Source organism: Grampus griseus (assembly GCF_964374135.1).
Source record: "Grampus griseus genome assembly, chromosome: 3".
In the NCBI taxonomy this organism is placed as follows: domain Eukaryota; kingdom Metazoa; phylum Chordata; class Mammalia; order Artiodactyla; family Delphinidae; genus Grampus; species Grampus griseus.
In genome coordinates this window covers 122,255,677-122,399,855 of record NC_139019.1, presented here as the reverse complement: position 1 = coordinate 122,399,855, position 144,179 = coordinate 122,255,677, and the positions used below count along the sequence as shown (strand labels likewise).

Genomic DNA, 144,179 nt, shown 5'->3' with positions numbered 1-144,179 from the left:
AGTCATGGGGAAAGGGTAGAACTATAGACACTCAACATATAGATAGGCCAGTGCCTCTGACACCTGAGAACATCAAGGCCACTTGTGTACTACTCTTGACATCACTGTTAGCCTGGCCACCCAGGGACCATCGTCTGCTCTGCCGCTAAACTGGTGCTGTGATGCCAGGGCCTCCTTTGCATTTTCCAGATTCCACCGTGCCACAGGCGGGCTCCTCAGCTCGGCACGTGAGGGTTCTTCCATTTTAATGACTTGCCTCAAGTCCCATGTGTGGAAAAGAGAAATCTGAGGTCCTCATGGGGCTCACGAGTAGGCTCCAACCTTGCCGTTCAAAAAGGACACAGGGGGCTTCCCTCGTGGTGCAGTGGTTGAGAATCTGCCTGCCAATGCAGGGGATACGGGTTCAAGCCCTAGTCTGGGTGGATCCCACATGCCGCCGAGCAACTGGGCCCGTGCGCCACAACTACTGAGCCTGCGTGTCTGGAGCCCGTGCTCCGTGACAAGAGAGGCCGCGACAGTGAGAGGTCCGCTCACCGCGATGAAGAGTGGCCGCCGCTTGCCACAACTAGAGAAAGCCCTCGCACAGAAACAAAGACCCAACACAGCCAAAAATAAATTAAAAAAAAAAAAAAAGGACACAGGTATGCTTGCACACTTGGCTGAAGTCTAAAGATTAGCCCAGTGTAACTATGCAGAAAATGAAGCCTGACATGGCAATTCATTCTTTGCATCCCTCTGCTGTCTACAATGGGGATTTTTTTTTTCTCTAAGGGCAGAGTTCTTACCATGGATTCAAGTCCTATTTGTCAGTGGCTTAGAGCTAAACTTCAAAGTGAAATGCTACCTTGGAAACCATGGTCCTGAAGTCACTCTGATATTGCAGAAGAAGAGAATTGTTCTCTTAAATATGTGTGGTTTGAGTTGCCTCTGACGGTCTTAAGCTGACCGTGTATTGCTTGGTCCTTCCTCACAGTCAAGGTATATGATGGTATGTACGTGATGAATCTGAGGCCTTGAAAGGCTCAGAAGGGCCATCACAGTTTTTAAAAAGAATATGTATATGTATAACTGATTCACTTTTCTGTACACCTGAAACTAACACAACATTGTAAATCAACTATACTCCAATAAGAAATTTAAAAAAAAGGAAAAGAAAAAAAGCAACAAAGCATGTTCATTATCGGGTAAAGTTTAGTGAAGTTAAAAGAAAATTTAGTATTGGGTGTAAGGTTAGTGTAATCTAGAATATGTAATTATTTAGAGAAACCATACTCCACCTCCCACCATGCCAAATCTTTCACTCATCCTAATATATTAAAGTTGTAATTCAAGTTGTGATAGTGATAATGCTAAATGATGGTAATTAATCAAAATGCAATTAAAAGTTAATGTACTGGGTAGTCATTCCTTCACCCAAACAATCTCGACACAACGTCTGCTATCTTCCAGGAATCATACAGAGTTTGGGGCCACAATGAAGAACAAAGGTAGTCAAGCACCTCAGGGTGTTCCCAGGCTAGTGGACGAAAAAGCTAGTGATTGTATAAAGATGCAGATGTAAAGAATGGACTTGAGGACACGGGGAGGGGGAAGGGTAAGCTGGGACAAAGTGAGAGTGGCATGGACGTATATACAGAACCAAATGTAAAATAGATAGCTAGTGGGAAGCAGCCGCATAGCACAGGGAGATCAGCTCGGTGCTTTGTGTCCACCTAGAGGGGTGAAATAGGGAAGGTGGGAGGGAGACGTAAGAGGGAGGGGATATGGGGATATATGTATACGTATAGCTGACTCACTCTGTTATACAGCAGAAACCAACACACCATTGTAAAGCAATTATAACATCCAATAAAGATGTTTAAAAAAAAAAAAAGGTAGTGATTGTATAAAGAAACACAAAGTAGTAAAAGTTGCCAGTACTATCAGAGGGATAAGCTACCCAGATAAGACAAGGACTTCTCTGAGGAAGTGTGGCCAATAAGTTGATACCCAAAGGATATGAGCTGGTACCAAGGTAAAGAGTGGATGGGGGTAGGTGGAGAGGAGGATATTTGGTCAGGCAGTCATCCACCTTGCCTTATCCTCACCCCTCCCTCAGAAATTCAAAGGTCCCTGAACATCATCATTTACAGGCTGGAAAATATATGCCCCTAGACCCAGCCATGGAATGGCAACAACCTAAAGGACAAAATTCTCAAATCAAACACTATTGTTTAAGTCTCTATGAACAGGTCAATGAAGATTACACAAATGAGAATAAGGTCTGGTTCATCCCTGCCCTCCATAGTACCCATTCTAGTTTTGAAGCCAATAGAAATTCATAAATAGTTAAGAAAAAACGTGTAGGTTGTTCAATGCAACAACAGAAGGTGTAGTCTTTTATTCATTCAGCAAGTATTTATTCAGCAACTATTATGGACTCAACATTGCGTAGAAAACAAAAATGACTGAGACACATTATCTGGGTCAAGAAAGATAAGGTTCACCACATACCTATCAAAATAGCCAAAACCCAGAACACGGACAGCACCAAATGCTGATGAGGATACGGAGCAACAGGAACTCTCACACATTGTTGGAGAGAATGCAAAATGGTACAGCTACTGTGGAAGACAGCTTCCTAAGAAAACAGTTTCTTACAAAACTAAACATACACTTACCATATGACCCAGTTATCATGCACCTTGGTATTTACCCAAAGAAGCTGAAAACTTATATCCACACAAAATCTGCACATGGATATTTACAGCAGCTTTATTCATAATTGCCAGCACTTGGAAGCAACCAAGATAACCTTCAGTAGGTGAATGGTTAAATAAACTGTGGGTTATCCAGACAATGAAATATTATTTGGCACTAATAGTAATGAGTCGCCAGGCCATGAAAAGATGTGGAGAAATCTTCAATGCATATTGCTAAATGAAACAAGCCAATCTGAAAAGGTCACTTCTTTGAAAATCAGACTATATAATTCTAACTACATAAAAAAGGCAAAGCTCTGAAAAAAAAGCAAAACTATGGAGACAATAAAAATAACAGTGGTTGTGGGGAAGGTGGGGTGTGTGAATAGGCAAAGCACAGGATTTTTAGCACAGTGAAAATACTCTGAATGATATAATGACAGATACATGGCATTATACATTTGTACATTTGTAAACCTAAAACAGCTCTAAAACACAGTCTTCATGGAAGAAAGAAAATAGGGTTTTCACTGCATCTTCAGAGAGAGGACAAATTGGATTGGTGGGAAAATGAAGAAATATAGCCCAGGGAGAACCCTCTTGCACTGTTGGTGGGAATGTAAATTGATAGAGCCACTATGGAGAACAGTATGGAGGTTCCGTAAAAAACTACAAATAGAACTACCATACGACCCAGCAATCCCACTACTGGGCATATACCCTGAGAAAACCATAATTCAAAAACAGTCATGTACCACAATGTTCATTGCAGCTCTATTTACAATAGCCAGGACACGGAAGCAACCTAAGTGTCCATCAACATATGAATGGATAAAGAAGATATGGCACATATACACAATGGAATATTACTCAGCCCTAAAAAGAAATGAAATTGAGTTATTTGTAGTGAGGTGGATGGACCTAGAGACTGTCATACAGAGTGAAGTAAGTCAGAAAGAGAAAAACAAATACTGTATGCTAACACATATATATGGAATCTTAAAAAAAAAAAAGGTTCTGAAGAACCTAGGGGCAGGACAGGAATAAAGATGCAGACGTAGAGAATGGACTTGAGGACACGGGGAGGGGGAGGGGTAAGCTGGGACGAAGTGAGAGAGTGGCGTGGACATATATACACTACCAAATGTAAAACAGATAGCTAGTGGGAAGCAGCCACATAGCACAGGGAGATGAGCTCGGTGCTTTGTGACCACTTAGAGGGGTGGGATAGGGAGGGTGGGAGGGAGATGCAAGAGGGAGGGGATATGGGGATGTATGTATACGTATAGCGGATTCACTTTGTTATACAGCAGAAACTAACACACCATTGTAAAGCAGTTATACTCCAATAAAGAGGAAAGAAATATGAAAGAAGAAATATGAAAAAAGAAAGAAAGAAATATAGCCCAGGGAGATGTAATGGAGGAAATAAAGTCAGAGAAAAGGGACAAAATGCCCAGTTTAGTTGTAGCTGAGTAGTTGATCAAGTTGGCCAACTCTGCCCACTCTGTACCCAAGGCAGAAAATAATAACTGATGTCCATTCCACTCTTCTTAGATTTCAGGAATCTTTCTTTCCAGGCAGCCACTCCTGATAAGTTGAAATATGAAACTTATCCAGCAAAATTGTGGCACCATTAACAGAAACAGGGGAGAGAAGAAAGAGAGCTGAGCTTGGAGGGAAATGCAAAGGGCTAATTTAATTTGTTGGTAAGGTTGTGTCTAGGAGCAAACTAGTAAAATTCAGCAAAACCTATTAACCTGGGAATCAGCCTCAGAAAGATGCTTCTTGATCAATATTCACTCTCTTGAGCCCTCTTTGCTAGAGAAAACCACAAAGTCTGGCTACTTTGGATAGGTATGAATAAGCTCTTCATTTAAGAGGCTACATAATCATGGAAACCATGTAGCGAAATGAGTGAATGCAGAAGTCTGCTAATGGACTGGATCAGGGTTTTTCAAACTACATTCATTCATATCATTCCTGTTAGTGAGTGTAAAAGAGGTGGTAATAGACATACTAGCAACTAACCAAGAAGTTGTCCTTGAAAGATGAAAGAAGAATTGAAATAGAGGGACTTCCCTAGTGGTCCAGTGGTTGAGATGTTGCCTTCCAATACAGGGGGTGCGGGTTCAATCCCTGGTCGGGCAGCTAAGATCCCACATGCCCCAAGGCCAAAAAACCAAAACATAAAACAGGAGCAGTGGGGCTTCCCTGGTGGCGCAGTGGTTGAGAGTCCGCTTGCCAATGCAGGGGACAGGGGTTTGTGCCCCAGTCCGGGAAGATCCCACATGCCACGGAGCGGCTGGGCCCGTGAGCCATGGCCGCTGAGCCTGCGCGTCCAGAGCCTGTGCTCCGCGTATGGAAAAAAAAAAACAAAAAAACAAAAAAAACAAAACAGGAGCAGTATTGTGACAAATTAAAAAAAAGAAGACTTTAAAAAATGGTCCACATCAAAAAAGTCTTTAAAAAAGAATTGAAAGAACGTATACCTGTGTGAGTTAAACTTTACTTATGTTAGGTCTGTGTGCCCCCCAAAACCCATCTATCAGACCATGTAAGTCTCAAATCTTTGAAACATTGGACAATGCATAATTGGCTAAGTTTTACTGAACCTGGACCAGTCACCATATTAAAAGCTTTATATTCCAAACAACTCCAGTTTATATATGAGAAAAAAAATGGGATGTGAGGTTAAGAAATTTCCCTGGGTCATACTACCAGGAAATGGTTGAGCTGGGATTCAAACCTAGTCAGCCTAGCTCCAGAGGCCATCCTCTAACTAGAATACTATGCTGGCTGGCCACAGACTGAAGCATCTCTGTAGAGTGATGTGGGAAGGTTGACCTCACAGGTTGCTGAAGGTGTCAGGGACAGAGAGGAGGGTCTCTGGAAATGCAGAGTTTTGACGGATTGCATATACCCCACAGTTGTAAGAACACAGAGAATAGCATTTAACTAATAGAGAAAGTTAAGGTAGGGCCTCCACGGGTAAGAACACCATACGAATAGACATTTTCAAAGAACATAATTTAATATAGTGTATTAAATACAAATTCAAGATTGTGATTGACTATATATATATCACACATACATACATACACACGGGGTGGAGAAGGAGGGAGAATGTCTAAGGTAATATTTATTTACTGGTCGGAGTTTAGTGCAGGAAGCAAAAACCACTCTAGATATCTTGAGAAGCATGAGATTTAAATCTGGGATTAGATGCTTGCAAAATCGGCGGAAGTGTTAGCTGAATGGAATTCAAAAGGTTGCCTCTAGGTTCCTGTAGGAGTATAAGAACTGTTCACCTAGTCTTTCCAGCTTTCCACCTTCTCGGAACACTTCCTAGCCCCTCTGTGGTTAGGTGGGACTTGTGACTAGTTATGACCATTGGATTTTGAGAGTAAGTGACATGTACTGCTTCCAGGTCAGAGCATTTAATTGCTAGCACAATATCCCTACACCTTACCACCCCTCTGCCCCAGTACCCAGCAAAGATAGAGCTGATAGCTGCTGCATCAGTGTGGACCCTAGCATGAGGAGACACGAGGCACAGCCCCTCAGCAATCCACAGCCAGCACATAGCAGAAACAAGAAATAAAGCTTGATTGTAAGGAAAAAAAAACAAAACACTTAAGATTTCGAGGTTGTTTGTTACCACAGCAGCACCGCGCCTACGCTGACTGAAACGGGTTCTGACTTCAAAATTATAACCCCATAGCCGTGATCCAGAGGACAGGGACTATTGCTGCCAGTGAGGTGTCAGGCTATGGCTGTTTCCGCAGCTCCCACCACTGCTGAAGCCACAGCTTCTCCAGAAGGTGAAGCTAGGTAAACAGTGACTGAGAAGTCCAGCTACTGCCAACATTCACATATATCAGCAGCACAAAATCTCAAGGGGAAAGAAAAAAAGGAAAAGGATGGTCTTTGCCTCTCTTCTACCTTCAAGATCGCAAGGGCGTCTCCTTACCAAAATCTAAACTGCACCCAGAATCCTAGTGGCCAAAGAGTCAGGAGAATGTGGTTCTTAGCCTTGTAGCCCCTGTGATGAGGGGTATGGGGACACAGAAGGTGATGGAAACAGATGCTGAGTGCCAAGACACGACATCTAGCACAAACTCTCAAAGTGTGCTCCAGGGAGCCTCTGCCTCAGAACTGTTGGGGGTGCCTACCACCAGATGGCAAACATATACACTCAGAATCTCTGGGCATCTGCATTTTAACAAGGGCCTCAAGAATCCTTCAACACACACTAAAGATTGAGATCCTCTGGTTTATAGCAAAAGGAATTTACCTATAAACGTGATGGGAGAGGTGGGAAGAAAAAGATTCAAAGCAAAATGGCTCCTATGTGAAAATTGTTTTAATATTTTAATGCCCCCTATAAAGCTCGTGTTTCTTGCATAGTTTTAAATCACATTAAAGTTGCAAATCATAAAAGTTAGATTTAGACTTCACAGAAAATAAAACCCAACACCTTCATTTTAAAAACTAGGAAAATGAAGCACAGACAGGTTAAGAATTTTCCTTAAAATACTTTTAGTGAGACAGAATTTTGTGGACCAAAGAAATGACTGAAAACCAAATAAATTAGATTTAACCTCAGAGGGCAAGTCTATTCACCAGCCACCTGAGTATTACCCACAGATCCCAGGAAACCCTGAAGGCAGAAGTTACAAATGGGTAGCCCTCAAGCCACAGCTGTATTCTTTCATTGATATTATACACTGTGCATTCTTTTAACATTTGAGCTAACCTCTAAAATTTGGGAGATTTCATGTAAAAATCTATATATCTGGTTTCTTTTGAAAAAGTAGAAGAACTAACCATTTGGGGACCACATCCCCAACTGGCAGCTGGCTCCTCTGGGAAGCAGATGCCGACCCCTCTACTTTACTACAGTCTCCACCCTTCCTTACTGTCTCCTGGAATTTCAGGCTGAGGGTCGATGGCCCTTATCACCATGCTTGAAATAGTCTTTTTTCCCATAAAGAAAGATTTCTCAAGCAGAAACAGACCCACAGACATAGAGAACAGACTTGTGGTTGCCAAGGGGGAGGGGGCTGGGCGAGGGATGGACTGGGAGCTTGGGGTTAGCAGATGCAAACTATCACATAGAGAATAGATGGACAACAAGGTCTTGCTGTAAAGCATGGGGAACTGTATTCAGTGTCCTGGAATAAACCATAATGGAAAAGAATATGAAGAAGAATATAGATAGATAGATAGAACAGAAAAAAGAAAGTTTTCTAGTAACTCTACCTTGATCAAAAGCACAGAAACAAATAGAGACCAGTGAGGCTGTGTGAGGTCTTAGACCTTCCCATTTCATCCTTTTTATGGCCAACCTCACCACCGCCCCTCCCAACCCGCCAAACAATTTGCTTCTCTGGCATTAGAGCAGGTGGTAGCGTTTAGGCCCTGAGATCAGCACCGCGGCATAAGGTCTGAACTCCAATTGAGGAGAGCCCTCACCTGGCCACCTGAAAAACAACACCCTGGAGAGCTCGCTATTTTTATATGCTGGCACGCAGGGCAGTGAGAGCACGTCTCCGTACAGGATACCACAGCGCTGTGTGTTTGAGGCAATTAGCTCGGCTCTAAAATTAGCAGTTAAATAAATGTTAATGAACAGCTGTTCCCAATAAACAGGATAAATTGAAATTAATAATTGCTGTATTCATTTAACAAATGAATTACCCACTTTTTAAATACAACGACATCACATGTGTGATCTCCCGCCAAGCCAGCCTAGGAAAATTTATTTAGTGGTGAAATGGGACAGACTGGGAGCTGAGCAGGGCAGATGCTGTGCGGCCCAGTCTGACAATACCGAGAAAACATGTGACTGCTTTGCTTGCTTTGACTTTAAAAGGTAAAAATAGCTGACAGACTTAATTGCTTATGGATCTTTAAAGAACCCAACTGTGTTATGTCCCAGGGGGGAAAAAAAACAAAAAAAAAAACTGCTAGCAACATCGAGTTCTTGGGCAGTGAGAAGGGCATGAGCTTTAGAGGAACAGATCTAGATCCTGTAAGTCAAGTAGTTAGCACGATATGTGCCACATAACATTTGCTTATTACATATTCATTTCCCTGTACATGGTAAAGGAAAAGGCAGATTCCAAAAAGGAACCAACTTACAGGTAAACTAAACATTGATCTGCCGGAGCCCCAGCTTTCATCCTTCACAAAATGGCCATCTATCGTGCCAGATGCTGTTCCAGGCGGGGATGCAGTGTGACAAGGGCTCTGCCTGGTGGAGGTCTCACCTGGGCTCCTTGTGAGGCACAAGAACTTCCCAGGGAGTGCCCTTAGAGACTAGAGTACAGCGGGGGAGGGACTGGGTGGCTCCCACCAGGATCACAGAGCAAGTGAGGGAGCACTTCCCTGAGAGGACAAATAAGCCAACACCTGCAGGAGAACAAAAGTCTACCAAGAGAAGATCTCCAGGAAGAGCATTCCAGAGAAAAAAGCAAGTGTCAAGATGTTCAAGTGGGAAAGTGTTCTGGCATATTCCAGCAAGAAGATCAGTGTGGTTAGAGCACAGTGATACTATCTGATTTTCATTTCTAAAAGATCACTCTGTGTGCCATGTGGGACAAAGGCAGAAGGACGGAGATGAGAAGAAAGGTCTGGAAGACAGTGGCTTCAACTAGGGTTTGCCATAGATTGCCCAACCTACCTCTTCCTATGCAAAGGTATCCTCCCCACCCCAGAAACTCACATAGCACATCGTGTTCATCACAAAATACGAGGTCATGACTGACAGAAGGGTTCCAGCAACAACTAGTGGAGTCTTACACGCTCTCCCTCTGGCCTGGAGCTGGGCCTTGAAGGTGATGACGGGGCTGTACATAAGATCTTCCTAAGCTTTCTCCATTCACTCCCTACTCCCAACATCCACACTGCTCGTTATCAGAGTGCTTTGCATGTGGAGGGACTCAATAACGATCATGTGTTTAAAATATTAATCTACCACAGGCATGTGCAATATTTCAGAATGAATAAGAGATCTTAGCCCGGTCTGAATCCCAACTCTACCACCTTCTGTGTGTACAATCCTGGACAATTTACTTAACCTTCTTCATGTGTCAGGAGAAGATCAATAATGGGAAGATCTTTGGACATAAGTGTGTCAAGCATATAGTCAGTCAGTGCTCAGTCAATGTCAGCTCTTAGTAATAGGCCCCTAGTACACAAAGGTCTTCTCTCTGATTGACACAAATCCTGTTCCTCTGATGGCCAATATATGGCCGTAAAACAGTTCCATTCAAAATGAGAAACAAAGTTGGCGGTAAAATTACTTAATAGACAGGACATTTGAAGTTTTAGATAAAAAGTAATTTATGAATCAAATTAGTGGCAAACTCATTAGTCTCAGCAGGCATCTCTTTGGATCCAATATAAGGTGCTCAAAATTTTACAGTAATAGAACGTCAATATAGGCAAAGTTAGGAGAGACAGAACCCTCATCCACAGATGGAAAGGGTATAAAATCATAGAGCCAGTTTAGAGGCAAATTTGGCTGTATCTGATACATTTTGAATGCGCATAAACTTCAACCCACCAGTTTCACTTCTCGAATATCTCTTCTGGCATATGACACCTGCTATGGTCTGAAGGTTTAAGTACCCCCCAAAATAATTCACGTTGGAATCCTAACATTCAATTTGATGGTATTAAGTGGTGGGGCCTTTGGGGGTGATTAGGTCATGAGGGTGGAGTCCTCAAGAATTGGATTAGTGGTCTTATAATATAGACCCATGGAGCTCCCTAGCCCCCTTCCAGCCTGTGAGGACACAGCAAGAAGTTATCAGTCTGCAAACCTGGAAGAGAGCCCCCACATGGTCATGCTGGCACCCAGATCTTGGACTTCCAGACTCCAGAACTGTGTGAGAGACATTTCTGTTGTTTATAAGCCACCCAGTCTGTGGTATTTTATTACAGTAGCCTGAACAGACTAAGATAGCAGCCAAGTGTGCACAAGAAACACTGTCCAAGGTTATTATCACGGTACTGTTTGTAAGTGAAAAGCTGGAAATAACTTAAATGATTACCCGTGGAGAAGTAGCTGAACAAATTACAATATTTTCACAATATGGAATACTATGCAGCGGTGACTGAAATGCAGTAGATATGTACTAACATGCTAAGATCTCTAAAACATATTATACTGGGGAAAAAAACAAGTTGAAATATTATATGTGGGGAAGATGTAAAAATAATGCCATGTAATTTTATATACACGTTTGCACGACAGAGATTGCTAGTTGCCCAGTCTACTTGCTATTTAATAATAGAACCATGATTTTATTGGTTTGTAGCAATTAATTCAGCCAAAAGACTATAGTTCCCAGGATCTCTTGCATCTAAGCATAGCATTATGACTAAATTCTGGTCAATGAGATGTACTCAGAAGTGAAAGACCTCCTTCCTTCTATGTCTGGCCTGGGATGCGGACAGAATGGTTAGTGCTTTGCCACCATCATGGACCAGGAGGTGACCTTGAGGATGGAGACAATGGAAAGAGGAGGGCAGACTGGCGCCTGGATCCCTGAGAACAACCTGGCGCCACCATGCCAACCCTGGCATGTGAGAAAGAAACTTCTGTTTTATTTTAAGCTATTCTTATTTGAGGTTTCCCTATCATACACAGCCAAATCTAATCCTAAGTCAGAGAGTAGGCAAATCCAACTGTCTGCAAAGATACGCACTAAACTAATTTCAGTTATTCATCTCAGGGGAGAGGAGGAAAGGAGTGCAGTTACAGAGAGAAGTCCAAGGAAAACAGGGCTTGTTCATACTTGATTCTTTAGAATTCATTCATGTGTTTGTACACCTAAAAACTGATTTTTAAATAAGGGGGAAACATCCATGTTAAATTAAAAAGAGAAAGAGTCTGAGGAAGCAGCAGCTGGCAGAGCCCAGGGCCTCAGCTGCTCCAGAGCTGCTTTTTACCAGGCTAGCCTGCTGCAGCCCCAGAAGGGCTGGGTCATCATAGCAACCACCCCACCAGAGGACTCTTACCTGGGCACCCCCATCAGAGACATTTCACCTGTGGAATGACCGCCCCAAACCCTCCAGCAGGCCATAAGCCTGGTTCCCTCCCAATAAAAACAAACACCAGATGAGATATTTGTGGGGCTCTGTAGTCACTGAGTCATCAGACTCCAGAGGCAAGGGTTAGGTTCAATCACCTTCCCTGTCGGAGAATTGTTTTCTCTTTCGAGATCAGTATTTATAAGTTGGGAGGGAGCTGTACGGAAGTGACAGAGATGATGCTGTTTCGGCATTCTCCCGTGTGATAAGAGTGACGCCATACGACTCCATCCTGTGTCAGCAAAGAGTCCAGGATAAAAGGCTGACTTACAAATTCTGCTGGTCCCCAAATAACAGAGGGACGGGAAGCTAATTAGCCAGGTGTAGGAGGACATGGGGCACGTCACTAAGATTTTAAGTCCATATTCAATTCACATTCACCAGCTTCACATTTTTAGCAACATCAGCAAGGACTCTCAGATGTATCACAGTGGGGCACGAATGGAGAGCGACCCTCCCTGATTTCGACAGATCTGTCCTCATTTACCTGCAGACTTGGCCAAAGCACAACCCTGAAGAGCCCAACCATCAGCTTCCTCTATGCCCACACCTGTGAAGCCTGGCCTGGGCAGACCCACCAATTCTGCTGTTTCAGAGTAACAGGCCTTAATTTGTCCTAATTCTCAAACCTTCCACACTCTGTCCCCTGCTATTTACTGGCTGCTATCAAGAAAACAGGAGTGGCCACTTCCAAACAGCAAATGCTCCCTGTGTCTGCACCCATCTGCCACCTGCCCTCTTCCACAGCAGACAACTAACTGCCCTCCTCCTATTTAAGGCCAGTCCCCAACACGGGATCTGGATCCCCTGCCTCCCGACTTCCCAAAGCAGTTGCCACTCCTTAGGCTGTTTCAGTGTGTCTGGAGTGATCAGTCTCTCTTTCACCTCTGCATCATTCTCTCCAACACACACATTGGCTCTAGTGAAGAACAGGGACCAGTGCTGTTAAAAGGAGGCATGAGAAATATCAGGAAGGTTTCCCAGAGGAAGCAGTTGTTGAACAAGATCTGAAGAATGAGAAGGAGTTAACTGGGAAAAAAGGGAAAAAATAATATCCCAGGCAGTGGGACCCTGCGTATTCATAGATCCTATGAAAAAACAAAGAGTTCACATGGTACTTTGAAATTCAACTGTTAGAATCACCCAGGTATTTTTATTTGCAAATATAAATTCTGAAGAAGGATAGTCTTCCAGATATATAATAACCAAGTAATCTATATCTGTTAGCTGTCTTGATCCATTCGGGCTGCTATAACAAAATCCCACAGACTGGGTGGCTTATAAAAAACAGAAATGTGCTTCTAACAGTTCTGGAAGCTAGAAGTCCAAGATCAGGGTGCCAGCATTGTCAGGTGAGAGCCCTCTTCCTGGTCACAAACTTCTCATTCGACCCCCACAGATGGGGCTAGGGAGCTCTGTGGGGTCTCTTTGAGAAGGGTGCTAATTCCATGAATGAGGGCTCTGCCCTCATGACATAATCACCTCCCAAATGCTCCACCTCCTAACACCGTCACCTTGGGGGTTAAGATTTCAACATATGAATTTTGGAGGAACACAAACACTCAGACCATAGCAGTAGCCAATATCCACATGAGGCAATTTTAACTAAAATTAAATAAAATGAACTATCCAGTTCCTCAGTTTCACCAGCCACATTTCATATTGGACAGTACAAAGAGAGAACATTTCCATCACCATACAAAGGGCTATTGGACCTTGCTGATCTAAACCACTGGAAGCAGGGAGGTGAATGGGAGTTTGGGGTTCTGTTTGATTTTATTTGTAAATACATTTTTTGGATTAATTATAGAAGATCAGTAAACTAATGATCTGTGGTTAATATTACAAATTTGGTGAACAATATTCTTCAACAAACATGTTAACAAATGCTGTTTTACTTATAAGCAGCTTCAAAGTTACAGGTCTACAATCCTTGGAAGATAACTATTCAACCCAATCACAGAATATTACTGGGAAGTTTCTTTGCCCTTTTTAAGTAAACACTTAGAAATGCAACTTTTTACTGATAAGATAATCAGTACATATTTAACTCAAATTTTATGGTTCCCAGTTTGTCAATATTCCCTATCCTTTTCCTTTAGGTCTCTAAATAAAAGATAAAGAATAACCGTAACTCGAAACTCTTATGTCTACACCACCTTTACTCAGTGCTTCTCATCCAGTTCCACAGAACTTGTTGCCTGTGATTTCAACTATAACTTTAAGCAAAGCTCTCTTGGGAGGTTTAAAATAGATTTGTTCCAAAGCTGTGAGGTGAAGGAACATGGTAACTGCAAGGCCAGGGTGGCTGGAGTGCAAAGAGGAGGAGATGGTTGAGATAAATCGGGAGAAACAGGCATGGAGAGGTCTATCTTTAACATAAGGAACACTAAGAGGCCCCTGGAGGATTATAAGAGTACAAGGAAGACCTCCTAGAGAAATGGAAATAAAAACAAAAATAAACAAGTGGGACCTAATGAAACTTAAAAGCTTTTGCACAGCAAAGGAAAACAAAAACAAGACAAAAAGACAACACTCAGAATGCAAATGAAGGAACTGTTGAACCATTAATCTCCAAAATTTACAAGCAGCTCATGTAGCTCAATATCAAAAAAAAAAAAAAACCCAATCCAAAAATGGGCAGAAGACCTAAATAGACATTTCTCCAAAGAAGATATACAGATTGCCAACACACACATGAAAGGATGCTCAACATCACTAATCATTAGGGAAATGCAAATCAAAACTACAGTGAGGTATCACCTCATACCAGTCAGAATGGCTATCAGCAAAAATTCTACAAACAATAAATGCTGGAGAGGGTGTGGAAAAAAGGGAACCCTCTTGCACGGTTGGTGGGAATGTAAATTGATACAGCCACTACAGAGAACAGTATGGAGGTTCCCTAAAAAACTAAAAATAGAACTACCATACGACCCAGCAATCCCACTACTGGGGATATACCCTGAGAAAACCATAATTCAAGAAGAGTCATGTACCACAATGTTTACTTCAGCTCTATTTACAATAGCCAGGACATAGAAGCAACCTAAGTGTCCATCGACAGATGAATGGATAAAGAAGATGTGGCTGCTGCTGGATAGGAACTAATCAGAGAGAAAGAGGAGGAAGACAGAGAAGGAGGGTGCCCAGGGCTTTCCCAATCACAAATCTCACCTCCACTCCAACTCTCTTTATACTTTTCTTGCAAAAATAATAACAGAACTGAGGAGGTGGTGGGGTTTCCAAAAACAAAAATTGTAACCTTCAAAAATTTGGGGAAGGCAAAAATCCCATCCACTGCAAATCTCAGTTCAAAAGTAAAGATTTCTCAACAGTGATGTCACAAGATTGACCACACTGATCACAAGCCGTGTGGATGACAGGCTCTTGGTGCTCCAGCCAGGCCTCAGGGCTGTGCCTCTGAGGTGGGAGAGCCAACTTCAGGACACTGTCCACAAGAGACCTCCCAGCTCCACATAGTATCAAACAGCGAAAATCTCCCAGAGATCTCCATCTCAACACCAACACCCAGCTCCATTCAACGACCAGCAAGCTACAGTGCTGGATACCCTATGCCAAACAACTAGCAACACAGGAACACAACCTCATGCATTAGCACAGAGGCTGCCTAAAATCATAATAAGGCCACAGACACCCCAAAACACAACACCAGACGTGGACCTGCCCACCAGAAAGACAAGATCCAGCCTCATCCACCAGAACACAGGCACCAGTCCCCTCCACCAGGAAGCCTACCCAACCCTCTGAACCAACCTTAGCCACTGGGGACAGACACCAAAAACAATGGGAACTATGAACCTGCAGCCTGCGAAAAGCAGACCCCAAACACAGTAAGTTAAGCAAAATGAGAAGACAGAGAAACACACAACAGATGAAGGAGCAGGGCAAAAACCCACCAGAACTAACAAAATGAAGAGGAAATAGGCAGTCTACCTGAAAAAGAATTCAGAATAATGAGAGTAAAGATGATCCAAAATCTTGGAAATAGAATGGAGAAAATACAAGAAACGTTTAACAAGGACCTAGAAGAATGAAAGAGTAAACAAACAGTGATGAAAAAAGCAATAAATGAAATTAAAAATTCTCTAGAAGGGATCAATGGCAGAAGAACGGATAAGTGACCTGGAAGATAAAATACTGGAAATAACTACTGCAGAGCAGAATAAAGAAAAAAGAATGAAAAGAACTGAGGACAGTCTCAGAGACCTCTGGGACAATATTAAATGCACCAACATTCGAATTATAGGGGTCCCAGAAAAAGAAGAGAAAAAGAAAGGGATTGAGAAAATATTTGAAGAGATTATAGTTGAAAACTTCCCTAATATGGGAAAGGAAATAGTTAATCAAGTCCAGGAAGCACAGAGAATACCATACAGGATAAATCCAAGGAGAAACATGCCAAGACACATATTAGTCAAACTATCAAAAATTAAATACAAAGAAAAAATGTTAAAAGCAGCAAGGGAAAAGAGACAAATAACACACAAGGGAATCCCCATGAGGTTAACAGCTGATCTTTCAGCAGAAACTCTGCAAGCCAGAAGGGAGTGACAGGACATATTTAAAGTGATGAAGGAGAAAAACCTACAACCAAGATTACTCTACCCAGCAAGGATCTCATTCAGATTTGACAGAGAAATTAAAATCTTTACAGATGAGTAAAAGCTAAGAGAATTCAGCACCACAAAACCAGCTTTACAACAAATGCTACAGGAACTTCCCTAGGCAGGAAACACAAGAGAAGGAAAAGACCTACAATAACAAACCCAAAACAATTAAGAAAATGCTAATAGGAACACACATATCGATAATTACCTTAAATATAAATGGATTAAATGCTGCAACCAAAAGAAATAGACTGGCCAAACGGGTACAAAAACAAGACCCGTATATATGCTGTCTATGAGAGACCCACTTCAGACCTAGGGAAACATACAGACTGAAAGTGAGGGGATGGAAAAAGATATTCCATGCAAATGGAAATCAAAAGAAAGCTGGAGTAGCAATTCTCATATCAGACAAAATAGACTTTAAAACAAAGACTATTACAAGAGACAAAGAGGACACTACATAATGATCCAGGGATCAATGCAAGAAGAACATATAACAATTGTAAATATTTATGCATCCAACATAGGAGCACTTCAATACATGAGGCAAATGCTAACAGCCATAAAAGGGGAAATCGACAGTAACATAATTGTAGTAGGGGACTTTAACACCCCACTTTCACCAATGGACAGATCATCCAAAATGAAAATAAATACAGAAACACAAGCTTTAAATGACACATTAAACAAGATGGATTTAATTGATATTTATAGGACATTCCAACCAAAAACAACAGAATACACTTTCCTCTCAAGTTCTCATGGAACATTCTCCAGGATAGATCATATCTTGGGTCACAAAGCAAGCCTTGGTACATTTAAGAAAATTGAAATTGTATCAAGTATCTTTTCCGACCACAATGCTATGAGACTAGATATCAATTACAGGAAAAAATCCGTAAAAAAATACACATACATGGAGGCTAAACAACACACTACTTAATAACCAAGAGATCACTGAAGAAATCAAAGAGGAAATCAAAAAATACCTAGAAACAAATGACAATGAAAACACGACGACCCAAAACCTATGGGATGCAGCAAAAGCAGTTCTAAGAGGGAAGTATATAGCAATACAATCCTACCTTAAGAAACAAGAAACACCTCAAATAAACAACCTAACCTTACACCTAAAGCAATTAGAGAAAGAAGAACAAAAAAAACGCCAAAGTTAGCAGAAGGAAAGAAATCATAAAGATCAGATCAGAAATAAATGAAAAAGAAATGAGGGAAATGATAGCAAAGATCAATAAAACTAAAAGCTGTTTCTTTGAAAAGATAAACAAAATTGATAAACCATTAGCCAGACTCATAGAAAAAAGGGAGAAGACTCAAATCAATAGAATTAGAAATGAAAAGGGAGAAGTAACTACTGAACCTGCAGAAATACAAAGGATCATGAGAGATTACTACAAGAAACTCTATGCCAATAAAATGGACAACCTGGAAGAAATGGACAAATTCTTAGAAATGCACAACCTGCCAAGACTGAACCAGGAAGAAATAGAAAATATGAATAGACCAATCACAAGCACTGAAATTGAAACTGTGATTTAAAATCTTCCAACAAACAAAAGCCCAGGAACAGATGGCTTCACAGGCAAATTCTATCAAACATTTAGAGAAGAGATAACACCCATCCTTCTCAAACTCTTCTAAAATATAGCAGAGGGAGGAACACTCCCAAACTCATTCTACGAGGCCACCATCACCCTGATACCAAAACCAGACAAAGATGTCACAAAGAAAGAAAACTACAGGCCAATATCACTGATGAACATAGATGCAAAAATCCTCAACAAAATACTAGCAAACAGAATCCAACAGCACATTAAAAGGATCATACACCATGATCAAGTGGGGTTTACCCCAGGAATGCAAGGATTCTTCAATATACACAAATCAATCAATGTGATACACCATATTAACAAATAAAAGGAGAAAAACCATACGATCATCTCAATAAATGCAGACAAAGCTTTCAACAAAATTCAACACCCATTTATGATAAAAACCCTCCAGAAAGTAGGCATAGAGGGAACTTTCCTCAATATAGTAAAGGCCATATATGAAAAACCCACAGCCAACATCATCCTGAATGGTGAAAAACTGAAACCATTTCCACTAAGATCAGGAACAAGACAAGGTTGCCCACTCTCACCACTCTTATTCAACTTAGTTTTGGAAGTTTTAGCCACAGCAATCAGAGATGAAAAAGAAATAAAAGGAATCCGAATCGGAAAAGAAGAAGTAAAGCTGTCACTGTTTGCAGATGACATGATACTATACATAGAGAATCCTAAAGATGCTACCAGAAAACTACTAGAGCTAATCAATGAATTTGGTAAAGTAGCAGGATACAAAATTAATGTACAGAAATCTCTTGCATTCCTATACATTAATGATGAAAAATATGAACGTGAAATTAAGAGAACACTCCCATTTACCATTGCAACAAAAAGAATAAAATATCTAGGAATAAACCTACCTAAGGAGATAAAAGACCTGTAGGCAGAAAATTTTAAGACACTGAAGAAAGAAATTAAGGATGATACAAATAGATGGAGAGATATACCATGTTCTTGGATTGGAAGAATCAACATTGTGAAAATGACTCTACTACCCAAAGCAATCTACAGATTCAATGCAATCCCTATCAAACTATCACTGGCATTTTTCACAGAACTAGAACAAAAAATTGCACAATTTGTTTGGAAACAAAAAAGACCCAAAATAGCCAAAGCAACCTTGAGAAAGAAAAACGGAGCTGGAGGAATCAGCCTCCCTGACCTCAGACTATACCACAAGCTAGAGTAATCAAGACAGTACGGTACTGGCACAAAAATAGAAACACAGATCAAGGGAAGAGGATAGAAAGTCCAGAGATAAACCCATGCACATATGGTCACCTTATCTTTGATAAAGGAGGCAAGAATATACAGTGGAGGAAAGACAGCCTCTTCAATAAGTGGTGCTGGGAAAACTGGACAGCTACATGTAAAAGAATGAAATTAGAACAATCCCTAACACCATACACAAAAATAAACTCAAAATGGATTAAAGACCTAATGTAAGGCCAGACACTATCAAACGCTTAGAGGAAAACATAGGCAGAACATTCTATGACATAAATCACAGCAAGATCCTTTTTGACCCATCTCCTATAGAAATGGAAGTAAAAACAAAAATAAACAAATGGGACCTAATGAAACTTAAAAGCTTTTGCAGAGCAAAGGAAAACAAGACGAAAAGACAACCTTCAGAAAGGGAGAAAATATTTGCAAACGAAGCAACTGACAAAGGATTAATCTCCAAAATTTACAAGCAGCTCAGGCAGCTCAATATAAAAACAAACAAACAACCCAATCCAACAATGCGCAGAAGACCTAAATAGACCTTTCTCCAAAGAAGATATACAGATCACCAACAAACACATGAAAGGATGCTCAACATCATTAATCATTAGAGAAATGCACATCAAAACTACAATGAGATATCATCTCACACTGGTCAGAATGGCCATCATCAAAAAATCTACAAACAGTAAATGATGGAGAGGGTGTGGAGGAAAGGGAAACCTCTTGCACTGTTGGTGGGAATGTAAATTGATACAGCCACCATGGAGAACAGTATGGAGGTTCCTTAAAAAACTAAAAATAGAACAACCGTATGACCCAGCAATCCCACTACTGGCATATACCCTGAGAAAACCATAATTCAAAACGAGTCATGTACCAAAATGTTCATTGCAGCACTATTTACAATAGCCAAGACACAGAAGCAACCTAAGTGTCCATCAACAGATGAATGGATCAAGAAGATGTGGCACATATATACAATGGAATATTACTCAGCCATAAAAAGGAACGAAATTGAGTTATTTATAGTGAGGTGGATGGACCTAGAGTCTGTCATACAGTGTGAAGTAAGTCAGAAAGAGAAAAACAAATACCATATGCTAACACATATGTATGGAATCTAAAAAAAAAAAAAAAGGTTCTGAAGAACCTAGCAGCAATACGGGAATAAAGACGCAGATGTACTAGGGAATGGACTTGAGGATACGGGGACAGGGAAGGGTAAGCTGGGACAAAGTGAGAGAGTGGCATGGACATATATACACTACCAAATGTAAAATAGATAGCTAGTGGGAAGCAGCCACATAGCCCAGGGAGATCAGCATGTTGCTTTGTGACCACCTAGAGGGGTGGGATAGGGAGGGTGGGAGGGAGGGAGATGCAAGAGGGAAGAGATATGGGAACATATGTATATGTATAATGGATTCACCTTGTTATACAGCAGAAACTAACACACCATTGTAAAGCAATTATACTCCAATAAAGATGTTTACGAAAGTAAAATAAAATAAATGGCATCACAAAAAAAAGAAAAAAAACGATGTGGCACATATATACAATGGAATATTACTCAGTCATAAAAAGGAACGAAATTGAGTTATTTGTAGTGAAGTTTATGGACCTAGAGTCTGTCATACAGAGTGAAGTAAGTCAGAAAGAGAATAACAAATACCGTATGCTAACACATATAAATGGAAACTAAAAAAAAAAAAAAAAAATGGTTCTGAAGAACCTAGGGGCAGGACAGGAATAAAGATGCAGACGTAGAGAATGGACTTGAGGACACGGGGAGGGGGAAGGGTAAGCTGGGACGAAGTGAGAGAGTGGCATGGACATATATACACTACCAGATGTAAAATAGATAGCTAGTGGGAAGCAGCGGCATAGCTCAGGGAGATCAGCTTGGTGCTTTGTGACCACCTAGAGGGGTAGGACAGGGAGGGTGGGAGGGAGACGCAAGAGGGAGGGGATATGGAGATATATGTATATGCATAACTGATTCACTTTGTTATAAAGCAGAACCTAACACACCATTGTAAAGCAATTATACTCCAATAAAGATGTTTAAAAAAAAAGTAAAGGAAGAATGCGGAAGCAGGAAAAACTTAATCAAATTGGAGTTTTCAAAAGATGACTCTCGTAGCCTTGCGGAGAAAAATTACAAGAAGAACATGGATGAAGACCAGAAAAATGCAGACAGACCTCTTAGGAGTCTCTCTCTCATAGTAGAACTTGAGGGCGGGCTGTGGGTCACCAGCCAGAGAGTACTCCGTCTTTCAAATTAAAAGTAAGACACCATCCTCACAAGTGTGGAAATAGTTATAGGGAAACAAGGCAGAATATTTAGAAGTCCAACAATCCCACAAAACCTGGAGTGTGTGGTCATTCCTACAGCAGTAGGCTTACTATAAATACTTATTTAAAATATTTTTATTATAGATACTCAGAGTAATTTATTACTGGAAGGAGAATTCTTGTCTAACAAGCAGGTCAATTCCTATCAGGATTCCAAAACAAAAGCTTCTTATCGTCTTGAAATTTTAATCCAGTTGAGACTGCACAACTTCCTCCTGAAATATTAAAGCCACTCTACCTTTGTTGTCTAGACTTCACTCTCCACCCTTTTAAAGAAATACTATGGAAATGTCCTTTTAGAAAAAAGAGACAAACAAGACTGGGCCATTTATAATCCTGGGATCCTACAGATTTTTTTTTTTTTTTTTGCCCTGAATGATGCTTTAAAAGAAATTAAGCAATCTTTTTAAATCAGAAAATTTCAGAGAGAAATCTGAAATGTTTTCTCTCCTGAAAAATCAGACCTGGCAACACGAGGGCTTTCTTTCACAAAACAACCATTAGAGAACTGAGTGCAAGTCTGTGCTTTCAGACCTGGAACCCCTCTCCAGCTCACTAAAGTCTCCACCACCCGTACCATCTAGGCGTCTGAATTCATACACGCTACACCTCCTTGGTGTTAGCATCGGCAAGGTATGTTAGTCTCTCGCCCTCTGCTGACGATTCCATGCAGCTGCACAAAACTACCAAATTATTCCAGCCTGTTGATTGGAATAATTCGGTAGGTCAGCCACTCAAAAAACAAAATTCTTTACCAAAACCAAAACAAAAATTCCTGACCTCCTCCCAACATCAGATGATATGTATTCAAAAAATGCAAACTGAATTTGGTTTTTTCACAGAGCACCATTTGAAAGGTGCACAGGAATGCCTGTGCGTTCATCAAATACAAATCGCTTATTTCAGTTTGGATTTATTTGTGAAGAGAATTCAGAAATACTTCATTTACATAACAAAGCTTTAATTTTTTCCAAAAATGGCGTATGCAATCATTTCCCACTATATTCCTGAATATGATTAAGGCACATAAATTTCATCCTGAAGTTTCCGTGAGCTACATTGCACTTAATCATCCCAAAGGTTGTGATGCTAAACTAATGTCACAACTCAGTGCTCACAGTAGCCATCACAGGGGTCAAAACAAAACAAGAGGCTCTTTGTCACTGAGCTGCTGCTAAATGCAACCCTCCAAGCAAGGGAAATCACCGCCTCACAGGGCATCCCCATCTGCGTGCAGAGACTTTATAGCCCACTGCAATTTGATGTACTTCAACAGTTCTATTTGGAAAGTCATATATTCAATTAAAGAGATTCCTACTCTACTTTTTACCACTATTCTCTTCTCTCTAAAAGATAAAATATGACAAGAAAGCAATGCTTTGATCATACCCTGTAAGTTAATCACCAATTCCTAACTAGCAGCAGGAACAGCCAAAGAATACAAAAAGTTACAATTTTTGCAGCTGAATTGGAAGTCTAGGGGTGATTGCTAAGGGCACCCAATCAAAGACTCCCATGGAAATATGATAAAACCCACAGGTGTGTATGACCAATCCGAATTAGCAAAAATGGAGAGTTATCATTCTTACAGAAATTCTGTTTCATGCATTTCAAGTACAGCGTGGGATCCCAGCAGAGCTTTGCCCTATTAAGCAATTAATTAATGTAGAAAATAAATACTTCAACTACATATATTTGCTTGCAATGAATGTACTTTCATCTTTTAAATCCCCAGTTTCCTGGGAGTCCCTGAGACATTTTCAGGGGGTCTACAAGATCAAACCCAATTCTTAGTAATACTAAAATATTATGTGCCTTTTCCACTCTCATTTGCTCCTGTATGTATACAGTGGACTCTTCTAGAGGCCACATGATAAGTGATACGTCCACATACTGAATGCAGAAGCAGACCAAGAGAATCCAGCTCTATTCTATGAAGCCAGGCTTTAAGGAGATTTGCAAAAACGTGGAAAAATACCACTCTTCTCACTAATTTTTTCTTTTCTCTTTTTGGCCGCACCGCGCGGCTTGCAGGATCTCAGTTCCCCTTGAACCCAGGCCCAGGCAGTGAAAGCCCAGAATCCTAACAAGTAGGCCATCAGGGAACTAAATTTTTTTGTTTTAGAAAGTATAGTTACTTCTTATAAAAGTATTGCTTAATATTAACATGCAGTGGGTTATTATTTCTTTTAAATTAATATTTTAAAATGTTCTCAGCTTTAGTTTCGAATAGGGTCAATTTCGATAGATATAATCACATAAACAAAAAGCTCTGTGGGATCCTCAATAATGGTAAAGGGGTCCTCTAAGACCAAAAAGTTTGAGAACCACTGTTTTAAACAGTTTTTCCTGCTGCTTCCTAGATTAAGCAAACTCTCAGAAAACTGGTTTGACCTTAAACAATCCTTTTTGCATCATGGATGAAAAGTGTGGGTCAAGTGTTCAGAGTTCAGCGCTTCAAGGCTCCAGCCGTCCCAGGATCCAGGTCCACTCACCAAACCTACAGTCTTCACTTCTTCAGCTGAGGAATTCCATTCCATCCCACTTGCTAAAGGCCATGATTTAGAGTGATTGTAATAATCACAGCCCATCATTTTTTAAGATTTGATGAGGCTTACCATTTGCCCAGCATGTAGCCTTCCCCATCCCATTCATGAATTCTTAAAAAGTGCTTAGGACAGTGCCTGGAGTGTGGTGAGCCCTCATTAAACATTAGCGATGATGCTGGTGATGGCGGTGATGGTGGTGGTGGCCATTGCCTAACAATAATCCTGTGAGGGATGTACTGGTATTATTCCTCGTTTACAGATGAGGAAACTGAGGCACAGAAATGTTACCTGCTCAAGTTCACCCCGGTAGTAAGTGGCAGAATTGGCATTCCAACCCAATTCTACCTAAGTCTTAAGTCCACGGGCCAAGCACTTCTGCCACGCTGTACACCAGCGTTTCTCACACTTTACCATGCAGATGAATCATCTGCAGTCCTTGTTAAATGCAGATTCCGATTCGAGGGTCTGGAGTGGGACCTGGGATTCTGCATTTCTAACAAGCTCCCAAGCAGTACCCACGTTGCTGGTCCTCCTTCCACAGTTTAGAAGAAGATTGCACACTTCCTCTCATGGGCATCTTTAACCATTTCTTATTTCTGTGTTCATTTTCTTCCGTCTATACTCAAACATGCTTATCCTAAAAGTACTTTTCATCCACGTCCCATTCAACAAACGTCCCTGACCTTCATTCAACTTTTATTTTGTATGTTAGTCACTGATGCCCAGAAACTACCTTTTTTGTTGTTGTTGAAGTATATAGTTGATTTACAATGTTGTGTTAGTGTCAGCAAAGTGATTCAGATATATATCTATTCTTTTTCAGATTCTTTTCCCTTTATAGGTTATTACAAAATATTGAGTAGAGTTCCCTGTGCTATACAGTAGGTCCTTGTTGGTTATCTGTTTTATATATAGTAGTATGTCTATATTAACCCCAAACTCCTCATTTATACCTCCCCTCCTTTCCCCTTTGGTAATCATGTTTGTATTCTATATCTGTGGGTCTATTTCTGTTTTGTAAATAAGTTCATTTGTGTCTCTCTTTTTTTTTTTTAGATTCCACATATAAGTGATATCATATATTTGTCTTTGGCCTACTTCAATTAGTATGATAATCTCTAGGTCTATCCATTTTGCTGCAAATGGGAAAAAAACAAACAAACAAAAACTACCTTTAGAACAAACACCACAATCATTCTTTTCTCCATCAGCTGAACTAGTGTTTTGAGCTGCCCACAAGGGGCACTGCCTGCCCATCTGTAGTTCAGGTTAGGCAGCAGCGTTGGTAGAGCTGTGGAACTGCATGATTACATGAACATATTATTAAAAATAGATGGGAATTGGAAGAATGAAATTGCAGGTGGTGACCAGAAGCATAAGTCTCAAACAGAGCACAAGTGATCCAGCAATAGCCATGATTAAGTAGGCCAAAATGAAATAAAAATGAGAACTCTTTGGCCTTAGTAGAGGCTTCATGACAATCAGCTGTGTTTGTTTATGAAAAACAAGAAAATTAAGACCTTGTCTGATTCCAAGAAACAGACTGAATATTGATTCTAAAGCCAAGTTATTATTGGGTAATTTATAATATTTATTAATTGCACCTTGAACAGAGCTCTGTCTCATCGTAGGTCACCTCCACACACACCTCTGGCAAAAAAGTCTCTAAAGCAATGGTATTGCACATGGCACACAGTAAGAAAGAGTGTATTCCTGTACGATGGAATCTAGTAGGATGCCATTTTAAATCACATACATGTATATAGTTTATTTGTAAATTTGGATAAAGACATATATGGAAGGGTGTTCACCAAACCACTGAGTTATTTTTACAGTAAAGCAGGGCTGCTGTCGAGAGGGGACCCCATGGAGGAGATATCTAGGTTCTGGTCAATATGATGGGAGAAATAACGACTTCATATGAGAAAGAGAGACAGTGTTTATTACATTTGTCCTATTCACCAGGGGCCTCCCTTTGATAACGCATTATCTACTGTTACCATTATTGGAAAGAAAGCCTATTTTGGAGACGGGTTAATGAGTTGGAGTTCAAATGCCAAAGCCAGACTACCTGGGTTCAAATTTTAGGCCTATCACTCACTAGCCATGTAAACTTGAATCCATTACTTCATGCAGTGGAATGCTCAAGATTGGGTGGGACAAGACCTTGAAATAGATGACATGAAGAACTCAAAGCCTCAACCTGATTCAATTATCCATGTAATTCCTGTGCCCACATAACACAGGTAATGCAAACGACGGTAGCAAGATTTAAAGCCAATTCACTGATCTCCAGTGTCATTTGGCATTTATGCACAGGAATAGCTCTTTCTAAAAAATAATTGGCTGGTTCTGAGTAAAGAACATACCCAAGGATCTTGGGAAGGGCCTGGCTTAGGTCAGTGACATGAGATCCTAAGGATTCCCCTTTCTCCCCAACCTATGCCCTGTCCCATACAAGAATAAAAGAGAACCCTCAAGCGCCATTTTAAAGATGCAGATCAGGTGATAACAGAGAGTTACTTATGACATAATAGAAGAAAAAGCAAATTTACAATAGCATCTAATGGTAACCTTTCAAAATTATATATGTGTACAAAATGTATTTGAAAGTATGCATATAGAGATATCTGGGAAGTATCATGTCTCTCCTTTCCATGCAGCCTTCCCTCAGAAACCCAGGAACACTCCTGCCTCTTAGCTTTTAAACCCTTTTCTGGACTTTGTCAGTGACTTATACCCCCTAGAGTTTCAGGGAGGTACCTCAACGGCTACAGCAGTAAAAGAGGGGGCCTCGGAAAATAGGACCACGATTCCACCCAACACTTGCTTCACACAGGACAGCTCCCCTTTCATCCGTCACAGTTATTGGACTTCTACCTACGATTTCATCTGAAAAAATGTTTTCCACAGCTAAAGTAAGTGTGAACATCATTGGCCGTAACATTAACATGGTACTTTCTTTACAACGTTTCCAATGATATAGTCTTATATAACATTACAGATGATCTTTTCACCAAAGTGCATGCTGTTTCCCCAGAATTTCTTCAAAGATCTGACAGGCCCTTCCTACTTCCTTGATTCTCCCACAATTTCTAGACTATCTTCATACCTTTTGTTGAATGATTGAAGAGTTCTTTCACTAGGACATCCATCTTTAGGGGAGACTGTCAACTAACCAACACCCCACAAAGTTCCATCAAAGACTAGGACTCAGTGGTCTACAAATCTCCACTGGCTCTGCCCATGACACCTGAAATCCTGTCTTACTATTATCTCCCAACCCAAAGGCACCTCCTTTTCAGAAGCATTTCCTGAAGCTATCAACAACCATTCTTCAAATGACATTTGATACCAAGGAATTACCAAATACAATATTATGCTCAAAAGTAAAGTAACTACATGGGCCTGGCTAAACTTAAACATCAGATACAGAAGAATAAAGAATGGGGCTGTCCAATTTGGAAACCATTAGCCACATGTGATTATTTCTACTTAAATAATTTAAATCAAATAAAATTTAAAATTCAGTCCCTCAGTTGTCCTAACCACATTTCAAGTGTTGAATAGCCACATGTGGCTAGTGGCTCCCATACTTGACAACGCAGATACAGAACATTTCCATCATCACACAAAGTTCTATAGGACAGCATTGATATAAAGGCCAACAAGCTTAACGTTCCATAAAGTGTTCTGAAGAACACTAGCCTGGTAAGATACCATGACTCTGGGTAAATTAATCTGGAAATTTCTGCATCCTAAACCCCCTGCTTTACCTATTACAATATTAATATTATAAAACTCCAAGATGGGGCGCTCCAGGATCGTGACGAGTTACAGCGGGGATAAGGGAGGATGAGGGTGTCGGCTACTTCTTTTAGATGCTAGGGAAGGCAGCTGGACCTGGATCCAAAAGAGGCTCTCCATATCGACCAGGCCCAGAGGACTGTCCAGCTGGAGGACTGCGCAGAGCACAGAAGGCTGGCCACCCTGTGCCTTTGGATTGGAGAATTTAACACATTTACATGTAAGCCATGTGGCTGACAGGGTCTTGGTGCTCTGGCCAGGTGTCAGGTCTGAGCCTCTGAGGTGGGAGAGCTGAGTTTAGGACATTGGACCACCAGAGACTTCCCAGCCCCACATAATATCAATCGGTGAGAGCTCTCCCAGAGACCTCTGTCTCAGCACTAAGACCCAGCTCCACTCAACGACCAGCAAGCTCCAGTGCTAGACACCCCATGCCAAACAACTAGCAAGACAGGAACACAACCCCACCCATTAGCAGAGAGTCTGCCTAAGATCATAATAAGTTCACAGACAAACCAAAACACACCACCAGACGCAGTCCTACCACCAGAAACACGAGATCCAGCCTCATCCACCAGAACACAGGCACCAGTCCCCTCCACCAGGAAGCCTACACAACCCACTGAACCAACCTTACCCACTGGGGGCAGACACCAAAAACAACAGGAACTACAAACCTGCAGCCTGTGAAAAGGAGACCCCAAAAACAGTAAGTTAAGCAAAATGAAAAGACACAGAAATATGCAGCAGATGAAGGAGCAAAGTAAAAACCCACCAGACCAAACAAATGAAGAGGAAATAGGCAGTCTACCTGAAAAAGAATTCAGAGTAATGATAGTAAAGGTGATCCAAAATCTTGGAAATAGAATGGAGAAAATATAAGAAATGTTTAACAAGGACCTAGAAGAACTAAAGAGCAAACAAACAATGATGAACAACACAATAAATGAAATTAAAAATTCTCTAGAAGGAATCAATAGCAGAATAACTGAAGCAGAAGAATGGATAAGCGACCTGGAAGATAAAATAGTGGAAATAACTACTGCAGAGCATAATAAAGAAAAAAGAATGAAAAGAATCGAGGACAGGCTCAGAGACCTCTGGGACAACATTAAATGCAGCAACATTCAAATTATAGAGGTCCCAGAAGAAGAAGAGAAAAAGAAAGGAACTGAGAAAATATTTGAAGAGATTATAGTTGAAAACTTCCCTAATATGGGAAAGGAAATAGTCAAATCCAGGAAGAACAGAGAGTACCATAAAGGATAAAACCAAGGAGAAACACTCCAAAACACATATTAATCAAACTATCAAAAATTAAATACAAAGAAAAAATATTAAAAGCAACAAGGGAAAAGCAACAAATAACATACAAGGAAATCCCCATAAGGTTAACAGCTGATCTTGCAGCAGAAACTGTGCAAGCCAAAAGGCAGTGCAGGACTTATTTAAAGTGATGAAAGGGAAAACCCTACAACCAAGATTACCGTACCCTGCAAGGATCTCATTCAGATTCGACAGAGAAATTAAAATCTTTAAAGAGAAGCAAAAGCTAAGAGAAGTCAGCACCACCAAACCAGCTTTACAACAAATGCTACAGAAACTTCTCTAGGTGGGAAACACTAGAGAAGAAAAAGACCCACAAAAACAAACCCAAAACAATTAAGAAAATGGTAATAGGAGCATACATATCAATAATTACCTTATATGTAAATGGATTAAATGCTCCAACCAAAAGACATAGGCTGGCTGAATGGATACAAAAACAAGACCCTTATATATGCTGTCTACAAGAAACCCACTTCAGGCCTAGGGACACATACAGACTGAAAGTGAGGGGATGGAAAAAGATATTCCATGCAAATGGAAATCAAAAGAAAGCTGGAGTAGCAATTCTTATATCAAACAAAATAGGCTTTAAAATAAAGACTATTATAAGAGACAAAGAAGGACACTATATAATGATCCAGGGATCAGTCCAAGAAGAAGATATAACAATTGTAAATGTTTATATTTATAAATATTTATAAACATAAGGCAAATCCTAACAGCCATAAAAGGGGAAATAGTAACACAATCATAGTAGGGGACTTTAACACCCCACTTTCACCAAAGGACAGATCATCCAAAATGAAAATAAATGAGGAAACACAAGCTTTAAATGACACATTAAACAAGATGGATTTAATTGATATTTATAGGACATTCCAACCAAAAACAACAGAATACACTTTCCTCTCAAGTTCTCATGGAACATTCTGCAGGATAGATCATATCTTGGGTGACAAATCAAGCCTTGGTACATTTAAGAAAACTGAAATCATATTAAGTATCTTTTACGACCACAATGTTATGAGACTAGATACCAATTACAGGAAAAAATCTGTAAAAAATACACACACATGGAGGCTAAACAACACATTACTTAATAACCAAGAGATCACTGAAGAAATCAAAGAGGAAATAAAAAATACCTAGAAACAAATGACAATGAAAACACGACGACCCAAAACCTATGGGATGCAACAAAAGCAGTTCTAAGAGGGAAGTTTATAGCAATACATCCTACCTTAAGAAACAAGAAACACCTCAAATAAACAACCTAACCTTATACCTAAAGCAATTAGAGAAAGAGAACCAAAAAAACGCCAAAGTTAGCAGAAGGAAAGAAATCATAAAGATCAGATCAGAAATAAATGAAAAAAAAATGAAGGAAACGATAGCAAAGATCAATAAAACTAAAAGCTGTTTCTTTGAAAAGATAAACAAAATTGATAAACCATTAGCCAGACTCATCAAGAAAAAAAGGGAGAAGACTCAAATCAATAGAATTAGAAATGAAAAGGGAGAAGTAACAACTGACACTGCAGAAATACAAAGGATCGTGAGAGATTACTACAAACAACTCTATGCCAATAAAATGGACAACCTGGAAGAAATGGACAAATTCTTAGAAATACACAACCTGCCAAGACTGAACCAGGAATAAATAGAAAATATGAACAGACCAATCACAAGCACTGAAATTGAAACTGTGATTAAAAATCTTCCAAAAAACAAAAGCCCAGGACCAGATGGCTTCACAGGTGAATTCTATCAAACATTTAGAGAAGAGCTAAAACCTATCCTTCTCAAACTCTTCCAAAATATAGAAGAGTGAAGAACACTTCCAAACTCATTCTACGAGGCCACCATTAATTACCCTGATGCCAAAACCAGACAAAGATGTCACAAAGAAAGAAAACTACAGGCCAATATCACTGATGAACATAGATGCAAAGATTCTCAACAAAATACTAGCAAACAGAATCCAACAGCACATTAAAAAGATCATACACCATGATCAAGTGGGGTTTACCCCAGGAATGCAAGGATTCTTCAATATACGCAAATCAATCAATGTGATACACCATATTAACAAATAGAAGGAGAAAAATCATATGATCATCTCAATAGATGCAGAGAAAGCTTTCAACAAAATTCAACACCGATTTATGATAAAAACCCTCCAGAAAGTAGGCATACAGGGAATTTACCTCAACATAATAAAGGTCATATATAACAAACCCACAGCCAACATCATTCTCAATGGTGAAAAACTGAAACCATTTCCACTAAGATCAGGAACAAGACAAGGTTGCCCACTCTCACCACTATTATTCAACTTAGTTTTGGAAGTTTTAGCCACAGCAATCAGAGATGAAAAAGAAATAAAAGGAATCCAAATCAGAAAAGAAGATGTAAAGCTGTCACTGTTTGCAGATGACATGATACTATACATAGGGAAGCGTAAAGATGCTATCAGAAAACTACTAGAGCTAATCAATGAATTTGGTAAAGTAGCAGCATACAAAATTAATGCACAGAAATCTCTTGCATTACTATACACTAATGATGAAAAATCTGAAAGAGAAATTAAGGAAACACTCCCATTTACCATTGCAACAAAAAGAATAAAATTTCTAGGAATAAACCTACCTAAGGAGACAATAGACCTATATGCAGAAAACTATAAGACACTGATGGAAGAAATTAAATATGATACAAATAGATGGAGAGGTATACCATGTTCTTGGATTGGAAGAATCAACACTGTGAAAATGACTAAACTACCCAAAGCTATCTCTACAGATTCAGTGCAATCACTATCAAACTACCAGTGGCATTTTTCACAGAACTAGAACAAAAGTTTTCAGTTTGCGTGGAAACACAACAGACCCTGAATAGCTAAAGCAATCTTGAGAAAGAAAAATGGAACTGGAGGAATCTGACCCCCTGACTTCAGACTATACTACAAAGCTACAGTAAGCAAGATAGTGTGGTACTGTCACAAAAACAGAAATATAGATCAATGGAACAGGATACAAAGCCCAGAGATAAACCCATGCACATATGGTCACCTTATCTTTGATAAAGGAGGCAAGAATATACAGTGGAGAAAAGACAGCCCCTTCCATAAGTGGTGCTGGGAAAACTGTACAGCTACATGTAAAAGAATGAAATTAGAACACTCCCTAACACCATACACAAAAACAAACTAAAAATGGATTAAAGACCTAAATGTAAGGCCAGGCACTATAAAACTCTTAGAGGAAAACATAGGCACGACACTCTATGACATAAATCACAGCAAGATCTTTTTAGACCCACCTCCTAGAGAAATGGAGATAAAAACAAAAATAAACAAATGGGACTTAATGAAACTTAAAAGCTTTTGCAGAGCAAAGGAAAACATAAACAAGATGAAAAGACAACCTTCAGAATGGGAGAAAATATTTGCAAATGAAGCAACTGACAAAGCATTAATCTCCAAAATATACAAGCAGCTCATGCAGCTCAACATCAGAAGAACAAACCCAATCCAAAATATGGGCAGAAGACCTAAACTGTCATTTCTCCAGAGAATATATGAAGACTGACAACAAACACATGAAAGGATGATCAATATCACTAATCATTAGAGAAATGCAAATCACAACTACAATGGAGAATCACTTCACACCAGTCAGAATGGCCATCATCAAAAAATCTACAAACAGTAAATGCTGGAGAGGGTGTGGAGAAAAGGGAACCCTCTTGCATCGTTGGTGGGAATGTAAGTTGATACAGCCACTATGGAGAACAGTATGGAGGTTCCTTAAAAAACTAAAAATAGAACTACCATACGACCCGGCAACCCCACTACTGGGCATATACCCTGAGAAAACCATAATTCAAAAAGAGTCACGTACCACAGTGTTCATTGCAGCTCTATTTACAATAGCCAGGACATGGAAGCAACCTAAGTGTCCATCGACAAATGAATGGATAAAGAAGATGTGGCATATATATACAATGGAATATTACTCAGCCATAAAAAGAAACAAAACTGAGTTATATGTAGTGAGGTGGATGGATCTAGAGTCTGTCATACAGAGTGAAGTAAGTCAGAAAGAGGAAAACAAATACCGTATGCTAATACATATATATGGAATCTAAAAAAAAAAAAAAAGGTTCTGAAGAACCTAGGGGCAGGACAAGAATAAAGATGCAGACACAGAGAACGGACTTGAGGACACGGGAAGGGGGAAGGGTAAGCTGCGACGAAGTGAGAGAGTGGCATGGACATATATCCACTACCAAATGTAAAATAGATAGCTAGTGGGAAGCAGCCACATAGCACAGGGAGATCAGCTTTGTGACCACCTAGAGGGGTGGGATAGGGAGGGTGGGAGGGAAATGCAAGAGGGGGGAAATATGGGGATATAACTATATGTATAGCTGATTCACTTTGTTATACAGCAGAAACTAACATACCATTGTAAAGCAATTATACTCCAATAAAGATGTTTAAAAAAAAAAAAGAAAACTCCAAGACTCATGCTCTAGCATGAAATAGATCTGAGTTTGAATCCCAGCTGTGCCACTGATTTAGCAATGTGAACTTGAGCAAGTTCCTTCACTTTTTTTGTTTGTTTGTTTGTTTTATTGGAGTATATCTGCTTTACAATGCTGTGTTAATATCTGCTGTACAAGGAAGTGAATCAGCTATATGCATACATGTATCTCCTCCCTCTTGGACCTCCCTCCCATCCCCCCATCCCACCCCTCTAGGTCATCACAGAGCACCCAGCTGAGCTCCCTGTGCTATACAGCAGGTTCTCACTAGCTACCTATTTTGCACAGGGTAGTGTATATATGTCAAAATCCTAATCTCCCAATTCATCCAACCCTAGTTTCTTCATTTGATAAATGGGAACAGAACTCCTTAGTATTGTCATGAGAATGAAATGAGATAATACATGTAAAATTTAGCAAAGTGCTTCACAAATAGTAACGTCTCAACAAGTGTAAGCTTTGGTTATTATTTTTTATTTGGCTATATATTTTTTAAAGTGCAAGAAGTCCTATTTAACACAGCATATACCAAATTTACTACCACCAAACTTTTTTAGAATACATGGAGCAGAGAAAAATAACTTCCCAAAAGACATCTGTTCCTAATCCCAGGAACCTGTGACTATTCACCTTACCTGACCAAAGGAACTTTGCAGATATGATTAAGGTAAGGATTTGGAGATGGAGAAATTATCCTGGATTATGCAGTGGGCCCAGTGTAATCACAAAGGTCCTTTATATAAGGAGGAAGTGGTAGGGTCAGAAGCCAGAGTCAGAGAAGGATATGCGACGAAAACAGAAGTTAGAGAAAGAGAGAGAGAAAGATGAAGATGATATGCTGCTGGCTTTGCAGATGAAGGAAAGGGTGAGGAGCCAGGAACTGTGGGTGACCTCTAGAAGCTGGAAAAGTCTCCCCTAAAGCCTCCTGAAAGAATGCAGGCCAGCTGTGACCTTTATTTTAGGACTCTCAATCTCCAGGACTATTGCATGTGTTGTTTCAAGGTGGTAAATTCATGGTAATTTCAGTAGCAGCAACAAGAAACTAAAACAGAACACCTGAAAACATCTTTCAATATACTGATGTCCCATTGGGAGCCTGATCTGGTGGGAAGAACTGGAACTAGAATCAGGAATCCAGGGTCTCTCTCAGTTCAGTAACTAACAAGTTTTGTAACTACCAGAAAGTCAAAACCTCTGGGGTGCTTCAGTTTCTTCTACAAAATGATAACATTATCACCTCTTTTACCTAATATTAAAAATTTTTATGAAGGTAAACATTATAGACGTTACAAGAATAAATCAAACTTCCATATCTCAACTTCTCAATTACAACTACTGAATAAGGGCTAAAATAATGCATACAGTGGAAAGTTTTAAACTTTTGGAAGAATTTCCTGAACTTTCAACAAGGATTTGTGAGGGACTGAAAAGTGTTAAAAGGTTTTGTTTTAATGCACTGAGCAGAAAAGCTGATTGACAGTGTTTTGTACCCAGGTTGAAACATTTGAAATCAAATTCAACCCCTCCTTCCTTTCCATCCAAACATTTTTTCTTTCCAGGATTTGGAATATGATATTATTGAGGATTATTTAAAAAAATTTTTTTTACTTTTTTTCCTCCCAAGAGTAAACATGAAGGGCAAGACCTACAGACACAAGAGCTGCCTCTCCCATTTTAAAAAGGAGGGCAAAGTCGGGGACTTGGGGATGGTGGTGTACTCTCCTTTCTAATAGGCCCCCGGGAAACTGCGTTAGCGTGAGATCTCTGAACACAGCGCATTCCCTCCCCAGCCCATCTAGTCCTGGGATGTCTGAGACGTGTGCAACGATGCCACACCACCTGCTGGATTCAGTAGTCATGGAAACAACTCTAGGCAGTGCTGAAGACAGCATCACATCTACACTAGCCACTTAGGATGGGCAACAATGTGAAAAGAGTAAAATACCAAAAACCACTGAATTGTACATTCAATAGGTGAAGCGTATGGTATGTGAATTATATGTCAATAAAGCTCTTTTTTTAAAAAAAAGTGTGAAAAAAAATTCACTGTACAAGGTGGATATAGCAATAAATTTTTGTTTTTTGTTTTTTGGTTTTTTTTGCGGTACGCGGGCCTCTCACTGTTGTGGCCTCTCCCGTTGCGGAGCACAGGCTCTGGACACGCAGGCTCAGCGGTCATGGCTCACGGGCCCAGCCGCTCCGCGGCATGTGGGATCCTCCCGGACCGGGGCACAAACCCGTGTCCCCTGCATCGGCAGGCAGACTCTCAACCACTGCGCCACCAGGGAAGCCCAAATTTTGGGGTTTTTTTTTTAACAACTAGATTTTCCTCTAAATGACGGGACACGTCGTTCAGTAAGAACACACAGCAAACTGTACCCTGAATAAACATGCATCCAAAGTATGATTTTAACCATTCTGGGCCCATATATATATGTTAATCCTTTACTTGCTGTTCTCCGAGGACTATGGCCTCTACAAAAAGCAGACTGTCATCTTCACTGTGGTGAAATCAACCCTGAGACAGTTCTCTCTAGGGTCATTTTGGACAATCAGTGCCTCTCATTACATTACAACAAAAATCAGAGCTTCAATTACAATTTGCATTCTAACAATGTAAAAAGCAAACAAACTCTTGGAACCAAAAAAAAACGTAAAAGAAAATACATCATCATATTAACCACAGCTGTGTTTTGATAGGACAAGAAATTTGTTTTTTTCAAGAAACGAAAGTTTAAGTTCTACAGAAGCCGGTGCAATGCAACCACCTTATGTTCTCACCATCTTCTTGCTTTCCAAAGGGGCTTCACATCTACATCCAAATTTTATCCTCCATAAAGTCAAAACACAAGTTATTAGCAAAGGCAAAAAACCCAGCAGGAAAAAGTCCAAGACAGTATGAAGAACAAAAGGCAACCACCTAGCAGCTGAGATTCCTGGATCCCAGCAGGTGCCCAGCTACCAAGGAACCAAGTGACCTAGAACAGGTCACTTAACACTTTCTGAGCATCTGTCTCCCAATCTGGAAAATGAAGTTGTGACACGAACAATCCAAAAGGGTCCCTTGCAGATCTAACAGTCTCATTTTGTAAGGAAGGGTTCAGATCTCCTGACTCCCAGTCTGTGGAATGTGAAATAGGCCGGCCATCCAGTGTGGAAACGTGTGCTAACACATAATAAATGGTTATTGATGTTAAATAACATGACAAGATAATGACCTATGTTTCCAGACTTGCCCGCTTTGTAACTAACAGCACAATCCATCTACTTCCATCATCTTCCCCACAGTGGACTTAAGAGCTACCTAACCAACAGCAGAAGCAGGAGGGAGAGGGAAGGGGCTGTCTTGTAGGAGCGGCCACTCAGACCCAGCCAGACTTACCCAACACTTTCCTTAGAGATGGAGTGTCACTCAGCTTTGCACCCGCAGCCTGGAACGACACTCCAAGACGCCGGACACGAAATACTGGGACAGGTCACTCAGGAAGGCCGCACAGCAAAAGATACTCCACAAAAACAAGGAACTGTGGTCCAGAAAGGAGCACCGTCAGAGGACTGGAGAAAGGAAGCTTCAGCAAAGCAAGACTGTTGTCCAAGGAGGAACCACCAACTGTGTATTACTGACCTTGGGAGTGGGAGCGCAGGGTGGTAAAGTGCGTGCATGTCTGAGAGCTCAGTTCTCTACTGCCCACGGAGACGGAACTGAGCATGCTCTACAAGCCAACAAACTGCAGCTGGTCAAGAAGCCCCACCTTACCCACTCTGCTTCTCCCTGAGCTCCGCCTGCAACCTTCAGAACCTGAAAATCCACAGGTGGAAGGAGGTTACTCTTAGAACCCGAAAGCCAGCCAAGCTAACTTCTTTGATGAGAAGCAGCTGTTTACTGGTGTGTTCGCTCCAGGCGCCCCTCGCGCAGGCATCATCAGCTGGTATCTTGTAGCGCAGTCATTGCAACTTCTTGCTTGTTCACCTCTCCAACTACATGGTAACTCCTCTAGAAAAGGGACCCTTCTACCACAGTGGGTTCCCAGGGGTTGGCATTGTGTTTGGCCCAGGGGAAGTGGCTCAACAAATATTCACTGAAAGAAAAATACACGAGATCTGGGTTAGTGCCCCAGGAGCCTGGGTGGGTGAGCCAGGCACATGCCTGCTTGAGGCATTGGAGACAGGTGCTTCCAGGGGTGGGGTGGCCCGAGAGCGAGAGGAAACCCAGGGATCCCCTTCTTCTCTCTCCACTGATGGATTTAGAGCCCCTATTTCTCTTCCAGGACTCATGGAACATCTCCCCTCCAGAACTCAAGGGTCTAGGGCCTTTGGTTCCCTCCTAGGACCAAGGGATCCCAGACTCTAATTCCACACCCCACACCTGCTTCACATAAGGTCCAAGCTCTGATCCTAGGCCCTCAGCTTCTCTCCGGGACCCAGGCATCATCCAGGCTTCCAATTCCCATTCAGGACTGGGAGACCCAATGTACCCATTCCCCCTACAGGACCGAGGGATCCCAGCCAGCCAGCTCCCACTCTAGACCCAGGAATCCCATATACCTATGTAGCTGGGATCCTCTCTTGGACCCAAGTGTCAGAAGCACCCAGCTCCTCTTAGACCCAGGGTGTTCCAGGTTCCCAACTTACTGCCTAGACCAAAGTATATCAGGTCCCCAGCTCCTGTCCTAGACTCACAATGCCAGGTCCCCAGAAAAGCAGAAAAGAAAAATACGTGGACTTTATATTCCCAGTGCCAAAGGGCTCAATACATGCTTGTTGAAGTGACCAATTTCATAATCGCAATGCTTAGAGAACAGTGAGTATCCCACAACGTCCTTAGTGGGGCAGGACAGCACACAGCTTACGAACACCAGCTCTGGAACCCCGACTTGGGCCTCAGACCCATGGGGGTCTCTATACCAACTCTCTCATCTACTAGCTGTGTGATCTACATTCCCACGGGTGAGTTATTCACCTCTTTATGCCCCAGGGTCATCATCTGTAAGAAGGGGATAGTAATAGTATCTCCAGGAGCTATCGTGAAGACTCAGGGCATAGAAAGCTTAGCACTGAGGATTCACTTAATAAATGATTGTTTTCATTATCTCCCCTTCCCTGGAACTGAGCTATAGGATAAACTTTACCTACTTTACTCTAGTTTAAGTAAACTAGTTTACTCTAGTTTAAGAGCTCACACCTAGTTCTGCTTTTATCAGAAGCCACTTAACAATCTTGGCCACTCATTTGCTTTGCCTGGGTTCTTTTGAGGATTAAGTTGTCTGAGGTCCCTTGTAACTTAAAATTTAAAAAAAAAAAAAAAGGCTCAGATTTTCCATTGTTTTGTTACTGTTTCTCAGTTTCCAAGGGTTACCTCTTGGCATCATCACTGTGGGTGGCGTCCCTGTCAGGGAAAGGAAAAGTAGCCTGGAACCCAGCTGAGGTATTTGGATGTGACAGCTGCCCTGCTGCTAGTGTCTTGGCAGGAGTGTGGAAGCAGAGGGGGAAGGCTATGATGAAAGCCCATTTCCAAGCTGGGGGAGCCAAGCAACAGGGGCAGCAAGTTCTGAATCCCAGCATTCTGGGTCTCCCTTCTCCCCACTGCCCTTTCCCACCTAGTACTGTCCTTTGGCTTGGTCCTTCTAGGTCACAATCTCTCCCTGGCTCCATATATATATATTAATCACAGTTTCAGAATGGAATATCCCCTCATACTGGAGGCTACTCAGCATTCTAAGAGCAAAAACATCTGCTCTTTACCTTTTCTCCATCCCAAATAACTTAAAAAAAATACCAACAGTTTTATTGAGGTATGATTTACATACCATAAAAATCATTCGTTTTCAGTGTACAATTCAAGGTTTTCAGTACATTTACAGAGTTCTATAACCATCCCCACGATCCCAATTGAGAACATTTTCCTCACCCCAAAAAAGGTCCTTTGTGCCCATTTGCAGTCACTCCCATTTCCCACCCCTAGCTCCAGGGAACCACTATTCTACTTTCCATCTCTATAGATTTGCCTTTTCTGGGCATTTCATATAAATGGAATCTCACAATATGTCATCTTTGTGTCTGGCTTCTTTCCACTAGCATAGTATTTGTGAGGTTCCTCCATGTTGTAGTATTTATTCCTTTATATTGCTAAATAGTAGTCCATTGTATGAATACATCCATTTCTTTATCCATTCACCAACTGGTGGATAGTTGAGTTCTTTCCAGCATTTTGGGGTGAGGGTAAGGGGCTGTTTCCAGTTTTCATCCCAAACACTCTCAGTCTTTTTTCTGTATTGTACTTCTCCATCCACCTCACCTGTATCATTTTTCCCCAGGATCCCTTCTATCAAATAAGAAAGAGGCAACTCCCCAAATTAAAAAAAAGTAAGGAAACCTAACAAATGTCCACCACGCATATAATTTAATCCTGTATTTTAAATGAATATGCTATCAAGAAAGATCAAAATAACTTGAATTCATAATGTAAATAACAAAAATTCATATGATGTAATTCTTCTTTTAGGTTGGCTAAGTTACACTTATCCTTTAAATGGAAATGATGTTAAAACAAAGAACAGATACAAGCTACATATTACATTTGTCAAATATCTAGACGCACAAGTGCTGATACATCAAAAGACAAACAGAAACTTGGATTGGTTAATGAGGGTTGCCAAAGGAGAGAATTCCTTTTTGCTACAAGCACGTAGTCTCATTTTGATTTTTATATCTAATGATAATCCAGGAAGAAAACTCAAAAATTCATTTCCAATTCTCAAATGGTTCAGAAAACAATACGTATGTTTATGTGTGTATATATATGCAAGTAAGTGTGTGTGTGTGTACAGTGTGCACACAAACTGTTAAAAATTAGAAAATCAGAATGAAGTGTATAGGATAATTCTTTGTACTATTCTTGCTTTTTTTTTTTTCTATAAGTTTGCAATTATTTCAAAACAAAAAGTTAGAATCAAACTTTCATGCTGTTAAAACCTCCTTGAATCATTTAGCTTTTTGTCTTCTGTATCTTCAGGAGCCTTGAGCATGCCAAGTTTATAAGCCCTAATGTAAAGTAGTATTTGTTTTCTGGTCCTGAACTCATCTCTTCCACATACATCAGGTAGGACTGGCTCTGCTGTATCGTATAATTCACAAAACATTCATTTGCTCTAAGTAGTACTCAACGTGTTTCTCTGCATACTGCCCCCCCCCACCGTTTGCCTTCCTAGAAGATGGTGTGGGCCTCTTCACCCTCAAAAGTGGTTCTACTGAGGCTTAAGGATATTTCATTGTCCACAGCACTAACTGGGGGTTACCATAAATTGCTGGGACAAGACATTACCCCCGTTTACTGTTTCATAGATACAGCTACTTCCTACAGGGAAAGGAAAAGAAAACAGAAAAGGTAACCCAGCACCACGGACAGCTTTCCTAATATTCACTACGTTTTTATTGAGTCAATACTTATTTGTTGAGTTCCGGGTCTTTGGGGAGATTTTAAATGTAATCCTTAGTTTCCAGAGAAAAACTGGTGAAAGCAGTTAGAACCAGAGCTCAGTCGTCAGACTCTGAGCTCAGCACACTTTCCATTATATGACACTAAGCATTTCTGATTCAGCACAGAGTAGGACACAAAATCCTTTCAATTCCACAAACCCTTTTCCCTGAACAATTCCAGCTCCTCTGACCTCCTCCAGAGTATCCTTCCACTGCCCATTATAAAATTTCAAGACTGGTTCTAGAATCATTTTATCCAAGAAGATTTTCTTTTCCCAACTTTAAAATGTCATTTTCTTTAAAATCTCGTAAATGTCTTCTGCATAGAAATTATTTTCCTTTTATTTCACTTGTCAGTAAATCCTTTAGGAATTCTCTCTGAAAAGAAGCCTAATTCATCATTTGGTTGCTTTAATCACCATCACTTGTTTAAGAGTCTTATTAGTATGTAAACTCGTTCTAATGCAGTGCTCCGAAATACCTCTAAGAAATTCGCAATAGACTAAACTTAGAGTAATCCATAATTAGATTTTTTTAATAGGACTTCTCACCAGTAGCTTTTTTTCATTATCTAGCTCTGTGTGTTTGACCTCAGCCAGCCGTTGATGGGGCTGAAGTGGTGGTGGGGGTTTGGTAAAAGAAGAGGAAGCTCATCCCTGCAGAGGGGAGGGGAAAAGCAGTGTTGGTTCTTCCTTTAAAAATGTGGTTCCCCCAACCCGCATCATCATAATCCCCTGGGAACTTGTTAGAAATGCAAATTTTAGGGCCCTTCCCCAGACCCGCTGGCTCAAGCCACGCAGGTGATTCTAATACGTGCCTAAGTGTAAAGGACTTGGTTATTCAGATGTGGTGTTTGCTGTATTACAGACGGAGGTCTAGCTTTAGAAACAGCTAGTTGAAAATAATTGCCTTAACTGGCTCTAGTGACCCCCCAGGAACATAACTCACTTACATGTATGTTCTCCTCATTTATCATTGATGGATATATTGGGGAGTTTTTTACTCCAAAGAGCTGACAACCTGATATTAGACTTGCTAATGAGCAGCAGCCACGCTCTCCTGCTGCTTGTCACTCAGGGCAGGCAAGAAATAGCACACGCAGCAAAGAGCAGAGAAGAGTCAAACTTCTTCCACAGTCCGCTCTCAGGAAATAAGCAAGAGGAGGGTCCAGAGGTGTCAGTTGACACTGACGATGACGTATTTACTTCCTACACAAAAGAGCCAAGGCAGAAAGACAAATAGAAGCTAACGTCTGCGAGTAGAAGCTGGATGGAAAGGGGTATGCTGACAGCTGCCTTGACAGACTCCAACTCCAGCACCATGAACGGGTCCTTTGCTCACCTCCACTTTGCCGGTGGGTACCTGCCCTCTGACTCCAAGGACTGGAGGACCATAGTCCCAGCTCTCTTGGTGGCTGTCTGCCTGGTGGGCTTCGTGGGGAATCTGTGTGTGATTGGCATCCTCCTCCACAGTGCTTGGAAAGGAAAGCCATCCATGATCCACTCCCTGATTCTGAATCTCAGCCTGGCTGATCTCTCTCTCCTGATGTTTTCTGCACCTGTCCGAGCTACAGCATACTCCAAAGGTGTTTGGGATCTAGGCTGGTTTGTCTGCAAGTCCTCTGACTGGTTCATCCACACATGCATGGCAGCCAAGAGCCTGACAATCGTTGCAGTGGCCAAAGTATGCTTCATGTATGCTTGTGACCCAGCCAAGCAAGAAAATATCCACAACTGCACCATCTGGTCAGTGCTGGCAGCCATCTGGGCTGTGGCTAGCCTGCTACCCCTGCCAGAATGGTTCTTTAGCACCACCAGGCATCACGCAGGTGTGGAAATGTGCCTCATGGATGTACCCGCTATGGCCGAAGAGTTCATGTCAACGTTTGGTAAGCTCTACCCTCTCCTGGTATTTTGCTTTCCGTCACTCTTTGCCGGCTTTTATTTCTGGAGAGCTTATGGCCAATGTCAGAAACGAGGAACTAAGACTCAAAATCTTCGAAGCCAGATGCACTCAAAGCAACTCACAGTGATGTTGCTGAGCATTGCCATCACCTCCGCTATTCTGTGGCTCCCTGAATGGATAGCGTGGCTGTGGCTGTGGCATCTGAAGGCCGGAGGCCCGGCCCCACCGCAAGGTTTTATAGCCCTGTCTCAAGTCCTAATGTTTTCCATCTCTTCAGCAAATCCTCTCATTTTTCTAGTGATGTCAGAGGAGTTCAAGGAAGGCTTAAAAGGCTTATGGAAATGGATGATAACAAAAAAACATCCACCTGCTTCAGAGTCTCAGGAAACACCCGCTGGTAACTCACAGGTCCTTCGTGACAATGTTCCATCTCCAGAATCCCCATCATCCATCCCAGAGAGAGAGAAAACTGGCTCTCCCTCATCCAGCAAAGAGAAGGCTGAGAAGGCAGAGATTCCCATTCTCCCTGATGTAGAGCAGTTTTGGCATGAGAGAGACACAGTCCCTTGTGTACAGGACAATGACCCTATCCCCTGGGAACACGAAGATCAAGAGACAGGAGATGGTGATAAATAGTTTCAAAGCAAAACAAATTGCAATTGCTGTTATTTATTTGTAATGCTGCTAATCAGTATTGTTGACTTTGCCATAACATAACAAAATTACCATTAGGAATTACAAAAATGCTTCACAGTCTGCATTTCCAAAATGTGCAATTTGGTAAGTAGGACACCGTATTAGAATAACTATGTTATAACCTGGTTATCCAAAGAACTAACTGTGTTGTTTGAAGATGCTTCTGTCACAAGTGATTAGAAAGGCCAGCTGTTTTGTCACTTGTCCACAATCGCTGTTTTAATGGGTAGTCCTTAGGACCAGCCAATGTACTGGCTGGAGTGGAGCTTATCTGTCAAAGGTTCAATCTCTTTACGTTTAGTTTCTTCCTGAACCTGCTAACTCTAACTTCACCTATCAAACCTTACTGCACGTAACCAGAGCTCAAAATCTACTTCTACTTGAGATTTTTAACACATAAATTTTAATGAGTTATCTTCATTTGCTTAAGGAATGTTCATTTACTTGATGAAAATCCATACAGAATTTCCATGACTGAAGGTTGAAGAATAAGGAACATCACCTTATTCCAATTCTGGGCTAATTTCAGACCATGGCTTATTCTGGCTAAGTTTAAGTAAATTCAGACTTTGCCTTATACTAAAATCTGCTTCACTTATCTTTTTAAAGCACCTCTGTGAGTCTTCAGTTTCTAAGTCTGGGGATTTTAGCAGCCTATCATGATATTCTATATTCTGATTTTGAGAAAGAACTTAATAACCACCCTTAATTCTCTTCCCAATTAACTCCTCTTCCAAAGAGTAGCAGGAGACAATCTTCTACAAGCTGAAATCAATGTTTCTCCCAAAATCTTCTTTCTCTCAAGATAAACTATAAGCTATGTTATGGTTAACCATACCATTATGGTTAATGATAAAGGTATTAATTGGTGAATGTAACCCTCAAATATAAAGATGATCATCTTTTTTGTTAAATGAGCATTAAACATAGCCCTAACACTGAACATGAACTGTGCCCAACTTTTAAAATACCTCCGGGTTTTTAAGTTACAAAGACTATCAAGAGTAACCCAAGGTGGGGTGGGGGTAGGGAGTGGGGGACAAGAGAGAGAGGAAGAAAGGGAGGGAGGAAGAGAGAAAGAGAGAGTTAGCATGGAAAAGAGAAAATTCAATGGACACAAGACAGAGAATCTGGGTAATAGAAAACAAGGCAATGCAGAAAAAGCAATAAAATTAAATTCTGTGTTCCAAAACGTATTACCAGTATAATTTGAATAACAAGCAATAACTGTTCAATTTACAGCATGGTAAAGCATACCCAATAAAGCAATGATGATGATAACATTTCTTCCCCTATTAAATATAATAAAGACATTTATCCATGATTCTTGGTTACGCTAATGGAATTCTGGGATATTTTCACTGAGGGGTTCTCTCTGAAAAAAAAACAAAAAAACTGCATTTAGGGCAAGCAGTGGAGAAAATATAAAAATATGCTGTGGATGGAATATTTTTTAATGTATAGTCTGTGGGTTTTTTGGTTTATTCTTTATAAATGGTCATGATTTGCTTTTTTAACACAGAAGGTAAGGCTTTTTGCCTTGGTTCATAACATATTTCATTTTAAGGCTCACAAGAGCACATACAGTTAATCCAAGTACCTAAAATACTGTCTTGTGAGACAATAGTTATGTAATTGGATTACCTTTAAAACTGTGATGAACTATTTGAATTAAAGATTTCTATGTTCATTATCTATAGTAAATGCACGATGTAAGCTTTCACTGTGTGACATTTTAACTTGTAAACAAATAAAAACAATTATGTTTTACTTCAGATAGTTTTGGAGACTTAAAGCTGTCTTTGTTTTGAATGCTGCTTTTGAAATCATCATTGCACAAGGGGGCTTTACAGGGAGGTCAGACCTTAACACTTGCACAGGTATCAGCACGCCAACAAACCATGTATTTTTAAAGAGCTTGCTGATAAGCTCCAGATCAAAATGAAGATATTGAAACACAATGTAATTACAATGACCCTGTCATTAAGAACCTAATGGGGGTTAGGGGGGATAAACTAGGAGTTTGGGATTAATATACACACACTACTGTATATAAAACAGATAAACAACAAGGGCCTACTGTATAGCACAGGAAACTATACTCAATATCTTATAAGGTTAAATAAGGGAAAAGAACCTGAAAAAGTATATACATATGTATAACTGAATCACTCTGCTGTTACCTGAAACTAACATGACACTGTAAATCAACTATACTTCAAGTAAAAAAAAAAGAACCTAATATACAAAGTCCTCACTCCCTTTAAGAAATCTGCATAGAAAAGTTTGATTTACACCTTACGTGAAACATTAATCCCAAATACTTTACAGCAAAAGTAGGAAATTAAAATAGGTATCACCAAACCATTTTCTTCACACTTTTCTATGGTGAGAAATGGAACATAGTGAGTATGCAAACAATATATGTGGAATTCAGAATAACAAAATAAAGCATTCTAGAAACTTCACCTTTGTAGGACAGTCCTATTCTATAATAGTTGTGCTCCTTTGGGCACGCATTTTGTTTCACTTCTGACAAGCTTCAAAATCACTCAATGGATTTATTAAAAAAAAATCCTGTTAATTACCAATTTTATAGGTTAGACTTCAGTCAGATAACCCACTCCAGGTTTCTACATACAGAACTCACATCATCTCTGTGGTGCTTCATCATATATTTAAGCTAAGCACTAAGTCACAGAGATATGACTGTATTTTTATATGTGTGTGATGCATGTCTGGGTCCGTACGCATACAACAAATACAAATATCGTTGTCGCTTTTTTTAGGTTTTGTTGCAATCATAGCAGGTGTGAGGTAACAGGGAAAACAATTTATCCTGTTAACATATATTTTTCTTAAACATTTTATTTATGTGGTAACTCAAACTAGAAATCTATGAAGGAATGAAATAGAGGGATCTTTTTAAACTGGGGAGGTAAAGCTAGAAAGAGCACTTGGGAATCAAAGGTAAGTTTCACGGTATGATGTGCATGACACATTGAAAGGAGTCCAAAAAGGCATTCATCATCAATATGTTAATATAAAAGACAAAAACAAGAAAACAGACAAAAATCAGCATCTTCTTGCTATGAAGCAATAAGATACTGCTAAGAGACTGAGCACCAAAATGGTTCTTCAAACTCCTTCCCTTTTATGATGCAGGCAATTTATTATATTCAAGCCTTTTAAAATGATGAGATTTTCAAAATTTAAACTTTCTTTGTGCCAAATTACATTTGCTGCTGCTTTTAAGAACAGGTTTAAAAGAAGTATTTATAAATTATATAACAATAATCATATACAATCCATGTATATAAAAAGGGTTGGTTTATTGTAGTTCAAATACATAAACTGAACATTCAAACATCTTAAAATTAAACTTTAGAAACAAAAATTTAACATTCAAATAGGAGTACAGTTTACAGGGAACACCCAAGAAAGGTAATTTGTTGTCTAATCCAGAATATTGATAAAGATCACTTAATGGTGAATAAAATGTTTTTAACCAGCAGTCCTAGTCTGGTCAACATGTTAGTTATGACCGTGGTTCCATACCTGAGAAGAAATTACTAAATAAATCTTCTCTTAGGCTAAACAACAAGACTTGGCCTATAATTCAAAGGGGATAATCAAAGCACATAAGTGAACAAATAAAACTAAAGTGTTCTTTAGAGACAAAGGTAAAAGTATGTCCATTATAATAATCTTAGCCTCTGGAAGATAAGAATTCAATTTTCAGTGTTTTGTCTTTTACCCGCTTTAAAAAACAAAATCAAAACAAAACAAACCCCAACTTAGGTTTTTTTGGAGTCTGTGGTATCTGCATCTTGCAAGTTCAAACCACAAATGCTCTTACGTCTTGCATGTATTATAACACTGCTAGAAAGAACGTCACCAAAAGTCACTGACTTCCACACCTCATAAAAGGATAATTTTTTAGCTTCAAGATTTTAGATTTACTAGAGACAGCCTATATTTGAGTATGCAAGTCAGTCATGCCACACAAAGAAAAGCATAAATATTTCCAAAGTGTTCTCTGTTCAGAAACTGTTCACGGATGCTTCTCCTTCTGTTCATCAGATGGTTTTGCAATAGTTTGACTAATGCACATACATGTAAAAACCTGAAAATTGGCTCATGCAAGCGTTTTGAATTAACAGACACCCCTGTGGAAGAGTATTCAGAATTATTTTGTTGATCGTCTTGTGGGCTCTGATGCTGTGGGAGGTGGGGGTGGACCCCGGCGATCCAGGTCATCCACATATGCCACAATCAGTTTGCGCCTCTCCTCTGGCACACAGTCTAGTACTAGATACCGTTTGTCATTCTGCAAAATTTTTTCTACATCTTTCAGGTGCTGATCAGATTCCTGGATTAGCTTTTTGGATCTGAAATAAGAAAAGAAGTCCAAGAATTACTGACTGCTGTTCATAGGTCTTTCAGAAATGAGCTGGAAATGTCCATCTAGTTCCTAATTGTGTTTCCATTTTTTTTTTTTTTTTTTTTTTTTAAGAAAAATTCACTGCAGTGGTCACCTTTGTAAGTCGCCTCAGCAAAGACTCCAAGGAGTGAAAGGGCCTCAGAAGCTGAATTACCCTCCCACCCCTACTGGTGGTCCCTCCAGATCAGGGCTGAGGGTGGGTGGGTAAATCTTGCCCGTGCTGTACCTGTTCTGTGGATGAACAGAGGACTTCAGTCTGCGGGGCTGCCAATCCCAGCATCTTTCACAAGCTTTCACTTTCACATCTTTCACTAAATTAACTATAAAAATGTAGAAAGAAGTCTTACTTCACATCTAATTTAAAAGCCCAAGCTGATGCAAAACATTAAGGATCCTGACCAAAAAATCCAATCACAAAATACCTAAAAACCACACCCTCAGCACTATCTATCCTCCCGTGCACATACCCTTCATTAAGATATTTCAAATTTTTCTCTTAAAAGAAGAAAAGCTGGAGCATGAAACAAAAATGGTTTCCTGCATACTGATTGCTAAGCAATGTAAAATTGTTCTCCCGATGACAACTTGCTGGGGGTGGGGAACTACTGGGTATGTTACAGAGAAAATTTGTTTTAAAGCTCTGATTTTATAATTTAAAGTTTTAATTTAAAAGTATCCAGCAAACTGCTTTCCTCTGAGAAAAAATGTTTTTGCTGAGCTCAAATAAGATGATTTCAAGCTTTAGAATGAACACTGAATAGTCTTCAGAGGAGGCAAAGATAATTGATAGTGAAAGATTTTTTTAAGTCTCTTCATGAAATACAATTCTTATATATTTGGAAATACTTCTATAAAAGCAGTGAAGTGAAAACAAAAGTATGTTTAAAAACTGGATGGGTGGGTAACACAAAATAAGAATTAACATCTGGGCCCTTTCTTTGAAAAAAAAAAGAGAAAAAAGAAAGAAAAAAGGTAAGGGTAGATATGGGCTGTATTCAATCTTTGATAAAGTTGCCTTCTTCTTATTCCTAAAAATTAATAATGTCAACATGTGTGTGAATGCAAAGTATGCTTTGGCCATCAGAGTAAGGACTAGTAAAGACAATGACTGCTGATATGAAACATTTCACTGCACACACCTATATGTTATAAATTTGGTCTCTTTCAAAAGCGTCCTGAAGTCAGCTTTGGCTGTGATGTATTTGTCTCTGATGTATTCTTCAAACTCTCTTTGTTTTTTCTGCAAAAAGACAATAAGATTAGGGGGGAAAATTCTACTAATTCCAAAATTAGTGTCAATTATTTATTAAACAAGTAACCTGTAAGTCACGACATAAAATAATTCAAAAGAGAAAGGAAATAAGGTATGTTTTATCCATGTAACATTCATTAAAAAGGAAAATCTGCAGTGTACATTTTTAAGGGAAAAAGCAAGAATGAGAAACCATATAATATATTAGTAGTAGCTAAAACTTCAGGGCTTGCTATGTGCTACACTGTGCTGAGGGTTTTATAAGATATCTCCTTTACCCTTCATAACAACCTCAAGGGGTAGACACTCTTAAAAATAAGGAAATTAAGGGTTAAATGTGCATTCCTAAAGACTGTATTTATATCTTCAAGCACAAAAATAATGTGGCATAATTTATAAGATAATGCTCAGAACTTTAAAGTTCAACTGAGCGTTTAGCTCAGTAAGGGAGCTTGGTAAGGGAATAGCAAAGTATAAACTCTGAGCTTTAAAAAAAAAAAAAAAAGACCTTATTATCAATTCTAAAAATCAGAAAAGTTAGAGACTGAGACTGGTTCTCTCAGCTATCCATCTACCACTCTTTTCCAACCACGTATATTTTGCGGTCCACACATCTAAAATTCCACCTAATGGAGTAGGAGGGGGAAGAATATTAGATCATGGGCTATTTGGACTCTAGACCTAGAGAAACCAACCAGGACAGAATGATGGGAAGAAGGAACATATGAAGGCTGAGGGACAAAATGGACTGGAATAAGCTACACTTTCCTTGACATCATTCACTATTTCAGACCCTTGGTGAGTTCTTCTCCTACACAGGAGCCAGAGTGCACCAGAAGAGAGCTCAGCTTCTACAAACCTCACACATCTGAGGTTCCCCTACTCCAAAGTCTCTGGAGCATATAAGAACTAGAGATCATGTTATGTTTTTCTGCTAGCGTGGCTGTAAGAGTCAAGCACTTTGATAGCCTGGTACCAACTGCCAGGCTGAATAATATCTATCTAGTGGGACCTGACTATACAATAAATAAAAACTATAGCTTCATTAGTCTCTTAGAAGATCCCAAAACACAGGCTTAACCCCAAGGATTAAATTTTTAAAGTTCCTCTTGTGCTGTCTTGTTAATATACTGTACAAGAAAGAAAATATAAACTTGAAATTCAGATTTATTTCTCATACACTTAAAAGTTATTCACTTAAAACCATCAACTTCATTTCAGTCAAGATATTAATGCTGCTGATTAAGCACCCAATTAATATTTATAAACTGAAAGCAAATCTCAGACAAAATTTTCTTACCCTGTCACTGGAGGAGAACTTAATGCACCGAGGATCTTCCTTAATGATTTTTTTTACTTCTTTCCACGTGGATGTTAAGGTAATCTTTGAAAGACAAGTGAATAAAAAACATAAATAGAACTCACTTTTATCGAGGGGATCAAACTGCAGCACATATGGTACATAACATTACACTGACCTGCAATCTCTTGTAATGCCCAAGCATAACTGGACTAAGTTAGGGACAGGGAAGCAGCTTTAATGCAATTTCTTTTTGTTGGCTTGCCACAAGAGTTATGTTCATGGCCATACTTTCAAGATGACCTAAGACAATCACCTGCAAACCCTGTATCTACATGGGCAACATCGTAACTTCTGAAGAAACCATCACCAAAGAGAGATCAGATAATAGGAGCAAAACCTGAACAGAGGGTACAAACTGCCAAACAAGAGGGCCACGGTACCAAATTGAAAATGGAGCAAAAGAAGGAATCTATTAACTCTATCATCAGGAAGCATCAATGATCACACACAGCTAAGGACATATGGAATTACTAAGGGAGCATATACGAACTTAAAAACTGCAAAAGGAAGTAACTTCTAAACAGTGAAAGTACCATCAACATTTTACTTAAGCAAACAAACAAAAAAATCAGAGAAGAAAGTGTCATAAAACCCATGAACTCCAGTAATGGGTCTAAAGAGAATGACGTTAAAAGTCATATCAATGTTTTACTTTGGGAATTATTAACAAAGATTCACCTAGATTAAAGTAGAAAAGTAAGAGCCGCTTACTGCAGAAGTTTCATCCAAAAGTTGCCTAAAGTGCTCCCTCTTCTTTTTGGTAAGTGCTTCAATGTGTTCATTAAAAAGCTTCTCTTTCTCCTCTCTTTCCAACAAGGATCCAGATTCCCAGCGGTGATCTTTCCGAAGAGTCCTCCGAGTATCAGACCAGGACACATCTGAAGAACGTACCTAAAAATAGAGAATGGTATCTATCACCAAACAGACTTACCTTTTCATTATTTCATCAATAAAAGACTCAATTATTTGGTTTAGGAACAATACACTTAATAAAAGAAGTTTCTGATGACTCCATCTTAGTCAAGCAGTCACTGAACATCTACTTCTTTAAGCCAGAAATCTCACCTCCCAGAGCTCACCTAAGTTATGTAGTATGGGTTTAGAGGTGGCAAGGATGAAGAGAAGATATCTCCCATCAACCATGGTCCCTAAGAACTTTAAGTACCTAGGTACCTACTGAACATCTTACCAACTTCTGTTAGTAGTAGAAATGGATATAAATAAAAGAGGAAATATACCATCTCACAGCACAAGCAGCTCACCAGATAAAAAAGTTTTTTCTTGAGCTCAGTCTGGGACTTAACAACATTTATCAAGCACCTAAAACTATGTCAGGTGAACACTGAACTTGGCACTGGGAATACTAAATAAATAACACAGTTATGTCTTCCTTCAAAGGGCTTACTTTTTGTAGGGAAGATAAAGAACTGCACTAACATGTAATAAGTGCTGCAAAGGCATATGCTGAGCACAAGTTTGGTAAATGGCAACAGTGAGATCAAATCTGCCCAGATGGGTCAGGATCAGCCTTACAGAGAGATACTTGAGTGTGCTCCTCAAGAATGACAAAGTTTGCCACTGTGGTGGGAAATTTAAAAGCATTATAGGGCTTCCCTGGTGGCGCAGTGGTTGAGAGTCCACCTGCTGATGCAGGGGACACGGGTTTGTGCCCCGGTCCAGGAAGATCCCACATGCCACGGAGCGGCTGGGCCCGTGAGCCATGGCCGCTGAGCCTGCGCATCCAGAGCCTGTGCTCCGCAACAGGAGAGGCCACAACAGTGAGAGGCCCGCGTACCGCAAAAAATAATAATAATAATAAAAAAATAAAAACATTATAGGTGGAGGGATTGGCATGTGTAATGGTAGCATTCATTAAACTAAGTATGGTTCATTAAAGGTAAGTTCAGCAAGGCTACAGCTTAGGGGGCAAGAGAGGAAACCAGAGGATAAGGTAATATGAAGGTAGGGAGTCAAGGAATGAACAGTTTCTTATATTATGCTAAGGAGCCTGAATTTGAAATGTAGGGAACTTCCAGAAGTAGGAAGGACCTTTACCTTCTTCAAGTAACAGGCAGAGTGACAAAATCATCAGATTTGCTTTTTACAAAGACTTCTGTGACTGCAATAAAGAGGATGAATTTGGGGGAAGCAGAGGCAGAGACAGAAAACAAGAAACAACTGTAATTGCCCAGAGAACAGAAAAAAGTCATTGAAAACAGATCAGCAGAAGCAAGGGAAGAAATCAGAAGAAGCAACAGGAGTGATGAGAAGAGCTTTCTTGAAAGAAAGAAAAGAAACAGGAGGAGAGACAGTGACGAAGAGAAGAAGAAAAAACAAATAGAACAGCAGAGTGGTCTGGGGACATTCGGTGTAGGGACAAAAAACCCTACCTACCTCAACAACCCTGGATAATACAGGAGGATTTTCAAAAAAATCCCAGGGGTCAGTAAACCTCCAGTCCTACATTCCATACCATCTACATGTACAATAACTGATCATCACAATGATGACCCAAATCATCTAAAGATGAACTCATGTTCAGCACACTTTATTACTATGACATGCAAGTGTGTGATGATTTAAGATGACTTCATCAAGGATAATTTTTTAAAAAGCTTTGAGACTAAAAGACCATGAATTTTTATACAAAACATCAAACCTCTGAAAATTTTAAATAACTAGGGTTTTCCTATTCTAATGGTGTTAATACCAAGTACTCAATTTTAAAATACTTCATAGGTAACTTACTAAATTATATCTCTGAGTCAACTTAAAGAATATTAAAATGTCCACTAATAAGGTAATGTAATAGATTTCTAACATCCAGTACTTCAGAGAAAAAAGCAAAAGAGTAATACCATATCAGACAGAAGAGCCTTGAAATTCTGGATAGCTTCTTCTCGTTTGTGCTGTTCTCTCTCTCGATCTATTTCTTTTGTTTGTTCTGAACGAGCCTTCTGCACCTCTCTTTCTCTTTCTCGGAGGCTTGCCTCAATGCGGGCTTGCCTTTCAAGCTCCTTTTCTTTTTCTGAGTCTAAATTCTGTAAAAGTGAAATTACATTAACCTTCTTACTAACTCCATCAAAATATGCCTCCACAGAATAACTAGTTGGCCAAATACAAAATTTCAAACCTAGTTTTTAACCAATATACCTAAATACTCATTTCAAAGTCAACTACTAGAGAGTATTAGGAATACCAACAAGAAAAATTCTAAACCCAAAACAGTAGCAAATGGCTTTACACTGCAATTAAGAATTTTACTATTCCATGGTTACTATATGAGTAAACACAATGGTTACCTTGGCTATTTTTTCAATGTACTGTTTGAAAAGGTCTTCTCTCATTGATGAACTATCCACTGCTTTGTAACGTGGATCACTTTCTACTTTGTCTTTTACTTTGCTCCATCGAGACTGACTGTCCAAGTGATGATTAGATAATAGTTCAAAGAAATCTGATTTTATCTGTATTTCAAAACAGGTGTGAGGTGGGAGGAAAACAATATGCCGTAAGAAATTCCTCATATATAAATGTTTACAACTAGAAAAAAAGTTCACTTACCTTAAAGATGAGAATAACTTGTTTAATGCAGTTAGAGCAGAATTTTAGTAAAAAAGAATATCAGAATTGCTCTTTTATGAGAAATATAAAAATCAATACACATATAGGCTCTCATTTAAAATCTACCAAATTCAAAATAAATCATATCCTTCAATGAAATTATTCAAATATAGAAATAACTTTTTTAGGTTGTTTATAACTTCTGATCTCAGAACTGTCATGTTTTTATGAAGAATATGAATTTGCCATAAGATTCAGGCTTATGAACTAATGGCAAAAATACTTTAACATCAAGATAGCAAGAATATTTTAAAAAGCAGATGAATAAAACTGTTAAAATTAATAGGGGAATTTAGAAACAGTTGAGCACAAAGAGCAAGTTTTATTCATTACAAATCTGAAACTATACTGTCAAATGTGTAAAAACAAACAAAATATAAACTTTTATATTTTGGTTTTGAAAAAGAGCAATGTTTTTACCTTTATATATAAGAAAATTATAGAATTTCTATGGTCATAGTTAGTCATTTCTAAAAAAAACACTATATTCAGATTTCCTGTGCTCTTTAGCCATTAAACATGTATGCCTTCACCAGAATATGTGTCAATGAAATTAACGTTAACAAATCAAGTACCAAGCTAGTAACATTATACTAAAGGTATTAAATAATATTAACCTTTTAGTGTCAACGTATACAATACTTAGAACGTCTCTTCCAAATTCTTAAAACTGGAAAAATTTGTTAGAATTGTTAAAAATTTTACTTTAATAAGAGAAAAATTTTACTTTAATAATATTTTTTTTTAAATAATATTTTTATAAGAATAAACAAGGCATTTGTCTTTATGCACTTTGAGGACCTCCTCTAAAATTCAGTCTCATTTAAATTATTATGTACTGCTACCAGGGAAGACATCCGAGGTAGCTAAAGTCATTTCAACAGAGGATTCTGACCAGGTCAAGAACCTCTCCTCCCCATAGGAATTAAACATGCTGCCTTCCTACCTGACCAAGGGAGTGAGAAATTAGAAATGGAATCAGAATTTCTGTGTGGGCACAAAATAAATGAATCATTCCTTCTGCCTATTCCAACTCTCTCACTTCTCGCTGTAACCTCATTTCTCCTAATAGAGGATTAAAAGGGAGGCAGATGTCCTTTCTAGAAAACACTTGTAAGGTTATAAAAACAGAGCTTCTGCATTAGAGAACTTTTTAAAATATGAGCTATTCAGCTGTGGATTTCTTCACTCACCTAACTTGGCTCTTGACTGTTAGGATTAATGAGAAATAACTCATAAGCCCAATATTTCTAGATGGCAATAAAGAAACTATACTTGAGGTAGCGATGTAACACAACTTTTCTGTTCATCTGTCTAACTTTGTATCTGACACAATGAACACCAAATTCCCAGATGCATGGGATAACTAGAAGGCAAAATTTACGTTAAATAAAACATATAAGCTGCATCAAATAGGAATCTTTCTAAGCCATAAGAATTCACATTAACTTAAAAATATTTCAAACATTAGACATGAAGCCTATAAATAATTATCATATAGTTTAAAAAATATATGATGTATAAACAAAGTGAACTTTAAATAAAATTTAACTTCCTTCACTGTGGATATTACCATGACAGGCTACAAATGGCTTACTGAAGCTTTTTTTTTTTTGAAGCTGCTTTTTATATGAGAAGAATTATTTAACAACTGCATAAATGTCAATTTCCATTAGCAACAATTCAAGGTCCTACTGTCCATATTTTCTTCTCTCCAAAAATGGAAGTACCTTACCAACTAAGCTGTTTAGTTAAAAAGGGAGAAATAGTTTCCTCAGCCAAATGTACTGAAACAAAAATTGCTCAGCAGCTAATTCAAAAGAGAGAGAAGAGAGAAAAATGCCAACTTCATAAGAGGATTAACTCCATTATATGCAACTTCAAATCTGTTGTTCCAAAAAATAAATTATTTGAAACACAATTTAATAAAAATTGGTTATAATAATAAATTATAATCAAATAAACAAAAACTAGAGGGTAGCTACTTTGGTAAACAAAATAATCCAGTAAAACAGCTTTGGGGCATTTTTAATAAAACTACCAGTGAAAAGCTACATGAAAATGATGATTGCACCCTTTAGCTTGAAAATGCCTACTAAAGGGAAAAAAGGATTTCACCAAAAGTCAATGCCCTTCACAGGTTTTTGACTCAGCAAGTAATTACCTTTAAATTTTTACTATTCAGCTATTGATTCAACTCTCTCAATGTTACAAAGACCAGTTAGGAATCTTAAGAACAAAGAAACTCCAATATACCAGTTTATTATTCAATTACACACAGCTAAAATGCCATTTTTAAAAAACGTACTGCCAATATACTTCATAAGAATAAATACACAGTGAAAGTCATGAAATGATAAAACTTCACTAACCAGATACTTCTCAAAATGTAAGTATAAAAAGTACATTTAAACCTTTATAAAGATTTCTGCTTTCATAAGCTAGTTAGTAATTGATTTTGTATTCTTTAAACTGGCTGAGAAAGTTTTACTTCGGTAATTTCCTTTTTTTTCAATGTAATAGTACAAAGATAAACCTTTAATTTAGAGAATTCAAATTTTACAATCAAAAGAAAGTAAAGCTGAATATATTAAGTTCATTTAGATGTAATGTCTATTTAATTTTTTATTTTAATTAACACATCCTGGGCACAACTCTCATTACTTCATAAGGAAAAAGACTAAAAAAAATGTAATGTACCGGAACTGTGGGAGGCTAAAGTGACCACACAGAGAGATATCAATTCTTTCCTCACTAGAGAATCCCATAATACTTTGCATAGCAGTGATTGACAGCTGTCAAACCAAACTGATTGACAGGCCACACAGCACAAAACTGTAAAGTCTACCCACTTGTTATAAAACAGAATACATAAAATAATTACCAAAAAAAGTGTTCAGAAAAAGAACATTAGTTACAAATGCAAAGAGAAAAACATTCAGTTTGTTTAAAAGCAATCATACAGTATCAATCATTTATTTACTTGGTTTTCTTTAAAAAAAATAGGTTCTTACTAAAAGTCAAAAGTAGCAAACAATTCATTGACATGATTCTAATTCAACAGTCAAAATGTTTATGCAGAGCTCAACCTTGCACATTTCCTCTGAGAAGCATAATCATTTACCAAAGATAGTCAACAGTGAAATAATTCTCGAAAAATCTACCTTGAAGCATAATAAATCAGATAATCAGGAAATTTCAGTTATTTCTGACAAAAGTTATTTCACCTAATACTGTTGCTATTTTCAATGAAAGAGGCTTCCTCCCAATAAGATTGGTGTTACTTCCATAACAACATTTCTTAATAGAATCTGTAATATTTTAACTTTCTAGAATAAGAGGCAATTTTAAATGTCAAGAATGATAAAGCTTCAGAGGTTCTTTTTCTCTATTCACAAAGCACACAGGGTCACTAAGGACAGTGGCTGCATGTTTTGATGGTTTACGCACCACTGGTGCCACCTCCCTACCAGTCTGCCTCCTCAGTGGTGAGCTCCTCTCCACTCCTGACACCACTGTCAAATGACATTTGGAATTCATTAATCTTTAATAGCTGACCTTTAATTCTGATAAGCAATAATTCATATGTAAGCTATGCTTACTAAAAGATTAGAAAGTCACCAAAATGCTATCTTTTAGAGGGCAAAAAATATAAAGAAGCTTTTTGAAAAACTTAAATGTTACTACCTATAAAGAACCTTGAAATCTTAGCAGGTAGGCACCAGTGAATAGATAGGCCTAATAACCACTTCTGGGTTTATTGGGCATCCTAGTATTAATAAAATTTAAAGAAAATCTATGCAGCTTAGTGACACTACTAAAATGTATGCATTATTGAAGTGAAGTGATAATATAAACAACTGTAAAAGTTAACTTAAAAAGCTAAACAATAAATGTGGGTCCTGTTATGTATGCCCATGAATGAGATTAGAAACGCAGCCCCAGTTCAGTCCCTTCCCATTCACACTCCCATCAATCACACCACTGGAACTAAAACCATCTTACCTTCTCACCTCTGGTCTTCGAATCTTCTTTCTCTTTTTTCCTTGCAGCTGCCACAAATTCATTAAACAAGGCTTCTCGATCTTTCATCTTTTCAATTGCTTTAAATCTTGAATCTTTAGCATGCTTGGCTGCAAATTCACTAAAAGTAGCTCTGTAACAAAATGGCAAGTGTGCTAACTTTGGTAGAGCTTTTTCTACTTGTAGAAAGGTATAGCAGACGATACCATCTTCCCAGTAAGAATATGTGCCAACAAGACAATGAGTCCCAAATCTGCCTACAGAAAGGAGTGAAAGGGCTAAAGAGTGAAAATGTGGTTAGAGATCTGTATATTATCAGCATAGTGTTAGGGGGATAGACATCTGAGAGCAAAGAATTTGTGTACTTCAAGAGACTTAAAGAGTCCATCTATTTCCACCCTAAGATGAGGCTGAATTCTTGCTTCCATCCATGGTGGAGTAACTCTTATTGAATTAGCTCTCCTTCCATAAGCAACTATAAATCCAGACAAAATATATGAGGCAACTGATTTCAAGCAGTGGACAACAGGTAGAGTAAGACTGAGGTAAGAAGCCCCGTGGCACTGTGCCTCAGGACAATTTCCCAAAATGCAAAGAGGTAGAGTCCAAGCAGAGTACAGTGGTCCCAATGAGCTAGAAGCAGCAGAGATCAGAGTTTCGGTGCTAAAATGGCAGAGGAATAAGCTATAGAAAGAGGGTACTACCCCAGAAGAACACCATTTCGAAATCTCTCATGAATAAGTAGATAGCCAAGGCCAAGCTATAAAACAGCAGAAAGACCACTCCCGGTACCAAACTGCTACATGCTTAAGAGCAAAAAAGAGATACCAGACACTGAATAGTGCTGGAAAAAGAACAATATTAAGACAACAAAGCCCACAAAAGATCCACAAGGGAGACAAAGTCGGAAGTTTGACAAAAACTCCTTCCATTTTCTGAGATCCATACTAACAAAGCAGAAACTCAAACCTAAAATTAAAGTGACTGGCCTGCTAAAATAAGAATACACACTCTTGAGAGAAAGATAACAGATTCAAGTCTCTACCTATTATCCACAATTTCCAATATTCAATTAAAAATCACTAAACATACAAAGAAACATGGGATCCATATGAAAAATTATTTTTAAGCCAATAGAAATTATCCCAGGATGCCCAGATGTTGTTTTAGGTACAGACAAATCCTTTAAAACTATTATAATTGGCCTTCCCTGGTGGCGCAGTGGTTGAGAGTCCGCCTGCCGATGCAGGGGACGCAGGTTCGTGCCCCTGGTCCGGGAGGATCCCACATGCCGTGGAGCAGCTGGGCCCGTGAGCCATGGCCGCTGAGCCTGCGCGTCCGGAGCCTGTGCTCCGCAACGGGAGAGGCCACAACGGTGAGAGGCCCGTGTACCGCAAAAAAAAAAAAAAAACAAAACTATTATAATTATATTGGAAGAATTAAAAAATATGTTCAAAGACATGATCTTAATGGATGAACAATTAGGGAGTTCCAGCAGAGATATGGAAAATTAAGGTCTATGAGGGCTAATGAAACTAAGTATTAAAAAATTTCTTCATGAATAAAAGGCATTTATAATGCTTTCATATATTTGAATATATTTCACCTTACATAATAAGAATTCACTCTTATAATAAACACTCCCATATTTAGCACATTTTTAGAGGTGAAAAATAAAGCTTACTTTCCCCTATAAAACTACTTATCTCAATTCAAAAATAAAACACCTCCGCTTAGGTATTAACACAAAGATTAAATTACTACTTTAATTATCAAGAAAAAACTGGCTGGTTAACTTCAGAATTTGGAGTTTAAAACATCAACTGAAGAATAAGCGTACTACTCACTGCTAACATTTGCTATTTTTTTTTTATAAATTTATTTTATTTATTTATTTTTGGCTGTGTTGGCTGCTGTGCGCGGGCTTTCTCTAGTTGTGGCAAGCAGGGGGGGCTACTCTTCGTTGCGGTGCACGGGCTTCCCACTGTGGTGGCTTCCCCTGTTGCGGAGCACAGGCTCTAGGCACACGGGCCTCAGTAGTTGCGGCACGTGGGCTCAGTAGTTGTGGCCCGCGGGCTCCAGAGCGCAGGCTCAGCAGTTGTGGCACACGGGCCCAGCCGCTCCGCAGCATGTGGAATCCTCCCGGACCAGGGCTCGAACCCGTGTCCCCTGCACTAGCAGGTGGACTCTCAACCACAGCGCCACCGGGGAAGCCCTAACATTTGCTATTTTTAAGCTTTGCTAACCAAAGCCAGATTCTAACAATCTTTTTATATGCAACTGGTATTACTCAAAATATCTAACTTCATTAATTCAACATTTTTAACAAAAGGATACATTGCAAAACTGGGTATGTAACCACACATATACATACAATGGATATGTAACCATATTAAAATTATATGGTAAAATAAAAATGCATACCCCAGAAAAGGGATAATATGTAGTCCATTAAACCTATTTTCTTTTCATGATAAATTAAGTATACCTTGCTTTATAATTTTAAGACAAAAAAAGCAATTATTACTATGATTAAATAAACTTTTTAAAATGTAAAATCAATGTATAAAAGTGAGAATTCAATTATTTTATACATACTTATATTATTTAGAATAGGTTAAAAAATATGTAAAATATATCTATTTTTTTTTACCAGAAGAGACTAAAATGAAGTTTTAGCATTAGATTCCCATACAGATGTTTTCATATGACTCATCTTTTAATTCCAAAAATGCTATTTTATAACAGATAAGGTAGAGAATCTTTTGCAGGAAAAAAGTGAGGTGGATAGTTGGTTGGTGGTAGGGGATGGGAAAGAGTATAGTGACTCGCAGTTGACCATAGGAGGTATACCTGAAATTTCCATTAGAAAAGAAAAAAGACATAGAAGAAACAGGCACTAAAGTTAGGTAATTCTCCCCAGCCATTCCTTCCCTTGGAATAAACTCCAGTGCTTTATATCTATGAACTGTACTGAAGAACAGTTAGTGGTCTTTTCCCAATTCAAAGTAGCTCTATGGACGGTATTTTCTCAACTTTAAGTTTTTCCTCTTTGTTTTCTACTACTTACTAAAATTGGTCCTAATCTCTATGCTAGTATTCAAATGCATCAACTTAGCAATACAGCACAATGCCCCAACTGCTAAGACTTCCAGTTATGTGCCTGATGGTTTTACTTTCTGAAATAACCTGCATAGTAAAGATCACTTCAACAATTCTATCTGCCCCATAAGAATATCAGTAGGGTACTGTGATACAGCAAGACTTAATTTGTCAAATCCACAAAAGAGAAATCTCATTGGAGTCTCAATTATTCCCAGACCCATAAAGGGTTTTTATAGATATATTTTGCTGAATCATTTGAAAATAACCTGTAGACATCATGAGACTCCATCTATAAACGTTTCAGCATACATCTCCTGAGGCTAAATACTTTTTCTTCCATAACCACAATATTCAAGAAAATTACTAATCTCTAATATTATATAATACCAATTCATGTTCCAATTTCCTCAACTGCCTTCCAAAACGTCTTTTATAACCCAGTCGCAATTGCATTGACCCATGAACTTACCCTTTTGATTAAGAAAAAGCCCAAGACCCCCTGGAAAGTCTGAAACTCTGTTAACCTCTGAAGAATATTACATTCTTTATGGTCACAAATACTCAGCTTGCTTTTATGAAATCTGTATTAATAACACCATTAAGTTTCCCTTCATTTTTCAAATATACACTTCTGAAAAAGTGTACCAAATACACTTTTCCAAACAACAATACTCTTCCCTGTCTCCACTGACAAAAGTAACTGTTTAAACAAGATAAACTTTTATAACAAGTGCCATTTAACCCAGAGACTCCATGATTCTACCCCATAGTTTTAGAGATTCTCCATGTTCTTGTATACTCAAAGCAACTTAATATCTCTACAAGAAAGTGATTCTCCCTGTCTTGACTATTCTGTGTAATACTGGAACCCAGCTGAAATCCCACATTCACTCAGGGAAGTTACCTAATTTGCATATATCTTACTTTCCTTATCTGTAAAATAGGTAGGATATGAGCACCTGAATCACACTGGTTGTTTTGAAGACTGAATGAGATAATATACATACACATATGCATGTACTTTAACTGCATATATGTGTAAGTTCATATATCTATCTAAAATATCCAATAACTGATGCCATTATTATTATAATGCTAATAAGCACATAAGTTTAAAATGTCTCCTTTTCTTTAGCCCTTTACATATATTCAATATATATTAACAATTAAATGAAAATGTCAGACAAGACAATAATCTAGACACTTCGAAATTTTTGAAATGAAAGGTCCTTCACCACTTCAATTCAATCAAAATAATGTTCCCACTCTGCAATTCATTATGTGTAAAACTTAAAGAAGACAGGGACAGATTTTTAATCATTTACCAGTTTCCAGAGAAGGAAACTTATTCTCAGAGGGAAGCTTTTAAAACAAAGGTACCCTTTCCTGAAAACCAATGCCTCACAGAGCACCAGGGATTCCCTCCAAAGAACGAAGATTCTTAGAAAGGCAGAAACCAATAATGAAACAAGAAGTTCTTCATGTCCAGAAGTCCAAAAGATGTGTGTGTGTGTGTGTGTGTGTGCGCATGTGTGTATACACACATATATATATTCAACTGATCTAGGAGAAAATATATACATACTTCGATATTTGATAGTAATAAACCATATACCTTGGATTAAATTTTGCTTCTTCCATCATTTTTTTGAAATCTTCCTTGGCTTGCATTATTTTGTTTTTCTTTTCCCTGCGTTCTTCCTCTGCCCTGGTCTTTACATACTGATCAAATACCTATTACAAAAATAAACCAATTTGACAAGTTAGTCTTTCATATAGGTAATCTAAATACCAAAGTGTAGAATCTTTGCTTCTCTTTTTTTTTTTTTTTTGCGGTATGCGGGCCTCTCACCGCTGTGGCCCCTCCCGCTGCAGAGCACAGGCTCCGGACACGCAGGCTCAGTGGCCACACGGGCCACAGGCCCAGCCGCTCCGCAGCATGTGGGATCCTCCTGGACCGGGGCACGAACCCGCGCCCCCTGCATCGGCAGGCAGATTCCCAACCACTACGCCACCAGGGAAGCCCCCGCTTCTCTTTAAGACATAATTATTTTCACCCAGAATGTAATCTTGCTTTACACATATTCTATATATTTTTTCCCACTTAATAATGTATAGTCAAGGTGATGAACTTTTGAAGTCACAAACCAGTAAGAACAGAGAAATGTGGAAAAAAGAAACAGCAACTCTGGAAGCTGAAAAGCACATGGAGAGGTGATAAAGGATTTGGCAGATACAAGAAAGCTGGCCCTAAACCAGCAGTCAAGAAAACAAAGTAACCAATTTTGTAAATTAGAGAATCCTCACACAGCTCCAGAATTGATAGCACCAGATACCCATGAAGTGAGGATAGGGTAATGCTACAATAAAGCTTTTTAAGAAGCAGTTTAACCACTAGATCCTCGTTGCCAACTTTATGTATCTGGGGCACTGCCACTCCTGAAACTCAGTAAGGCAAGGGGTTATTCTCTAGAGTAAGGGTTACCAAATCGCAATCTGCTAGCCAAATCTGGCCTGTTGCCTCTTTCTTTACAGCACAAGAATAGCTTTGATATTTTTATATGGCTGGGGAAAGTAAGAGAAAACTTCATGATACACGAAAATTAAATGAAATTTAAATTTCAGTGTCCATAAAGCTTTATTTGAACACAGTCATGCTCATTCCTTTACATAAATCTGTGGGTCTTCTCACACTACAACAGTAGAGTTACACAATCATGACGGAGACCACGTGGCCCACAAAACCTAAAATATTTATTATCTAACCCTTTATGTTAAAAATTTGCTGACCCTTGTTCTAAAAGGCAAAACACTCTCTCTGGTCTGGGGGAACATAAATTAAGAATGAGGCGTACCAGATTGAGAAAACAGGGAATTAAGCAGTTACTTACCACATATCAAGACACAGTTCTTTCAGAACCAATGCAGCAAGAGCAAGGAGACTAAAAGTCCTTATCCAGGATCTAACCAGCCTAAAAATTACTTGCTCTGCAGGATCGCAACAAACTAGCCTAAATCACCTTACAGCGGGGTGGCTGGGGGCGGGGGGGTTCAACCTCAGCACTTTTGACATTTTGGACCAGATCATGTTCAGCAGCATCGCTGGCCAAAAGATGCCAGCAGCACTCCCTCAGTTGTGACAAACAAAAATGTCCCCTAGGGCAAAAATGCCCTGGTTGAGAACCACTGTTCTACAGTAAAGCCAACAATCATGCGAGCCCACCAGATGCTAAGAGTGCCCAAATAGCACCTTAGTGCCTTGGTCTTAATCATCAGCAGTTAGGGTCCACAAAAACATCTAAGGATACTCTCCAACATGAAAAAAAGAGACCAAGACAGAAAAAACTTAGGGGAAAGAGAGACTATACAGGAAAATGAAAAATAAGACAAAAATCCTAAATTATATCATAAAATTAAGACATTGCAACCATGAAACAAGAAAACTCAACAAAAAAAGAACTCCTAAAGCATGACAAAGAAAATAAAAAATCTAACTGAAGGGTTATTAGACAATAAAGTTGAAAAAATCATCCAGAAAGTTTTTTAAAAAGACAGAGATAGAAAACAAGAGAGAAAAGATACGAAACTCTGAGGACCAGCCCAGAGCACAAATGCTCTGGCCCAGAATGGAAAAATAAAGCAGCTGGAAGGAAATCAAAAAAGCAATGCAAGAAAATCTAAGAACTGAAAGATAAAAGTTTCTACATTGGAAGGGCCACCAAGTGCCTAGCACAAAGGGCCCTTCCACCAGCCATACACAATCACCATGCAATTTCAGAACACTGAAGACTAAGAGAAGATCCTACATGTTACAGAAAAAATAAGAAGGTCCACATACAAGGGAACAAGTAATAAACAGAAGTTCCAAAATTAACAGTGAAAACTATATGCAGAGCAATGCCTTCAAAATCCTGAAGGAACAAGATTTCCAACTTCAAATTCCTTAGCAAGCCAAACAATTCCAAATAAGGGTACAATAAAAGTGTTTTCAAATACATAAGGCCTCAAAAATTTATTTCCCATGCACATTCTCTCAGGAAGCTACTACAGAGATAGAATGCATTAAAAGAGAGTAAACCAAGAAAGAAACGACATACAATGCAGGAGACAGGTAAACTTCCCCCTCCACAAAAAAAGAGAGATGAAGGAAATCCCCAGGATGATGATCAAGAGCTGTCATCCTCAAAAATGACAGCTGTACATCAGGTGTTGAGGGCAACCAGTCCAGACTGAAGAAAGTCAGAAGGCTCTGAAAGAAATGTCTTCTGGAAGATAAAACACTCTAATATTTTTCCAAACATATCTTAAAGAACTCTGTGGCTCCTTAAAAATGTGCATGCACATCTTGGAAAAAGGTAAAACAGAAGAAGTTGTTTTTTTTTTTAATACTTAAGACCTTGGGTTCGATCCCTGATCAGGGAACTAGATCCCACATGCATGCCACAACTAAGGAGCCTCCCTGCCACAACAAAGACCCAGCGCAACCAAACAAATAAATAAATAAATAAATACTTAAACACTTCAGACCTCTTTCCAGGTAAGTTCATATATATCCACAAATCTTTAAAAACTATATAGAAATATATACAATTATCTCAGCAGTCCCCTGCTAGGCATGTAGGTCATTTTCAAAACCTTCTAAATATAGCACTGTAGTAGCTCATGAAAGTATCTGCAGGTTAACAGAAGTGGGGAAGAGTGTTGTTTCCAACCCCTCTCCTATCTCAGTATACAGTTCTTACTTGTAAAAGTACTAAATTATAAATAAAAGCCAAGTGAATTTATATTAAGTTTCCTTTCAGAAGCCGGGAAAAACTTCATATCCTCTCCTCTAGGATATCCCACACCAAGGTTAGGATTCACTCTCTGAGATGAACATCTCATAGAAAATTAGAAATTCTGGTATGCTTCCAAGTTTCTCCTAATTATTTGTGCCATGCCTCCCAATACAATCGGCTTTACGTTCCCTCATTCCTTACACTCCAGTTTTAAAAAAAGATTTCTACTCAAAAAGTATGAGAACCTTTGAGTTTTTATTTAAAACAGAAAAATGCTTGATACTTTTTCTCTTTTTAACTGTAACTCTATTAAGGAGTTAATAATACCACCAGCTTATAAAATGCCTTCAAAATTAAAAAAGAATTTTAGTTCTCAATATGCACTTGTAATTTAACTCAGAAACTGCAACACTCAGTGCCATGAAGAGTAAAAGTCATAAAAGTTTTAAAGTTAAGTCTTCAGGGATATTCAGGTTAAAGCACTGTTCCAGGCACCACATACAGAGCAATCAACAAAACAAAGTTCCTGCCCTCTGTGGTAGGAAAAGACAGATGGTTAAGATAATTTTAGATAGAATTCTGAGTGCTACAAAGAAAGTAAAGAAGGCAAAGAGGTTAATCAGAAGGCACCTGGTCAAGTATCTGAATGTAATGATTTAGTCAGCTATGTAAACACCTAGGGGAAGAACATTCCAGGAAAAGGGACTAATAAGTACCAGAATATGCCTGTATTGGCCAAGGCATATCAAGGCCAGCGTGGCTAGAATAAATGAACATAAAAAAAGAGGCTTGAGAAGTATGCAGACATGAGTGTATGTAGAATCTTATAGGTCATGAAAAAGAGTTTCAATTTTATCCTAAATGAAATAGTATGCAATGCACATTTTTTAAGCAAGGGAACAGTGCCTTAATTTGTCAAACTTTAAAATTAGTCTGGCTGCTGTGTGGAAAAAGAACTTGACTACAGAGGAGAGCAAGAATGGAAGGAGGCAAGGAGATCAATTAGGGGCCACACAGATGACCATGGTACCTTGAATTAGGGTATAGCAAGGGAAATGGTAAATAAGAGGTAAATAAATGGTAAATAATTTAGAAAAGGTTTTGGAGGTAGATTTTGCTGATAAGACTTGAAATGCACAGTGGGGAAAAGTAAAGAATCAAGCTAATTTATAGGTTTTGATAGGGCCATCAACTGAGGTGAAAATGAGACCATCACACACAAATAGTTTAAAATAAAAAAGACTACAGTGCATGAAACACAGATGCAAATACATATGGAAAGTCATGTCTTCCTATTATGAGTCTAAAATACATGTTTGGTACACTGTAAATTTCATCTCTTCATAAAATGTCTATGATTAGACCTACATGCATAATGGTACAAACTGTGCAGAGAATTATTACAACCATTAAACTATAAATATGGAAGATGGACACTACTTCTACCAAATGAAATTGTGTAGCTCAACAGCACTATGGCAAGTGGTTCGACATACTCACCATTTCACAGAAATGACTGTCAGGGTGGTCCAGGTAATTCAGGAATTATATAAGTTGGAAGTGTGCAACACTTTAGAGGAAGCAGCAATCACTATGAGATGGTATGTGTCACTGAATCATCGTGGAAATAAATGGCAGCTCAGTAACAAGTTAACTCTAGTTCTTATAATTCTTATTAGTTCAGTAGAGACCTTGAAGCGTCCATTATTACTCTAAGTTTACGATGAAAAGACATTTTAACAGTTGCCACTTAATAGATGTGGAATTTGTGTGGGTAGCATGTGTGAGATAAAAACACACTGAGTCTTGTCTATCTACAATACAGACACATATATATGTATATGTATATTAGCACATAACAGTTGGGAAGGGTCAAGTGTTCAACAATGGGCCTATCAGCTGGAAATGATTGGAGGTAGGTTTTATTCCTTTTTACTCATCTGTATTTTGCTATTTTTCTACATTAAATTTGCATCATTTGACCAGTAAAAACTAAGTTAATAAATGCATGTGAAATGACCCTGAAACCTTGGTATAACATCAGTATGTATGAAGCATAAGGACAAAATGTGCATGAGGCAAAGCCATGTCCACAATGGCAAAAGAATCCAAGTATTTCTGAGGCAGAAATGTCCACACAAAGGATCACTATGTTCTAAGGTATGAAACTGTTCTTAAAGTACTATGTTAGAAAAATAAAGGATCGTACTTTATTCCTTACAATTTAAAAATTATACTGGGGACTTCCCTGGTGGTGCAGTGGTTAAGAATCCGCCTGCCAATGCAGGGGACACGGGTTTGAGCCCTGGTCCGGGAAGATCCCACATGCCACGGAGCACCGAGGCCCATGCGCCACAACTACTGAGCCTGTGCTCTAGAGCCCGTGAGCCACAACTACTGAGCCTGCGTGCCACAACTAGTGAAGCCTGCGTGCCTAGAGCCCGTGCTCCACAACAAGAGAAGCCACCACAATGAGAAGTCGGTGCACCGCAACAAAGACCCAAAACAGCCATAAATAAATAAATAAATTTATATTAATTAATTAATTTAAAAAATTGTGCTGGCAAGGGATATACATTACTTAAATACTGTTATTTTCCTTTTACCTGTTTTCTCTCTTTTGGATTAAGCAATAAGTACCGAGGATCAAAAACTATCTTGTGTAACTCCTTCTCCCATGTTGAAAAAGCAGACACCTTTAAAATAAAAAAATGTATTGCCTCATAATTAAGTTGGCTCTAAAAACAGAAAGGTCATATAATTTTGCTTGAAATCTACAGGACATCTGCTTAAAAAGGACACATAATAAAAGCCATACTGCCGTTTCCATCACTAATAAATGACAAGCAGTGGGAGGCTAGCAATAGCACACTTCCACACTAATTGGCTCTGAACATTTCTATATTATATAGAAATAACACACACTTAATTACTCATTAAAATAACCACTACTGTGTGACATTTTAAAAATCAGTACATCAGAAAAAGCCTTGAAGATTTGCATTTTGATTTCCCAAGCTTGCTCCAACCTTGTGAACAACGTTGGGATTTAAAGTTGAACAATTTTACTTACTCAAATGAATCTGTGAATATAATCAAAAGGTTGAAATCCCTTCTCAATTAAGCTTAACAGTAATATCATAAAGTACCAGTTCTCCTTTAACCAAAAGCCATTCTGTAGATATTAAAAGAATCACATACACCTTACCTATTCCGTGTAGTCCGCCATTCTGTAATGTTAATATTCGTCTTATATTACTCACCAAAATTTAATGACCCAATAAATGTTAAATGTTATTTGTACTTAAAAGGACAGTAAAATGGCATCTAGTTAAACATGATATCATTAGCCAGGAAAAAGGCTGTTTGAAAGAGTACAGTGATTTGACAGGCTTCCCTTATCCGCCCCCCACAACATGAGCACTAACCTTAGATTTGACCTTTTAGCAAGACATATTTATATTACTTATACAAAACAGAAATATCTCCCCCAAAGATTGTTTTCTGACCCCTCTCTCTAGCAGCATGTCCTTGAACTGCTTCATTCGGGCCTCCAGAGGGACAATGGCCCTTTCTCGGGCAGCTTTAATTTCAGCTTCCATGGCAGCTTCTTTCTCTGAATCAATGTCTTTATTATCGTCTCTCCTATAAAAAAGAAAATATAGGCATCAACTGACAAAATATTAATAAGGAATCTTATTAAAATCTTAAAATCACTGGAATATCCAAGACTCACTACTGAGCAGCATATTTTTGGCAAAAAAGAATTATATTGAGGGTTTCAAATAAACTCTAAGGGATAAGCAACTTTCACTAAAATAATAATAATAAAGTTACAATGAGCTTCTAATGATGTTACAGTGGCTGCATTGTTAGGAATGAAAAATACCTTTAATGTGCTGTCTCTCCCTGACACTAGCTGATACACAAAATGAACTACCTTACTTAAAAACAAAAACAAAAAACTCATCTAATATTGCATTAAAACTCTATGTGTTAGAATCAAACAGCACAGAATATAGTTTTTAGTTCTTGAAATGATATAGGAAAAACAATATTTTCCAAAATGTTTTACATTATAAATGCATACAATTTTTAATCTAATAAAAATTGGTATAAGTCTTAGTAATCTCAAATATTTATTTTGAAAATAAAATATCTGCAAACCTGGCCAAGTGGATATGTGAGATATATACCTTACCTACCTGACATTTTTTTTACTCACTTTCTGGGTGATAAGTTGAGATTTAAGTTGAAGGACAGGTCCCAGAGAGCAACATAGGCCCCGGAGTAGTTAGGTGGAATTAGAACTGTTCATCAATGACTAAACTACTTCTTGTTTCTCCAAAAATGCACCTCAGGGCTAAGGGCAACCCTGCTGCTGTACGGTACTCAAGTGAGATTGTAAACATGAAATTGAGTCAACTCTCAAACCTCTGCCCTATGAAGAAGGACCATTCATGTGAATAATCAAAAAAAGTAATTCAGTAACATTCAGGTGTGTTTAAGCAGATCTTCCTTCTTAAATTCGATCTGCTAAGTATAAAAATAAAATTGGTTCATATTTCCTGCATAAACTTAAGAGAATTAGGAAAACAGAACATCAGGAAATTCAAAAGCATGCTATATAGGAAAATGAAGGTAGCCCAGGAGATGAATGGAACTAATAAGGCCAGCCCACAAATAGAGTGAGAGGTAACTGGCAATTTAGGGAATGAATCAAAAATAGAAGATATAGTCCGTGACCTGCAGGAACTTAGCGAGATAGTCTGTGACCTAAGATATGCACAAAACAAACAGGTAAAAGCAATTTGCCAAACAATATACCCTCTTATAATAATTCACTTAAGAACTATTTAAATAAAGAGTTAAAAGACATCCAAGAAATACAACTAATGAAAACAAATAACCTTTATAGAATTATACTAAATGAAAATGTCACAATACAAACTATCACTATCTATCTCAATAAAAGAAATAAAGAAAAACTAAGCCAGGAAAAATAGGCTTTTAGCTTTGTACCTAAATAGAGAAGCTCGGGCAATCCACATAAAGGACTTCTTTGACATTCTCCTGATAAAAGCAGTTAAAAACCTTACAGAGTTGTCTATAAGAACAAACAATTAAAAACAACCTAAAAGTTTAACATTGTAGGAACATCCAAAATTATGGTACATAAACAGAATGAATACAGTCATTTATAATAATTAAGAAAACAAACATCTTATTCTACATTTTTTAAAAAAAGAACACAAATTCAGTTGATTACAACCAATAAAAATACTTATACATTTGGTCAAGAACTAAAAAAGTCAACTGTAAAAATTCAAACAGCTGTTGTTACTGTGGTCAATTATGAGTGACTCTTTAATATCTTACTTTCTTTAACATTGTTGCCAATAAAGAAAATTTTTTAAAAAAGAACCACCCTTGACAGGGGTTGTCTTACTGATTTCTTTGCCGTAATTTGGCTGCATTCAATCTGTCCTTTTCAGATAAGGACTATGATAAACCAGTCCATAGTAACGTCTTCAAACTTTCCTTTTTGCTGCTAAATAATGGTCCCATGCCTCCCCGGCCCATACACAAACACCTTCTACCCCACCCTTTCACCCCCCATAGTTAGTAACATTCATTTTACCAAGCACTGGTCAAGCTAATACTTCCACTTATACCACTCTCTTTCTCTCAGAGCACTTTCTAATAAGCTTATGGGTTCCCTCCAAGTAATGACCACGGACACAAGGACTAGTGAAGTGACCAGTATATAAAAAGAGAGAGAAATCTGGGTCTACATTTATCAGATTTTTGGAATGGTGTCTGTTGGGGTCTACATTAAGGAGGTAACATTTTTATAAAATTCAGGCATGATGAATGTCTGAAAATAATTTATCAACTAACTCCTAAAATGTCATTTGACTTCATAATACATATTTAAATAACCAAATCTTTTGCACATCTAGCAACAGAAGGGACACCATTTCTACATCCTGAAGCAAAGCTTTTTAATAACAGGCCTAAAGAGAGCAATCATGACTTCTGTCTCCTAACAAACACATTACCTGTCCCAATCATGAACTGACTGCACCTAATCACAGCTTTTAAAAGGTAAAAATCTACCTAAATTACATAAACAGTAAGTATTACTTACTTCCGTTTTTTGGCTTTAACAGGTTCATCTTCATTCATTTCTTCCATTAATTCTTGTTCTTCTTTAACTATAAGAAAATTTAATTAAACTATCAGAATAAAAATAAGCAAGCAGGGGCTTCCCTGGTGGCGCAGTGGTTGAGAGTCCACCTGCCGATGCAGGGGATACGGGTTCGTGCCCTGGTCCGGGAGGATCCCATATGCCACGGAGCGGCTGGGCCCGTGAGCCATGGCCACTGAGTCTGCGTGTCCGGAGCCTGTGCTCCGCAACGGGAGAGGCCACAGCAGTGAGAGGCCCGCGTGCCGCAAAAAATAAAATAAAATAAAATCAGTAAGCAAAAATTTAAATATTTAGGTATGAATCCTTCCACTAACCACTACTGGAACACTGGTGTTAGCAGCATTTTTTTTAAAGCTGCAACTTATAGTTCACTCACTTGCGCTCATAGAGAACTGCCACTTTTGGATGGATAGCATTGTCGGGGTTGGGTGCCCTGGCAAAAAAAAACATTTCAAATATTATGAATAGTATATGCACATGGTACACAATCTTTTCTTTTAAAAAATTACTGTTTATATATCTATCTCATAACACTTCTTTATAAAACATTAAACAAAGCGTGATAATTCTAAACCTCCTCTATTCATCTTCCCTTTACATTAAATCTTTGATTCATTTTGAAATCTTTATTAACACATGTATTTATCAAATAAATGAATCAAATCCTTGTATCTTCTGCACCGGGTAGATGAAGTTTCACTAGTAAGCAGAAAATGTTAGTACCACGTATACATAATCTACGAAGATTTCTCAATTATTATTAAATGACATACCAGGATTTGTTTCAATTGAATTATTAAATGATTCATTTATCATGCTTCTATACTACACAAGGGGGTTCTTTAAAAACACAACCATATCAATACAATGGCAAATTACCAATAAAACACATGCAATAAAAATATGTACAAATATTTCTATTTATTATATATCATATATACTGAAATGCTATCTGAACATAAAGTAGATTAAAAGATTGTCTCTTAATAAGGTGCAGGAGTCTCCTTAGTCTCAGGAATAAGGCTTACCTTCCCTATATTTCATCAGGTTTAAAAGACCTTTGCATTTTTATTTTACAAAACTTTAGTAAACTTTATTTTAAAAATACTCTGTACAGTTTGATTATTTCAAAATATATATTACTAATCACAAAAGGTGCTAAAAGGCTCACTGAGGAGCATTTTAATAAGCATGGAGCAAGCATGAGCAGTACCTACATATCTTGGACTGACAAGCCTGAAAAGGACAAGAAGTTAAAAAAATATATATAATATTTTACAAAACATAATTTTACCCAAATTCTCTATTTTTTAAATTATTGAACTCAACCTAGAAGAGCAGTCTATTTTCCATTTCTCAAATATTCCTTTTCTTATATTCCTTGAAAACAGAGAGGATTTCTAAATTGCCTCACATTTTCCATAAAAATATTAAAAGAATATTAAAATTAGAGGGTAACTCCTAATTTAAAACTTACTTAGTTTCTTCACTTCTTCCATTCCTTTTTTATGAGGGGGCTCCTGAATAATTTTGTCAACATCCGCCCTTCCAATCAGATCATCAGGTCGGTCCCACATAGAAAGACGGGTGGTAGGATTATAAAAGAAGACCCTCTCATCACCAGTCCAAACAACACACCTATGAATTGATTCAAACATTATTTTCTTATGTTATGGAACATTATTTTATAGTTAGGTCTTTTACTACCATCCAACCAAAAGGGGAGGTGGTGGTGGGGAAGGACACACTCATATTATTAGTTACTTATAGAGAGCAAAATATGATTTTTAGAACAGAACAGAGCTGACTGGCTATGGGTAAAATAGCAGCTCAACATACTTATGGAGAAAACCAGGAAAAGCAAAGCAATTTGTGATCAGAATTTAGAGTTCTCAGGAACTTAAGTCTGGCACACTCAATTTTAACCTATCACAAAAGATGAATTTACTAGCAAAAAATAATGCTATTAAGCAGTTCTGAAGCTGAAGAACAGACCATGGCACCCTACGTATTACATAATACTTCTTAATGTTTCTTACCAAACCAGATTACAAACTCAAATGCAATCATTTATGAAGGCTTTAATATCTGACTATATCAAATATTAAAAAATAAAGAGAAGTCCCTATCGTGTATGGCACTGTAGCCCACTACAGCCCACTGTTCCTATTAATTACAACTAGAAACTCAGCAACAACGTAGAAAAGACAAGTACATGAGAACTCTGTAAGGTTTTTTTAAAAAAATAAACAGACATATGGAGTCAAAATTTAGAGAAGCAAGGGTATAAATTTCCCCTCCTCTCTCAAACCTCTGCCCTGAGGTGGCCCCTAGTTGCACAGTGATAGTAGCACAGGCAGCTAAAACTCTAAGAGAAACCAGGTCTTTATGACCAGATAATCAAAAGTTAATCCACAGCTGCCATCAAGGTGACCTAGATGTTGAAATTATCAAACAAAGCTTCTATTGTTGAAATAATCAAAGACTTTACAGCAGCAGTTAGAAAAACAAAAACAAAGATAAGCAAAAACTTGAAATGAATGAAGACAGAAGTTCTCAGCAGAGAAACTGTGAAAAAAAAGAATGAGGAGTGTCTCAGAAACCTATGGGACTATATCAAAATGCCTAACAGACACGTCTTTGGGATCCCAGAAGAAGAGACTGTTGGGGCGGAAAAAATTTGAAGACAAAATGGCTCCCAAAAATCTCCAAATTTGGTAAAAGACATAAATACTAAGGAAGCTCAGTGAAGCCCAAACAGGATAAACTTCCAGAAAATCATTTTTAGACACACATAATCAAACAGGTGAAAATCAAATAGAAAAATCCTTGATAGCAGCTAAGAAAAATATGGCACAAAACAAACAGGGAAACAAGTCCAATGATCGTGAATTAATTACCAGAAATCAGAGGCAAAAATACAGTAAAACAACATCCTTGAAGCCCTGGAAAAAGGAAATGCAAACCTAGAACTCCATATACAGCAAAAATATCCTTCAGGAACAAGGGAAAAGAAGACATTCCCCAATGAAGGGACACTAAGAGATTTCATCTCCATCAGAATTGCCCTATAAGAAAGTTTTTCTGAATGGAAATGATTCTTCAAAAAAAAAAACAACCCCTGGATCTTTAGTAATGAAGGGAAAACAACAGAAATGGTAAATATCAAAGATATTTTTTCCTCTTAAGTTCTTCAAAATATGTATGAAAAATTACTCAAAACGAACCTATAGGGTAGCAAGGTTTCCATATTTTATGTGAAGTGGTACAATAATAACTCTAAGTAGGCTATAATGGTTAGGTATGTATACTGTAATCCCTAGAACAACAAAAGTTAATGCAAAGAGATATCACCAGAAAGCCAACAGATAAATTATTAAATGGAATGTTGGAAAATGTTCAAATAATTCAAATGCAAGTAGTAAAGGGGGAACAGAGGAACAAAAATAAAGAAGACAGAAAAAATAATAGATCTAAATCCAACCAAAAGTTACATTCATGTGGTTGTTCTTTCTGTTTATTTTTCTCAGCCTTCTCAAATGTTTCTTCTTGTTCTTGACTATGTACCAAGCAGAGCCTGTTCACCTTTTTACTATTTCTAATGTGGCTTTAATTTCTGTTATTATATTCTGTTATTTCTGATTTCATATTTCTCTTTCATTTATTTCATGAATTGCATCAGAATTGACAGTGAATAAAAACACAAGACACTACTATAAGCTGTCTTAAGAGACAAACTTTAAACATAGAATCATAGAAAGGGTGAAAGTAAATGGATGGAAAAAGATGCACACAACATTAAGGCAGGCATGGCTATTTTAATAACAGATGAAGACAAAGGGTATTATGAGATAAATAGGGTCATTTCATAATGATAAAAAAAAGACAATCAGGAACACATAACAACTGTAAAATGTATATAAGCCTATTTACAGAGCTTAAAAATAGATGAAGAACGGACCAATTAGAGAGGAATACGCAATCCCACTATTGTAAAAGATTAATAGAACTCTCTCTCAACAACTGACAGACAAACCAAACCCCAAAACTAAGAGTACTAAAGGCCATCTGCTGAACAATAAAAAAAAAAGAGTGAATTTTAAAGTATCAAAACCAAAGAAAATGCATTCTTTGACCACAATTAAATCAGTAACAGTGAAATATCTAGAAAAATCCCAAATTAAGGAAATGAAATGACAGACTTCTAAATAATACATGAGTCAAAGACAAAATCAAAAAGTAAATTTCATAATAGTAAGAACTGAATGGTAACGAAAATACAACATATCAAAATCTGTAGAGTGGTGCTAAAGTATTGCTTAAAAGGAAACTATGTTAAGCTTTAAATGATTATATTAGAAAAGAACTAATACTAATGACCTAAGAGGACATCATAAGAAGCTAGAAAAAGCATAAAGTAAACCCAAAGTAATTACAAAAAAGGAAATAAGAGCGGGAAAAGGGGGGAGGGGCCCAACCACCCCAAAGCTGGTGGTCTTTACGAAAGACCACAAAATTGGCAAACCTCTGGTTTGACTGATCCAAAAAAAAGAACACATCACCACTATGTGGAAAGAAAAAGGCGTTATCACCACAGATCATAGACATTAAAGGATATTAAGAGAATAATTAAGAACAAAGACATTTAAAGGATATTAAGAGGGGACTTCCCTGATAGTCCAGTGGTAAAGAATCTGCCTTCCAATGCAGGGGACACAAGATGGAGCCCTGGTCGGGGAACTAAGATCCCACATGCTGTGGGGCAACTGAGCCTGCATGGTGCAACTACAGAGAGAAAACCTGCTAGCCACAACTAGAGAGAAGCCCATGTGCCACAAGGAAGACCCAATGCAGCCAAAAGAAAAAATAAAGAAAATATTTAAAAAAATAAAGGATATTAAGAGAATAATTAGAACAAATTCAACCTAGATAAAATAAGCAAATTTCTTGAAAAACTTACCAAAGCTGACAGAAGAAACAACAAAAATAACTGAATAGTCCTTTAACTATTAAAGAAGTTTAATTTGTTATCAAAAACCTTCCCCTCCAAAAAAACTCTGATCCCAGATGGTTTACTTGTTAATTCTATAAAACCTTAAGGAAAAAGTACTATCATCTTATAAACTTTCAGTAAACAGAGGAATGGAAATCACCAATCACCACCCAACTCATTTTTATGAAACCAGCATAAGCCTAATACCAAAACCTAACAAAAACATTACAAAAGAAACTTACAGATCCATATCCCACAGGAGTATAGATGCAAACATACTTAATCAAACATTAGCAAATCAAATCCAACAATATACTAAAAAGATTAATCTACCATGACAAGGTTTATTCCAGAAATGCAAAGCTAGTTTAACATTCAAAACTCAGTGTAATTCACCATATTAAAAGAATGAAGGAGAAAAACTCATTTTGAAAGATGCAGATTTATGATAAAAACAGTAGCAAATTAAAAAAGAAACCATATAGCTAGTATTATATCTGATGTAAAAGACTGAATTTTCGGAATTCTCTGGTGGTGCAGTGGTTAAGAATCCGCCTGCCAATATGCAGGAGACATGGGTTTGAACCCTGGTCCGGGAAGATCCCACATGCCACGGAGCAACTAAGCCCGTGTGCCGCAACTACTGAGCCTGTGCTCTGGAGCTCGCGAGCCACAACTACTTAGCCCGTGTACCACAGCTACTGAAGTCCGCGAGCCTAGAGCCCATGCTCTGCAGCAAGAGAAGCCACTGCAATGAGAAGCACGTGCACCACAATGAAGAGTAGCCCCGCTCACCGCAACTAGAGAAAGCTCACGTGCAGCAACGAAGACCCAACACAGCCAAAAATAAATAAATTTATATTAAAATAAAATTTTAAAAAAGATTGAATTTTCTCATTCTACATGGCGAATAAGGCAGGGATGTTCACCTCTTTTATTTAGCATTGCTCTGATATGATAGTCCTAGCAATAAGAAGAGAAAAATAAGTGGCATTAAAGATCAGAGAATAAGAAATAAATGTGCTCCCATCTGCAGGTGATACGATTATTTATGTAGAAAATCCCAGAGAATCTACAAAACAGTAATAAATGCATTTAGCAAGAGTCAAGTCTACAAAATTAATATATGAAACCATATCACATATAAATTTTATATTTTTATGAGGTCAAATTTATTTATCTTTTTATTTACAGCTTCTAGGTTGTGCCTTAGGAAGCACCCCATTCCTTCTCCAAACATGCAACTACATGGTCCTAGTGTTTTTACAGTCCATCTGAATACACGAAAGATAACCACTTGTCCAAATTATCTTCCAAGTTCTGTCGATGAAGGAATGTACTATCAGTGTAACCTTAATTCCCTAATTTATTTTCTATTTCTTATAAGATGGGTAAGTGGTAACTCTAAGTTAAACAAATTGTTCAGCTAAGCAAGTATGCTACTTCATTTGGATAATCACACTTTATTAGTTTATTTTTTTGATATCTTTAGATGTTGCTCTTCAAATTATTATTTCTTTAGAGATAAGAAGCTAAATGTAAAAAACATGAAGTTCCATATTTTCCTTAACTATACTAGAATTCTTTTCCTGGTATTTCAGAGCATCAATCTGACTTTTTGTTGTTGTTGTTTTAAGAATAAAGAGAGGTCAAAATTAGAAGCATTTTATATTTCCTAGATCAGTAAGCTTTAGTTTCTGGTTCTAAGAGAGTTTTTAATGTTTTGACAAAAATTTTTAAGGTCATTGAGAACTGTAACTTTTTCCATTGCTTACTAAGATTGCATCACAAAGATTTAGCCTGCCATAAATTTTTTACAGTCCCGTACAAAGTGCAAATTGAGGGCTGCCTGTATTTGCCATGTTTTATTTGTCTGTAATCTGTGTTGGGTTTTAACTTATGAAAAATTTATCTCTGAACTTATAGTATTTAAACTTTTGTATTTACCTATAGTGGCACAGGGACTTTATTTTTATTTATATATACATTTATATCAATCAACTGCTGCTTTTCTAGGGTTTCTTTTGTTTCCATAGTTTTTTACCCCCAATATTATGAAAAAATTGAAACATACAGAAATATCGAAAGAATGTTTCTAGAACAATGAATACTAGATACTGACCACCTAGATTTTACATTTAACATTTTATCATATATGCTTTATCACTTATCTATCCTTCCATCAATGCATCTGCCAGTCTTACTTTTCTTGATACATTAAAAAATGCAGATTATCAGTACACTTCACCCCTAATCACTTTAACATGCATATTATTAGCACAGGGTAGTTTTGCGACACAAGAATTCTTTGTCCATAGTTTTTCTATTAATGCTGAAATGTCCTGACAGCTTCTCACTCCACATTTACCGCTAATACCATTGGAGCTGTATTAGCACACCTAGGTATTTTGAAGCCAACATGAGTTAGTAGAATAGCACCTCCACCTCAAAGTAGTTATTGCTATTAATATGGATCAAACAGTGTTTCAGAAATTGGTATCGAAAATTTAGACTTAGTTTTTTCCCAATAAAGTTAAACATCTAACAAGATCGCTTAAGTGTCTCAGGATGGTTCTAATGGAAATTCTTGAAGAGGATTCTGCACTGAATAATTGGATGAAAATGTATTACACTCACCCCCCACCAACTCCTGCCTTTAAATTAATTATAAAGAAAGATCAAAACTAGAAGTATTTTGTATTCCCTAGAATCAGTAAGCCCTAGTTTTTGGTTGGATTCCATGACAAAAATAATTTCCACAAAAGATTTCACCTAGCAATAATGACTTCGATATTCATCTATGTTGTTGAGTGCATCTATAGTTGTTCCTTTTTATTGCTGAGTAGCATGCCACAATTTGTTTATCCATACACCTGTTGATGCACATTTGGGGTGTTTCTAGTTTTCTATTTTTCCACTCCTAGATACTTGCTTATTTGTAATAGCCAAAAATTGGAAACAGCCCAAATAAATTACAAATAAAACTGTTACGAACATTCCTGTAAAAGTATAGACATATGTTTTTGTTTCTCTCGAATAAATAGAAGTGGAATGGCTGAATTATTTATTATATATTCTTCCTAGGAAACTGCCCAACTGCTCTGCAAAGTGGTCCTACCATTTTGAAATTCCCATCAGCAGTGTATGAGAGTTTCAGCTGCTCACCATCCTCTAAAACATTTGGCATGCCCAGTTTTCAAAACTTTTAGCCATTCTAATAGGTGTGGTTTTTTGTGGGGTTTTTTTGCAGTACGCGGGTCTCTCACTGTTGTGGCCTCTCCCGTTGCGGAGCACAGGCTCTGGACGCGCAGGCTCAGCGGCCACAGCTCACGGGCCCAGCCGCTCCACGGCACGTGGGATCTTCCCAGACCGGGGCATGAACCCGTGTCTCCTGCATCGGCAGGTGGACTCTCAACCACTGTGCCACCAGGGAAACCCATAGGTGTGGTTTTAATTTACATTTCTCTGAGTACTAATGACAAGGAGCTTCCTTCACACGTACTGCTTGTAAAGTACATGTTCATGTCTTTTGACTACTTTTTTGTTGGATTGTTTTCCATATTATTGAGGTGTGCGAGTTCTTTATGTCAGAGTTAAAAGCAGTATACATACAAAGCTCCCACATACCAATAAGAAAAAGACAAGTCCATAAAAAGATGAGCAAAAACTGCAAAGAGGCAATGCACAGCCAACAGACATAAAATAGGTTCAATTATACCAACATTCTGGAAACATACAAGATTTCTTTTCTTATCAGGATACTAAAGATTTAAAAGGAATATCCCTACACTGGTGAGAGTGAGAGAAAACTGGTACGCTCAGGCTGTTGCTGGGAATATTAACTGGTACACCCCCTTCTTCCCACCAAAAAAACCCTTTCTGAGGTCTATTTAGCAATATTCACCAAAATTTTAAATAGCTTTATCACTTGATTCAACAATTTCACTTCTAGAAATAAATCCAACAGAAATACTTGCATGTGTTCACAAAGAAATATGTATGTATAAAGGATGCCCTAAACAGCAACTTTCGTAATGCCAGGGCAAAACAAACAAAAAAACACAAACAATACAAAAACAGAAGACCACCTAATCACCCATTTGTAGGCAAATTACCTATTTTCATACAACAGAAAACTACGCTATCACAAATAGATTTACATGTACTAAAATTGCAAAATGTCTAGGACATATTTACTAAAAAATTCAGAAATAATATACTTTCTAAAGACACTGTAATGTGAATGTATAACACACACACATCTCCACACACATGTGCATAAAACACAATATAGCAAAAGGTGCAGAAAGCATATGTACCAAACTTTTACTAACGAGGAAGGGCTTGGTGACAGTGGAATTCTGTAATTTTTTACTTCATATAATTGCTTTATATTGTATGCTTTCTTTTGTATGCTTTCATCTAATATCATATCAGATCAATGAGAAAATAACAAAGCAAAGTACAGGAATTATAGATATAAAGCGTAAGAGAAAAAGTAAGAGATTTAGCATAAGTACAAGATACTCAACAAGCAAGTTACAAATGTTCCAGAAAGAGGAAAAGAAACAGATGAAAAAAAGCATTACTTAAACAAATTCCAAAAGAAAATTTTAATAATCTGAGAAAAGACCCAAGTCTGAAAACTGGTAACGTCCACAAACTCCAGACTGGTAGGGTTTGGAGCTAGTTACCGGCTTTTCATGTACAATTCTCAGAGAAACCACAATCTAGAAATACATTCTTTTTTTTTTGCGGTACGCGGGCCTCTCACCATTGTGGCCTCTCCCGTTGCGGAGCACAGGCTCCAGACGCGCAGGCTCAGCAGCCATGGTTCACGGGCCCAGCCGCTCCGCGGCATGTGGGATCTTCCCGGACCGGGGCATGAACCCGTATCCCCTGCATCGGAAGGCGGACTCTCAACCACTGCGCCACCAGGGAAGCCCAAAAAATGCATTCTTTTAAACAAATTGTTTTCATAACTTTGATTCTAGAACTGGGTAAATATTTTGCACAATTATTTTTGAAAGGGAACCTGTGTACCAAGTTGGTAGAATAACTACATAAAAAACAACTATTCCAGGGCTTCCCTGGTGGCGCAGTGGTTGAGAGTCCGCCTGCCAATACAGGGGATGCGGGTTCGTGCCCCGGTCCGGGAGGATTCCGCAGGCCGCGGAGCGGCTGGGCCCGTGAGCCATGGCCGCTGAGCCTGCGCGTCCGGAGCCTGTGCTCCGCAACGGGAGAGGCCACGGCAGTGAGAGGCCCGCGTACCGCAAAAAACAAAAAAACAAAATAAAACAAACAACTATTCCAAAATGCTTTTAAAACACAATGATTTGACTATACATCCCTAGAGTAATATACCCTAAACATAAAAATAACTGGGAAAAAAAAGCTTAAACTGTCTTCAGTAATCACACTGTTGGTGATAGTACTGGTCTTGCCTGTGAGAAAAGCAAATGAATAATTATGTTGCTATCACTCAAAGATGGTTTTCAGAAGAAAAGGAGGTACTGAATTAAGATAGATGATGAGAATCAGTAAAAATCTTGTAGTAGACTTGAACTGCAAGTAATGGTGTGAACTTAAGATGTATCTTTAAACGTATGTATCTTCCACCTCTGTCTACCAAAGAGGTCTAAAAATAATGACTAATTCAGTAGTAGCAACTATCCTTAGATCCCACATGGTGTAAAAATGCCACTTCTCACAAAAAGAAACCAGGGCTCCTTGGAAAATGGCTGAATCTAGGTCTGAAATAGGAAATATATGAGATAAAGATCACCCATGAATCCGGCACATCTCTGTAACTGCCTGCTAACTTGCAGGAAATTCAGGAATGGAGGATTCTATTAAAGAGTACCATGAAAATGCAATAATAAAATCCAGACTGTGGGACTCTACAGAACACACACATTTATTTTTTTCAATATAAAAACAAGGAGGAAAAAGCAAGGAAAACAAGTTGGAGGGGAATCTGTAGATTATAAGACTTAAGAAACAAGCCAACTCATTGCCATGTGTAGACTGTACACGGATTAAATAAGTTAGAATAGGAACAGGAGAGAAAATCCTCATGTGGGGAGAGGAAGAAAAGGGAAAACCAAACATAGGAAGAAAAGAAAAAAAATAGACTATTCAATGCTAAGATAAAAAGACGTAATTTTACGAAGTTCTGTAAACATAATCACATATGAGGAGATATATACAAAAGCAATTTTAAAACATTTTAAACAATAAAAAAGTAGATTCAGGATCTTAGTGGTTCAAATCTATAATTTTAAACAATAAATATTAATGGAGAGTTCCATGAAGGGAGGAAGACACTGCAGCAGTTGAATTTTGAGCACCCAAAGTACAATGAACAAGAACCAAAAAATATTCAGTAGATAAAAACAGGTATTTGAGGACTTCCCTGGTGGCGCAGTGGTTAAGAATCCACCTGCCAATGCAGGGGACATGGGTTCGAGCCGTGGTCCGGGAAGATCCCACATGCCGCAGAGACACTAAGCCCGTGCGTCACAACTACTCAGCCTGCGCTCTAGAGCCCGCAAGCCACAACTGCTGAGCCCACGTGCCACAACTACTGAAGCCCGCACGCCTAGAGCCTGTGCTCAGCAACAAGAGAAGCCACCGCAATGAGAGGCCCACACACCGCAGCGAAGAGTGGCCCCTGCTCACCACAACTAGAGAGAAAGCCCATGCACGGCAAAGAAGACCCAACGCAGCCAAAATAAATAAATAAATAAGCAAACAGGTATTTGACACATGCTTTTTTAAAGTACTTTTTCTTACTATTGGATAATAATGTAATAATCAAGCATGGCAATCAATCAAACAGCTTAAGTCAAGTACATACCATGGAGTACCAGGAATAGGAGTAGTAGCCACTGGTTTTGCCTTCTGGGCAGCCTTTTCTTCCTCAGTCATCTCCTCTTCTTTGGGCTCCTATGGGAAATGATATTACTCCCATTAAATTAATATTACAAAACTATACCTGAATATCCCACAAATACAAGAAAGATTGCAAATACCTTAAAGTACAACCAACATAGGTGTGTTGCTAGCATACAGAGGAGAGACTCTGAGTCAGAATTTCTAAATAAGTTCTCAATCCTCGCCCCCTAGACAGAGCCCAATTGCACAACAGTAGACCCGATCAGCAGCAGGTCCTATCTTACAGACTCACTAACCATCTGTTTAAGAGTAGAAATAAGGAGAAGGGTATAGAAGATGACAGGAGACCACTTCATCTAAGGTTGTTTCTTTTTTCTGCGAAATTCCTTACTGATAAGACAAGACTACCATTGGTCCCTCATTGAATAAAAAAAGCTTCCAAAAAGCAGAGCTCTTTTAGTGCTGTACAGAGATTATTCCATGCCACGAGAGGACAAATAAAATACAACGATCATTCCCCAATATGAAGTTGTACTTCTAATTATAACATGTACCAGTCTGTAAGTCAGGAGGGGACATCAGCTCTGGTCCAAGGTCCTTTCTTTCTAAGGGGGTCTTGGTTTAGTATAAGAAGTAATTTAATGAAACTTTCAAAGGAAAAACTGAATTAGAAATTTCAAAGAACCCTAAAATTGCAGAGGTCAGATTTTCAGCAATTATCTAAAACTACAGCAAATGGGTTTCCCTGGTGGCACAGTGGTTAAGAATCTGCCTGCCACTGCAGGGGACTCAGGTTCGAGCCCTGGTCCGGGAAGATCTCACATGCCACGGAGCAACTAAGCCCGTGTGCCACAACTACTGAGCCTGCGCTCTACAGCCCGCGAGCCACAACTACTGACCATGCATGCTGCAACTACTGAAGCCTGTGCACCTAGGGCCCGTGCTCCGGAACAATAGAAGCCACTGCAATGAGAAGCCTGCGCACCGCAATGAAGACCAAATGCAGCCAAAAATAAAATAAATTTGTAAAAAATAAAACTACAGCAAATGGATTTTCAGTTACAAGTAAACTGTACCCAACAATCAATGGTGGCTCCCAGGTAAAGAGGTAATGGCCCTTTACCTCTTTTATCTCCTTTATTGGCTCTTCTTTAGGATCCTCCTCCTCCGTTTCCATTGGCAGAGGTTCTTCAGAAGGTTCTTTAATTGGCTCTTTAATCTTCTCCTCTAATTTTTCTATTAAAAATTGAGATAACATCACACAGTGGTTCTGAAGTAACTTCTGATGAACTTTCAGAGACTAGGCAGTTAAGATATTCCATTTCTAGTTATTAACCACAAAAATAAAATGTTCTTCCTTGTAATATCATTGATTTGCATCTAATATAATGTTCAACTTCAAATACCTTGCTATACCAATCAGGAAACTGTCAGTAGAAAAGAACTACTGATTTCAGAGGGACATAAAGTCTTTCAGGTCATTCATATATCATTTGTAGCAATCATTCATTTTGCTGAAAGTGATAACATACTAAAAAACACAAACAGGGACTTGTGAAATAGAAAATTATGAGTCCTCTTCCTCCAAGATTCCAACAGCCTAAAGTTTTTCTTCAGAACACATACAATAAACACATTCCTTCCTGACCATTACTATCAATCTCAATAAGGATAATGATAATTATTCAGTAGAATAATTATGCAATTCCTGACCAGAGTAAAAAATATATATTAGTGTGTACATATAATTTAACTTCTCCAGATGGTAAAGTGATGGACAAACATGTAAGTAGAAGAACTGGCTTTTTAAATGAATACATATTTAACAATTCAGAGGAAATAAATAATCCAACACTATGTAACTAAAAAATCCCTCAAACGTTTTAAAAAAGGAATTAACTCAGAATTTCAAATAGCATTTCTATTTATACTATGTCCCACCAAGTCATTAAAACTATACCTTTTTCCTTTAGCTCTTGGGGTTTTTCCCAGGTTGATTCTAATGTTCTATTATTATAATAATATGTCTTCCCATCTGCTGTTTTATATTCAGTCCACTCAGAAACTGCTGTTGCTCCAGCTAAGGTAGCAGGTGAAGCTGCAATAGCAACCTGGGGGTGTATCATGGGTACAATAGGAGGGGCCATTCCTGGCAATACACCTAGAAGAAAAAGAATAAAAAAATTAGATCCAAGCATCAAATTGTGATATAAAATAAAACTTTGAAATATGAGCTAAATCTTTCTACTAAACATTAATAATGAATGAGCCAGTTGAAACAAAAAAAATCATATAAATTATGATTTAATTACTTAAATTTATATCCCTGGTTTACTTCTAATGCCTAAATTCAATTAGATTCAGAAACTGAACCCAAGAAGTACCTTAAGAACAGTCAGAAATTTGGGTCACACCTATAAGTGAAATCTTAATAAAATATAACATAATAAATTATAAAAATAATGGTACATTCTCTACTTATTAATAGAAATATATTTTTATAAAGAATTTCCTGGGCTTCCCTGGTGGCGCAGTGGTTAGGAATCCGCCTGCCAATGCAGGGGACACGGGTTCGATCCCTGGTCTGGGAGGACCCCACATGCCGAGGAGCAGCTGGGCCCATGCGCTGCAACTACTGAGCCCGCATGCCACAAATGCTGAGGCCCGTGTGCCTGGAGCCTGTGCTCCGCAAGGAAGGGCCCGCCACGGTGAGAAGCCCGTGCACTGCAGCGAAAGGGGGGCCCCCGCTCGTGCAACTAGAGAAAGCCTGTGCACAGCAACAAAGACCCAGCACAGCCAAAAATAAATAAATAAAATTTATTTGAAAAAAAAAAAAAAGAATTTCCTCAAATTCTAATGAAATCAAGGCAACAAGCACATTTACTAAGCATATTTCCTGAGGCAAAATTGTTTTCTTGTTCTAAGGTACCTAAAAAGGATATGAATAAAATTCTATTTTAAGGTAAATGATTGAAAAAATAAATAAGTAAAAATAAAGTACATGACTGAGTTTACTATCAAATCAACTTTAATATACTAAGTGATTAAGTGAGATATCCCTGTAAACTCTTTGACAGTTTATTCTTTTCCGGAAAGAGAGCAATGTTTCTTTTTTTTTTTTTTTTAAAAGACAAGCCAAGATCTATATTTTTCACCAGACAACTAAACAAGCTGGTATTATAAATAATCAAAAACGTGAATCAAAATTGAAAAAAAAAAAAAACTCAAATCCTATACCAGAATTTAAGTTTCAGGTAGATAACTTCAGTAACTTTAAAATGCAAATTTATACTATACACACAAATATTCACACACATATACTCACTAGCATGCAAGCATAATCACATCACTTTACACATGGAAATGATTTTTTTATATTTAACTTAAAAACACACGTCAAAAAATAAAATTAAATGTTATGAATATGAGAATGAAGTTGTTTACACTTATTACAAAAATTAAGATATAAAGTGATTTGACCTTATTTGCTTTTGTGAACCAACGAAGCTAATACTACAGGCAATTGGGAAAATTAAGTGTTGGCCAAATATGACAACTGCATTTATACTGCTCATTAAAAAGAAAAATATAAAAAAATCCACTCACTTGGGCAAAATAAATAAATAAAAGGATAAACAACAACATTCACTACCATGCCAACTTACAGACAAAACAAACTAAGATGGTTTTAAAAATTACCGGTCTTGGTGGTAGCGACTGTCTTTACATACGGGCAGCTGACTATTTGCATCATTGCTACACCTGTAAAATGGATAAGCAAGCATACGTTGGAAAGCTGCCATTGTATGTCGGCTACCACTGGGATTCAGGGAAATTATTTACCACTACAATTTAGAATGTTATTTCCAATGAAAAAGACCAAGGATGGAGTAGAATTTCTTTTTGTTTGACATTTTGTGGGAAGTGGTGCCAAATCCAATGAGAACTAATTCTAAATTATAGCATCAATTACCTTTTTATCAAACCAGCTGATAATATTTGAAGGAGTCTCAAGAGTTTAAATTCAACAAAGGAAAGCCCCTTCATTACGTATGCATAACAAGTTTTCATGTTTTCATGTGGGACATTTTCCCACAGGACATCAAACCCATGCTGCTTAAGACACCAGTGAAAGGCAGACGCAGCATGACACTAACAAGACACTTTCTCTGTGCTGCTGCTAAGTGGGAACTACATGCAAAAGCAGAGGCATGGAGCATAACCATGCAGAAGTAGAAAAAGAGTAAGATAGGACAAAGAGGGGTGGGAGGAAAAGGAAGAAAATAAAGTATAAGACAGATCCCAATATACCACTGCAAATAATACTTTAAATAAAAGGGCAAAGATGAAGAGGAGGGTAGCATTCAACTGACAAAATATCCATGTGTAGTGCCTGCTGTATGGAATGCCACGGGCTTGGAACACTGTGGGGGCAGGCTAACAAATTAAGAAGAAGACAGCCCCTTTAGTATCATTAATGACTACCTGGGCTGATTACTTTAGAAACCTCAATCGTTTAAGCCAGCTAAAGGAGTAGCACTTGTATTAAAGAATGGAAATTACGTACAGTTCTTAGAAGAATGAAGACTCATCATGATGCATTACAATGGTGATAAAAAGGGAATGAAACGAAAAGCTGGAAAACTAAGACTGATTAATTGAGGAAAATCAAAATTAAGAGTTTTTTAAAACTTTTAAAGGAAAAGGCTGAAGGCAAAGGGTTGGGAAGTTAAATTTTATTTTCTATTTGTTTTGGCTAAAAAAAAAACACTGAATCTATTTTGGTACCGATAAAAATTAAAAGTAATAAATTCTTTTCCCCACTAAAGTACATAAAAACAAAATTTTCCTAATTCAGAGACAAAAATTAAATTCAACCCTTGCATTTGTAAATAACATACCTATGTTCACGCGCACACACACACAAAATACTGCCAATTTTTGAAAAGTGCCTTAATTTCTTAATTACTATTTTAAATAAAAATATTAAAGCTAAACTTTCTATTAACAATGAAACTAAAACGCACTGGATCAAAAAAGTATGCTGAATAAAGTTTATGTATAGTTTTATTTTCCATAATGTTTAAAGAAAGCAATGGAAAAATTCATTTGATTAAGGAAGTTACAGCATATATTAGGTTTAAATTAGTATAAATACTGCTATCTGCAGGATCACTGAGCCTACTAAGTCAGCACTAGAAATTCAATTCTTAGACTCTGAACTTTACTCTCAAAGACTGTTCTCCAAAACCATCTCCTAATAAGTAATTTCAACTATACAACTTAAACAAAAGAAAGTCAAATATACTCATATTCAGGCCTAACTGCCATTGCTAAATATCAGCTGGGCCAACACAGAACTCTTGTATTTGACTATCAACATTATAGGCCATAATAAAAGGACATATTTGTTTCTTCTCATGTTAAAAAGACCAACTTAAGGTTTTCTAAGGGTGACTATATGCATATCATGAAGACGCACAAAATAACCAAACATCTAAATTTTTAACCTTCTTTTAAAAAGGAGCATTTGTTCAATTTTCCTACAACTCTACCCTCAAATTATATTCTACCAGGAAATTAGAAAATTCCATTTAGTATTCTGGATAATCCTGATGTCACTGACCATAAGCTTCTTAAAATTCCAAATAAGATTTTACAGACTAAGAAGTAGAAATCCTGTAATCCTAATCCAATTCACTATCCCCAACTCCACCTCTTACTCCTATATTTTACCTAACTCTTCCACTCCTTTTCTTCATCTTCACTATCCCTTCTTTAATCATCCTCATTAGCACCATACATTGCTATTTCAAATAGAATATAAGGCTCCAAGATAAATTACATCCAAATTCCTCCTGCTTTACCTTACTGTTGAATTGATATAAAAAAGGGAAAAACAGAGATAGATGGCATTATACATAAAACCAAAGATTTGGGGAGGAGAAAAACAAGTCTTCTTTTCCATTCTTTTTTTTTTTAACTAAAGTACCTTAGATGACTGAATTAAAAGGGGAAATGAGAAAATGAACAAATTCTAAGATGCCTTACTATATAAAACAAATATTACTTTCTATAAAACATTAGTTCCCTCTCCAAAGAATCTCTGGTATCTTGCATAAAATTTTACAGATTATCTAACTCAGGTTCTCTTCCAACTGACCTACAAAGTATTATTAGTGGCTCCCATTTATTAAATGCCTTTTACTGCCAAACTTCATAGGTACTACCTCATCTGGTAACACAAACGGTTACCACCTGTTCTAAAATTTAACGGTGGGATGAGGACCAGAGAAGACCAAGACATCCAAAGACAGCTATAACTGAAGGGATTTTACTGTGACAAAATTCCACTTTCTACAGAAATAAATTTTGCTACTCTTTCACCCACTGGTCCTATTAAGAACCTCTAAAGCAAAACCAAAGTTCTTTTAGACAACAGCCTTTCCAATACCTCATATATGTTATTATGCTACCTCTCAATCTTCTCTCTACAGAATTAACAATCTCAGCTCCTTACGATCGCTCAGAATCCAGGATCTGGTCTTAACACTGTCCCTGACCCTAAAGCAGACCAAGATTGCAAGAGGTTATGACGAATATCAAGCTTTTATCCATTCATCACTTAATTTTCTACAAAGAGTATATCCAAAGAGGAAAGTATCAGCTGCTTAATCTTAAATATAATTTTGAAAAAGGGTAATCCCTAGTATTAGAGACAACATTTTTTATTTTCTTCTTACTTTTAAGTGATTTCGGTTTCTTAAACATCACATACTGGTCATTTAATTATCTAACACTACATCGACAACATGTAAAAAGGTTTTCCAAAAAACCCACTAATTCTTAAATTTTTGGTTTCTTTCTTGCTAAGGTGTAATATATGAAAGTGTTCTTTTCGAAGTAGTTACAAGGAAATAGTGTGATAATTAAAATGTGTGCAAATCTAAGAAATAGCTGTATCACAACCCTATTCTTACACAAAAACTAGTACAATAAAGCAGCAACCATAGTGAAAGGAGTGTGAAATTAGAAGACAAGAGGCCTAGGTTCTATTCATCTTTGCTACAAACTAGCCTTGTGAGCTTGACCTCTCTAAGGCGTCAACATTTTCAACTATAATTCTAGGAGAACGGACCATGGATTAAGGAGTAAATATGTTTGACAACAGCAAACACACTCAAATTACAATGTCAAACACTACCACTGTTCAATCCCTGTGGGAAAAATTCTACTCCACAATCTTTTAATTCCTTCTCTAGTTGAAATGATTTCCCCTAAAAAAATAAAACACATGAACTCACCATAATTAAACGTTAAAATGGTGCCTGTTATACTTCACAATTGTTACAAGGGAAACTTATGCTTTCTGTTTTAGATGAATTTTTTTAAGTTAAGTGACTCACATTTTCTTCTCAGTATAACGTAATTATTACGAGCATGATTTTTGGATCTGGAGTGCCCAGACTCAAACCCCAACACCATCACTTATTAGCTATGTGACCACGGGCAAGTAACTTAACCTGTGTGTGTATCTACCTTATAAGACGGTTGTGAAAACTAAACGAATTGTTCCATGTAAAGTGCTTAGACCAATGCATGATATAGAAATCACTTAACTTGTTTTACCTATTGTGACCTGTGATTTCTTAACTTCATACACTTAGTCCCTTAAAATATTGCATTTAGAACATATTTACACAAAAAGATGATCATTTTTAATTCATTGGGGCCATTATCCAAAATGAGTGTAGCTTTAAATGTGGCTCTAATTTTAAGACATGTAAACAACAACAGAAAAGGACATTTACCAAAACTGAAGAGAAAAATACTGCAGTTAGCCATGAATCTTTCAAAAATGTTTCAAACAAGTGAGATTCAAGGCAAATTTCAAATGCAACAGACACATGAGAACAAACTAACTGACAATATGAAAACATAGCTGGAAAAACTATTATTATCTATTGGTTTACCTGGAAGTGGAATTGGCATGCCAGGAAGGGGAACACGAAATGGAGGTACCATTACTGGTGGAAAAGCAGGTATTGCTGCTGCTGGCTGAGGTACTGAATGAGGAACGGCAGGAGGTAACGCCTGGGGGTGTGGCTGAGGAACAGTTTGCACAGGTGTGGCTGTAGGAGCAGGAGTTGAAACACTAACTGTAGGCGTGGCAACTGAAACAGCAGAACTTGGGGTCTGATCTTGTGTTGTGGGTGCTGATAAAAGATAAAACAGAAATATGTATCACTCCTTCATAAACCATTTTACTATATTCATTCATCATTCACTCATTCAGTATGTAAGTATTTAGGGCCCATTCCATGCACTGCAAGGAATTTATAACAAGGTCTCTGTCTTCCAAGAAGCTTGAAAATAGTTAAATGAAACATAAACAATAACTAAAACACAAAGTGAAATGGGATAAATGTATAGGAGTGTAACTCAAGACCCAAAGACCATTTCTTACTGTGAGACAGTACAGAAAATTTTATACAGTGGTGATAGGCCTTGAAAGATTAGGATTTCAACAAGGAAAATGACAAAGTGAAAGGAGTAAATAAGCAAGTGGTGAGAAAAGTGAGTAAAAGCAAAGAGTAGGGGACAACAAGGTATTGTTTAGAAAACAGAAGACAAGCAGTCAACTAGTAAAACACTAGGCATACCAACAGAACCAGTGAGTTACAGCTGGAAAGGCAGGCCAGAGGCATAAAGTGGGAGGCCTTGAACAGACGACTAAGGAGTCAGCACTTGACTGGGTAGGGAAAGGGAAGAACTTATGTAAACGTAGAGAAATGATCTAAAAGGATGAACACCAAAACGTATGTGTACACCTTTTACTTTTTACTACACATGCTTCGTTAGAGTTTGATTTTTTTTTTATAAGAATGCATTCACACGTTATTTATGTGACTTCATGAATGTAAAAGGGATGTGGGGGAGGTAGAATGAAGGCTTCTGTATGGAAGAGTAACAATCACTGTTCATTTGATGAATTAACCTGGCGGATGCATAGGAAGAAAAGGAAGAACAGAGGTGGGAAAATCAATTTCAACGTATCTGGAGTTGTCCAAGCAAGGAAGAACAGAGAGAAAAAGGTATGCAATAACTAATGACTGACTGGATATGAACAAATGGAGTCAAAAACGACTTGGGTTTCTCTATAATTATTTCAAAATAAAAAGGTAAAAAAAGAAAAAAAAATAACTCAGGTTTCCAGTGTGAGAGACCAGCAAAATGTGAAATTCAGGATAATTTGGTTCTGCTAATATGTTATTTTTAAATATCAAAAATAAAACATTTTATCCCTAGTAATCACACTTTGTGACCCCCAAAATATATAAAATTCATATTTCCTTTTTTTTAAGTTTCAGTTCTCAAATATTACAAAACATTTTTTGTTATTTATTCACAACCCATCTAGTTCCAAAACAAAATTCATTTTCATAATTCATTGGTAACTAATACTTCATCTTTATCTTGATATAAAGAAAAATGCCAAACTTTACCTATACTGGAATAAGAATGAAATTTATCAAATTAAATAAAACAGTGCTTTCCTAATCTTTATGCCAATTTTATTCTAAGGGAAAGCACACTGTTTAATGCAAACCACCCAATAATCCAACTGAAAAAATTTCTCACTGTCTTTCCTTCAGCTCCTAACAATGAAAAACTCACTTAGGCTGGGAAGATGTCAGCAATTTCATACTTGTTAATGAGGGACTCACCTTGGCTAAATAGACAGCAGGGCCAAACAAGTATCTTCAGGGGCCCAGGAATGAATTGGTGGTCTAGCATAGACCTAGCCTTAGGGTACAGTATCATATTAATATAATTTTATAACAGTATGAAAAATACAAATTACATGCAACATTTGCCCAGTCCCATACATATACCATTTAGCATTTGTAATCTACTGCAATGGCTGAATATATATCAAGTTATTCTTCCCAACTTCCCTGAGGAGGAGGATTTCATCAGCATTTTTCACAAAACTTGCATAGGATAAAATGAGTTTATGCTCAACTGAGGTTAAAATATAAATTCCTTAATTTTTAGTTTAATTTACCCACAGGTTTATACTGCAGTTCACAGAATTACATTTTTAAAAAAATCATGGTAATAGTATTTAGTAATATTTGCTAAACTCACAATACAAAGTACTGAGTCAGGAAAATAAAATGAGTTACAAAGGCATCAAATTTCAGGGGGAAAGGAACACGAAATGGAGATGGCAAAAAGTATTCACTCAACCTATTCCTCTTGCTGACACAGGATTTTCTGAATTTGATTAGTTGCCATGCGTCATGAGAGAAAAGGGACAAAGGCAACAAAAGAATTAACTGGGAAGCTGGGAGAATGGTAGCTAGGACTTTAGAGCAGGTAAATTCCTACTAACTCCATTTGCTAAAATAACTAGTGTAACACTTGATCTCAAAATATACTACTAATCCAGCCTCAGATCTTAACTAAAAAAGACAAGTGACTATCTCTAGGAGATGGAGAAATATTAAGACTGATAACACTTCCTGACACTCAATCAAGCAAAATAAAAACAGCTACCAGGAATACTCAGAAAGACAACATCAAAATTGATGTTTAAAGGCTGTAAAAAGAACAAGATTTTGCTATTCTGTTCTTAGAATAAAGGCCTCCCTATCACTGAAGGGTAGTACAAAAAATGAAAAACAGGAATTCTGAATAGAATGGTTGGTAACGGACAAGATACCTATGGGCCTACTGATAGACCACTCCGATATGGAAATGAAATACAAAGAGAACAGTTAAAAGTTTTTCGCTACCCACCTCCCTTAAAACAAAGTACTACTATTTTTCCTTCCGAAGAGGCAGGGAATAAAACAGAAGCAACACAGAGCCTCCACATAGAACCACACTGCTTTTAATTAATCTCCTTCTCCCATCACCACAAGTACCCCATAAAAACTGACTGTTTTCTGCCTTGCCCCACAGGTTTTAGAAGCATTTGCCTATAAAAAGGCAAAGACCTTCAACCAACTAGCTAGTATCACTGTTAATCTGTATTTTCAGAATTCAACTTAACTACAAGAGACCTGGTAAAGCATTATTTACATCTTCCTATTAAGTACATTTTCTCCCAAGCCCTCTAAAAAATATCAAATAGGGCCTTTAAAAAAACTGTCTCCATATCACATGTACCTTACTTCTTCGGTTACTACGCACATCAGTATAATAAAATCAAATTTGAATTTAAATTCAGTAGGATGACTAAATTTCTCTCATGTACATATTTCTTACAAGGTAATATACACTAATAATTCCCTAGTCCCTGAAGCTACTGGGGGAGAGAAGAGAGACAGTTTTTTTTTTTTAATTCTCTCCCATTATCCAGGTAGCAAAATAATCTAAATTATAATCGCCTTGTAGGGATAATTATGTATCTTCATGCCAGTATCATAATAAATAATCCAATAAATAAAATTATGTAAATATTTGGGGGCTCAATCTCAGCCTGTAGAAAAAGCAGCAGCATACTTATATCAAAAAAAAAGAACAAAATAAAATCCAGAACTAGTAGCATAAATATTAATGACAATCTTTCAAGCAAATTAATATTCTTCTCTCCTCATCCCTGAAATCTATTAACTGTCTCTCATCTTTATAAAAAAGATGTAACCTTTGGGCCTCTGTGTCTTCATACCTGAAAATTCTCTTACCTTTCGAACTGCTTCTAACACAATTCCACATTTCATCTGCCTGCATCCCATTCTGGGACCCATCTACCTCTAAACAAGGTTACTGAAAAGTTCCTAAGTTTCCCTGATTTCAACACTACCCAGAGAACGAGTGCCATAAAAATCTTCCAGAATACTGCATTCATATAGACCGCCTAGTGCCTGCCTGCCTCATCCATTTGCCTTGTTCTTAAAACTCTTCATAACCTGGTCTCTTATTCAATATATTAACCAATATAAATCCTCCCACCTAACAATTCATAAACTACATCTATCCTCATTTCCTGACCTACGTTTCCCACTACCTGAAACACCTCTCTGAAACTTTGAACCTATTCAAATCCTATCACACATCCTTTATGATAAACCTCAATACCCATGTAGTCCACTCACTTGTCTCTCCGTTTTCTTGAATTCTTATATCTTCTATTTTCGCTGCATAACTTTGCACGCTATTCTCTAATTGTTTCACATGCATTATTCTTGCCTCCTCAATTAGAAAAACTGGAAACTCTGCAAGATAGGGGCAGGGGCCAAGACTTACACTTATTCTGCAAACCCCACATCACCCAGCATTACTGTTGGCCAAGTTGAATAGCTAACTCTACACTTCCCCAGTTTAGCTTCATGAATTTCAACTGGGCAAATAATTTCTTCCACTAAGGTAAATTTCTGTTCTTTTTAGCCAAAAGTCTTAATGTCAAAAACATATTTTAAATAACATCAAGGATAATACCTAAAACACTAGGATCATTTTGGAATGCATTCCCACTTGTCCATTTCTCTAGCCCCTAAATGAAAACACATGCTGACTAGTACTCACTTGATACTGTCTGCGAAACTGAAGAGGCAGTTGTTGTGGTAGAAGTGGTAGAGGATGGGGTTGATGATGACGTTGAAGTGGATACCGCAGGTGCTGGGCTACTGGTCGTAGGGGTGGAAGCTCCCACTGCTTGTGCTTGCACTTGCGCCTGCACCTGGGCCTGGGCCTGGGCCTGGGCCTGGGCCTGGGCCTGAGCCTGAGCCTGAGCCTGAGCCTGTGCCTGTGCCTGTGCCTGCGCCTGCGCCTGGGCCTGGGCCTGCGCTTGAGCTTGAGCTTGAGCTTGAGCTTGTGCCTGTGCCTGTGCCTGTGCCTGTGCCTGCGCCTGGGCCTGGGCCTGGGCCTGGGCCTGAACCTGGGCCTGGGCTGCAAGCATAGGTGTCAGTTCTGACTGCTGAATGACCTTAACTCCATCTGGCTTGGTCCATGCAGATTCACGTGTCCGAGCATTGTAATAATAAACCTGCAGAGAAAGCAAAATCATCAGTATCAACGAATCTGTCAACTATCATTTATAAACAATACAACTATATTTTGTCTTAAACAGTATTTAAAAAAACCTTACAAAACAGAAAGTACGCCAAAATTGGCTGTTTGTATATGAGACTAAAGGTACTTTTTCACTCCTTTTTTCCTTCCCCCCCAGTTTTCTATAATGAGCACACTATATTTTTAACACACACCAAAAAAGGAGAACCAAGGTTATATTTTGTGCACAAAGTTAACACAGCGGGCCTGAGACTGCTATCCTTAGAAAGCCCTGCCCACAATGTTGGTCCTTGGCTGGCATCTGGAAACTTAGATTTCAGGAGGGTTCCCATCATTCCCTAACTGATAAGAATGGCTCATTATGTTTAAACTGTTTATGCAAACAATGCAGTTTATGCTGAATACATGCCTTCCTTCTGGGAGTCTGGAATGTGGTATGTGCTGGGCAGATGTTGCCAGATATAGGACCAGTCCCCAATGAAAACCCTCGACTCCTCAGCTCAGGAGAGCTTTCCCAGCAGACAACACTTCACCTGTGTGTTCACAATGCCAAGTCGCAGGAATTAAACACATTCTATACAATTCCATTGAAAGGACTCCGGAAAGCTTGTGCGTGGTTGCTCCAGACTGCAGCCCATGCACCTCCTTCTCTTTGCTGGTTTTGCTTTGTATCTTTTCTCTGTAATTAGTCTTAGCTGCAAATACAACTACATGCTGAGTCTTGTGAGTTCTCCTAGCAAACACTAAACCTGAGGGCTGTTTTGGGGACCCAAGGCACATACTTAAAATACAGGCTTCCAGAATCATAGGCAAACCTATGTAAGTGCTCCAGGCCACCTTATGTCTGTGCATAAGTCCAATCCAGTGAGGCTTTCCAGGACTCCTGCCCCACCCTGGCTTACCCAAGGCTCATTCCTAATTGGCAAAGATATAGTCACTGATCTCAATCTGCCAGAACTCCTGTTTTACTCTTCTGTTACTAAGAAGCTAACAACCTAAATACATTTTATAATTTACCTTCCCATCTGGAGTTTTATTTTCAACCCATATCTCCTCAGTAGGAGGCAGCGCTGGAGTACCAGGAGCAGTCACAGGAGGCATTCCTGGTGGAAACATCATACCCGGTGGAGGAGGCATGGTTCCCATGGGTGGAGGCATGAAAGGTGGTCTCTGTTAATTCACAAGAAGTAATGTCACTTGTGTTTATCTTTTTTCCTTCAAATTATTACTAAATTCTACCCAAAAGTAAAGCACTGTAAGAGAAACTAGTTTTATAGTCAATTCAGATACATTTATCTAGGTTATGTAAGAGAAGTTTCTCTGTAATAAAAATGATTACTAAATAGACTAGAAAGAAGTACATCAAAATACTAATAGGGCTTCCCTGGTGGCGCAGTGGTTGAGAGTCCGCCTGCTGATGCAGGGGACACGAGTTTGTGCCCCGGTCCGGAAAGATCCCACATGCCGTGGAGCAGCTGGGCCCGTGAGCCATGGCCGCTGAGCCTGCGTGTCCGGAGCCTGTGCTCTGCTACGGGAGAGGCCACAGCAGTGAGAGGCCCACGTACCGCAAAAAAAACCCCAAAAAAACAAAAAAGTACTAACAATAGTCATCTCTGGGTTATAGCATTATGGGTGAGTTTTGCTTTGTTCTTTATACCCTAACTGCCTATTTCATACGTTGGGCACTAGATTACTTTCAAAAGAAAAAAACTGATTCTTATTTACAAATAACATAGCAATAACTAAAAAGGAAAAACCAGATATACCTAACCCTTTGTTCTCTTTTCCTACAAGAAAAAAAAAAAATTAGCCAGGAAAATGGCTAATTTAAATGAGAATTTAAATGGTATATATTATAGTTAAAAAAAAAACAACTCCTGGAACCATTCATTACTGATTCAACACTATCTGATAATTCCTTCAACGACTGCTGACCCAAGCCAAGATCCTGAACCAAACAATTTAACTGTAACTGCTATATCTTACTCACCAAACCAGAAAAGAGGTCTGCCACTTTGAAAACAGATTTTGAACAGGGATTAAAAGATTTCCTCTATAATCTACAAGTAACATTAGAATTCAATTATCCAAAGCATCTTAATCTGGATAATGGAATTGACATTATGCTAATAATGTGCAACTGTATTTCATTTTCCTAAAAATGTTTTCTTTTCCATACTCCAGTCTTTCTGGATTCAGCTCGCTGTCTTTCAAGCATCAGCACACAGGCCCATGTTCTATAAAATATCTACCCCAAATATATCTCATGCACCAGGAGCTGGAAATCACTTGGATTTACTGTAAAACCACACAATCATCCATCAAGACCAAGAAAAGCATCACAACATTAGAAAGTATCCCATTATAACATCTGATATGCTTCCATTAGAGGGTTACATTAATCCATTACATTTTATAATATTCTGCAAGGACTTTAACTATTAAAGGCACAAAGTAGAATAAATTCACATGTAACAAGTTATACCAGTCAGTAGGTCAAAAAGTTACTTCCTATTCTAATCCTGAAGAAAACATAAAACCATTTAACAATTTGTTTAAGGGGGTGGGGGAAAGGGGGGGCTGCTCATTACTAGGAAGGCAACAAAATTACTAAGCAAAGTATTAAAACCTGGTGTTTCTTCCATAAATATAACCCTATTGAAACAGAGTTAACATCATTTAAACAGTAGCTCATTATCTCTTTCTGTTTTTAGTAAGTTCATTCTTGATTATCCAAGCTAACAGAAGGGAGATGATACTACTGTATTTATTTCGTTTCAGAATGGTACAGGCTGAATAAACTAAGAAAACATAGAAACATACTCAGTCAAAAAGAATATAATCTCAAAAGTAGATATTTTTGAGAGTTGATACCTTCATAACCTCATTTCAGACAATAACTGGGTCTATTTACACTAAAGAGGGATATATGCCTCAGGTTAAAACACCACAAAAGTTTTTATTTAAAGAAATCCCACAACAATTCTATTTCTAAAATTGTAAGATAACCGTATTTTTTTTCTGGGGAAGGAAAAAAAATCCAAATATTGTGCTTACAAAATGTGTTTGTTGTCACTTTCTAGATTCTATACTAGGCATCATTTCTGGGGAGAACTGCTCAGGAATATACATACATATATATTTAAGTTTACCTGCAATATGTATCACTGAAAACAAATTTCCCCTACTCTATACATAAGATTTCAAACTTCATTTCCCATAAAGAAGATGGATTACTAAAGACAATTTTCAGAGACTAAGGCAGGTTAGAACTACCCTATTCAATCCTAACTTAACACATTTTTCTATCACCATATACATTTCCAGTCTGAATTTCCATACTAATTATTGTTACCAGTGCTTTTAGAGCAACACATTAATAAAAGGATGTTCTCTTTAGTTCCCATTTTCCTATAAAACCAAGAACACAGGTTTTAAAGGCAAAACCCATATATAATATTGACACTAATGCCAACAAAGAAACAGCTACCTCTATATTCTTTACCTGGAGGTGTGGAGGGCCCATAGGTGGAGGAATCCCTCCTGGGGGAGGCATTGGTGGCATATTAGGATCAAAAGGAGGACGTCCAAATGGGGGCCGAGGTGGTGGAGGAGGGCCGCGCATCATACCAAAAGGTGGAGGAGGTCGCATGAGAGGTGGTGGGCCTCGCATCACTGCATTTGGTGGGGGAGCTGGGCCTCGGAACCTCAAGGCCTGCTGTTGAGCCATCCTGTGTGGGAAAGCCATGAATAAATTTTTCTTTCTCAACGTAACAAAAATGTAGCTACTAATCTCTAATTACATCAAATTTTTAAAGCCCTTAAGAGCAAGTAGAGTTGGAAAGTCATATTGTATACTGCAATAGAGTGCATCAGTAAGAATGATCAATGGACACCAAATCTAGGAGGAAATTTAGATGAGGGAGGTTATTTGGATAGTCTTAAAGTATCTTCCCGCATGTTTCTTACAGTTGCAAAGAAGGATGAACAAAACACCTATGCAACAGAGAAACTGACCTAATGTGACTGAGAGGGACACAACATCACCTATTCCAGGCAAGAATGCATAACCTCAATCTAATAAGGAGCTATTCGACAAACACAAAATGAAGAATGTTCTATTAGAAAGGGGGCAGCAGGGAGTATACTCTTCAGAAATGTTGATGTTATACAAAAAAGACAAAGGAAGGCTGTGGAAATGTTCTAGATTAAAGAGGCCAAAGAGACAACACAATACCAACGCTAGACAGGATCCTAAACTAGAGAGAAGAAATGCTATAAAGGACATAATGGATTAATAGACAACACTGGAATATGGACAACAGATTAAAGTATTTTATCAACGCAAATTTACATTGATGCCTGTGCTGTAGTTAAGTAAGAAAAGATCTCTACCCTCAGAAAATAAATACTCAAGTATTTAGGGGTAAAGAGCCGTGTGTGTGTGTGTGTGTGTGTGTGTGTGTGTGTGTGTGTGTGTGTGTGTGTGTGTGTGTGTGTGTGTGTGTGTGTGTGTGTGTGTATGTGTGTGTGTGTGTGTGTATTTAGGGGTAAAGGGCCATGGTGTGTGTGTGTGTGTGTGTGTGTGTGTGTGTGTGTGTATTTAGGGGTAAAGGGCCATGGGGTGTGTGTGTGTGTGTGTGTGTGTGTGCGCGCGTGTATCTTACCCTCAAATGGCTCAGAGAAACAGAGAGCATGTATGTGACAAGTAATAAAGCAGAACAGGTAAAATATTAACACTAAGCATACCATTTGTTTTTGCAACTTTTTGGAAGTTTGAAATTACTTCCAAATACAAGGTTTTTATAGCAGGGGAGGGGAGCAGCTTAAGAGATCATTAGTATTCTCTAACTAAAGGGAAAGCCCTCTGTACACTGCACCCCACCCCACCCTTCAATCTCTAGCTAAACACCCTATTTTCTCCATGGCACTCAAGCACATAAGCAATATCACGTAAGATGGCATTATCTTATCTCCTCTCATAAGTGCTTTTTTAAAAAAATTATTAACTCTAACAAGTGCTTACTATGTGCCAGGCAGTAATCATAAGCTCTTTTTAAGTTATTTAATCATCACAGCAACCCTGAGATAGATTTTATCAAACTCATTTTACAGATTAAGGTGCACAAAAGTAAGATAACTTGCCCAAGGCCACACAGCTGGTTCAGTGGTAAAGCCAGAATTCAAACACAGGTGAATGGCTCTTAAATGCTATATACCATGCTTTCTATCTAAGCCCCTTTTGAGCAACAACTGTCTGTCCTGTTCACCTTTATATCCCCAGCACATAGTTATGCCTGCCCATAGTAAGGCTCAATAAGTATTTGCTGAATGTACCATTGAACACCTAGGTAACTGTATCTTACAAATAGGGTATATAGAATGTTAAAAAAATCTTTACTATAATTTGCCAGTCAATTTACTGAGCACCTATCACAGTCTTCCCAGTAGCTATGATAAATCTCTCCATTATACATGAAATTTACATTTCAGTGCTCAAGAGAAGATTAACAATTATATTCCTCATGTACATTTGATGGTAATCATTCTTATACTCTCTCCTCACCAGGCTCTTCCAACTTTCCTACACTTTTCAATCCTGTGCTTAAGACTACCCCCGTTTCAATGTTCTCTAAGTTTTCCACATCGTAATTCAATTCTGACAGAAAAAATCCTAATAAAGAACCAATTTGCCTTCTAGGAGAGCACTAGGATTGTAAACACATCCAGAACTACCATACCAAATATATTTCACCAAATCTGCAAATGATCCTACACTCAATGTTAGAACGTATGAGTTTAAAAGTGATTGCAAAAAGAATAATCAGTCTTTTTCAAATTATATGCACTCCCAAAAGACAGATGGTCACTGTTATTGAAGCAATGTCTTAACCTTTAGGGCAGGAAAAAACTTAACCACCAAGAAAAGATATTCCATTTCAGCCTTCAGTTAACAATGTATCTTAATCTAAGATTTCCTGAATCTGCCTCTTCCTTTTCAAAAAATCTATACTATTTCTCTCTTTAGAATTTCACACTTCCTAGTTATAACCTGAAGTTAAGCATTTTAGGTTCTAAAAGCATGAAGAGTCAAATCAGGGCTCTGCCTTTTGTTGTCAGGCTGCTCACATTTTTTCTGAGCCTGAATATACTCACATGTAAATGAGCCAGGAGCGGGGTGGGGTGGGGAATAGAAATAAAACCTCTCTGTTCAATGAGATAATCCCCATGAAACATTTAGGATAGTACCTGGTACACAGTAAACTATTTTAACTATCATTACTTTCATTCCCCCACAAACCTAGCATAGTGCTCTACCTGAAAAGCACTCGGTGGCCAATTTGACTAGATGGCTTTCAAAGTCTGCCATGAAAATGGTGGCAAAATTCCCATAATTTCCTCTATCGACAGCCTCAAGTTGCCATTTTCTGATGTCAGATATGTATAGCACATGTGCTGAGCTCTTTATATACACTGCTTCATCACAACAACCTCACCAGACCTGCACTGATTAAATGAGCTAATAAAGAACTTGGAACAGCACCCAGCACGTTAAGTATTAGCTATTATTGCTGTTGCTGTAACATCAGTATAGTAAGAGTATTAGTAAAATACTAATAATTTAGTAAAATACTAAAATTACTGTTAAACGGTTTTAATATTAGTAGTGTTAACTATTACTATAATTATTATTAGCAGGCTCTACATAACCTGGCCCTTGCTGACCTCTCTACAGACTCTAGTCTTTCTGATCAACTACCTGATTACCCTGAAGCCTCTGCAGTTGTTCCCTCTGCCTGGCATGCTTTTCCCCAGATCTTTATATAACTGACTCACTCTTCAGTCTCAGCTCAAAGTTCACCTTAAACTCCTTTCTCACCCTAGTCTCTCCCAGCCCCTCTCTATTTCATTACCCAATTTGAGTTTACAATTATGGTAAATGCTATGAAAAAACATCTCACTTATTTGTTTACTTTTGTATTATCTCTACCCACTAGTACATAGTTTCTCCTTATTGTAGTGATGCATCTCAGTGTCCAGGATGGTAGTGTTCAATTATTGTTTTAATAATGATAGTGAACCCTGGGTACTTCCTATATACCTGGTACGGTTATAGGGACATTATTTGTACTAAGTCTTTCAATCCTAACAACAACCCAATGAGATAAGTTTGGCACCATTTTTACAGAGGAAACTATGGCACAGAAAAAGAACTTGTTTATGGTAGTTAGTCAGTGGTAACACCAACATATTCTTATTCCCATTATACAGCTGAGGAAATTTAGACTGCCAAGTACCTTATCATAAGTCATAAAGCATTAATAAGTAAATATAGGCCTTGGGTAAAGGATCTATACAAATATAACTCTAAATCTTAATGACCCTCAACCATAAAGGAATAGAAAGGCATTTGGAACTCCAAATAAATTCTGTCTATTGTAGGTTATTTGCATTCCTACCACTTTCAATCTTTAGGAAAACAGAAGCCTACTTGCATGAACAGAAACCCAAAAAATTTTTTACAAGAACAAATGTATTTCCCTAGAAGTACTAAATCCAGATATGCAATCTTCTCAATGGTGAAGACAAGTCTGCAAATACTTTAATATAACAGGAAGAGCAAAAATTTTTTAAATGCTGATATATGGCAGGCAAATTAAAAGGAAGACTAAGTGAGGAGACCTAGGTTTTAATCCAGACCCTGCCAATACCTCGGTGACCCTGTGTAAGTCTCTTCACATTTGCAGGCTGATTTCCTCATTTGATGTGGTTAGTTTGGAATTTAGATCAATCTTAATTAGCATGGAAGGTCCCTGAGGAAAAAGGTTTTTAGTCTGGTTCAAGACTCTACTGCCAGCACCTAGGTCAGTGACTCTCACACTGCACACACTTAATTAATGTGGGTCCACTACACGGACCATCTCTAAATCTCCTCTATTCATTTATTTACAATATATATACACTGAACACCTTATTCTTCAGGCACTATGATAGTGACACACCATGACATGCGTTCAGAATACAAATACAAAAATTAAGCCCCAATTTCTGCCATCAGAGGCCACAAATACAACTAATTTCTCTTAAACCGTGACAAATGTTAAAATAAAAGTCTACAATATACTCTGGAACGAACTTCCAACCCAACAGGCTAAGGTATAAAACATTTCCAACAGAACACCTAATTTAAAGTCCTATTCAAATCAGTTTTGCAACAATGTCTAGACTACTATTAAAGTCTAAAAGGCTACTCATTGTAAAACTGAAGAAAAATACTCTCTAAAACGCAAAGTAATGTTCCCAAATAAACCTGTAAGACTAGTAACCTTCTCTTAAGGTCAGCATCAGGAATGAACCGTTCATCACGAAAACTGAACGACCCTGGCAATGCACTTTGATCACTCATTACTGAAGTGTACACGTGGGGTTTAAAGGATTTGAGATACATCCCTGAAATAAGACTTTATTCCTACCAGAGTAAGAATTTTTGTGACCATTCAGAATCTAAAAAACATGACTTTTTCTTTTTCCCTGAAAACTTAAGTAACAATACCCGTTTTCCTTATACAATTTCATCTGGTGCTCTAGACAATACTAGAGTCCTCATAACTTATTCTGCGCTTTTTCATTCTCAAAGACTGACAGTGGCACAATTCAGAATGGGAGCTGAACATCTGACATGACATTTTTCCCACCCAGAAACATTAAAAAAAAAAAAAAAAGTATCAAATACACGCAAAGCTTAGTACCTCGTTTTCCTTAAAAACCACTGACTAAAGATTTTTCTCTCCAAGACACTTAATTACAAATTCCAGAGGCAGGGAAAAACCAAGGCAAGAAAGGTCACTGCCATCCTTAGGGCGATGGCGTGAGCAGACAAACAGAAGGAAGAGGAATGGAAGAGTGCACCGAGTCTGGCTGCCGGGGTTCAAGCCACTTCCTGGAGCCACGATTCCACCAAACCGAGCCGGTTCTACTTCCCCAACCTCTACGAGGCTCAGTTTCCTCACCTGTAAGATGGGCAAGTCACTTAACTGAAGCTGGCTCTTGCACTGGGGCCTGCAAAATGAGAACAGCAACTACTCCAAAGGATGGGTGTGAGGATCACAAGAGACAAGTCTAAGGAAAGGGTCCTCTGGCCCCTGGAAGCACCTAACAAACGGCTGCTGCTATTGTTACTACTCACAAATACGGGGTAAGAAACCAAAGGATACGAGAAAGGAAGGCCGCACGAAGTTAATGAAAAGCAAGCAACGTGGGGAAGAAGGAACAGGGCAGACGTGGGGACCCCAAAGGGCGGCGGAGGGCGTGGAGAAGACCGAGCCGGGGAGTTGGCTGAGGCGTGGAAGGCTTCCGGGAGGAAAACTGGGCCCCCGCCGGCGTCGCGCCGGGAGCAAGGCTGAGGCGGCCCGCGCCTGAGGCGGGGCCCCAAAGCGGGAACGCCGGGTCCGGCCCAAGGGCCGCAGGCCGCGAAGGGCGCCGGGGCCCCGCGAAAACCGCAGGAAGCGCCCCGAGAACGTGCAGGAGGCCGCGACCCAGCCCCGGCCCGGCTCCCTCATTCAAGCCGCCTTCCCTTCCCCCTTCTCCAATCCCATGCGGTCCTGGCCCCCAGCCACCGCGCGTCTTCGGCCCACCCTCCACCCCGGCCCTCCGCCCGGCGGGCCGAGCCCCTGGGACGCCGGAGCGCCAAGATGTAAGGTAGAGCAGCGCCCTTACCTGAGCTCCCCCGGGTTGAATCGCTCACCGTCCCCCCCGTCCCCGCCACGCTCCGCCATTACAGAGGGCCGCGTTCTTCCACCCGCCGCCTCAGCGTTCCCTATTGGCCGGGCGGATCGTCAATCTCGCGCGAGAGTGGCGGAGATAGCAGAGATCTGTGAAATGACTGGTCAGACTTTCTATCAATCCTCGAGCTGAGGATGGTATCTGCCTTATTATTGGTGAAAGGGCCCGCCGACTTTGAAAGCGGTATGGAGACAGCCAGTTGATTGGTCGCTCGGAGGCTTTATGGTAAACGAGACTTCAGCAACGGGGAACTGCCGGCGCCCTCTCGCGGTAAGTGAAACTGGGTCCTCCCACGTACTCCTGGGCCTGCGGTAGCCACGTGTCTGCCGGCTTCCAGAAAAGTCAGTTGTGGAGCCATATTGGCCTCATACTGGACATATTGGCTCGGGTGGAGACCATTTCCATTGCGTGAGCCAATCAAAAATCGACCTAGGTCGCCGGTAAACCAATCACAGAGTTGCTGTGGAAATGAGCCATTTCCCAGCTTTTCAGAATCAGGAGTCTTAAGGCACCACTGGATTATACCCGTGTTATTAAATAATATATTACTAACTACAAGAATACCTCAAATTGTATTAAATAATTAGTCGCAGGCTAAGAAGTGTTGTAAGTTGCTGTATTAAGTAAGTTGCAGGAGGCAAGCCTCAGGCAATTTACAGTTTAAACCATCTGTCCTTCAATTTCAAAATACACTTGTCTGAAATTAGCATACCCTGATACCCAGAAGGAATTCTGAATATTTACTTGTCTTTTTATTAAAAAAACAAAACAAAACAAAACTTTAGGCACTGGAGTTTCAAAGTCATGATGAAGATGAATTCTACCATTAAGGAACTCAAAATATTAAACTAATAATAGATATATTTTACTCAGACCTAAGCATATATACCAAGCACTGTCCTAATTACTTTCCATGTATTATCTGTTTTAGGCCTCATAAAAAGGCCTTATAAGAGGTGAGTACTATGAATAGCCACAGTTTATAGATGAGACTGAGGCAGAGAGAAGTTAAGTAACTTGGCCAAGTTTACACAGCTAATAAATGGCAGAGCCTGGCCTTAAACCTGAGACAGTATATCAGCAAATCTCCATTGCTAAACACCGTGATCCAAGAAAAACTGAAAACATACATGTACACAAAAACTTGTACAAAAATATTCATAGCAGCATTACTCATAATAGCTAAAATGTCCAAGCAATTGGTGAATCGATTTAAAAATATGGTATATTTATACAAAGGGATATTATTCAGCCATAAAAAATAATTAAGTACTGATACATGCTACAACATGGATGAACCTTGAAAACGTTATGCTAGGTGAAAGAAGCCAGACACCAAAGGCTACATATCATATTGAGGCAAGAGATAGGTGGGCCCCCCTGCAGGGTAAACAACTGGAGTTTCTGTCCACAGGGAACGAACTCCAGTTGCTTACCCTGGGCAGGGTGGGTGGCCAACTATGTCCTGCCTCAATCTTGGCTGATAGAGTTGTGCCCTCGTGGTAGTTTACAATCACTTATGTGGGGTATTTCTTCCGGGTTTTCTTTGGCCAATCATTTTGACTTGCCTGGTTCAGAGTCCGTATTTGGTATATCTCAGGATCTTCCCATGTGTGTGCGTGCATCTCTCAGTCAAGATGGATTCCAGCAAAGAGGCCTATGGGTATACTTGATATCATTCCCCTTTTGACCTCCAAGGAGCTTTCTAGTCGAGAAGGTCTCCTAGACTTCAAAAATGAGAAATATGTGGTCTCTTATCTTTTATCTGGGCAGGGCCCAGCCTCCTCTCTCAATTGTCCTGCTGTTGATATTTTGGAGTTTCTGTTCACAGGGAACGAACTCCAATTGCTAACCCTGGGGGGGCCCATCTACCTCCTGCCTCAATATGATTCCATTTAATGAAGTAGCCAGAATAGGCAAGTCCATAGAGATGGAAAGTAGATTTCCAGGATGGGGGTGGGGAGTGACTGCTAATGGGTATGCGATTTCTTTTTGGATGATAAAAATATTCTAAAATTAGATAGCGGTGATGATTGCACAATTTGGTGACTATACTAAAACCTGTTGAATGGTACACTTTAAAGAGTGAATTTTATTGTATGTGAATTACAGTATTTCAATAAGTACCATGCTATACTGAATGCCAGTTAAATATTCAAAATCAACGAAGTATGATAAAATGTGATAAAGGCTGAACACAGTTCTGACCATGATCGTTTGGAAAAAGGAAAGTATGGTTAAAATTTCACTAAATACGTAACATTTGAACAAACTGGAGCTTGAATGAGAGTGATGGTTAGATCCCTTTTTCAACACCAGCATGTATCTCCAAGTCCTGGCAAACTATTCCAAAAATAATACTTATATAGATGGCTCAAGACAGACTAATCCCCACTGCTGGAAAACAAAACGAAACAAAGAAAACCCACCTCAAAATGGATACCTTACAGAAAGATAGTCACTGGCATATTATAAAAGATGACAACAAACTGTCAGTTTGAATGGATAGAAGAATGCCTTGTGGGGCAGACATATATACATATGTAGACGTATCACACGTATTAGATATAGAGATAGAGATAGATATAATTCGATAAATATAATTAGATAGATATAGATAGATATAAAATCATTTCATTGCTTCACTACTATAGTTTACTCACATAAACATGTCCTTGAAATTCAGGTATTTTACACTCAATAGTTATTAAAAACATAATGCAAATATGAGCTGTGTCTTCAGTGAACCATTTGATTAAATCAATGTAAAAAAAGAATTAAAGAAATTCAGTGAATCTTTTAAGAAACCAAATAGACTTCCTGTAGTCAAAGCTTGATAACTCTTAAGATACTACAGATGGGCATAGCTGTACAGAACAGAAAATCAAATACCATCTTTGCCCAATTGGCAGCAACTGAGTTATAGATCCTAACATTTAGTATATCAAAGTGAACTGAAGAGGCAGTGTTGGCTCAAAACTGATTAATATCATCAGGGCTCTAAGTCTTTGTTATGAAGTCACTCTTCAGAAGTGACTCTTGAGAAGTGTTTCCAACGCTGAGTCAGTTTTTTTTTTCTTAATAACTACCATTTTTGAACACTTACCTTAAGCCCATGGTAGGTACTTTGCATACACTATTTTTAATCCCCTGCAGGGCAGGCATACTGTCCCCATTTTACATATGGGGACACTGGGTAAGACTCACCCAAGGTTGTATTGATAGAATCTGCTTCTGAGTTCACTCACATGATTGTTGGCATATGTCACTTCCTCGTGGGTTGTTAGACTGAGGACATACCACATGGGTCTCTTCATGGGGCTGATGACAACATGGCAGTTTGCTTCTCCCAGCATGAGCAATCTAAGAAAGAGAGGAAGAGAGAGAGACAGAGGGAGAATACCCAAGATGGAAGCCACAGACATTTTGTAACCTAATATTAGAGTGAAATTCCATCACTTCTGCCCATACTCTATTCATTAAAGCAAGTCAATACATCCAGCCCACACTTAAGGGGAGCAGATTGCACAAGAGCTGAATACCAGGAGGTGGGATCACTGGGGGCCATCTCACCTACCACACTTCCTTTCAGGTCTCAACTTACACAATTACTTCCTCCAGGAAGCATTCTTCAGAGAGAAAATCTGACCGCTAGCCACCCCCATCTAGGTAATTTCCCCTATCATATTCTCCTATAGCACACAAGATGCCTTTGTAACATTCCAAGCACTTGTTACTACCTATTGTAACATTGAGCATTATGGGTATAATGTGTTTTACATATTTTACCTTATTTCTTTTCCTGTCAACTCACTTTATTGTTTTTAATTCTGAAGTATTTTAAAGTAAATTATAAACATCATGACATTCCATCCTTCAATACATCAGTATTTATCTCTTTTTAAAAATCCCATAGTTTTCTACAGATCAAAAATAACATTTTCACTTCTAACATAATTAGCAGTAATACCAAATCCACATTCAAATTTCCCCAACTGTCGCTAAAATGTCCTTTTCAACTGGTTTGTTCTGATCCAATCAGGATCCAATTCAGAACCATACAATGCATCTGGTTGCTATGTCACTTAAGACCCTTTTAACCTAGAACAGTCCGTGTTTTCATGACACTGACTTGCTGAAGATCCCAGACCAGTTCCACCTTTTGGATCTGTCTGATTGATTCCTCTAACCCTTGTATTTTTTATAAGTTAGAAGTTAGATCTGATTACTTGATCAGATATAAATTGAACATTTTTATCAAGAGGACTTCATAAGTAGTACTGTGTATTTCAGTTACATCATACCAGGAGACACATGAATATCTAAATTTCCCACCCTTAATCACTGACATTGGGTTAAGGTTATGACAGCTCAATCCTTACATTGTAATCAGAATGTTATCTGCACTATTAATGATTACTTTTGGACAACAGTCATAAACCAAGACCATCTCCAGCAAAATTGAACAAATGGTCACCCTACCTATCCACCATGACCTAATGGTTTAATGATTTTATCTTTTCCTGAATCAATACTTTCCTTAGGGCAAGCAAAATAATGATTTTCTAATTACATGTTACTTTCTACATTTACTAGCTAACAATTCTTCTGTAAATTAGAGATTTCCTTCAACAACAGGGGCTATTGCCCCCAAATACAGTTTCTATGCTAAAAGTGGATAAATGCTTAGTCCTTCCCCTTCATTTATTAACTTTCAAAATAAAATGATGGTTTGATAGTCATCTCAACTGGGAACAGATTCCTTTTTTCTGACTTCTTTAAGTATTATTACGGACACACGGGTTTTCAGTTATTCAATCCATTTCAATTAGCTACAATCAATAATTTTTGATGCTAGAATTTTCATACATTATCCATTTTCTTTTCACAACAATCATCTAAGTAAGGTAACATCACTGTCTCTTTTACATATCAAGAAACTGAGACAAAGAGAAGTTAGGTAACTAAGAAATTTACTAAGGTGGCTCAGATTATAACTTCAATGTGCAGTTGAATACAGACTCCAAGAGAGTAGGAATGCATTCATGTTTTTTAATCAGGTTCTCCTGAATATAGCTCAGTGCCATTTAATAAATAAGTCAATGAGTAAACTAGTTAATGATTATCATTTCTAGTTGACACCAAAAAAAAATTCTAATACCTACTAAAGATTTTCGGATAAAATAATATCTGGGATTACCTTCAAAATAAACAAGAATGGGGAGCAGCAAGGTCAGGGAGAGAATGTGAGGGGAGGGCAGCAGGTTATAGATGAAAAAAGGTTGACTCTACCTTTATAACTGTTGAAGCTGGGTGATGGGGAGATGAGGGTTTATGATACTATCCTCTCTACTTTTTTAATATTGAAATCATCCATTCATAGAGAAAATATTCTAAGCCCTTGAAACATTCAACTATAGGAAGCTGCCTAAAAGTACTTAAACTGATACACAGCAAAATGTGTCTGCTTACATTGTTAGTTTTTAGTTGCACAGTCGATGAGAAAGTAAAGGAGATGATATGAGGTACCCCAACACACGTAAAGAGTAAAAACATCTTCATAAGGGAGATTAAGGTAACAAAAATCTCATGTTTGACTTCTTAAAAATTGAGATATAATTAACTCGTTTGACCTTTTGTTGGAAAGCCAACAATGCTGTATGCTTTTTTTTTTAATGCCAAAACTTGTAGAAAATCTGATGACTACAAAAGGAAGGGGAAAAGAAACTTGTGAATCTGTCTTCTAGAAGAAAAGATATCTTCAAGAGAAGGACTTATCCAAGTTGACCAAATTGAGAAGCCAGATAAAAAGACACCAGGTCACAAAACACACTGGGGTACAAATAGATATCCATTTACAACCTTGTTTGCAAATAAACATGAAAGGAATGAGGAAAACAGGAAATTACCATTAGAACACCACAGTAATCATTGCTGCAGGCAAGATCTACTGATGAGTGCTAAAATGAGTGGGTGAAACTTTAAGGAGAAACAGGATATTGCATTACTCAAAGTATCTCCACCCCAAATTTATAAATCACTGTGGTGGTTTTAACATATGTCCACAAGTTCTTTGGTAGTCCTCCCTTCAGAAGGTGGAGTTAAGTCCCCTCTCCTTGAGTGTAAGTTAGACTTAGTGACCACCAGATACAGCTTACATTTGCAGTGGAGAAACCCAACAGACATCATCTTAACCAAGTGATGGAGATTAACATCTTCAGTGACAGCATGCACCCCTAATATGACATGATGAGAAGGGCTCTTCACCTCTGTGCTATTCTTCCGCAAAATCTGTAACCTCCATCTAAACTTGAGGAAACATTAAACAAACTCAAATTGAAGAACATTTTACAAAACACCTGATCACTATTCTTCAAAAGTGTCTAAGTCATGAAAGACAGGTAAAGACAGAAAAACTGTTTAAGGCAACAAAGGAAACATGACAACTAACTGCAATGTGGGATCTTGGCTTGCATCCCGGAACCAAAAAAGGACACTAGCGGGAAAAGCCATGGAAATCTTAATACAGTGTGTAGTTTAGTTAGTATTGTACCTCTTAGGTTTGTTTGTTTGTTTGTTTTATTTTTGTCTGCGTTGGGTCTTCATTGCTGCGTGTGGGCTTTCTCTAGTTGCTGCGAGCAGGGGCTACTCTTCATTGCGGTGCACAGGCTTCTCATTGCGGTGGCTTCTCGTTGCAGAGCACAGGCTCTAGGTGCACGGGCTTCAGTAGTTGTGGCATGCGGGCTCAGTAGTTGTGGCACGTGGGCTCAGTAGTTGTGGCTCGTGGGCTTAGCTGCTCCACAGCTTGTGGGATCTTTGCAGACCAGGGCTCAAACCTGTGTCCCCTGCATTGGCAGGCAGATTCTTAACCACTGTGCCACAAGGGAAGTCCCCTGTACCTCTTAGTTTTGATAAATGTACCATGGTTATGTTGACACTAAGGGAAGCTGGGTGCAGAGGATTTCAGTATTAACTTTGCAACTCTTCTGTAAATCCAAAATTATTTCAAAATAAAAAGTTTTTAAAATATGTTTTCAGCTTCCAGATAGCTAACTCTCAATGATGCCAAGTGCAGAGGGTGGAAACCACAGCCATATTGTGATGTATGCCTTATTATCCATCTATAAAATGAGAGAGTTGGACAAGATGCTCATCCAATGATCAGGGCAAGCAGTACACAGAAATGTCCCTAGTAAAGGCTCAGTTACCTGAGTGCCAAGAGAGCACCCAAGGTACCCTTGACCTTGGGAAATACGTGTGGTTAAGGATTGTACTCCTAGCTTTACTGTTCTCCAAATATATTTTCTTGGCAAAATAAGACTAGAACCAGGGACTTCCCTGATGGCACAGTGGTTAAGAATCCACCTGCCAATGCAGGGGACACGGGTTCAATCCCTCATCCAGGAAGATCCCACATGCTGTGAAGCAGCTAAGCCCGTGCACCACAACTACTGAGCCTGCACTCTACAGCCCGCAAGCCACAACTACTGAGCCCATGTGCCACAACTACTGAAGCCTGCGCACCTAGAGTCCGTGTTCCACAACAAGAGAAGCCACCACAATGAGAAGCCCGCACTCCACAACGAAGAGTAGCCCGTGCTCACCACAACTAGAGAAAGCCCACATGCAGCAACGAAGACCCAACACAGCCAATAATAAATAAATAAATATATTTATTAAAAAAAAAGACTAGAACCAAAGATCCAATTTGATAAACCAGAATGCCAATTTATTTACAGAGAATTACACCTGTCAGATGAGCCAGACATTCCTATCCTCTCTGTGGGCAGAATTACAGAGCAAGCAAAATTATCAGAAAGCAGTTCAATGTGATTGGAAGCAGAACAAGGGCAGTAAGTTATTTGATTTGAATCTTTAGTGGGATTGGGTCATGATAGTCTGAAAATTCACTATTCCAAATAGAGATATACTTTCCACTTAGAGCATCTTTGCCTACTCTTGCATTGGGAAACTCTCTGTCCCACCCAAGAACCTCTTCCTTGCATATATAGCTAAGCCTACTTCTCTAGCTAAGAGGAGATTTAAAAAGAGGTGTGTTCTTTTCTGTTCCGCTCTATAGGAAGCAAACAGAAAGGAAGTCATTTTTATAACATCACTGGCTGATTCAGTCAACAAACAATAAATAATTAGTGAGCTCATGAATTTGCAGTCCTTTAAGATAATTTCATGGACCTCCTGGGATCTGCAAGCCACAGGGTAGAGTACAGTACTCTGGGATGACCATCTATGTTTCGTTTCCACAATTTTTTCCCAATAGAATACCATATAATTATTTAGGCTTCCACTTATTAAATGATAATCACATTCCCTAGGATTACCCTCATTTGGATTTGTCCTAGAATAATCAACCACTCATTTGCAATCCCTTGGTTTATTAACATAAGTGTCTATACCTAAGTCCATTGTATTATATATGCATTTTACTAGTTTAACTCCAAGAAACTCTGGATTTGTTCCAAAATACTCAATGACACATTTATAATTTCTTGGTTCATTAATATAAACTGTTAATCAAATGCATTGTTTAAAGTAACTGCTATTTATCTTACTAAATTGGTGAGGCATTTCTCTTTCCTTCTTTTAGCAACAACAATTATGTCTTTCGGGGTTCATTCCAGCTCTAAAATCATACTATTAAAATTTTTCTGTTTTTCTTTTTTTTTTGCGGTACGCGGGCCTCTCACTGCTGTGGCCTCTCCTGTTGCGGAGCACAGGCTCCGGACGCGCAGGCTCAGCGGCCATGGCTCACGGGCCCAGCCGCTCTGCGGCATGTGGGATCTTCCCGGACCGGGGCACGAACCCGTGTCCCCTGCATCGGTAGGCAGACTCTCAACCACTGCACCACCAGGGAAGTCCCAATTTTTCTGTTTTTCAAAATTAAAACAACATCATCTCAGGAATCATCACATAATGGTTATTTTTTTAATTAGGAAGTTACGGATTTTTTTTTTTTTTTTTTTTTTTGCGGTATGCGGGCCTCTCACTGTTGTGGCCTCTCCCGTTGCGGAGCACAGGCTCCAGACGGGCAGGTTCAGCGGCCACGGCTCACGGGCCTAGCCGCTCCACGGCATATGGGATCTTTCCAGACCGGGGCACGAACCCATGTCCCCTGGATCAGCAGGCGGACTCTCAACCACTGCGCCACCAGGGAAGCCCCGGATTTTTTTTATTTTAAGAGTCGTTATGATTGAAAGTGGTGAAAGGACAGCTCTAAAAGATAACATTATTTTTAAAAGACTTTAATTAGCTAGCTAAAACAACAAATACTTTCCCTACACATAGTAAAATGAATGGGTTTACTGTCCAAGGAAGAGGTGTGTCCCTAAAGCAATCCTGGGACCCAAGGGAAAGGGTTCAAGTTGGCTAAAGAGCATTCTTAGTCTTTGTTTTTTTTCATAAAAGTAATATTTAAGACTCTATTATAATGCAATTGTTTTAAATACTGTCATGCACAATTTCCCCAAATTGCCAACTTGAGAAGTTACAAAAGGAGTTAATTGGAAAGCTAAAAAGAATCTTTGAGATCATCTAGTCCAACATTCTTTGCACAAATTTGATGAGGAAGCAGAGACCCTGAGAGTTTGATTATTAACTTTCTCACAGTCACATATCCAGTTAGTGGCAAAAACAGGACTAGAACCCAAGTCTTGACAACATTGTGCTTCCTCAGTTCAATTTGAAAGCTCTGTCTCTTAAAATTTACAAAACTCAACATCTGTAGTGTATCATTAAGCACCACACCAGTCTCAGGACAAAGTAAAGTAATAATTTGTTATTGCTGTAGCAATAACTCCATCTTAGAAGTTACATGAACTCCTCTCCATTACAAAAACATATCAGACCAAGTGTTCTAATTTCGAATTCAGAAGATAATTCATTTGTCGATCTGGCAAATCCATTCATTTGTCCATTTGGCAAACATTTGATGAACACTTACTGTGTGCCAGGAACTATCACAGTTGCTAAAGAAACAAGACTCGCTGTCCATGGAGTACACAGCCTAGAAGAGGAAGTAGATAAACCAAATCATAGCCATGGCAAATGACTAGTGTTGACTAAGCGATTACCACATGCAAGCATTTTATACGGAACTTCCCAGTTAAGTCCTCATGACAGTCATATGCGGCAACAATTTATCCCCACTTCACAGATGAGGTAGCTAAGAATTAGAAAGGTTCATCGAGTTGCCCAAACTCATACAGTTTAAGTGGTGTAGTCAGGTAATTCCACACTATTGCATTTGCCCTGAATCTTTATGCCATACTGCTGGGAATTCAGGCAGAAACACAGAAGCAGGGGCTCTGATTGGAGGGAAAGTCCACTGTGAAGATGGAAACTGAGGAAGCAAACAAGGACCAGGAAAGGATGCATTAAGGGATAGCATTTTGGAAGCAATTTTAGGAACTAAAGCACTGATGTACAGGGGAGTGGCAGGAGATGAACTAGAAAGGTGGGTGAGGTTATATTTATTCCATAGGTAATAAGTTTTGTGGGGTTTTTTTGCGGTACGCGGGCCTCTCACTGCTGTGGCCTCTCCCGTTGCGGAGCACAGGCTCCGGACGCGCAGGCTCAGCGGCCATGGCCCACGGGTCCAGCCGCTCTGCGGCATGTGGGATCCTCCTGGACCGGGGCACGAACCCGCGTCCCCTGCCTCAGCAGGCGGACCCTCAACCACTGCGCCACCAGGGAAGCCCGGTAATAAGTTTTTATTCAGGGGTTTCAAGTACGGAAGTGACAGGATCAGATTTGCTGACTACAGTCAGTATGATGAGTTAGAAAAGAGTTAAGTTTGCAGTCAGGGAGACAGTAGAAATTGTTGTGATTGACCATAATGAGACTTTGAGCTAAGACAATGACAGCAAGACTGGAGAAGAGGGGACAGGTTCAGGAGCTTTTTTTTTTTTTTTTTCTGATTAGAAGTTATTTGATTTGAGTTGGTCAAAGACCAGAGATATGAAATGTTGCAAATACATCATCAAAGATAAGCTCTAAACAAACGGTTAAGTGTAACTGTGAATTTGTCATCTTTTATAGATTCGTCCTTATTACATGTAAGTGTGTATATATATATATGTATATAACTTTTCAGAAATATATTTTGTAAAACAGGATGGAATCACCTGTAATTAAACAAGGAGGTTGCAGTCTTCTCAAAAGAGAAGACTTTAGAAACTTTTAGCTATTTGTCCACTTTTCTGCAAGTAGCCCTTGCTTGAAATATTGGCATATTCCATTTGGAACATACTTCTATTCTCTTTCTTCCACTCAGGTGGAAACAAAGTGAGGGGTTTTTTTGTTTTGTTTTTTCCTTTTTCTTTTTTTTTGTGCCGCACCTGTGCATCTTGAGGGATCTCAGTTCCCGGACCAGGGATTGAACCCTGGCCACCGCAGTGAAAGTGCCAAATCCTAACCACTAGACCACCAGCGAACTCCCGAGGGTTCTTAAATCTCAATGAGATTATGATGATTGTTGAAACGCAAAATGGTCAGTTATACAAGCCTCAGCCCCCGAATATCCGCGTTGCTGAAGCTAATGGCTAAGTGAAGACAATTTAAGAGAAGGGAAGGCAGCAAAGTGACACATGTTGAAGGGAAATGACTAGCTTTCATACCTAATCTATTACTTCACCCCTTATGTCAAAGGCCATGCCGACAGTCTCCCTTCGCCGGCGCTGTTTTCCGCCAGCCCTCTTTCATGCCTGACCTCGCGAGATGCACATGTGCTCTACCTCCTCCGGGGCACCTCACCTGACAGATTGCTGGTTCCCCGCACTGCCCCAGAGCAGGAGCTATTTAAAAGGTAGGATCAACAAAACTAGGTGAGTGATTGGATTTGAGTGTGGGACAGGTGGGGAATTTTAGGCCACATTAAGATTTCTAACTGGGGCAGCCTGGGTTACATAGGGATAACTTCTCCAACCTTAAAGATCAAGTATATAGTTATAGTCACAGACATAAATTCTAAATAGACTTGCTGGGTTTGGACTCTCTGTATCATATTCAAATTTCCTTGTTTACCAGATACTGTAGGACTTTTAGAACGAAACAGAAACAGAGGAATGTGGAAATTAAATGGTTTACCCACAGCCCAGTTACTTGCATCAGAACATCAAAACTTCATGAGATTTGAATTAGGAAGTTTCCAGAACTAACATGAAAGGTCACAGGTCCCTTTATACAGAAGAACTTGTTAGGCCAAAGTAATCATACTAAAAAGTAAATAATAAAGCAAATCACTTTTAGTGGAATTCACTATTAGTGAAATGACACATTCATTCCTAGCCTTTCTAACTTATACATTTCTACACTTGTAAATGGAAACAGTATAACGAGACCCAGCTCCTGCCCTCAAGGAGCTTATGGTCTAGTTTAGGAAGACTAAGAAGCAAAAACTGCAGCACAGATGATAAAATTTCCAACAGGATTAGCTCAGATGCTGGGAATCCCAGAAGAGGGTAAGGAGACCCAGCCCTGCGGGCAGTGGCCCCTCCCCGCTGAGGTCAGGCCGCCTACCCTGTAGGAAGCATGTGATTGTATTAGGCACAGACAATGTGGTGAGCATTTCAGGTAGCAGCAAAGCATGGGATGGAAGAAGGACATTTTGACTCACCCCACCATTTTGTTCCAGGGGATGTTTCAATGCTGCAATACCAAGAAGTAAGCAAGCAATATCGAAGGACTGCTGCAGCTTCTGTGTCACAGGTTGCCTGGGTTTGAATCCTGGATCTGCCTTTTACCTGCTGCATAATTTGGGACAATTTATTTCCACTCCTTGTGCCAAAGTTTCCCCATCTTAAAATGGGAATAATAATTGTATCTCCGCAGAGTTTCTGTGGGGGTTAAATGAATGTAAGCCCATTTAAAGTGTTTAGAACAGTGCTCATAGTAAGTGCTCAATAAAAATTAGCTATTACCATTTCTATAAATATAATATTTTTTCTTATTATTTGACCTCCTCTTGCTGTCTTTATCTCTCATGTCTGAATCTTTCTCTCTGTTTTACCTGGCTCTCTCTGTTGCATATACTGCTCTCAATTTTCTCATAGGTTAGCTAAGTAATAAATACAAAGTATCAGTCTGATGTCCAATTCATAATGGATATTTCTGGTAAAAATAACCAATACAAATTGAAACTGAAAATAGCTATCATTGCATGTAGTAAAATGTGATATTGACTAAAAATTGACTGAAGATCAAATCTTAAAGTGCAAATATGCAAAATTTGAGCCAGCAAAGTTGAGCCTGGTAGAAATAACAGTCATTGAAGAAACTTCACACAACTATATAACAATTGATAAAATTTGATGCAGACAGAACTGCTGGATGACTCAAATCTTCACTCTGAAATTTAAATGAAGAACTAATTCTGTCAGAAATAACCCTGGTAGAGCAGTGGTTAAAAATCCGCCTGCCAACGCATGGGACACAGGTTCAATCCCTTGTCCAGGAAGATCCCACGTGCCGTGGAGCAACTAAACCCGTGCACCACAACCCGTGCGCCTGTGTGCCACAACTACTGAACCTGCACTCTAGAGCCTCTGAGCCATAACTACTGAAGCCCGCGCGCCTAGAGCCCGTGCTCCGCAACAAGAGAAGCCACCGCAGTGAGAAGCCCGCGCACTGCAACGAAGAGTAGTAGTGGTAGTGGGGGAAGAGTAGCCCCCACTCGCAGCAACTAGAGAAAACCCGTGTGCAGCAATGAAGACCCGATGCAGCCAAAAATAAATAAATAATTTTTTTAAAAAAGAAACTTTAGTAAATAAAAAAATAGCAAAAAATGAAAAAATACTGTCTAATACGGAAAACTGATCCAGAAAAGTATTGGTGTTTTGGGGGAGGATTATTTATTGGGGTTTATGATTTATTGGACTTTGATCCTGAAAATGCTTTCTCAATGAACCTGTAACAGTGTTGGTATAATTTTGATTCAATGTCAAAAATGCCATTAGGGTCCAAAAAATTAGGGTCAGGATGGGGGTATGGATCAAGGGGTGTACGTGTGTGTGTTTGTGTGCACAAGTGTGTAGAAGTTAGGGAAAAACAAAAGGCAGCATGGCCTCAGAAATGGAGTGGCATGCAGATTATCCCCCATGCTATTAGTAATCTCCTGTTAACCTAACTGATGGGCCAGAGACAGAGTAGTGCACAGGCTTCAGGATCAGGCAGACTTGGGTTAAAAAAGGGTTCCATCACTCACTAGCTGTCACCCTGCAAAAGTCACCACCTCCCCGAGCCTCAGCTTCATCTGAAAGCAAGAATGGCAATAGTACTCACCTCGTAAGGTTATCATGAGGACCCCTTGAGACAATGCCCCTGGCAGGTACCTGGCTTTCAGTCTGCCCTTGGAAGAGATGTTAGCCACCATTACTTGTTATTGTTCTACTTTTTCAGTGTGTCTGTGCTCCCGGAAGTTACTCATACAGCTGGCAGCCAGCTAGATGAATAACTTCTTCTGAATAGGGTCTTCATATCATATTTCTTTACTCACCCTCCCCAGCCCAGTTTCCAGGACCCCAACACAATGCCATGCTTATCATATGATCCCAGTGATTTTTAGCTGTATGTTGAGTGCATATTAAAGAAAGAGAGAAATGAAAGGGGAGAAAGAAAGGGAGTTGGGGGTCAGGGCTGTTAGACATATGCGGTGCATCAAAGGACCACCAGACAGCTGGTGAGCAGGGGAACACTCCTAGGTGCTAGGTACTAATTAGCTGACAGGTGGGTCAAGGGTTGGAAAAGGCGGGAAACAGTATGTTGTTTACTTCCCAGAATGAGAGGCTGCCCCGAGGCCAGGTTCCCTAACATCGCCACTCCTCCTGGCTCAATTGGTACAAGTGAAGACTATGCTCCTCTCCACCTTGAAGAAGCCCTGGGCTGAGTGAAGAGGAGCTTTGCAGACAGATTGGATACCTAAACTTACAAGAAAGGCTCTGGGCCACTTTGGCCTCAGCTAGCACTCCACTTCCTCTGGTCACATCTTCCCTGACACTAAAATACAGCTTAGAAAGACAGCTTAGTGCCCTTACAGTCACTGTAGCTTCCTCAAGCTGCAGCCCCCTCTCTCTTTGATGAGCCTGCGGGGCTGTAATTCTCATCCCCTGACATTTATGGGAGGCTGCGTATTAGCAAAAGGCTTTACAGCCATTTTTATGAGGGCTGCCTCCCTGAGACCTGTCAGGTAAGCAGAAGGAGAGAGCAAGGGCTGGCGAGTAATGGTCCTCGCCCCCCGGCCCGCAAAGAGCCCAGATTGGAGCCTTGCAGGTGCCACATTTCTTCAATCGCATGTCATGGCTGATCGGCTTGCCCTCGTAGCCTTGGCAGCTGTCAGTCATCCTCTGCCACGTCTGACTCATCAGTGGGTCCTGAAGGTGCAGCTCCCAAAGGCATCTTCTGTCCATCCATTTCTGCCCATGTCCACGGCACCACTCTGGTCCAGCCTACCTCCAACACAGCCCCTGCCTGGCTCTGCCTCCTAGGCTTGTCCCCTGCCCTACCTTCCATGATCCACACAGGAGACAGAGTGATCCTCTAGATGTTTACTTATTTCTTTCATGTACGCACCTGTAAACTTTCTGATACTTCTGGGAAAATCTTTATGGAAATCATACAGCGAAAATGTCCTACTGAAAGAATAATCTCTTTTAACTTTTATTTATTTATATTTTTGGCCGTGCTGGGTCTTTGATGCTGTATGCGGGCTCAGTAGTTGCAGGGGCTTAGTCGCAGCATGTGGGATCTTAGTTCCCCGACCAGGGATCGAACCTGGGCCCCCTGCACTGGGAGTGCAGAATCTTAACTGCTGGACCACCAGGGAAGTCCCAGAATAATCTTTTAAAAACAAAAATAGCGACCTTTCAACAGCTTCCTCTATTGGGTCAGATTTATTCAGAAGAAAATCTAAGTTCCTTCGCAGACTGCAGGGTCCCTGCATGACCCGGCCCCTACCCGCCCCTCTGGCCTTCCCTCCACACTGGTCCCTGCTCCCACGCCAGGTTCAGGGACCCACTTCTCAATCTGCCCACAGAGCCCTGGGCTCTGCTCTCAGCTCAGCTGAGTTTGTCTCAACCTCCCAGTCTCAGCTCACGTGTCACCTCCCAGCCCCCGAGTCTTAAATTGCCTGTTAAGTGCTTTCAGAGCCATCTGAACAAACTTTAAATGTTTCTTATTTGTTGACTTACACATAGTCTGTCTCATTTGCTAGAATGTACATCCCAGGAGAACAGGGATATGTATTTTTTACCGTTGCACTAATGCTTAGCACAGCACCTGCACAGGGTATAGGCAAAGTATACTTATACACAGTAAATGTGTGTTTGAAAATCAAATGAAGGAATGAAGCAATCCACAGACACCGTTCTCCATCTCGAACCCCCTGCTAGTCTTCATCATAATCAGTAGAGGGCAGCAAAGACCCTAAGTTATCTAATTTCTGGGGTTTCCTCCAGAAACTTTTGAAAACTTATTCCCCTTTGCCAAATAGCAGCGTCGTGTTTATCAGGAATTTCAGGGCAATGTCTTGCCTTAAAATTTCTTTCTTCTCCTTATTCCTGAAGCCTTCTCCTCTCTGAGTCATTTACAGGTTCTTTGTTTTGTTTGTTTGTTTAAGATTCCAGGGACAGTGCTCCTTAGGAGATGATAGCAGATGTTGTATTGACTAAGCCAAAAAGAAACCCAATGGCCTGGAGCCTGTACCTCCCTGCCAGACAAGTTAGTGTGGCAAAAAAGATGCCTCTGTCATCACCGACAGCTGTTCGGGACATAAGGATTTACGGCACTCCCTTACGGTGTTTGGGGAGGAGCAGGTACCAGCCAGGCAGCTGTTGTTTATGTTTTGAGCATTTGTAAGAGCAAGTTGTGTGTGTGTTTCTAGTTCTGTCTTCTGCTTGGATCTGTTTCTGCTTATTCCATCTTCCCTTTTCTTTTTAACAATCCCCCACCCAGGGCAGGAACCTCGGCATCTCCTGCCTTTGTGGGCTCCTTCACCAAGAATGCACCCTGAATCCAGGTAATCAGCAGTAGAATCAGCATCCACAGAATCCCAGGATGGTGTTTTCATTTGATCTCTGCCCTACAAATACTTACTGAGCCCTGTGACTTACCAAGCCTGGGTGTGTGCTCTCTGGGTACAGATGCTCCATTTGATTGAAAGAACAGTTACTAGAATCAAAAGGGAGGCAGAGTTTGTCAACCTTAGTGCTATTGACACTTTGGATGAGATCATTCTTTGTTGTGAGAACATTCTAGGATTTTAGCAACATCCCTGGCCTCTCCCCATTAGATACAGGTAGTACTCATCCCCTAAGTTGTGATGACCAAAAATGTTTTCAGACATTGCAAAATGTCCCCGAGGGGCAAATTCCCACTCCCCAATCTTTTTTGTTTTTTTAATTGTATTTATTTATTTAATTTTGGCTGCGTTGGGTCTTCATTGCTGCACGCGGGCTTTTCTCTAGTTGCAGCGAGCGGGGGCTACTCTTCGTTGAGGTGTGCGGGCTTCTCATTGCGGTGGCTTCTCTTGTTGCGGAGCACGGGCCCTAGGCTTGCAGGCTTCAGTAGTTGTGGCGCACGGGCTCAGTAGTTGTGGCTTGCAGGCTCAGGAGTTGTGGCGCACAGGCTTCAGTAGTTGTGGTGAGCAGGCTCAGTAGTTGTGGCACACGGGCTTAGTTGCTCTGCAGCATGTGGGATCTTCCCGGACCAAGGCTTGAACCCATGTCCCTTGCATTGGCAGGCGGATTCTTAACCACTGCACCACCAGGGAAGTCCCTACCCCTCAATCTTGAAAGCCATTCTTTTAAGGATCATGGTGGAAATCTTTTGGGGTGTCTTTCCAGCCTGAGTCAATGACCCCTTTTTCTCCTAGTTCTGCTCCTCACTATCCCATGCTTGTGTGTTGTGACCTGAAGCCTATGGACCGGGCAGATTGGACATCTGACCCAACTTAGGTCTCTCAGCTTCTTTCCTTTGGGAATTTGAAACTAGGACCCAGGGACTGAGTACCAGCTGGGTTCTTCAGGGGGACAAAACTTAAACGCAAATTTAGAAGATGTGGGCGGATGTATGATAATGTGGGGAACGTGAAGCAGAGATATACTACTGCAGAGATAAGAATGAAATAAACTACGGGGATGGGGAATAAATTAGGAGGTAGGGATTAACATATACACACTACTATATATAAAATAGATAACCAACAAGGACCTACTGTATACAGGGAACTATACTCAATATTTTGTAATAACCTAAAATGGAAAAGAACCTGAAAAAGAATAGTAATAAAATAGTAACTAAATCATTGTGCTGTACACCTGAAACTAACACAACACTGTAAATCAACTATACTTCAAAAAAAAATGCAATAAACTACGGAGAAACACAGAGGAAGAGGCAGACAGAAGTCACCTCAGTGACTGGTTCCTTTCTGGTTCCAGTACTTCCTGCCTTGGGTAGGAAAGACACTGATAACTAATTCCTCTTTTGTGCTAGGAGAGTTTTTGTTTGCTTTTTTCTGAGTCCTAACTGGTACATTCTCTCTAGCCTGGAAGTGAAATCATAACCAGAAAACATCAGGGATCTAGGCAGTTTAGGGAACTGTTTCTAACCCTCAGGGCAGTTCCACCCACCTCTGCAGATGCGCGCCATTCTCCTTTCTCTACCAAATGGCTTCCTCACCCTCTCTATAGAATTTTTCTTGTCATAACCTTAGCTTGTACATGGCCTGGTGTGTCATGGCCTCAGCTCAACTTCTGGTTTGCTGTCCATTCACTAACAGCAAACCCAGGCTGGGTTTCTTGGCTCAGATTTCTGAGCAAGAGAGTCTGATTGGCTCATGTGGCAAAACACTATTGGCTGCCCATCCCACAATCATCCCTCCCAATCAGTTTTGTTCAGGTGAACAACCCAAGGTGATGAACCAGAATTGGTTTGTTAAGGGCAATGAGACGTAAAAGGAATCTTCTTGGGAAGCTTATGGAAAGAATTTTATCCTTGATACAAGAAGGCAAAGCCCAAGGAGGAGCTAGTCCATCCCCTTCCTGCCTACTTTGGATATGTCATGTGAGGACATGATATATGAAGCCATGGCAGCCATTTTGCAACCATGAAGTAAAGCCAAGAGACTTAGAGAGGAACTGGCAGAATCGGGCTACAAAGCCTTGAGCTGACAAATTAACCAACCCCAGAGCCATGTACCTTTAAACTTCTTGTTACATGAGCTAATTAGGTATCCTTACAGTTTAAGCTACTTTGACTCCAGTATCCTGTTACATGAAGCCAAAAGGATCCTGACCGATACAGTATAGCTCATCTTTTCAGGCCAGGTCACTCAGGTTCCAGGTCACTAGCAGGCTATCCTGTCGCACACCTACCTCCAATCCATGTGTTTATTCCCCTGCCCCAAACTTTTATTATGAAAATTTTTACACCTACAGAAAAGTTGAGGAAATAATACAGTGAACACTGAAATACCCCTCACCTAGATTGTTAACATATGCAGCTAAATGCTGTATATGTTCATTGTATAATATTCATATATATATGAGGTTATTTTTTTCACTGAACCATTTGAAAGTAAGAGAGTTTATGAAGCTTCACCCCAAAGTACTTCAGCATTTATCTCCTAAGAAACAAGAACATTTTCCTATATAACCAAACAGTCATTATAGTAGATTTAATACTGATTATTCTCTAATGTAAAAATCTTACTAAATTCTTCAGTTTTCTCAGTAATGTCCTTTAGAGCATTTTTTCTTTGGTTTGTTTGGTCCAGTCTCCTTTATTCTAAAACAGCTCTTCTGCTTTTTTTTTTTTTTGGTCTTTCCTGTCACTTTCAGGTCAGTTGTTTTTATCTGGTTGTTTCTTCAGAATTAGATTTCGTTAAAGATTTCTAGCAAAAACTCTACAGAGGTGATGTTGGGTCCTTCTTAGCACGTCACAAGAGGCACAGGGAGCCACTGTGTCCTATTATTGGTCGTGCTAAGTTTAATCAGTTGATTAAGATGCTATCTGCTAGAATGCTCCATTATAAAGAGTTTGAAAAGATGTCTTTACAATTAATAAGTAATCTGTGGGATAGTACTTTGAGAATATCTTGTTCCCCAACAACTTTCACCCAAAGTTTTAGCAGCCATTAGTAAACCTTGCCTGAATCAACTATGTGATTACAAAGATCACATTTTTTTGATTTTATCATTTCCTCTCTACATTTATTAGGTGGCATTCTACTGCTTAAGGAAAAGAGCTTTCTCTTCCCTCACACTCACTTTTTAATTTTCTTGAGTATTATTGTGAACTCAGATCTTTCATTACCACTCATTTTCTTTTCAATTTTCAATTTGTCCCAAATTTGGCCCCTTCAAGGTGGGAGCCCCTTCCAGCTGGTCTCTGTCCTTCAGACATAACCCCATCATTGTTTGAGCACTTCTTTGCTCTCTAGCAGAGGAAAGCCCAAGCGCATTTTGTACTTTCCTTTGATTCAGACCTAGAATCAGCCATTTCCCCAAGATAACTTGATTACTTTTAGTGAGAAGTAGTTCATAGAAAGCAAAAACTGGGTGGTAAGAGTGCTCATTGCTATCGGGATGTCATTGTGTCTAGGTCCTTTCAGTGGACAGAGCCAGGAAGTATGTTTGATTTTAAATCATAGATTTATCTTGATCCCCCAACTCCAGTCCAACACCACAGGATTCTTCCTCTTTCCCTCCCAGTGCATATTTTTTATCTCTTTTCTCCCACAGTGAAAACCTGGTTTTCAATCCAACATCAATATATTTACTCATTTGCTCCTCCTCACAATACACCCAATAGTATCAGAATTACTGTATCAGTACCACTATCAAGAACAAATCTACTAATAAAGTTCCAAATTGTTTGCAGTGCTTTTTTTTTAATCCCTAGAATATAGCCCACTAAAGGTAAAAAGATCTGTTAAAAAAACTTTTAACCTCAAAATAGGTTCATTTGTTTCTCTTTATATTCAGTGTTAGAGTTTTCCTTTCCTTGTTGACGTAATTTTTTTCTTTGTGATAGTGGGCTTCTTAATTTTTTTCCAGTTTTATTGAGATATAACTGCTATATAAGATTTGTAAGTTTAAGGTATACAACATAATGATTTGGCACATGTATATATTGATACAATTACCAAAGTTTAGTTAACATCCATGACAAAAATATGGAATGCTTCACAAATTTGCAGGTCATCCTTGTTGAGGGGCCATGCTAATCTTCTCTGTATCATTTCAATTTAGTATACATGCTGCCAAAGCAAGAGCTAATTTAATTTTTTGAATATGTAAAACAGTAGCATAGTTAAAAAGTCAAAACTATATAAAATGTAACTCAGAGTAGTTTTCTTCAATCCCTGTGTGTAAGTTTCTGGTTTATCCTTTCTTAATTGCAAAAATAAGCAAATAATATATATGTATATGTGCATGCATATACATATATCCTCATTTTTGCCTTTTTTATTCAAATAGTAGTATACCGCATATACTCTTTTGCACGTTATTGTTTTCACTTCATATTGTTTTATGTTATACAAATGCAAGTGTTTTATAGCACTGGTGTTTCACTTATTTGTTCTCTCAAATGTATTTGGTATTTAGGAAGTTTTTATTTTAATGGTTACTTTTATAATAAAACTAAAATAAACTCCATCCTCCCATCTTATTTTTGTTATTTTCTATTGGTTCCTCAACAATATTAAAATTAATTAATAATTTCTTCTATCCTCTCTTATCCCTATCCAGCAGTATCTCATTTGAATAAATATCCTTTTATCCTCATCAGCAACAAGTATATTCTATATTTCATCCCTCTTACCATTCTTCCCTTTTAATTATTATATAATATCTACTTTGCCTGGTCATGTACTCTTCTTATAACCATTGTAGTTTTATAGGTAAATACATATTTTATGCTTACCATCAGTCCTTATGCCAATGTCTTTCCATTTTGGTTGTCTAAAAAACCTTTCTTCAGTAAATTCATGGGAGCAGTAGTCTCTGGTTCTTTCATGTTCATCATTTGTGGCAATGTTGACTAGATATAAAATCGATGGTTCATGTTTTCTTTCCTTGAATATCTTCAATATGTTACTCTCTTTATTTCTTTATTTGGCTGCATCAGGTCTTAGTTGCAGCACGTAGGATCTTCGTTGCAGCGTGTGGGATCTTTTGTTGTGGCGTGCAGGCTCCAGAGCACAGGGGCTCTCTAGTTGTGGTGCATGGGCTCTAGAGCACGTGGGCTCAGTAGTTGCAGCACGCGGGCTTAGTTGCCCCGTGGAATGTGGTATCTTAGTCCCCCGACCAGGGATCGAACCCGCATCCCCTGCATTGGAAGGCGGATTCTTAACCACTGGACCACCAGGGAAGTCCCTGTTTCTCTACTTCTTCTGGAATAAAGTTCAAAGACAATCATTTCTTTCCCATTTAGGTGACTTGATATTTTGACTAGATGCCCAAAAGAGTTTTTTCTTTTCTTGTAAAGTCCAGAAGTTTTCTGAGAATATACCTTGACATTGGTCATTCTGGATTGATTTTCCTAGGTACTAGTGTCAAATCTTTTTTTACTTCAGGAAAACTTTTCTCAAATGTTTGCTTTTTAAATTTAAATTATTTTAAAATTTCCTCTGCCTTTTTTTTGTGGGTCTTCTATTACAGTTTGTTCATTTGTTTACCTTTCCACATCTACCACTTTCTCACAGATCTCTTTGTTGGAATTCCCTCCTTTTCACCTACTGTTATCTGATATATTTATTCACTCTTTTTTTTTCTATTTTAGTCTCCATCTCTCAAATGATTAATATTAATTCTGAGTTCTCCTACATCATTTCTGAGCTTCTCTAATTCTGATTTATATAGTCCTTTCCTCTCTGATATTATTTTATTAGTTTTTTATCTCATTTTGAAATAATAAATTTTTCATCTGTTTTATAAGCATGTCTTTCTGATATGTTTTCACTATTAAAATGTTATTCTGCCCTTTCTTTTTCTTTTATTTTTTAAAATTAATTTATTTATATTTGGCTGTGTTGGGTCTTCGTTGCTGCGCGCAGGCTTCCTCTAGATGCGGCAAGCAGGGGCTACTCTTAGTTGAGTGCATGGGCTTCTCATTGCAGTGGCTTCTCTTGTTGCAGAACATGGGCTCAAGGCGCACAGGCTTCAGTAGTTGTGGCATGCAGGCTCAGTAGTTGTGGCTCGCGGGCTCTAGAGCGCAGGCTCAGTAGTTGTGGCGCACGGGCTTTGTTGCTCTGCAGCATGTGGGATCTTCCTGGACCAGGGCTTGAACCCATGTCCCCTGCATTGGCAGACGGATTCTTAACCACTGCGCCACCAGGGAAGTCCTCTTTTTTTCTTATAATGACTTAGTGTTGGATTTTTTTCCAGCTTTATTGAGATATAATTAATATATAACATTGTGTAAGTTTAAGGTGTACAATGTAATAATGTGATACACTTATACATTGCAAAATGATCACCACAATATGGTTAGTTAACACATCTAACTTAGTGCTGGATTTGAACACAATCTTATTCTATTGTTCATTTTTATATGGATTTACTTTTTCTTTTATGAAGGAAGGGTGAATCAGGATAACTTTTCTGGCTTCATTACTTTAGATTTCCTTCTTCTGGTGTCCTTACCAAGAACTTTTTAATGGCCTGTACTTTCTGAGATGTAGTTCCTCTGCTCTTTTATCTAGACTTTCTTTTTCCTTTGCTTCTATTACCCCATCCTTCTTCATTTGGATTCTACTCTCAGAAGTATTCTTTTGGTGTGAGACTTTCTTCTGAAAAGGAGCTTTGTAATTTGAAGTTCACAGAGCCAAAAACCACACCAGCTCCTTTAGGCCTTATCTTGGACCCCACACACCCACATCTTTACTGAAGTGTAGAAAACTCCCTCCCAGTTTTAGTAGCTGTTCTCAAATTGGTCTACCCCGCTTTTCAGTGAGTACTATTGCCAGTTTTAGAGTTCTGTTCTCAGGTCTATCAGATACCTCATGGCTCCCTCCTGCGCAGACACTGATACCATGTGGTTCTTGAGCTATTGGTAGTTTTCCTCCACCTGCTCATATTTTGAGGTTCATGAGAATATCTTGTCCATCTAGAATAAAAATTTGAAAAAACAAATGTCAATCAAGGAGGAACTGGCTTAAAAATTTAGTGATATCATTGTAGTTTTTAGTAAGGTGAAGTCAATGTTGAATTTTATATAACAATATGGAAAGCAGTATATAATATGTTAAGTCAGAGAAGAAGCTTACAAAGTTTTTATAGTATGATAGCATTTATATATTTTTTTAAAACATTAAAAATATATGTGTGTGTACGTTACTGTAAAAGTTGCCTAGAAAAAGAAACACCCAACTTTTTATATGGTAATTTATTCAGGTACCTAGTGGGGGTTAGCTATTTCCACTTTATACATATGGGTTGCACAGATAAGTAGTGTTGAATTCTTTTTTGTTGTTGTTGTTGTTGCGGTACGCGGGCCTCTCACTGTTGTGGTCTCTTCCATTGCAGAGCACAGGCTCCGGACGCGCAGGCCCAGCGGCCATGGCTCACGGGCCCAGCCGCTCCGCGGCATGTGGGATCTTCCCAGACCGGGGCACGAATCCGTGTCCCCTGCATCGGCAGGCGGACTCTCAACCACTGCGCCACCAGGGAAGCCCTGAATTCTTTTACTGAGCTCAGGATGACCCTCAGATCTGGTCAAGAGGGGCTCCTACCTTGGACCTCATGTATTAGAGAGTCTGAAAATTGCAAACACACAATGAAAAGGTAAGCTTATTAAAGAACCTATGAGATTGGGTACCCACTGCTGACACAGAGCAGCCATCACCCTAAACATCCACACTGATGACTAACACCATTCAGGCCACAGGAAATGCTTCTCCACAGCTCTTGCCCTCTGTCCTGAAAGCAAAAGGTGACTTGATTCAAATGTCAAGAAGAATCATTGGTTGTCTTGCTGCCAGCATTGTGGAAGGACACTGCTTAGGAGTGTAAGGAGAATTTAAGCTGTGGAAGCATTTAGATAAGAGAAAAGACAAATTAATTCACTTGTCAAATCCTTCCTTTCAGATGTCATGAATGCTATAGATTCTTGCATAATAAAGTATCATTTCCCAGGAGTGCTGAGCATCTACTTTCTTCCTTTCTTCAAGTTCCAGTTTCTAGACCTGTATGCACTCGCGAATTACTGCAGTATTTGCAATAGTTACACGAGGCAGCCAGAGAACATTTTGCAATATTAAACAATATTATCCTTAAATCATTTTTATGCATACCCTAGATATAACATGTTTGAGGCATGAAGCATAATACCACTTTTTGGCATTAGCAACTGATGGATATTGAATGCAAGAATTGCAAATAATTTTGTTTATGAGAATATTTTATAAGATATAATTACATTTTAAAACTAAAAACTAAGCTTTATTTGAATTTTTGTTTAAATTTTAATGATCATTAATTATCATTTTTATTTTGTTTTTTAATTTTAGTAGATTATTTTGGATATTTTAGAAAAAAAGTGACTTTCTGAGGAGAGGAGGTCCCTCTCCTCAGGGATCCCTATTCTGTGAGACACAGCAAATAAGAAAAATAATTTTAATTTTTCAATATTTTAACATTTACTTTAATTATATTTTTGCTGACACATATTCAATTTTGGAATCTTTTGAATATGATTACATTTTATCTTTTAATTCTACAGATCACTGAGAATGAGAACAAGTTGAGATTGGGGTAGAACCACAAAATATGAAAGTGGGGCTCAGGATACTAAGGACTGAAAAGATATAAGTAAAATACATTCAAAGAGGTGGTCTGCTTCAATTTTTTAAATTGCAGACATTGAAAGTAAACAGACTTTTGCTGAGCATGACCCACACACAATTCACAAAGAGGCATGACAAGTTCTTTATTTAATGTATTTTAGTTACTGAGCAAAACAAGGAAAATACGCAACCAAAGTATTCTTAGCATCCACGACTCGAAAAGGTTGAATGAAACACCTGTTACCTTATGTTCTTTACTAATGAAATTTTTTTCCTGATCAAAAGAAAACAATGAAAAATATACTTTTCCTATAAAATTCACAACTCAGAAAAAACACATGCAATTCTGGCCTGCTCATCAGAAGATAAAGAACTTGCAAGAAAATTGGCAAATTGGATGAGAAATATGAAAACTTTGGCTCTTTACTGTTTGTTGGAAAGTATCCTGGAAAAAGTCTGTCATACCCTTCTGAAATCATGAGACTACTTCAGGAAAAATGTAAGATGACTCAAATTATTGGCTATGAATTTTCCATTGAATAAACATGGCAGAAAATTTAATTATTTTAATTATTTCACATCAAAATAAAATGTTTTTCAAATAGAGAAAGAAACCACAGAAACTTTTTTAATATTTTAAGTTGAAAAAGACCGAAGTATTTTGTTACTATTGTTACATATTTCACAATTAGCTTTGGCCAGTGAAACTATTTGTGACTGGAAATGCTGAAGTTCTCAACTAAAAGAATACAAAATGTTACCTGTACCAAAAACAAACAAACAAACAAAAACCCCAGCATATGCAAATACTAGAACTGAAAAAAAAAAACTCTAAAAGAATAGCAAATAGTAATCAACCAAGAAACCAGTAAACATGTAAATACTGATATAAAATATTGCTATGATATTCTTAAAGAATAGTCATAGGACTCAATATTTTGTAATAACCTATAAGGGAAGAGAATCTGAAAAAGAATATATATGTGTGTGTGTATGTATATGTATGTATATATGTATATACGTATATATATATGTAACTGAATCGCTGTGCTGTACACCTAAAACTAACACAACATTGTAAATCAACTATACTTCAAGTTAAAAAAAAGAATAATGATAGGTGTTCCATATTTAGCTAAGCCTTGTGTGGCAACAGTACAACATCGATAGAAAACAATGGACATTTTCTAGTTTGGTAGAAAAAATTACTTTCAAATTTGATGCCAGAATGGCCAAGAAATAAGATAGATTAAAAACTAATTTAAAAAAATCATATAAAAATAGAGAATTCAAAATAGTATTAAAAGTGAGAAAAGAAATTACACATACAATTTTTAACATTAATGATAACTAATTTAACTAGTATACACTGGGACAAATCATATTGAACAAATAACATTCATCACATGTACTGTCAAACTATCAAAAGATGAAAATCGAGGAAGTCAAAATTAATGAACATTTTATTGGTTTCATGCTAACTGTAAAATGTTGAACTGCAAAAATAACTTTGAATTTCAGGTATTGATTGAAAGACTAGTGAGGGCAAGCTAACAATAATAGCCATTAGGAAGGAACAAGCATTTTTTGTGATCCATGGACAATGCATCATTTGAATTCCTTATTCAGAGACACATTCTCAACTGTACTAAGTATGGCATATTTGGAGCAATTCAATGATTACATAAGATATTTTCTATATTTGCCCAAATATGAAATATCTTGATAAGAAAAACATGTCATATTTACCACTACAACCACTTTCAGACACACAAAGGGAATGCTGACTAAATACCATTAAAGCATTAAAAGTTAATTTACACAAGATGACAAGATGCACTAGAATTGTACAAGAGAGAAAAGATGATCCTTAAGTAAAGAGAATGGTGATCTTTGACAAAAAATTATTTTTGAATTTGCACTACCCACATTTATCTGTGAACTCCTGCTTGCTATAATAATATTAGCCAAAGCTTGCAGAAACTCCAAAAACTCAAACTGATACAAGTTTGGCTGTTTTGCCTTTTTAAGATGAATTCTTTTTAATTTAGAGAAACTATTTTCCCTAAATTGAAATAAACAGTATGTGAAGTAGGTAACAAATGTGACATTCTTATAAAATATAAGAAAATCAAAACAAGTAAATAAAAATATTTGCATCACTCTAAAAGAGTATTCACATATAAATAATCTCCAAACTAACTTCTAATGAGACTATTTTTGGGTTACTACGGATCAAGGTACAGTGTCAATTAAATAGAGATTTGAATAAATCGTAGAACATATTACCAATTTTTGGTCTCCCTTATAATATTTCAGACTTGAAATTTTTAAAAAAGGACTTCAATATTTTATGGATCTAGATACTGCTTTTACAGAAGGTGAAAATTGCAATACAAGTGATGATTTATATGATGAACTTAGAATATTTTATAATATTTCTATGATAATAATTAACATAAGACCCCATCACACTACTTGAACTTTATGTGTAAAATTCATTGTTGATTTCTGAATGCAAATGTTACTACAATAATTTTATTGACTATTTCAGTTGCTATTGACTAAACAGCAAATTTTCTCTATAGGAAAATTGATTTAAAAATAAAAATACAATGACTTAAGCAAGGTTGACTAATTTGGCATTACTATCATTGGAACACAAATTATGTAAAAATCCTAATTATAACAACATAATTAGCAATACTGCTAAAGTGAAAATAAGAAAAAAATTTTTTACCATCTTTATTAGAGTGTAATTGCTTTACAATGGTGTGTTAGCTTCTGCTGTATAACAAAGTGAATCAGCTATACATATACATATATTCCCATTTCTCCTCCCTCTTGCGTCTCCCTCCCATCCTCCCTAACCCACCCCTCTAGCTGGACACAAAGCACCAAGCTGACCTCCCTGTGCTATGCGGCTGCTTCCCACTAGCTATCTATTTTACATTTGGTAGTGTATATATGTCCATGCCACACTCTCACTTCATCCCAGCTTAACCTTCCCCCTTCCCGTGTCCTCAAGTCCATTCTCTGCGTGTGCGTCTTTATTCCTGCCCTGCCCCTAGGTTCTTCAGAACCTTTTTTTTTCTTTAAGATTCCATATATATGTGTTAGCATACAGTATTTGCTTTTCTCTTTCTGACTTACTTCACTCTATATGACAGTCTCTAGGTCCATCCACCTCATTGCAAATAACTCAATTTCATTTCTTTTTATGGCTGAGTACACATATATCATAATGTATGAACTACATATGCCTTTGTCAGCCAAACAACAAAACTCTCAGATATGTGCAAAAAATTAAAGATCAGTCAAGACAAACTAGAGAACAGTTATACCACAGAAGTCCACCCACTGGAGCGAAGGTTCTGAGCCTCATGTCAGGCTTCCCAACCTGGGGGTCCGGCAATGGGAGAAGGAATTTCCAGAGAATCAGACTTTGAAGGCATCCACCATTAGCCCACCAAAGAGCCTGTAGGCTCTAGTGCTGGAGCCTACAGGCCAAACAACCAACAGGGAGGGAACTCAGCCCCACCCATCAGCAGACAAGAGGATTAAAGTTTTACTAAACTCTGCCCACAAGAGCAACACCCAGCTCTACCCACCACCAGTCCCTCCTATCAGAAAGCTTGCATAAGCCTCTTAGATAGCCTCATCCATGGGAGAGCAGAAGGAGAAACAAGAAGAACTACAGTCCTGCAGCCTGTGGAACGAAAACCACATTCACAGAAGGATAGTCAAGATGAAAAGGCAGAAGACTAGGTACCAGTTGAAGAAACAAGATAAAACCCCAGAAAAACAACTAAATGAAGTGGAGATAAGCAACCTTCCAGAAAAAGAATTCAGAGCAACGATAGTGAAGATGATCCAGGACCTCGGAAAAAGAATGGAGGCAAAGATCTAGAACTGTTTGCAAGGACAAGAAATGTTTAACAAAGGCCTAGAAGAGTTAAAGAACAAACACCTAGAAGAATTACAGAACAAACGGAGATGAACAATACAATAACTGAAAGGAAAAATACACTAAAAGGAATCAACAGCAGAATAACTGAGGCAGAAGAATGGATAAGTGACCTGGAAGATAGAATGGTGGAATTCACTGCTGTGGAACAGAATAAAGAAAAAAGAATGAAAAGAAAAGGACACAGCCTAAGAGACCACTGGGACAACATTAATCGCACGAACATTCACATTACAGGGGTCCCAGAAGGAGAAGAGAGAGAGAAAGTACCTGAGAAAATATTTGAAGATATTATAGTCAAAAACTTCCCTAACATGGGAAAGGAAATAGCCATCCAAGTCCAGGAAGCGCAGAGAGTATAAGGCAGGATAAAACCAAGGAGAAACATGCTGAGATACACAGTAATCAAATTGACAAAAATTAAAGACAAAGAAAAATTATTAAAAGCAACAAGGGAAAAAAGACAAATAACATATAAGGGAACTCCCATAAGGTTAACAGCTGATTCTCAGCAGAAAGTCTACAAGTCAGAGGGGAGTGGCACAATATATTTAAAGTGATGAAAGGGAAGAACTTACAACCAACATTACTCTACCTGGCAAGGATCTCATCAGATTCGACAGATAAATCAAAAGCTTTACAGACAAGCAACAGCTAAGAGAATTCAGCACCACCAAACCAGCTCTACAACTAAGGCTAAAGGAAATTCTCTAAGCAGGAAACACAAAAGAAGAAAAGGACCTACAAAAACAAACCAAAACAATTAAGAAAATGGTAATAGGAACGTACATATCAATAATTACCTTAAATGTGAATGGATTAAATGCTCCAACCAAAAGACAAAGACTAGCTGAATGGATACAAAAACAAGACCCATATATATGCTGTCTACAAGAGACCCACTTCAGACCTAGGGACACATACAGACTGAAAGTGAGGGGATGGAGAAAGATATTCCTTGCAAATGGAAATCAAAAGAAAGCTGGAGTAGCAATACTCATATCAGATAAAATAGATTTAAAATAAAGAATGTTACAAGAGACAAGGAAGGACACTACATAATGATCAAGGGATCAAAATCCAAGAAGAAGATATAACAATTATAAATATATATGCACCCAACATAGGAGCACCTCAATACATAAGGCGAATGCTAACAGCTATAAAAGAGGAAATCGACAGTCATAGTAATAGTGGGGGACTTTAACACCTCACTTACACCAATGGACAGATCATCCAGACAGAAAATTAATAAGGAAACATGAGCTTTGACACAATAGACCAGATAGATTTAATTGATATTTATAGGACATTCTATCCGAAAACAGCAGAATACACTTTCTTCTCAAGTGCACACAGAACATTCTCCATGATAGATCACATCTTGGGTCATAAATCAAGCTTCGGTAAATTTAAGAAAATTGAAATCACGTCAAGCATCTTTTCTGACCACAATGCTATGAGATTAGAAATCAATTACAGGGGAAAAAAATGTAAAAAACACAAACACGTGGAGGCTAAACAATACCTTACTAAATAACCAAGAGATCACTGAAGAAATCAAAGAGGAAATCAAAAAATACCTACAGACAAATAACAACAAAAACACAATGATCCAAAACCTATGGGATGCAGCAAAAGCAGTTCTAAGAGGGAAGTTTATAGCAATACAATCCTACCTCAAGAAACGAGAAAAATCTCAAATAAATAATCTAACCTTACACCTAAAGCAATTAGAGAAAGAAGAACAAACAAAACCCAAAGTTAGTAGAAGGAAAGAAATTATAAAGATCAGAGCAAAAATAAATGAAATAGAAACAAAGAAAACAACAGCAAAGATCAATAAAACTAAAAGCTGGTTCTTTGAGAAGATAAACCTTTAGCCAGATTCATCAAGAAAAAGAGGGAGAGGACTCAAATCAATAAAATTAGAAATGAAAAAGGAGAAGTTGCAATGGACACTGCAGAAATACAAAGCATCATAAGAGACTACTACAAGCAACCCTGTGCCAATAAAATGGACAACCTGGAAGAAATGGACAAATTCTTGGAAAGGTATAACCTTCCAAGACTTAACCAGGAAGAAATGGAAAATATGAACAGACCAATCACAGTAATGAAATTGAAACTGTGATTAAAAATCTTCCAACAAACAAAAGTCCAGGACCAGATGGCTTCACAGGTGAATTCTATCCAACACTTAGAGAAGAGTCAACACCCATCCTTCTCAAACTCTTCCAAAAAATTGCAGAGGAAGGAACATTCCCACACTCATTCTACAAGGCCACCATCACCCTGATACCAAAACCAGACAAAGATACTACAGAAAAAGAAAATAAAAGACCAATATCACTGATGAATATAGATGCAAAAATCCTCAACAAAATATTAGCAAACAGAATCCAACAGCACATTAAAAGGATCATACACCATGATTAAGTGGGATTTATCCCAGGGATGCAAGGATTCTTCAATATATGCAAATCAATCAATGTGATACACCATATTAACAAATTGAAGAATAAAAACCATATGATCATCTCAATAGATGCAGAAAAAGCTTTTGACAAAATTCAACACTGATTTATGATAAAAACTCTCCAGAAAGTGGGCAAAGAGGGAACCTACCTCAACATAATAAAGGCCATATATGACAAGCCCACAGCAAGCATCTCTCTATGGTGAAAAACTGAAAGCATTTCCTCTAAGATCAGGAACAAGACAAGGATGTCCACTCTTGCCACTGTTATTCAATACAGTTTTGGAAGTCCTAGCCACAGCAATCAGAGAAGAAAAAGATATAAAAGGAATACAAATTGGAAAAGAAGATGTAAAACTGTCATTGTTGGCAGATGACATGATATTATACATAGAAAATCCTAAAGATGCCACCAGAAAACTACTTGAGCTAATCAATGAATTTGGTAAAGTTTCAGGATACAAAATTAATGCACAGAAATCTCTTGCATTTCTATACACTAACAATGAAAGATCAGAAAGAGAAATTAAGGAAACAATCCCATTCACCATCGCAACCAAAAGAATAAAATACCTAGGAATAAATCTACCTAAGGAGACAAAAGACCTGTACTCAGAAAACTATAAGACACTGATGAAAGAAATCAAAGATGACACAAACAGATGGAGAGATATACCATGTTCTTGGATTGGAAGAACCAATATTGTGAAAATGACTATATTACCCAAAGCAATCTACAGATCCAGTGCAATCCCTATCAAATTACCAATGGCATTTTTTACAGAACTAGAACAAAAAAATCTTAAAATCTGTATGGAGACACAAAAGACCCCAAATAGCCAAAGCAATCTTGAGGGAAAGAAACTGAGCTGGAGGAATCAGACTCCCTGACTTCAGACTATACTACAAAGCTACAGTAATCAAGACAATACGGTACTGGCACAAAAACAGAAATATAAATCAATGGAACAGGATAGAAAGCCCAGTGATAAACCCATGCACCCATGATCAACTAATCTATGACAAAGGAGGCAAGGATATACAATGGGGAAAAGACAGTCTCTTCAATAAGTGGTGTTGGGAAAACTGGACAGCTACATGTAAAAGACTGAAATTAGAACACTCCCTAACACTATACACAAAAATAAACTCAAAATGGATTAAAGACCTAAATGTAAGACCGGATACTATAAAAGTCTTAGAGGAAAACATAGGCAGAACACTCATTTTTACATAAATCACAGCAAGATCTTTTTTGACCCCCCTCTTCGAGTAATGGAAATAAAAACAAAGATAAAAAAATGGGATGTAATGAAGCTTTTGCTTCATTAGGCTTTTGCACAACAAAGGAAACTATAAATAAGACAAAAAGACAACCCTCAGAATGGGAGAAAATATTTGCAAATGAATCAATGGACAAGGGATTAATCTCCAAAATATATAAACAGCTCTTGCAGCTCAATATTAAAAACATAACCCAATCAAAAAATGGGCAGAAGGACTTCACTGGTGGCGCAGTGGTTAACAATCTGCCTGCCAATGCAGGGGACACGGGTTCAAGCCCTGGTCCGGGAAGATCCCACATGCCGCGGAGCAACTAAGTCTGTGTGCCACAACTACTGAGCCCGTGTGCCACAACTACTGAAGCCTGTGCACCTACAGCCCATGCTCCACAACAGGAGAAGCCACCGCAATGAGAAGCTCGTGCACCACAATGAAAAGTAGCCCCTGCTCACCATAACTAGAGAAAGCCCGTGTGCAGCAACGAAGACCCAATGCAGCCTAAATTAATTAATTAATTAATTTAATTAATTTATTTAAAAAAATGGGCAGAAGACTTAAATAGACATTTCTCCAAAGAAGACATACAGATGGCCAAGAGGCACATGAAAAGCTGCTCAACATCACTAATTATTAGAGAAATGCAAATCAAAACTCCAATGAGGTATCACCTCACACCAGTTAGAATGTCCATCATCAGAAAATCTACAAACAACAAATGCTGGAGAGGGTTTGGAGGAAAGGGTACCCTCTTGCACTGTTGGTGGGAATGTAAATTGATACAGGCACTATGGAGAAGAGTATGCAGGTTCCTTAAAAAAGTAAAAATAGAATTACCATATGACCCAGCATCCCATTACTGGGCATATACCCTGAGAAAGCCATAATTCAAAAAGACACAGGCACCCCAATGTTCATTTCAGCACTATTTACAGTAGCCAGGTCACAGAAGCACTTAAATGCCCATCGACAGATGAATGGATAAAGAAGATGTGGTACATATATATAATTAAATATTACTCAGCCATAAAAGGAACAAAATTGGGTCATTTGTAGAGACGTGGATGAACCTGGAGACTGTCATACAGTGTGAAGTCAGAAAGAGAAAAACAAATATCGTATATTAACACATATATGTGGAACCTAGAAAAATGGTACAGATGAAGCGATTTGCAAAGAAGAAATAGAGACACAGATGTAGAGAACAAACGTATGGACACCAAGGGGAGAAAGTGTGGGGGTGGTGGCTGGGATGAATTGGGAGATTGGGATTGACATGTATATACTAATATGTATAAAATAGAGAACAAATAGGAACCTGCTGTATAGAAAAATAAATAAATAAAATTAAATAAATTTTAAAAAAAGAGCAGTCAACTTTAAAGCCTGCTGATATTCAGTCATATAAAACTTGCTCTGTAGGGACTTCCCTGGTGGTCCAGTGGTTAAGAATCCACCTTCCAATGCAGGGGACGCAGGTTCGATCCCTGGTTGGGGAACTACGATCCCACATGCCGTGGGGCAACTAAGCCCGTGTGCCGCAACTACTGAGCCCACACGCCACAACTAGAGAGAAGCCTGTGCGCCACAAAAAAGATCCCACATGCCTCAGCTAAGACCCGATGCAGCCAAATAAATAAATAAGCAAACTTGTTCTCTAGGTCTCATGTTATATGTTCTTATCACACACAAAAAAAATTTTTTAATGTTTAAGGACAAAAAAGACCTATTTTCAATTTTGTTTTAACTGTAGGAGGATAGGACATATTTTACTATTATTTAACAGTTGTTAGCTTGTTTATAACTTTAAATATTTAGACATATGTTTCTCCATTTATATTTTTGCCCAGGTCCACAAATTCAGGGGTGGGTCTAATTCAGCACATGTTCATTTTATAAGCAATGCTGACAAGAACTACCATTAAGTGCTTATCATGTACTGGGCACCGAGCTAGGTACTTTTTATACAGTAGGCTCACAATACCTCTACAAGGCAAATACTCTCATTTCATTTTACAGCTAGGGAAACTGAGGCTTTAGAGGGGTTAAAGTCGCTGCTCAAACCATGTCAAAAGTGAATCAAACGGACATTTACTGTACCCATCCTGAACTGGGACTAACTGTTAGGGCTGACAGAGTACTAGGGAATGGGCTTTATAAACGCAAGACCTCTTCTGGGAAATGTCTGTCACTCTATCCCAATTCACGCCGCCTGAAATTCCACCATTATATACAGTGATTCCTTTTAGTTCTAAAGCCTTTCCAGTCTCCAAAAGAAACCAATGGAAATGCAAATCCTCCCAGGGGGTAAAAGATGCTAACATGTGAAGCCAGGAGTATTTCTCATATTTTTTCCACCAAAGTAACCCATCAGACCAAAATTGAATTCTTAACCCACAGGAGTCTGAAGGCTCAGCCCAAAAGATTCTGATCAATTTCTTTTAAGTCTTGTGTTATTTCTTTAAAATCATGCATATATTTTTCTCCATAATATATATATATATTTTTTTTTAATATAAAAATGTTTCCCTCCAGATCTCCAAGTAAAAATGATGCTTCACTCCATGTTCTTCTTAGAGCTCAAGAACTCCTTGGCATAGTGTCCAGCCCTCTGGCTTAGAAAGCAGAGCCTTAAACTGCTATCAGTGGGCACGTGGGTGGGGTTTACTTGACCTCCCCATTGAGATAAAGGTCCAGCAGAAAAATGAGAAGCTGGATTAACTACTTCCTGATTTAGCTCAGGACTGGTCATGCTCATCTTTTATTTTACTCATCTTCCTAAGTCACTCAAAGTCTACCTCTATTTTGAAGGAGGTGAACTCCTTGTCATTAGAAGTGTGCAAGGAGATTGAACAACTGCTTGCTTGGAGAGCTATGACAGGTAGGGCATGGAGCACTGAATGGAGGAAACTTTCAAATGTGATGCCATATGATCCTGCAATGTTCTGAGTCCTCTGCAGCAGTAATTTCCAGACAAATGTATTCAATTCCATAACTATTTATTCAGCACTTTTCAAAGTGCCAGATACTATGCTAGGCAGTGGTGAACGGGACAGTCTTCCTGAAACCCAGCTGGCTACAGAGAGCTAGAAACCAGCATGTAACTATAATACAGCCTAGGTGCTCTTGCAGGAGAATCACAGTAGTTATGGAAGCTCAGGGGAGGGACACCAAGCCTGAAACAGTGGAGATGGATCCTGGTAGGCTTCCAA

The 144,179-nt window shown here is 38.5% G+C and overlaps 2 protein-coding genes across 7 annotated transcripts; one reads left to right on the top strand and one right to left on the bottom strand.

The window, feature by feature from the left end:
- Positions 1-42,611: 42,611 nt before the first annotated feature.
- GPR151 (G protein-coupled receptor 151) lies at positions 42,612-43,883 on the top strand (the record flags this gene model as incomplete). The annotated part of the gene is made up of 1 exon (XM_082650836.1): positions 42,612-43,883. The coding sequence occupies one exon, from the start codon at positions 42,612-42,614 to the stop codon at positions 43,881-43,883; it is 1,272 nt and encodes a 423-aa protein (XP_082506962.1).
- A 3,373-nt stretch (positions 43,884-47,256) lies between these two features.
- TCERG1 (transcription elongation regulator 1) lies at positions 47,257-107,446 on the bottom strand. Of its 6 annotated transcripts, XR_014296454.1 has the most exons (24): positions 107,374-107,446; positions 101,162-101,387; positions 98,674-98,826; positions 97,171-97,630; positions 96,741-96,860; positions 92,607-92,849; positions 88,333-88,395; positions 86,594-86,794; positions 85,757-85,869; positions 84,596-84,684; positions 74,221-74,381; positions 73,120-73,176; positions 72,684-72,750; positions 70,042-70,177; positions 69,139-69,228; positions 63,370-63,488; positions 58,632-58,782; positions 54,305-54,469; positions 53,861-54,043; positions 51,714-51,893; positions 50,940-51,023; positions 49,527-49,627; positions 48,614-48,707; positions 48,205-48,334 (listed from the first exon to the last, which is right to left on the bottom strand). XR_014296454.1 is itself a non-coding variant. In XM_082650047.1 (23 exons), the coding sequence occupies exons 1-23, from the start codon at positions 107,430-107,432 to the stop codon at positions 48,133-48,135; spliced, it is 3,423 nt and encodes a 1,140-aa protein (XP_082506173.1). In that variant the 5' UTR covers positions 107,433-107,446; the 3' UTR covers positions 47,257-48,132. The 6 variants fall into 6 exon arrangements, 5 of the variants coding, with proteins under 5 accessions (XP_082506173.1, XP_082506177.1, XP_082506174.1 ...); XM_082650047.1 differs by lacking the exon at positions 48,614-48,707 and having other exon boundaries at positions 47,257-48,334; XM_082650051.1 differs by lacking the exons at positions 48,614-48,707; positions 96,741-96,860 and adding an exon at positions 71,210-71,308 and having other exon boundaries at positions 47,257-48,334.
- Positions 107,447-144,179: the final 36,733 nt, after the last annotated feature.

Bases quoted from the DNA above. Each gene is read 5' to 3' on its own strand.
- TCERG1 (XM_082650047.1), bottom strand. From the start codon at position 107,432: ATGGCGGAGCGTGGCGGGGACGGGGGGGACGGTGAGCGATTCAACCCG. The intron at 97,631-98,673 runs GTAAATTATAAA...CTTTCTCTGCAG, and splicing joins ATAAAACTCCAGATGGGAAG to GTTTATTATTACAATGCTCG. The intron at 49,628-50,939 runs GTAAGAAAATTT...GTCTTTTTGCAG, and splicing joins AGTTCTCCTCCAGTGACAGG to AAAAAACAAAGAGAGTTTGA.